General features: G+C 41.3%; 2 protein-coding genes across 11 annotated transcripts; one reads left to right on the top strand and one right to left on the bottom strand.

Annotated features, from left to right (window-relative positions):
* The first annotated feature begins 2,933 nt into the window (after positions 1-2,933).
* On the top strand, positions 2,934-68,111 carry LOC115192629 (adhesion G-protein coupled receptor G6). 10 transcript variants are annotated; one of them, XM_029751392.1, is made up of 41 exons: positions 2,934-3,267; positions 7,100-7,188; positions 13,981-14,331; positions 16,539-17,141; positions 20,581-20,628; positions 22,401-22,466; positions 33,383-33,451; positions 34,443-34,508; positions 34,610-34,678; positions 35,498-35,566; positions 37,280-37,345; positions 37,447-37,515; positions 38,335-38,403; positions 40,117-40,182; positions 40,284-40,352; positions 41,172-41,240; positions 42,955-43,020; positions 43,122-43,190; positions 43,565-43,633; positions 43,998-44,075; positions 45,544-45,621; positions 50,581-50,669; positions 50,768-50,820; positions 50,945-50,983; positions 51,661-51,803; positions 52,093-52,204; positions 52,343-52,431; positions 52,695-52,896; positions 53,147-53,312; positions 54,084-54,224; positions 54,547-54,663; positions 55,622-55,667; positions 56,315-56,421; positions 56,614-56,741; positions 56,920-57,188; positions 58,538-58,640; positions 58,912-59,195; positions 59,686-59,787; positions 60,296-60,451; positions 63,121-63,158; positions 65,789-68,111. In XM_029751392.1, coding segments are annotated over exons 1-40 (4,563 nt in total). In that variant the 5' UTR covers positions 2,934-3,265; the 3' UTR covers positions 63,138-63,158; positions 65,789-68,111. The 10 variants fall into 10 exon arrangements, with proteins under 10 accessions (XP_029607252.1, XP_029607224.1, XP_029607216.1 ...); XM_029751364.1 differs by lacking the exon at positions 63,121-63,158 and having other exon boundaries at positions 43,592-43,633; XM_029751356.1 differs by lacking the exon at positions 63,121-63,158.
* Positions 68,112-74,369: 6,258 nt separating this feature from the next.
* On the bottom strand, positions 74,370-88,824 carry LOC115192619 (endothelin-1-like). Its single transcript, XM_029751342.1, has 4 exons — positions 88,595-88,824; positions 77,541-77,709; positions 75,176-75,304; positions 74,370-75,067 (listed from the first exon to the last, which is right to left on the bottom strand). Exons 1-4 carry the CDS (start codon positions 88,758-88,760, stop codon positions 74,959-74,961), a joined length of 573 nt encoding a protein of 190 aa, XP_029607202.1. The 5' UTR covers positions 88,761-88,824; the 3' UTR covers positions 74,370-74,958.
* Between the last annotated feature and the right edge of the window lie 29,072 nt (positions 88,825-117,896).

The following is a 117,896-nucleotide window of genomic DNA, read 5'->3' as shown; positions in this document are numbered from 1 at the left end:
CCTTAGGCTTCTACTCATTCAGGTAATAAATAATTAGTCGTCTGGGGTCATGTTTAGGTTTGCTCACCCTGTTCAATGTGATTACTATGCCTAGTTTCTTGATGTCATCACGCTCATTGTTTTTCTTCATTGCCTGCCTGTTGCCTTAAGAGTTATACAAAGGGCATTGGCCCTTTATCTCTCGACTGGCTGAACTATCACCACCAGCATCTGCATTTGCCTGAGTCCCTTCCTTCCTTGTTGATGGGCATGGTGTTGATGCAAATGGAAATCAGGTGGATTCCTTCTACGTATTTATTTCTAGCTGTAAAGTTAATGGGGAGAAAAGTCACACGTCAATTGAAATCGGTAATTCTCCCTCTGTGGCCGTGAGCAACTGCACCTTAAATCTGTGCACCATGTCCAGTCAGCCAATGAGTGGCTTGAGGTATGGTAAGTACTGGAGGTGATAGGGACAAGATGCAGAGATGTATTGCTTTCCACAGTTATTTTGCAACATTTCAATTTATATTGTTGTTATGGTTAGTATACCACCCATACACACAATGTAAACACTGTTCACATGACATCAATACTGGCCCTATTTAGCTCACATGACAGTACTGTGGGAACATCAGCTGGGTTTGATCATCCCTTTGTCATGATTCATTATGTACTGGTAGGAGAAGAGCTACTTCTTTGGCTTTTGTAATAGTTTAAAGCCTCCCTGCCATTAGAAAAAAGCTGTGTCCCCAACTGTATAAGTCACAACTGGAAAGGGAATCACTTTTGCCAGGCTATTGTCCATCATTTAGGGAACCATATCGGAAAGTTAGTATACAGCTGTATTGTCACCCCATAAAACAGTCAATGTTCTATTCTATTTTGGGATGTTTTGGAAGATGGGATAAAGTGCTTCCCATAGTTTCATTCAAAGATCTGTCATGTCTAATTATCTTAATAGAATCCCCCCAACCCAATTACGGAGCTACAATAAAGTAAATAGTTCTATCAACAATAGAAGACATGTCATTTTGTATTTTGGCTGTGGTTAAACCTCAACTACACAAAAGTGATGGCTTTGGAGAACGAAGAGATGAAAAGTGTATAAGGCATGCGAATTCAGCAACCTGTATTATTCTGTACGTGAATCCAGGACACTCCATTTAGTATGATATGTTTCATATGGTAGGTCTTCATTTGTGGATGTCCATCCATTTTGTACGTAATGTTACAAATTACAATTCGTATGATATATTACGAATTTGCAAAACTTATATGTTACGAATTCTAATTTGTTGTGACTAACGTTAGCTAGGGTAGGGGTTAGGGTTAGGACAAGGGTTAGCTAAAAGGGTTAAGGTTAGGGTTACGGGAAGGGTTCGCTAACATGCTAAGTAGTTGCAAAGTAGCGAAAAAGTAGTAACTCGTTGATAATTAGCTAAAATTATAAAGTTATCCGTGATCAAATTTGGATTGCTAGACGTTCACGTTATATAGACACCCCTCCGACCACCCTCCTTTCATTTTTGCCTTAAGTAACCTGTCTTATGTAACCAAACATAACATGTCGTACTAATTTGAGTGTCCCAGATGTATGTTTGCTATGTTACATCTAGTCTATGAGACCGGGCTGAATTCAGATATCCAACCCTGTTATCTCAAAGGAAGATCCTTCTAAACTGCCATTGAAAGCAAATTACTTGGATCATTCATGGCCTACATACTAAATTCCACTATGCAGGAACTTGTTTCAGTCCTGTCCTCCCTCAGTTCAATGTCACAATAGATTCCATAAAAGATGCACTATGCAGAAATCACTCCGCCATTTCATGGTTGCTAAAATTCTAATAGTTAATTTCAGTTTATGTGGCAAAACAAGCAAGTATAGTGTAGATAATCATTGTACCATCTAAACCGCTGTGAAATATATTTTCCATAACCAACAATATTGTATTTTCAGCTGTTTGAAGCTGGTGTAATGTAAAACAGGCAAAAACTTAAGAACGGGAAGCATAGAACTAGCGCACATAGAATGCCAATTAGACTTGCTTTCAATGAGAATGAGAGATCTATAACACCACTTTTGGGGTTTTGGGTTCTGATGGTGTTAGACAGTTGAACTAAGCTCATTAAGCATTTATAAGATATTCTTCTAAACATTAGGAACATGCTATTTCCATGACATAGACTGGCCAGGTGAATCCAGGTGAAAGCTATGATCCCTTATTGATGTCACCTGTTAAATCCACTTCAATCAGTGTAGATGAAGGGGAGGAGACAGGTTAATGAAGGATTTATAAGCCTTCTGACAATTGAAACATGGACTGTGTATGTGTACCATTCCAAGGGAAAATGGGCTAGATAAAATATTTAAGTGCCTTTGAACGGTGAATGGTAGTAGGTGCGATGTTCACCGGTTTGAGTGTGTCAAGAATGGCAAAGCTGCTGTGTTTTTCACGCTCAACAGTTTCCTGTGTGTATCAAGAATGGTCCACCACTATTCTTGATACCATCCAACTTGACACAACTGTGCGAAGCATTGGAGTCAACATGGGCCAGCATCCCCGTGGAACGCTTTCGACACCTTGTAGAGTCCATGCCCCAACGAATTGAGACTATTTGGGGGCAAAAAGGGGTGCAACTCAATATTGACTTCTCCGTGTATTATGAATTTAAAAGTAAAAAAATATATGTAGCAATCGCAGATTACCCCTTTAAAGAATGTTTACTTTCATTGTGGCATGGCCTACTGTCAGTCCATGCTGCAACAGTATGTGTCACAGACACAGAATAAAATAATTATCATGGGACCTAATTATGTGGAATCTGTGAATGTCCAATTTGTCCATTTTCACAGTGTGGTGGAGAAGCAACTGCTGTAGAATTCTGGATGGGTTTGCAGCATTTTGAGCACATTGTCTTAACCCCTGGGACTTGCCTGCCTGGCTTTAGTTGAGGGTGGGGCGCCAGAGGGAGAGAGAACGTCCTCTAGCTGTGTGCAAGGACACGGCCCTGAACGGTAAAACAGCTTTACTGATGTTTCAAGCATCTTGCGGGACGGGGAAAAGGTTCATCAATCGATTTGAGTTTCGACTTTGGGATAAGTGCGTGTTTAGCGTTTATACACAGAATTGTGATTGCCTGAATTAAGTTTTCAAACGTCGGCGTGTCACGAATTTGAAGAAGTTTACAAAAGTTTTCCAAAACCGCAAACTCCAGTCGGACGACAGGAGAGGAGATAATATGATTCTTCAAGGAGACCAGCTCCCTCTCCAATAAGATAATGTAAGTTTTGAAAAAAATGGATTGCTCATGGCGTTATTGTCAATGCTTGATTTTTTCATTGTCTTAGAGATTGTTCTGAGTGTGACCAGAGGATAACTTCATGGATGTTACATTGCTACACTTTGTTTTTATTTACTAAAGGTATTAATTAGCCTATTGACTTTGAGGGTGGTCATAATGTTTTCAAAACACAGTCAACAACTTGTTCTGTATAGTTAACCCATTTGACTGCTAATGTAACGCCGCTGGCCATATTGCTATAGGGTTTTCATAAATTCATGTTCAATAGCACTCAAGTCATGGTAAATTATTACATGCTAAATGCAAACCGCATGATTATGACACAAAGTAAACTCAACTACTTTAGAAGAAGTGAAAGTTGCTAACACTATAGAGAACAGCTTTTTCACTAACATGGATTTCCGCCTAGCTCTACTGAACACACTACTGACATTACTGAACAATCAAATGAGTGAAATTCGTATTATTTCCTCATTTCTCTGGATGCTGTATTGATGTATACCACGTTTTTTTAAAATATCATTTCTACCAGATTTTGTATCTTCATAAAGACTATACAATGACATGTGTTGTCTTCTGAAGTGTAATCAGCATGTGAGAAATTGCTGTTGAAAGAGTGTTCTTATAATGTTCTTCACTGGTGTTACACAACCCTAGAATGTGTTCCAAAAGGTGATGTAAGCTGAACGATTACAGACTAAACTCACAGCTTCTAGCCAGTTCCATCAGGTCCTCAATGTGGGACTTCTCTGACAGGACAGCAAATATTAAGAGATGTGAAATGAAGTCATAGAGAATCTGTTGAAAAGAAGATGAAAAGCCAATACCTGCCCCAGGTGGCTGATGTCAGTCACTCCAATAAACTGGAGGATTTAATTAAAAATCAAAGTCTTGATCTGATGGCTCTCACATCCTGAGACCCAGACGTCAGTGATGACACTATACCATTATAAGGCATCCTCAAAGGAGAGCCCTGTGAAGGGTAAGAAAGACAGGCCTTTAGCTATCATAATGAATATGTCTGAAGATGGTTCATGACTCTTGTCCAACCAGTCTTCTCTACTATAAGTACACTCTAAACATGTATTCCTACTAGTTTGGATATTGATAATACCGTCTTCATCTATGTTACTACTGGCCATTTTTTATTATGAGGGCCTGGCGTCAATGGGTTTGATGGACGTACGTACAATGAAAATCCACCCTAGCCATCAGATGAATCAGTCTTTATGTGTTCTCCATGGGACCCAAAGCACTGACCTCTCTCTGCTTGTTTTGCATTGATATTTACATATTTTGAGAGAAACAACTTTCAACAAAGAACACTTTTTCTCTAATGTCAGGAATTGCATGAATGAATGTAATAAGCAAGCAGTTAATTGAGTCTTGTTCTCTAGGCCTAATGCTATAAAATATGTGTAAAGATGTAATTCACTTCCTTGTTTTTTTCTTCTACATTTGAAAAGGCTACTGTCTACTCGACTGTTTAGGCTACTAAATTAAAAAAAGGGGATTGTTAGAAATGTCAACTTTGTTTTAGAGGTTTCCTTCCTTTGTACAACACACAATCATATCCAATCATTTCCAATAACCATATTAGTTACTATTTGAATAGTCAAAGTAACAATGGATGACTTTAGAATTAGGAGAAAGTATACACTTGGCTTTTTTTGTGTGAAATTTGAATAGTCTACTTTGCCATATGTATGCTGTTTATACTGAGTCTGTTTAGAAAGAATATTGACTGTCCTTTGGGAGAAGTTCGTGGAGTTATAAGGTCGTGGAGTCGTAAACACGCCAGTTCTTCACTACTGAGTATTGTCTTCTGAATGACTATAAGATAAGATTTTCCTTCCTTCTCTTGATGAGATCACCTCTCTTGATCTTTGTTTCCTGATAGCCATGATGAACGTAATGAGGCAAAATACTGTTGTCTGAATAAAATATGACCAGGGATTATGTCCTTTGTGTGGTTGGCCTATACATACTCCATATCACTTCTCTCGGTGCTCCTTCTGCTTGCGAGGAAGTTGAATTGCGATACTCATCATCTTGTCTAAGTGAGTTCCCCGGCAGGGCTTTGAGTTAGGACGCAGTGAACTTGGGAGGGCACACAGTGAACAAAACAACAGTGGGTCAAGTTTAGTGAATTTTGTGAATATAATGATGTTATTTAAAGTCTTCATGGAAGCGAGGGAGAGGGTTTGGTATTTTTCCATAATCTGATGCTGTCGCTGCGAAGATGCTCTGAGTCACCAGGATCACATTGATGTCAGTAAATTACTATCCCGTGACTACAGTGAATGCATCTCTTGAGGAATCATTCAATGGGTGATACCTACTGCCTACTGAGAAAATGCAACATAGAAAGACTCACAGAAGCTTTGAAATGTTATTTTTAATCTTCTTCCAGCACCACCCAGAGCTCAGGCAACACCTAGAGTAATTGGGATCAATTAAGCCCAGACCAGACGTGGCTATTGGCTAATGAAGGTAGTGTTTGGTGAAGCGGAAAAAGAGTCCGTCCAGATAGAGTATCGCTCAGTGTAGTGGAAGTTAACAGAGGAGGCCCATTCCTCTCCAAGATTGAGGAGGCGAACAGGGCCTCTTGGCAGATGCTCCATCCTGTCCATTATAGTTTAGGCCCACAGCAGCTCAACCATATGAGTAGCTAATAGTAGCTAAACCAGCTCTGTGAAATTACTTGGGTTTGGAGTATACTGTAATTTCCTGACTGAGAGGTTTGTTTGTGTGGCCTTGAGTTGATTGGGAGAACGTTAGAAAATGAGGTGATACAGAAATGTTAAAATGACTCTTGATTGAGAAGCAGATTCAGATGGGGTCATGGGTCACGTGTGAATTCAGAGAAAAATGACAACTAGAAACCAAAGAGAAACATCCTCAACAACAACAAGAGGTTGGTTTTGTAGTATCTCTGTAATAACCCCACATCGATGTACAGTATCTGGACAGCAGAGACCCAGCAATAAAAATGTGTTAAGAAGAATGGATTGACTCTGCTTGCTATTTTTCTCTTCTCTGTTCCCATCACATTGCATTTTTCATTTTGTATTCTTGCTGTGAACCTGGTTTCGATTTGTACTGTTTGCTTGTTTTGTTAGTGATTTATTGAATTCACTTCCGTTCATGTTAGATAAGATTTCAGTGAATTTATGCTGACTGACTTGTGTATACATTTTTATATATCGATGGTGATCTCCTCTCAGACAATGTGGACATTTCAGATGTAATTGTTTTATTTATTTATTAAATATTAAAGACACAGCTTTTATCCATTTATTGAATGATATTCCTGGAATGTAAAGTCTACAGGCAAGAGGGTTGTATATACTGTATGTACCCAGAGATCAAAACAGCCACATTGGTTATTATGGGCATGGCTAATAACAGTAATTGGTGTATTTTCCTTTCGTTATTATAATACAATTTTCATGTTAAATCCAAACAAGGAGCATTGAATGAACCACCACACTGATGCAGTCTGTCGCATACTTACCACTGGTGCTGTCCAACTCTGGAAGTCATTACAACTGACATGGGATAATTATTTACAATTATATAACAAAACTGCATCTGCTTCGCTGTGGTCCCTCTTTGTGCCGAAAAATATCTTTCCGTACCACAAATACATAATTCAAACTTTCAAAGTGGACTCAAATTGCAGACCCATCAGTATGAATAAAGATACTGTACGTGTGTGTGTATTTATGTCATTTGTGTTACTGCACGTGTACGACTATAAGACGATAACCAGTATGTCTCCGTCCTAATTGTGATTGGTGATTGACAGGGAGTCTTTCATCCGTGGAGGATGGTGGCGATGGAAGTTCCGTAACGTCCTGCCAGTCGCCCTGCTGTGGATGTCCCTGCAAAGACAAGGTACACATTGATTCAACTATTGGCGTCGCTTGTGTTTTCTTATGTTTTGAATAGTATGCCTCCTGAAATAAAAAATACAAATGGATATTGATTTCTGATTGTTTCATTCTGATTGTTAAACTGTATACCATTGCTTTCTCTCAACATTGCCCTCCTTTCATTCTATGTCTTTTTTTCTGTTTCAATGATTGTGCTTGTTGTGCTTCTGCTTTCTCATGTTCGTTGCTTCGGTTAACACTGGCACTCATTGTTTTACATAAGCACCTTCAGAATGATTGGACACCGAAAGGCAATTGTTATCCACAGTTCAGTAGTTTGGTATCAGTAGCTATCAGGCCTATTTGAAAAATTTGTTCCAAGTCAAACTATGCACTGGGCAGAAACATTGCTGTTACCTTTATTAATCCGTTCATTGGTGATAACTGATATACAAGTACTGTAGATTCCATGAAAGCACAAGACAGTCATGATATCTAAAGAAATGTCTTACAGTACATGGGCAGTTAAGTCTTGGATAAATACTTGTGGCAGTTCCCGTGATGGATAAATGCAGTCATTATGCAGTATTGGATAGTGTCACTTTAAACCGCGATGACAAGACACTTTTTTATTTATCACCACCAGGTAATCCCGAAAGGGGATTTAAATATGTGTTTCATTAACCTAACAGACTCTGAAACAGGGTGAATGTTTCCCAAATGACAAATAAAAATGTTTATGACTTTGCTTTAGTGCGTTTTCATTTTGTCACGTGCGATGTTTGACAGCAAAAAAACAAACACGTGACAAAACATAATTTCTCCCGAGAGTGCCGTTGGACGTTCTGCTAAGAGTCTTTAGGCTCAGCATGTCTGTAGGTCTAGGCTAATGTGTTTACCACACGAGCTAGCCCTGTTGAAGCCAGAAAAAGGTCTCCACTCTGGTCCAGTTCAGGCTTTATAAAGCTCACACCACTTCTCACACCTAGGAGATAAAACATTGTTTTCCTGCATGTTGTAAGTCTGACTGACTTGGGTATTTTATGCAGTTCTGTGTGTTCTGTAGTATTTTAGAAAGCAGAGTCTTTTTTCTATTTGTTACATGTCATAGCTGGCGGTGTTGGTTGGTATTGGCAGGCAGACCTGAAGCAGAGACATTTATAGTTCTGGTTGGTTTTCAGATAAGGCTTGGATCATAGGAGATTCAGTGCCGGGAAACGGGGCCTTTTTTAAAGTGTTTTTGGTGCCAGAGAGAGAATCAACAGAGTGATCTCAACTCGCAAACAATTATTGTCATAAGATGCTGCCACATTTTGACTTTTAAATATATACCATCTATCACAAGAAACAGGGGAGAAAGATATATACTCACAAAAAAATATATATAAAATTGAAGATACAAGGAAAATGTCAATAGAGTTCCTTTATTAAGCAGGACATCAAGAGAGGAATTTTGACTCAGACATGTCAACAGTTTATGATTAAATCCACATGGTATCTGGTACCACAGGGCAGAGAACTCCCATTTCTGTTGTATTTGAATTGTGATAGGACACTTCTTACAACCACAAATGAACAGAATGTCAAGTTTCGCCCCATCAATTGGCATTCCACAAAATATGATCTACGCTATGTTAAAGTTTTGACATTGTCATAACATGCGTGGGTGTGTTCCTGGTGATGAGCTATGGTCTCAGCAGACCTTTGAAAACAAAATACAAATTGGCAGAGCTGTTCCGTGCTCCGCCATGTTACAGCAGCACAACTCCCGTGTGTTAAGAAGATGGGGTCATATGTGATTAAACTGCATGGGCCTCACTCCCCCACTCAATTAGCCCTCTCATGAAAGACAGGGGCGGGACAGAGACCAGCTGAGATACAGGTACCCCAGGTGTGCTGCCAGGAGACCAGGAGAGCAGCTGAGTAATCTGGAGGATTAAACTTTCCTCAGAGGTCCTCTATCTGAAAGAGTCTATTTTTAGGCGGTGGGAGAATCAGTGAATGTTTGAGCCCCTTTCTGCCCGTCTCTGCGTATCTGGCATTCCATCCCTTGGCACCATCCCACTGCAGCCTGCCCTGCCGCCTCTCAAAGGAGCTTTCTGATCAAACCCTGTTTTTTAGGCACTCTCTTCACTGACCTTCATCGCCCTTCACATTTCAGTCATGCTGCAGCAACAACACCGTACGAATTTCATTACAGGTCAGCGTCTTCAGGTTTATACAGTAACAATGGGGTTTTGTGTTCTTATGTTAATGTCTCATTAAGATTAGAATGCCTTTAATCATGGAAATGCAGATTCCCATCTCTTTGAAAGTTAAATGTATGCAAATGTTGCTCTTTTAAATTCTGTACTGTACACAATCACTTTTTGAAACCCGCAATTATTGAACACATTGCCAGTCAGAATGGAAGAGACTTTGAATATTGAAAACAAAGATGTCTTTTTATTTAACATAAAATTACTTTCCAGGAGTTGCTGCACACGATGTGCTGAAGCCAGCTATAGTTGACTCTCACATTGGCAGCAATTAGTTGTAGTAATTATGTTCATTGACTTACTTCATAACCTGCATTGACTGAAAAAGAGATACTTCGATGTGGGTCTAAATGTGTACGTGTGTCGATGTGGATCTTAACGTGTATGTCTGCATGCGTGCGTGTGTGTGGATGTGTGTGTCCTCTGGGCCATGTGAGTACAGAGGGGCTTGGTCAGTCCCTCAGCAGCGGTCAGGGCTTAGTGTTTCTAGTGTTTCTTTTTGACATACAAACTGAGTAAACATCATTTGGCATGTTGTTTTTCCTTTTGCGCACCACACACACACACACCACACCAGTGGCTGACAGCATCACACACACACACAAACACAGACCCAGACCAGTTGTCAAACGTTGATCCCATTACTTGTTTATTCAACTCCTTAGCGTGAAGGGAGTTCGTTCATGCTGTTGTTTTTTCTCTGGACCCTGCCAAATGTTATGAAAATGCCACCATTTTGTTGGGAGGGATTCTAGTTGACTCCACTTAATTATAACCACAGCAGCACAACCACAGTTCTGTTGGTATTCTTGTTGTCTATGTTGTGTCATATCCTGAGGAATCACTCGTTGTTTAATGTATCTTCTTTTTGATGTTGTGGAAGTAAAACAAATGGTTCGTCGGGACATCCTGACACACTCTCCAACATGTGTTCACATTTTCAATAACATGATTTAATTACATGGAGTGTCTGTTTTGCATTAGTTTAGTTAAAGCCTTATAATTCATATTATTCTCATAACATGGAAAAAGGGAGAAAAAACATGTTCAAAGCAGAGTGGATCCAGGTAATTCATTTTATGGCAAACCATTGTGTTAGAACTCCCTACTGGTGGCAGAATCAAGAAAGATTCAGACTTGCCAACGTGCTAAGTGGTACATTTAGAAGCGAAGGGTAATAAAACAAATTACCTTTATTCCTTGCAGTTGTGCTTGTTCCAAGACTGTCCAAAATCAGTATTTTAATGTTGACTCACTTTTTACTTTTCTAATTCAGTCGTATTTTAATTTTATTCAAGTGCTGGCATGACATGTGGAAATAAAGCTGATTGATTGTCACGGTTGTCGTAGGAAGAAGAATGAGCGGACCAAAGTGCAGCGTGTGTGTTGTTCCACATTTTATTTTCAGCGTGAAACTATGCAATACATAAACTGAACTAACAAACAATAAACTGAACTAACATAAACAATAAACTGAACTAACAAAAAAACAACAAACCCTGAGGTGAAACATACACTACTCAAAGATAATCTCCCACAAACCCAGGTGGGACAAACACCAACTTCAATATGACCTCCAATTAGAGACAACGATGACCAGCTGCCTCTAATTGGAGATAATCTCAAACAAAGCCCAAGATAGAAATACAAAAACTAGAACCCAACATAGAAATACAAAACTAGAACATAACAACATAGAAAAACTAAACTAGAAAACCCCCCTGTCACGCCCTGACCTACTCTACCATAGAAAATAACAGCTTACCATGGTCAGGACGTGACACTGATACTGTTTGTCAAATGTTTTATTAAAGTTGTATGATTCTCAGAGGCCAGTCTTCTATTACATAGAAATGTGGGGATCCCACATAATGTAACCTACAGTGTAGCTAGATACTGAGGCTAATTGCTTTGTGCAATTGGAACCACAGAAAATACCAAAGCCTACATTCTGAGAGTAAATTTGCTAGGATAAATCATTAATACTTGTTGGATTAAATACCTCTGGGACTTATCTCCTTTATTTAAGAACAACATTTACATTTAGATGTGTTTATGTTTGGTTTACGAAGGAAATAATGGAATTTCATAGCATTTAAACATTTGAATAAATAATTAATACTTGTCATCATGACAATTGCGTTCACTAAACAGTTACCTACAAACACGGATCACGCTTTTGTTATGGCAAGTACGTAAAAAATACCGGTCTGTCATCAATGAGGCAAAGAACTTGGTTGTTTCTCCTGAGATCAATCTGGAAACCGTTTTGCAAACCCAACCACAACTCCTGAGCTCACAAATGTGCGCCATTGTAACCTTAATTCCCTTTTTACATGTCTCCTATTGATGGCTATCACGGTCATCATTTGCATTGGTGTTACTTCCTCGCCAGTGTTTGTTCATCTCACTGTCCCTTTGTAGCAGTTTGTGTCATTTTAAAGTCATATCACAATACCCAATGTCATCCTTCGTATTTCTCTCTGTTTGGGCATAGCTGGTAAATCACTAGCTATTCTGACTGGTTAAAAGAAGATACCCAGCCACTTTATTACGTCACTTATCTTTTGGGACTTTGCCCGGGATTATGACCCTGATGAATCATAGAGGCAAATGAGAGGGGCTCTCGCTCGCTCTGCGTTTAATCTTTCACTCAAACACTCCTAATGAAACCAGTGCACAGCGCCAGTATGCCACATTCAATTATGTTTAGGACGTTAATTGGACTGTTTGGTAATCCCTTACATCCATAAGAGTATAATATCTTTCACTTGAAGCACTATAATTGTATCAATATGTGTTTATTTTGTAGATACGTGTGGCTGTTACTTAGTATCATTTGTTAATTTTCAATGGATAAAAAAAAAAAAAGACAAGTGGATAGTGTTTGCAGTTAGCTTCATATTTAGATGACAGGTAGATGTGGGATGCAGTTGACCTTTAAAGGTACAAGGTTCTGAAGCTAGTCTGGCTAGTCTGCCATGATTATCTATCATGTGATATGTATAAGAATGCTTGAGACGTTGTTGGCAGTAATATTTTTTTCTTTGACTAGGCCTCACATATTAGGAGGTGTTTTTAGACAAGGAACAGCCACTCTATGCTGTAATTCGGTCAGCCTGAGTGAGTGGATTTAGTTTTTAGGGCTCTCTTGACCCTCTCAGCTGAGAAGAGGGCACATGTTGGCAGGTATAACAGTGCCACAGGAGGACCAGGCTGTAATCTGACCCAGCATCAGCCAGCCATTGTGGGGTGCATAACACTTCTAATGAGTCGATTTTCTGAAGCAAGGACAACTCTGGCCTGGAATCAGGCGATAAACAAAAACGTGTGGTTTTGGTAGGAATTGTTTCCAGTAATTGGAGATTTTGCTCTTACTGTTATAGAGAATTCCCTCGACCCTCTCCAAGGGTAGAATTCTCTGGATTGTTGCCATCCAGGTTTCCTGATCCCTGATTTGATTCAGTTTGTAGAGAAATGACACCGCAAAGGTAGCATTGTTCCTGCCTGTAAGCCATCAGCCACCAGGATCAGAGAGTTAGGCGAGCAAACGAGAACACCCAACATAACCACTGCTGATTTCCATTGTATGGGTTTTGTCCAGGGTTTGGCTTTTGATGTGTAATCCAAATTTTACTGACATTTCATAGAGAAAGACATAGTTACAGAAGATTTACTGTTGCTCACAATCAAGTTCAAAAGTTGGATCAGGAAGCTTATGGAGAAGAGACAAAAACGATTACTGGCCATATTGAGATTGCGGAACTTAATTCTGTCTTATTAAAGTTCTAGAAGACTGTATTACATACCCAAGTTAAATGACTGTTAACAGTTCTGAAAGAGATCCCGTCATTATGCAGGCTTTATGTGTTTTCTGACTGTACTACTTGTTTGAGTTGCGCTTATGTTTAGATGTCTTCAGACCGCTCTCATTTTTATTCACATTTATTGTTTGTTTATGCTAAATAGAATAAGCGGTCTTGTACTTTGTGTTGGATGCCGATCAAGAACGCCACTTGACCAACTTTAATTGCTCCGCAGTGGGTTTTTGCTCTTGAATGTTTCTGCCCCACTCCAATGTTTGCAATGGTTTTGGCTCACATATTAGACTGGCCTGGGTAAACAGAAATCATTGTTTTCTGAGTGAAGATTTCTTTCCAGCCTCTTAATTTTCTCTGCGCATAGTCTTCAGGTTACCTTTAAATCATAGCTCTGGTATTTTATCATCACAACATACATTTTTCAACTGCATGTGTAGTGTGAGTAGCTTTTTCCACTGACTTACTCTTGAATCTTTGCTACTCCTAATTGAAATCTCCTGTGAGTCTAAACCTGAGATGGTCCCTGTTGTCTGACTCTGTCACTAGTCCACTAACACAGTCTAGTCTCTCTGACCTCTGACCTTATTACCTGGCCTTGCACTGTTGCACTACTGACCTGACTCCTCCTCCACTGCCTTACTTGTCCCTTGTCCTGTCCTGGTGTCCCCTGGTGTCTCCTGGTGTCTTCCTGTCCTGGGGTGTAGTAGTGACAACATGTCCCTGTTTTTGGTTCAGCAGTGTTGAGCTGTAGTAACTCCAACTGCGTTGTGGTGCTCAAGGACTCCCAGGGTGCATTCACCTCCCCCTGCTACCCCCAAGATTACCCCAGTAGTCAGGCCTGCAAGTGGACTCTGCAGGCTCCGGCTGGATTCATTGTGCAAATAACCTTCCTCGACTTTGAGCTTGAGGAGGCCCTTGGGTGCATCTACGACCGCATCATTGTCAACACCGGCAACCAAGATGTTAAATTTTGTGGCTTAACAGCCAACGGACTGACGCTAAACTCCACCGGCAATGTGATGGAGGTGTCATTTAACTCAGACTTTAGCGTCCAAAAGAAAGGATTCAGTGTCAGTTACAGGCAAGGTATGTTTTAAAGCAGGCAAGCTTTCTTTTCTGTTTACTTGCTTCTGTTTTTACAGGTATATTTTTATGGTTATCTTGATTGTTAACTTTATTATGAATATTATGATTCTTCTTATGTTTGTAGTTTGAATGTTTTTACATGACATTTTCTTCTCTATTTTCAACATGCTTATTTAGATGTTAAGGTTTAGCCATGTCCTATGACTGTAAGCTTCATGGTATTTATAAGTCATTCCCCAAAGAAACATTACGCAAGCATCAAACATCTCCGCCCTTCTACTAACCAAACAGCAACATGGCTCAGGACAAACATGTCTTCCATCCACTATGCTAACTTAAAAAATTACACCTTTTTTTATTTATTTCTGACACAATGATGTGCGTCTCCCTTCAAAAATATTCAGTTTCCTTTTCTCAAATATAAAGGACCCTAATAAGCACAGGCGACTTAAAATAAAATCATTTTGAATTCTCAATATAGTAGTCAGAGAAACCAATGACAGGGTGAGTGAATGATAAAATGGAGTGTTTTATAGTGTTTAGTCTATGTTCAGTTTATAGAATCCTAGTCCCAGCCTTTATCTAGGCACCATAAACCCTCTACATCAGAGGTACACTAAACGTAATCACACATAGCTCCTCCATCACATTATCCCTTCACATGGCCTAATCAATTCGAATCTCTCCCAGCATGAATAGAACCTCTTATTCACAACGAGTCCAAGTGTGAATGAAGTGTCAGGGAATGGTACCGTAGCTTTCCAACGCCTTCAAATGATTCAATAACATTTTCACAACATTTTACTGTGAGAGATTTTCAGCCAGCCATGTTGGAACATGGTATGCTTTGCATTATGCAAGCAATCTTGCTGTGAAACACCAGGGAGGCTAAGGAAAACCGGCTTTGGGAGGTTTCCACAATGCTTGGTTCTAGTTGGTTCCTTTGTCGTCACCAGACGATTTAGATGAGCTAGATTGAGTTAGATGAGTTAGATTGAGTCATTTATACACCACATCACATGAACCTTTATATTCCCACACCCATCAGTTGGGGTCTAAGCTCCTATTGGGTTTGGGCTCTGTGGTGGTATCCCAACCGGCAGGCGAACCTATTGAACTTGGCTTTCAACCTGTTGGCAGCCCAATGTCCTGCCTGGAGCTCTGGAATCATATGACGTTGTCACAGTAAGCCCTGGTCTTTCCGTACGGCTCGCAAAGCAGATCGGAGATCAACAACACAAACAAAGCCCTGCAGGACATATCAAAAAGGGCCTCTCAGCTGTGTCAAATCCTGATACCACATTCAAAGCTGAGCTGTGTTTTTCCATTCCAAATTGGCTGTCACTCTGGCAATGGGATGGCCAACAGCAACAAACCTGCCGACCAAATCTGAGCTTCATTAAATGAAATGTCAGAAAGTATGGCATGAGCATATGTGCATTTAAAAATGAATAGAACACTAATTTTCCTGTTGAAAAGCCTCATTGACTGGTGGGAATGTGGAAATGGAGTGCTGGTTGACATTTAATCTTAGTGATAAGAGGTAGGCCTGAGATGTTAGAAGCTGAGGTCCCTGCCTATTTGTAAGTCGCTCTGGATAAGAGCGTCTGCTAAATGACTTAAATGTAAATGTAAATGTAACTGGCACCGTTCATCCTCTGGGCTGTGGAACACTGTCTGAAGTCAAATTATGATGATGTGGAAACGGTGTCTCGTTAGATGCAAATAGTGAATAATGACAGACAGCAGGAGAGTGACAAATGAGGATTTTTCAACCTGTAGCCTTTGGATTCACATAGCATGAATTGGCCTTTCAGCATTCCTTTTGAATGCTGAAAGGATAATTTGTTTTGAAGTCAGAGTATGACTGTATAGCAGTAATGGCAGGTAAGTGGTGTGTTTACCCAGACATACTGTATGTTATTAGTCGCATCGGGCTTTAGACAAGATGTTCTGTACAGTTTGTTAGAGCCCCTGGTTCTACTGAACATCTGACAGTCATCTAATGCAGTGGTTCCCAACTCCAATCCAGGAGAACCACAGTGCTGGTCTTTGTTCCAGTCCAGCACTAACATTGATTCAACTGATCAAAGGCTTATGATTAGTTGATGACTTGATTGGTTGAATCAGGTGGTTGTGAGTCCTTAGGCCTGTAGTTGAACAACACTTTGTTCTCTAATGCTCTTCTTTCTACCTGTGTGCTGTAGTTGCCGTGGCACTAAGGAACCAGAAGGTCACAGTGTCCAACGGCGCAGGCAAAGTGGTCCAAGTCTCCAACTCGGTGACCATACCTACCCTTCAGCAGTTCACCGTGTGCTTCGAGATAGCCTGGCCCAACCAAAAGAGCAAGGAGACTATCTTCTCTTACACCCGGCAGGAGGACAGCAGCGGTGAAGAAGCCCTCAGCTTCGGAAATAACCAGAATGGAGTGGCGCTGGTCATGAGTAACGAGACATGTCTGATAGACTCTATCCTCAACGCCTCGGACTTCACTTCCACCATGAAGCAATTCTGTCTTACGTGGGCCTCCACCACAGGCAAAGTGACCCTCTACTACAACAGCAACTACAGGGTCAAGACCTGCTCCAACACGATTGGGCGCTCGGTGGGGGCTGGGGGGCTCTTCAGGCTGGGGTCCCATAGCAGCTTTGATGGGACCATCTATAACTTCCGCCTGTGGGATTACGCCATGGACATGACACAGCTGGTCACCCTCACCTGTGACGCCGTCGGCAACGTCATCGACTGGGACAACAGCTTCTGGGACATCCCCTCTTCACTGGCACAGACGGACAGCGCACTGAGCTGCAGTAAGTATCCCAATATAGTCATCCTCAACACACTGGTCTATTGTATTTATGATTACTGATTTCCAGTCAGCAGAACTTCTGAAAATAATAATTGTTATTATTCAAAAGAGTTTGACTGACAATAGTCTTTATGTTGTTATTGGGACAATTTCATGGTTCATTAGTAACAGTTAATGCATACCAGTTATGAAAGTGCCGAAAATTACATCAAAATCCTTAGTAACTCAAACAGTCCAAGGTTATCTAAACTGCTTAGGGAGATGAAAGCAGCAGGACAAAGATATGCTCGATGTCTCTAACAATGATAGTATTAGGAATCTGTTTGTAGCGATAGGAGGGTAGCCACAGCGAAGGAGCCAAGGGTGTCGGGATATGTCTGCCCAACCGCCCGGAGCCGACTAGAAAATGGTGCTGTGTGTGGTTTAGCTGGGGAAAGTATGAAGTGCAGAATCATGCATTTCTCCAACCCATTATAAGGCTCACAGGAACACACACACATAGGCCCCATGGCTGAGGAATCTTTTTACCTAGCCCCATTCCTAAAACACTATCTGCTCTGCCACAGCTTTGGCCTGAGAGCTTGTGAAAGAGAGGGGTGTTCAGAGGACTTTTAAGACCAAATGGTAGGAGTTCCCTTCCCAGTGCTGAGCTCTCCCTTTCACAGAGGTGCACAGAGAAAGATGCCTGTCTCTCTGAACATTAGCTTGCTCTGTGTTAGTCTTGGAACTGCTCATGGGTGTGGATGATCTGGAACAACCAACTCCCCTTGGGTACTCTTTGAGTTTACATCTCTGCTGCTGTTCCAGTTGAAAATCATACATACCAGATGTTAAAACCGATAGGCTAGTTCTACTATACTGTACACTGTTTAGAGTAGTAGGGTAAACAATATACTGTTGTTAGGGCTGTGACGGTCATGGAATGTTGGATGACGGTAATTTGCCAGCCAAATGACCGCGGTCACTGTCATATCCGTTTGAATAGCAAAATAATAAATAATAATGAAAAAATATATGTTCTACTTTGGTCTTGACTGCATGTGCAGCCATAGAAGTATAATTCATAATTTGGGTGTCCCCATTCTAGTTAATGATGTCATAATGGGTGGATTGGTATCCATCCCAAGTGTACCCATAGGAGCAAAGCAGGAAGTAAAAGCAGGAAATGTACCCATCATGTGTGCTGTGATTTGTTGATTCAACTGACATTACAAAAACTACATTAAATTGCATGAGCCACATCAGTTAACATCATTTGAATGAACATTCTACATTTCAGCAAGGAGCAACAAAGTTTCATCAAAGATGATATATTATATTGGCAAGATAGCCAGATGACCGCTCTAAAAATGGAAATACATGCTCTCAATGATTTAAGGCAGGCGAGATCAGGCGGGACCATTCTAGCCAATGAGAGGACAGATACACGTGTGAACAACAGGCAAAACTAAGACATTTTTCCAGGTTGCCAGAATGCCACGTGCATCCACTTACAGTATATCTGTACATTTGTGACAGCCTAAACATTACGAAATGTATATTCGATCAAATACGCCTCAAGTAAGTCATAGACAAAAAAAGGGCTTATCTCATGCAGACAGATTTTGGGCAGAGTAAATCCTCTCGCTTCGCCTTTTCCTCTCTGATTTCATCAAGTTCTTAAGAGTCCACGGACTCAACCGCACTAATGCCCTGCCACCTGTCTTCAGTCAGCTGTTAATTTTACAAAAAAAGTACAAAATAAGCGGTTATTTATTTTCATGACAGTCTTTTTTCATAACCGTCGCTTACATGGTTATATGGTAATTGTGCCAGCTCTAACTGTTGTTTGAGTATTGTTGTGGAAATTCTTACACAGGGACACTCGAAGTCAATCTTAATGAATCATTGTTTATTTGTCAGCGCGCTGGAGAGGTTCCAACCAACTCAATGGACCATAGTACACATGTCAATCAGGAGCTCTGCCTGGGCAGACCCAGCAGTTGTCTCATATTAGCGCTATACACAGTGAAATTATAGTTGCATGATTTAGCATAATTAATTCATAATTACCATTTTGTTTCATTCATGTAACCGACCAATACTGTTTCATAACATGTGACAGACCAACACCTCACAAGGCTTCTTCTCTCTAAGCCGAGACCTTGAAATGGAGATATCTTTCGTTCGTTCTCAAAACAAGGTCTGGGCGTACTACCAAATTGCAGCTACTGATAGTGAGGATTTGTATTGTCAGCCACTTGCATGAACACAGAAATTGGTTTATAAAACTGCACATGAATAGAACACAGAAATTAGTTATAAGAGAAGCACAAACATTAAAATTCCATTCCATTATATAATCTCTATAGTAGCGGACTAAACTCCCCTCCATGGTGAAGGAAGTTTCGGAGGGGAGCAGAGACAAGGCTTTGTGGAATTCAGCTCCAACTACATCAATACGCCAAAGGTTAATACTTCCAAAAAATTTAATTATGAAATACCCACTTTTTACTCATGTTTGTCCTCTGTAGTTGTATGCCTTTCTTTGTTTGCTGAAATACATACTTTTTATATAAACGTTAGTCAAATACAACCACTGACCGTTTGCTCATTGCTGTTGCTCTAAGATGGCAACTCAGCGCAAAAATGCATGTGCCAATTGAATCTCAGCAAGGAAACTGTTGCATCCCCGGTTAAAGGAAGCGGGTTCTTTTTTGTTTATGCAAAGGGAAACTCGACAGTATAAAGCATTAACATCACGAAGATGGTTATTTCCAACATGACAGCGGATTCAACATAGCCTGTTACAAGCTGAGTTCATCTGCACCCTCTCAAAGGTAGCACACTTGAATACCCTGGCCAACAACCAATGAGGACCTGCCAATTATGCGTATCCAATCAGATACATGTTTCCAATATCATGCACTGAATAAGCGCATACTATTTTAACCAGATGTGCATAATTACATGCTACTTATCTCTGAAACTCTACAGAAACAGTCAGTGGTTGTATTTAATTAACATTTATTGAAAAAGTATGTATTTCAGCAAATAAAGAAAGGGACACAACTACAGAGGACAAACATAGGTAAATAGTAAGAATTTCATAATTTACAGTTTTTTGAAGTATTGACCTTGGGCGAATCAATGTAGTCTGAGTTGAATTCCAAAAAGCCCGGTCTCTGCTCCACGCAGTCGGTGGAGTTCATCAGAAATTTCCTTCACCAAGGAGTGGAGTTTAGTCCTTGTGTCCTTGTTTGTCTTTACATAAACACCTCCATGTTTCATTGTGGTCCATTAGATTATTAAACATGTATTAACGTATTAATTAGTCAATAAATGCTTTGCTCTGCCCACATGAGTTTATTTACATGTCACTGGCTGATGCAGCTGCTGCTTAATAATTGCCTGTGTCTGATTGCTATGATACCTACTAATGTTAAGTCTTCTTTTTACAGTCTGTTTCCCACATTGCATACACTTAACAACGGCTGCTCCATCTAGTGGTGAGTGTGCTGCTAACAACCTGATTGCTTCGTGAAAGTTGCTTGCTTGAGTACCATGCAAGAGGATGCATGAGAAATACGGTGCTAACCACTATAAAGTGTAGACTTTAGGTTTCCCAGGAAACAGAGAGTTGCATTAGTCATATTATGGATTCACTTTTTACCAAGCCTCTGGACGTAACATGTCAATGATAAATTCTAAGTTTGATTCATCTACAGTCAATATGCCAAATCTATACACAAATAGACGATTATTAGTCTTGTGTCATGCATCAAAAGCCTCCATTCAAGACCAACCAGGTAAAGTTATAAGTCATTTTTTTGCTTGCAGACTTTGTGTCATGACATAACAAGGCTCTTCTGCATGACGCAAGTCGACCAGCAGTGGTACTCTTACTAATTGTCCGTCCGTTCTTCGCTTTGAATAACACCAATGTACTGTATCTGCCTGTCTCGTCTTTCCAGGGCTTCTCATGCTGGAAGAACATTTACTTTTTACAAGACCAGACAGTGACTTCTTAGGAACTAGCATGTAACAACCCCCCGTACACTGTGAATGCCAGTCGAGGCCTATGATGTTGGCAGGAGGCTGAGGTGGCCAAATTTTAGTTTAGGTAGTCTGGTTGGTAGTCTGGTTGGCCAGCAGTGTGGCGCGCAAAGCTGTAGCTGTAGTCTACCTGGGGTAAACTAGCTCTGGGCTAATTATCAGGCTTGTGAAGAGGACTGGCCCAGTGAAGCTCTTTGGGTCTCCTTTCATCTCTCTGTGAGGTCAGTGGGGGAGTGACTGTCTGCATGGCTACACTCTGTCAGAGATCCATTACCCGCTGAGTCTTCACATTCCTCACGGTCCTGGCCCAGGCACGATGGGGTAGTTTAGTCTTGTGGGTCTACTAGTTCAGATATATGGAATAGCACTAGCCATTCATTCACATCCCCTAAAGGCACAAGACCTTTGGGTGGGAGTTATGGGTACTGGCCTGGGAGTGATAAGAGAGACTAGTTTCTTCAGTTTCACTTCAATGATTAGAACTCAGCAGTGCATGAGGTAATAGTTGAAGATTGAAGACTGGAATCCACGGTCCACCAGAACAATGGTTCACTGGACCATAGGACAGTCCCAATAATGACAACTCACATCCACTAACTGATATTAAAGATGCCCTCTCTCTCCTCTGACAAGTCATTACTTTTCATTGCCAGCGATAATCATAATTATTAGCCATGTCCATCGAGTCCAGGTGGGTCTGTCTCGCAGTGTTCTGCTCCGAGCACTTTCGTGTACAACAGCATTAGCAAATATGTGAGGGGGGGGGCGAACAAAGCAGCATTCATCGCTGTATCACAAAGTGCTGCATATTTTATATGACAGAGGAGGTGTTGGCGGTAGGAATGGGCACAGCTTCAGAACAGTGGGTAAAAGATCAAACTCCCTGCCCTTTTCAACAAGATGACAACTATTCAGGCTTATGATATTCCAACATTTATTTGGCAGATCATACTGAATATTTATTGACATTTCTGGGTCACATACCAGCCTGAGAGCATGTAGCTAGCTGAGCTGAGCAGTTGCTGAGAATACTGTCAATCCTGTTATAATACCCAGAGCCGAAGTTGTGCCAAATCTTTATTTTTCATGAATTTATCATGTGTGGGATTGTACTGAAATTAATATAAAACTGCATAGAGTTGTTTGTGTTCTCTTTAACCTCTCACCATTGTAAATGCTGTTGATAATGGTGATTTAACATGTTTATTTCCAATCCACTTTGAAGGTACCTCTGTACCCGTCTATACATCACAGACCACCAGCTGTGCCTCTCCTGGACTGGGCTGCCCAGGTAGGAAACCAATGACTGTTACACATGTCAATAATTTACAACAGACCGTACAATGGTTATTAAGCACCCCCCAATCATACACTATCATTCATATTACATATGAGTTCATATTGATAAACAACCAACAGACATACCATTTTACTCATCTCACCTCTAATGTGTGTTTGTGTGTTATCTCCCTTTTTCTGTTTTATTCATCATATTATCTTAGACATATTGACATACAGTATGCCATCATGTTAATAGGCACACGGTACATCAGTCTTTCTCCTCGACGTCACTTTGCAGTCTTGACCACGGTATCAATTCCATAACAAGACTATGACGTCATTTTATGCAGTCTTTGTGAAAAAACGACACCTCTAGTGTATCAACCCCCTATCTCATTCACCCAGTAGTGCGTACACTGGAAACACACTCTCTGTACCCATTCACCCAGTAGTGTGTACACTGGAAACATACTGTCTGTACCCTGATCTCCTTGTTAAGGGACCCTCCAAACCTTGTCATTTGCCATAAAGCTTCCAAATTCAACTGAAGAACCATGAGAAGTAGACCTTCCATTCCGTGGGGAGAGAGAGAGAGTAGCGGGAGGGAGGGAATGGGGAAATTAGTGTTCCTGTCCAGTTTGACCCCTGTTCTGGATGAGGTCGCAGCTGCAGAGATGATGCAGGGTTTATGGCCTCTGCTCTCCATAGACATCAGCCACAGATGCATGTTGACTGATAAGCGACACTTCCCCAAAAGTCAGTTCTCTCCCTGCAAGCAAATCTATTAAGCGCTGCGAGATGATGGATTTAGACAGCTATTTGAAGGTTAACTCTTATATACTTTGCTTATGAGAAAGTCCCCTGTGACAGACTTTGCTGTAGAATCAACAAGGTTGGATGGAAATGGATGGAAATAAATGAGTCTAGGAAGGAAGAGGGTGACCTCTTGAAGACCAGCACTGTGGCTTATGATGGCCCAGAGTATACAGTTGAAGTCAGAAGTTTACATACACCTTAGCCAAATACATTTAAACTCAGTTTTTCACAATTCCTGACATTTCATCCGAGTAAAAATTCCCTGTCTTAGGTCAGTTAGGATCATCACTTTATTTTAAGAATGTAAAATGTCAGAATAATAGTAGAGAGAATGATTTATTTCAGCTTTTATTTCTTTCATCACATTCCCAGTGGGTCAGAAGTTTACATACACTCAATTAGTATTTGGAGCATTGCCTTTAAATTGTTTAACTTGGGTCAAACGTTTCGGGTAGCCTTCCACAAGCTTCCCACAATGAGTTGGGTGAATTTTGGCTCAGTCCTCCTGACAGAGCTGGTGTAACTGAGTCAGGTTTGTAGGCCTCCTTGCTTGCGCACACTTTTTCAGTTCTGCCCACACATTTTCTATGGGATTGAGGTCAGGGCTTTGTGATGGCCACTCCAATACCTTGACTTTGTTGTCCTTAAGCCATTTTGCCACAACTTTGGAAGAATGCTTCGGGTCATTGTCCATTTGGAATACCCATTTGTGACCAAGCTTTAACTTCCTGACTGATGTCTTGAGATGTTGCTTCAATATATCCACATAGTTTTCTTCCCTCATGATGCCATCTATTTTGTGAAGTGCACCAGTCCCTCCTGCAGAAAAGCACCCCACAACATGATGCTGCCACCCCTCCAAACATGACGATGGTCATTATGACCAAACAGTTCTATTTTTGTTTCATCAGACCAGAGGACATTTCTCCAAAAAGTACAATCTTTGTCCCCATGTGCAGTACCCAGAGTTCTAGGTACAAAACAAATATTACAAAACAAGACATACAGAACAAGGACAGGTAGAAAGAGAGTAGATGTCACCCCTCCATCCCCCCAACTGCTCGGGTGCCGGGGCAAGCACATGCTGCCCAAAGGTAGATTAAAATATTACAATTGAGAGTGTGTTAAAATGTACAAATTCACAGCGCCGACTGGTCCAAGTAAGAGAGGAAAGGCTGCCAGATTTGATCAAATGTTGATAACTTATTGTTCAGAATATATCTAATTCTTTCTAAGTGTACAGTGTTTGCCAATTCGCTGAGCCATAATTTGGTAGAGGGAGCTTCCCTCCTTTTCCAAAACAACAAGATTAATTTCTTTCCTGAAATGAGACTGTAAGAGATGAGTTGTTTTTGGGTGTTGGTTAATCCGTTTAGGGAATCAGACACTCCCAGGATTATCAGAAGCGGGTCTGGGTCAATTGAAGTCTCCAGAACTTCAGAGAGGATACTAAAAATTCCACACCAATAACCATACAAGTTAGAGCATAGGGCAAAGCAGTGGAGTAGTGTACCCTGCTCAGCCTGACATTTATCACGCATAGGGGATGTACCAGGAAATATCCTATGCAGTTTAGTTTTGGAATAGTGTAATCTGTGTAATACCTTGAATTGTATGAGATGATGTCTGGAGTTAATTGAGCAGGTGTGGATATACTCCAAGCCATCTTCCCAGTCTGCCACAGAAATTTCAGTCCCTAGTTCTTCCTCCCATTTTACCTTAATGGCATCTGTAGAAGGTAAGCTAACAGATTGAAAAGCGTCATATAGACGAGATATCAGTTTGTCTGAGGTGGGGCATATTTTTATGCATCCGTCAAACATGGAAGGTTTAGCATTTCCAAATGTCGGGAGGTGTTTTCAAACATAGTCTCTAATTTGTAGGTATCTGAAAAAGTTACTTCTGGGAAGATTATAAATTTCCCTCAGCAACTCAAAGGAGGCAAAGGTCCCTTCTATATATAGATCCCCTATGGTATTTATCCCTAGCTCTCCCCGTCGCTCAAAGGTGTTATCAAGGTTAGAGGGGGCAAAGGAGGGATTCCTCGCAACAGGGAGCATTAATGATATTGGTCTAAGGTCAAAGTGGACTTTAATTTGCTTCCAGATTCGGACTGTGCTATATATAATAAGTTTGTTATCATCTCCAGATTGACAGGAGACAAAATCACAGCTCCAATAGAGAAGGGGTGACACTCCTCACGCTCCATACTAAGCCACCTGGATGACGGAAGTGTGTCATCCAGCAAAAACATAACAGCGCGGAGGTTAGCGGCCCAATAGTAAAATATAACATTTGGGAGAGACAATCCTCCTTTCATCTTGGATTTACAGAGGTGTTTTTTTTACCTATCCTGTGTGTTTTATAATCCCAGATGAATGGATTGATAATTGAGTCCAGTTGTTTATGAAAGGACTTAGGTATGAATACTGGGATGTTCTGATATAGGTAGAGCAGTTGTGGGAGGAAGACTATTTTAATGGCAATAATTCTTCCGAGCAGGGAAATTGGGAGTGTTCTCCAAAATGGTATGTTTGTCTTGAGTTTTTGCATCAGAGAGGGGAAATTCTCTTTAAATAGTGAGGAGTATTGTTTGGTAACTACAATTCCTAGTTAGGTAAATTTTTCTGAAGATAACTTAACTGGAAGATGTTCTAGCCAAGAGATGTTTTGCAACCGTATGGGAATTAATTCACTCGTGTTCCAATTTATTCTGTATCCCGAGAAGGTACCAAACAAATTAATCACATCAAGAATAGCTGGGATACTAGTTTGGGGTTCTGTTACATAGAGGAGAATGTCATCTGCGTATAGGGAAATCTTTTTTTAGAGTATCTTTAGTATTATAGCCATGTATTGCTGCATGAGATCTGATTGCCTGAGTGAGAGGTTCAATAATTAGAGCAAAGAGCATAGGCGACAGCGCACAACCCTGCCTTGTCCCTCTATCATGGTTAAATCAGGGCGACAATGATTGGTTAGTGAGTATTCTCGCACAGGGGTTCCTATATAAAAGCTGGATCCAATTTATGAACCCATCTCCAATATTACATTTCTGTAGGACCTTGAATAGATTGGACCACTCAACTTGGTCAAAGGTCTTTTTGGCGTCAAGCGATATAACGGCAAGGTCCACGTTAGGTAACCTCTGAGAACACATAATGTTGAAGAGGTGCCTGAGATTGAAGAATGAGTTTCTGTTAGGGATAAAGACAGTCTGGTCCGAATGGACCAATTTGCAAATTAAAGTGCTAAGCCTGTTAGCCAGAGTTTTTGCTAAAATCTTTTGGTCTGTATTAAGGAGAGATATTGGTCTATGACCCTACCTCTTCTGGATCTTTACCCTTCTTATGTATAATTGTAATGAACGCCCTTTCCAAAGTAGGTGGGAGAGCTCCATCCTCATTGGCCTGAACCAACATTTTGTGCAGGTAGGGAGAGAGCATGTTGCTGAATGTTTTATAGAATTCACCAGGATATCCATCTGGGCCCGGGGTCTTGCCACTCTTTAGAGATGAATTTGTTTCTTGAATTTCTCCAAGAGATATTTCCTTATTCAGGAAGTTGGAATCTTCCTGATTCTAAACTCCAAAAAGTTTAGCATAATTAAGGGGTTAGGATCCGCTTTAGATGTATATAGAGTCTCGTAAAACTGACGGAATCTGTCATTGATGTCTTTGGGGGAAGAGAGTAATTCCCCAGATGCAGATTTAACTTTGTGAATCATTCGGTCACTCACATTTTTTCGAAGTTTTCTGGCGAGTAATTTGTGTGGTTTGTCACCAAACTCAAAATATTTTTGCTTGGCATAGAGAAAAGATTTAGAAATTTTAGCTGAGAGAATCTGATTATATTCAAATTTTAAAGAGGTAATTTTTTTGTTTTTCCATAGATGGATGGCTAGCATTCTCCCTATCCAGTAAGTGAATTTGTCTCTCCAATTCTACCAATTTTTCTGTGTTTTGCCTACTCCTGGCAGCCTGAAAGGAGATGATACAGCCTCTCAAATAAGCCTTCAGTGTTTCCCACAATTATGCTGGGGAAGTCTCTGTGTTGTCGTTGGTATCAAAGAAAAATGTAATTTGGTCTTTAAGATGTTCACAGAATGTTGGTTATGTGAGGAGCTGAGGATTCAACCTCCAGACCCTCTCGTTTGGTACGATGTCACCCAATCTCAGGGAGAAGGTGAGTGGACTGTGGTCAGAGATTATAATATCATGATACCTCACATTACAGGTATAGGGGAGTAATTTCGCATCAACCAAAAAGTAGTCATTTCGAGTATAATCATTGTGAACATGAGAGTAAAAGGAGTATTCCCTTCCCGTAAGGTGAGAGATCCTCCATATATCAAATAAGTTAGATTTTTTTATGTACGTTTTCAAGAATTCGCTTGAATAGGAGGTAGGGGTACGCCGGGTAGAGGATCTATCCAAATATTGGTCTAGCACACAGTTAAGGTCCCCTCCAATGACCAAATTAGTATGGGAGATATCTGAAATCAAGGCAAGGACTCTTTTGAAAAAAGAGGGGTTATCAATGTTTGGCCCATAGATATTTAGTGGAGTTACAGAGTAGAGTGGATCTCTCCTATTACGATCACATAACGACCCTCTTTATCCACAATAGGGGTTTTATGTAGAAAGGAAATTCCTTTCCGTACCAGAATCGCTGTGCCTTTCGTTTTGGCAGAGAAGTTAGAATGATACACTTGACCCACCCACCTACATTTAAGTCTGCTATGAGAATTGTTTTTCAGATGGGTTTCTTGCAAAAATATAATATCAGACGAGAGTGCTTTCAAGTGGGCTAGGACCTTGCCTCTCTTAATTGGTTTGTTTAAACCCTTGACATTCCAGGAAGTATGGATGTAAGCACCACCCTCCTCTCATTTGTAGTTCCTATGGTGGCCTGCATAACATGTAACTCACTACAAAGGTAAGAGAGCGCACCAAATCATCACGATCAGCATATGTAGCACCTACACCCGAGCAGTATCCAACCGACCCCTCCCCCCCAGCAAGCACCTTTGCTCTCCACCCTGTCCCCCAACTTTCCCCAACATTTACCCCCCCCAACCCACCTTTAACAGGCATACAGAAATAGGAGAGAAAAAATGTAAAAAATAAAAATAATAAACACATTGTCTGGCTGATGCCAAAAATGCATGGCGGGACCTCGAACAAGAGGTAAAACTAAAATAAAATCCCAACTATACGTTCACCACTCACTATCCTAGAACTTCTACTAACATATGAACTGAGGAGGCTCCCGCAAATAAAGTGTTCAGATAGCATCTATTAAACCTAAACAGAATAAGTTGCAACTGAAACATATTGCGCATTTAAGTGTCATCTTGGGTCAATCCCTGAGATAAGCAAGATATAGCATCGCAAGATCATATTGCTAAGCAATGCTGGTCTAAACATAAACCATCAGCAACCGACATAGACAGCAGTACATTTACATATTCTGTGTTAGGAGATCGGAACAAGGATTTTTCTAAATTAAACGTACCCACATCAAAAAATAAATAAATAAATAAATATATATATATATATATATATATATACACACACACAAAAAAAAAATATATACACATACATACATATATATCTACACAAACATTCATGCCCCAAAATAATAATCTACAATCATTGAAAATATACCCATACATAATAATAATAAAATGCTAAGATTTTTTTTTTTATAATAATAAAGTACAAATAATAATTACATGTATGCACACCTACACGTAGACACAAGCACCACAGAAGGCTGGTGGGAATCTAATCGGGAGAGCGGCCCACGGCTATGACAGAAGCAGAACGGCACAAAACACCAACTTGCTATCCAGGTGTCTGTGTCTGCCCCGCCCCAACCATCACCCGCAGTCCCCTGCAAGCAATAAATAAATGGTATGGTAATAAGAATAATGTAAGAATTGAGAAATAAATAATAAAACAAAACAAAAATGGGGTAATATAAGTATATCCATCTGAAAGTGTCAATGATCAGACCTGGAAGGACATTCAAAAAGGCATCGCTCTGAACTCCAACGACAGGTCAGTCGTCCAGCCGGATTGAAAGTGAAATTAACGTTAAATGAAAGCTCTGACCGCCCTCCATTGGTCAGCTCAGCGTCTTACATGTTCGGTAGCGACAATAAACCTTCAGTCGGCAGCCCTTGCTGAGACAGTTTAACTTCCCTGGGCCAGTGGGACGCTTGCATCACACCCTAGTCAACAGCCAGTGGAATCGCGTGGCGCGAAATACAAATACCTCAAAAATGCTATAACTTCAATTTCTCAAACATATGACTATTTTACACCATTTTAAAGACAAGACTCTCGTTAATCTAACCACATTGTCCGATTTCAAAAAGGCTTTACAGCGAAAGCAAAACATTAGATTATGTCAGGAGAGTACCCTGCCAAAAATAATCACACAGCCATTTTCAAATCAAATCAAATCAAATTTATTTATATAGCCCTTCGTACATCAGCTGAAATCTCAAAGTGCTGTACAGAAACCCAGCCTAAAACCCCAAACAGCAAGCAATGCATGTGAAAGAAGCACGGTGGCTGGGAAAAACTCCCTAGGAAAAACTCCTGAGAAAGGCCAAAAACCTAGGAAGAAACCTAGAGAGGAACCAGGCTATGAGGGGTGGCCAGTCCTCTTCTGGCTGTGCCGGGTGGATATTATAACAGAACATGGTCAAGATGTTAAAATGTTCGTAAATGACCAGCATGGTCAAATAATAATAATCATAGTAATTGTCGAGGGTGCAACAAGCACGTCCGGTGAAACAGGTCAGGGTTCCGTAGCCGCAGGCAGAACAGTTGAAACTGGAGCAGCAGCATGGCCAGGTGGACTGGGGACAGCAAGGAGTCATCATGCCAGGTAGTCCTGAGGCATGGTCCTAGGGCTCAGGTACTCCGAGAGAAAGAAAGAAAGAGAGAAGAGAGAATTAGAGAGAGCATATTTACATTCACACAGGACACCGGATAAGACAAGAGAATACTCCAGATGTAACAGACTGACCTACGTCACAAAAACCAAAACCACAGCTAAATGCAGCACTAACCTTTGATGATCTTCATCAGATGACACTCCTAGGACATTGTTATACAATACATGCATGTTTTGTTCAATCAAGTTCATATTTATATCAAAAACCAGCTTTTTACATTAGCATGTGATGTTCAGAACTAGCATACCCACCGAAAACTTCTGGTGAATTTATTAAATTACTCATGATAAACGTTCACAAAATACATAACAATTATTTTAAGAATTATAGATACAGAACTCCTTTATGCAATCGCGGTGTCAGATTTTAAAATAACTTTTCGGCGAAAGCACATTTTGCAATATTCTGAGTACATAGCTCGGCCATCACGGCTAGCTATTTTGACACCCACCAAGTTTGGGACTCACTAAACTCAGAATTACTATTAGAAAAATTGGATTACCTTTGCTGTTCTTCGTCAGAATGCACTCCCAGGACTTCTACTTCAACAACAAATGTTGTTTTGGTTCCAAATAATCCATAGTTATATTCAAATAGCTCCGTTTTGTTTGTGCGTTCAGGTCACTATCCGAAGGGTGACGCGCGAGCGCATTTCGTGACAAAAATGTCAAACATTTTGATTACCGTACTTAGAAGCATGTCAAACGCTGTTTAAAATCAATGTTTATGCTATTTTTCTATAAATAGCGATAATATTCCAACCGGGCAACATTGTATTCATTCAAAGGCTGAAAGAAAAAAATGGAGAATTCTCGTGAACGCGCATCTCAGTCTCACTGTCCCCAGGCTGACCACTCACAAACTCTCCTGCTGTTCTTCGCCCAGAGACAGCAGACACCCCATTCCACTTTCTGGCGGCTTTAGACAGCCAATGGGAGCCTTAGAAAGTGTCACGTTACAGCACAGATGCTGTATTTTTGATAGAGATGCAACAGAAGGACAAGAAATTGTCAGACAGGGCACTTCCTGTATGGAGTCTTCTCAGGTTTTGGCCTGTCTGTGAGTTCTGTTATACTCACAGACACCATTCAAACAGTTTTAGAAACTTTAGAGTGTTTTCTATCCAAAGCTACTAATTATATGCATATTCTCGTTTCTGGGCAAGAGTAGTAACCAGTTTAAATCAGGTACGTTTTTTATCCGGCCGTGCAAATACTGCCTCCTAGCCCCAACAGGTTAATAAGGTTTCACCCGTTATGGTATAGTATGGATTCGAGTCCATGAGCAGACCCTAACACACAATGACAAGGCGCTCTAACCCGTACAGGGAATTGGTGTATATTCCCGGATAAACTTCTCTGTGTCCAAAACCGAGGAGAGCCAAATCTTCTCACCGGAAGGCGGGGTAATTCTGAGTCTAGCAGGGAAGAGCAAGGCTGGGCAAAGATGGAGTTTGTAGAGTTTGGTCAAGACATCTCTGTAGCCGGCGTGATGCTTTGCCACATCGGGTGCATAATCCTCAGAGGCACGGAAGGGATGTCCTTTATGTAACAGGTTACCCCTCATTCAAGCCTCGCGCAGGATAAGATCCTTGGTCTTGAAACTGTGACAACAGATGATTACTGGGAGAGGACGTTGGCTCGGTCCAGGCACTGGGACAAGAGCGCGATGTGCATGGTCCAGCTAGGGATCCGAAGCCAAAACATCCGACCCCATTGCATCCCCCAATAGCTGGGCGAAGAAGTCGGTGGGGCGAGAGCCAGCCTCCACCCCCTCTGCCAGACCTACAACGCGAAGGTTATGACGTTGACCACTTTCACAGAAAGCCTCTGCACACTATCCTGCAAGGACGTGCATAGCTTCTCTAACTCGTCGATCCTACCAGCATTGAATTCAGAAGCTTTCTCAAGGTCCACAATACTCTGGCCCTGCGAAGCAACTGTTCGAATAGTGCTCTCGATTTTGGTGTCCAGTTCAGCAATAGTAGCCTTAAAATCCTCAGCTATAGCAACATGTAGTTCTCCCAGAGCCCGGGTAAGTTCTGTAAGTGTCACGTTGTTACCTTTGCCTTCCGCCATGTCTGTCTCGTTGTTTGGTGGGGAGGAGGCCTCCGATGAGGATTTATTTCCTTTGGACGCTTATTACTCAGCATGTTCACATAGAAAGTCACAATATTGTATTAGAAAGAGACATTTGTTGTAAAAAGTGCCGTAAAGTAGGTTAAGTTAGATTGTTTCGCAAAAAAGTTGCAGGAGCTACTCTCACAAGCATCCGTTCACTCCAACATGCTAGCTCCGCCCTGTGTACGTTCATCTCTAGCAGACAGAACACGTCTCCTTCCAGCTGCGTGGTCCCATGGTGTTTATACTTCCGTACTATTGTTTGTACAGATGAACGTGGTACCTTCAGGCGTTTGGAAATTGTTCCCAAGGATGAACCAGACTTGTGTAGGTCTACAATTTTTTTCTAAGGTCTTGGCTGATTTCATTTGATTTTCCCATGATGTCAAGCAAAGAGGCACTGAGTTGGAAGGTAGGCCTTGAAATACATCCACAGGTACAAATTATGTCAATAAGCATATCAGAAGCTTCTAAAGCCGTGACATCATTTTCTGGAATTTTCCAAGCTGTTTAAATGCACAGTCAACTTAGTGTATGTAAACTTCTGACTCACTGAAATTGTGATACAGTGAATTCTAAGTGAAATAATCTGTCTGTAAACAATTGTTGGAAAAATTACTAGTGTCATGCACAAAGTAGATGTCCTAACCGACTTGCCAAAACTATAGTTTGTTAACAAGAAATTTGTCGAGTGGTTGAAAAATGAGTTTTAATGACTCCAACCTAAGTGTGCGTAAACGTCCGACTTCAACTGTATTTGGCAGAGAAATAGATTTCATCTCTTCATCTGGTGATCCTATCCTGGTAGAATCCATATTATTACAACTTTTAAAGCTTTTAATCGCTTTTAAATCTACTGCATTACACGACTCCACAAGATTTCTGTGCATATTTGTATTCATATTCCTCATGCTACACTTGTATTCATTGCCTCATCAGTCATCTTGCATTTGTGTCATCTCACTTTACACCCATTTAATCCATATGTAACCTTTCTCCATCCATCCCTGCAACCAGCAACATTAACTTCCACCAGCTCATCCATTGTCACCACTAACATGATTGCTACTAATTCAACAACCCACGGTAAGCATCCATCCCTCATCCCCATTGTTTGTAATGAGCACATGTTATTTTCAGCCTGTCTTGTTATTGTGAAGGTAAACCAATACTATCTACTCCACACAGAGTGCAGCTGATGGGTGTTTTAATCAATATGGAAAATGGCCACTCTAACTGATTGAGGGGATATTGACAGGTGGCCCATTGAACTAGAGATATTTCAGTCTTATCCAAAAATGGTCTCAGTGATTGCTCTCATGGCTCCCTCTAAAAAAACGCACAGCCAATTCCAGTCTATTAAACCCATATAATACTGACTCCACTGTTGGCGGCATGGAGGTGCATTCACTTAAACTTCAACCTAACCTAAGAAAATGAGTTAATAAAACGTATTTGTGATTTGATTAACCCCGCCAGAGGCACATCTGCAACACTTGATTCGTTTCTAAAATATAGGTAATTTCCCAGCCCAAATAAAATAAAGATTTATGAAAATCAGCCACCAGTTTTAGCATGTGGGATTCCATACTGTGGGAAGCCTCGTAATAAGACATTGTTTGATGAAAAAATGAAGAACAGTTGTTTGATGAGTTAATTGGCCGTTTGGTGGTTTGCTGGCCATACAGCAGGTTAACACCATGCCTCTGATACTGTACTAGCTAATAGTTTTGCAGCAGAAGACGTTTGATCGCCATCTCTCTCATATCTGACTCTTCCTTGAAGTAAAGCAAACAAGGTCCTGGGGTTTCCATTTGAAGTTTGGAGCCACTATTGGCATGTCATCAATTGTATGAAGGAACAACGTTGATTTAACTCACTGTAGCTAAGCCCCTATCCAAAACGGAGTACACTGGTTCATTTGACAGTCAAATGTGTAACTGTCCTGATAGTTGATCAGATGTGGATGCTTCATGGCCAATTCATAACTCCATAATCTCAACCTCTGCTCTCAATACTTCACCTTCCTTTACTCATCTCATCTCATACTGTGTCTGCTGTACATCCTTATCATCAGCTCTCTCTGCTACCACTTCATCTGACACCACTACTAGCATGCCTCTAACTACCAGCTCATCAACTGGTAAGGTGCCATCTTTAGTTCGCAACGTTATTTCCCCTCATTATTTAACCACTGTGTTATTATACCCTCTTTTTGCTGACTTGTGCTGTAAATGTCACCAGTTCAAACCACTACCACGACCACTACTGCAGCTACAACTAATGTGCCGACATTACCCAGCACAACCACTGGTAAGGTATCTCTAGCAATGGATCTGATCTCAGTTGATGACAATATGATCTGGTTATCGTTATAGTGCAAATATCCTTTTTCTGAATGCTTCAATTTGACACCTTCATATATGTCTACGTAGTTTAGTCAGATCACATGACATTTGGCAGTCACTGCATTGTCATTTACCTTCAGGAGAAAAGGTAGAGATGAGAGATCTTGCCATTGATGTAGTGTGTACACAGGAAACATACTCTCTGTACCCTGATCTCCTAGTTAAGGGACCCTCCACACCTTGTCATTTGCCATAAAGCTTCCAAATTCAACTGAAGAACCATGAGAAGTAGACCTTCCATTCCGTGGGGAGAGAGAGAGAGAGGCGGGAAGGGAGGGAATGGGGTCTGTAAACAATTGTTGGAAAAATGACTAGTGTCATGCACAAAGTAGATGTCCTAACCGACTTGCCAAAACTTTAGTTTGTTAACAAGAAATTTGTTGAGTTGTTGAAAAATGAGTTTTAATGGCTACAACCTAAGTGTATGTAAACTTCCAGCTTCAACTGTATTTGACAGAGAAATAGATTTCATCTCTTCATCTGGTGATCCTATCCTGGTAGAATCCACATTATATACTGAATATTATTACAACTTTTAAAGCTTTTAATCGCTTTTAAATCTACTGCATTACACAACTCCACAAGATTTCTCTGCATATTTGTATTCATATTCCTCATGCTACGCTTGTATTCATTGCCTCATCAGTCATCTTGCATTTGTGTCGTCTCACTTTACACCCATTTAATCCATATGTAACCTTTCTCCATCCATCCCTGCAACCAGCAACATTAACTTCCACCAGCTCATCCATTGTCACCACTAACATGATTGCTACTAATTCAACAACCCACGGTAAGCATCCATCCCTCATCCCCATTGTTTGTAATGAGCACATGTTATTTTCAGCCTGTCTTGTTATTGTGAAGGTAAACCAATACTATTTACCGTAATTTCCGGACTATAAGCCGCAACTTTTTTCCCACGCTTTGAACCTCGCGGCTTAAACAATGACGCGGCTAATATATGGATTTTTCCCACTTAAAAAACCCCCCACACTTTCTGTGACGTGCTCAGGTTTTTGGCGGCATGAAGCTTTAATTAGACCAATGAAATTGACGAACGGGTTAAGGTCAAAAAAGTTTTTTGTTTACTGTTTAGATTAAATCGAGCGCGCTCACACTTCCCATCATTCTGATTACGGTAGTCATTTTGTCACCCTCATCATGGCAAAGACACAGAGAAATGCATATGATGCAGCTTTCAAGTTGAAGAAGATTGATCTGGCTGTTGGAAAAGGAAATAGAGCTGCTGCACGGGAGCTTGGTCTGGAGCAATGACTTTCTTGGTAGGCTACTGTTTACTGCTAATTTTTTATTCTTTGTTACAAGCCGTGTTTCATTAAAGCCTATTTATTTTTGTTACAAGCCATGTTTCGTTAAAGCCTATTTATTTTTGTTACAAGCCGTGTTTCGTTAAAGCCTATTTATTTTTGTTACAAGCCGTGTTTCGTTAAAGCCTGTGTAAAGTTCATTTGTTTCAATGTACCGGTAGGCACCTGTGGCTTATAGACATGTGCGGCTTATTTATGTTCAAAATATTTGTAAAAATTAAATTCAGTGGGTGCGGCTTATATTCAGGTGCGCTTCTTAGTCCGGAAATTACGGTACTCCACACAGCGTGCAGCTGATGGGTGTTTTAATCAATATGGAAAATGGCCACTCTAACTGATTGAGGGGATATTGACAGGTGGCCCATTGAACTAGAGATATTTCAGTCTTATCCAAAAATGGTCTCAGTGATTGCTCTCATGGCTCCCTCTAAAAAAACGCACAGCCAATTCCAGTCTATTAAACCCATATAATACTGACTCCACTGTTGGCGGCATGGAGGTGCATTCACTTAAACTTCAACCTAACCTAAGAAAATGAGTTAATAAAACGTATTTGTGATTTGATTAACCCCGCCAGAGGCACATCTGCAACACTTGATTCGTTTCTAAAATATAGGTAATTTCCCAGCCCAAATAAAATAAAGATTTATGAAAATCAGCCACCAGTTTTAGCATGTGGGATTCCATACTGTGGGAAGCCTCGTAATAAGACATTGTTTGATGAAAAAATGAAGAACAGTTGTTTGATGAGTTAATTGGCCGTTTGGTGGTTTGCTGGCCATACAGCAGGTTAACACCATGCCTCTGATACTGTACTAGCTAATAGTTTTGCAGCAGAAGACGTTTGATCGCCATCTCTCTCATATCTGACTCTTCCTTGAAGTAAAGCAAACAAGGTCCTGGGGTTTCCATTTGAAGTTTGGAGCCACTATTGGCATGTCATCAATTGTATGAAGGAACAACGTTGATTTAACTCACTGTAGCTAAGCCCCTATCCAAAACGGAGTACACTGGTTCATTTGACAGTCAAATGTGTAACTGTCATGATAGTTGATCAGATGTGGATGCTTCATGGCCAATTCATAACTCCATAATCTCAACCTCTGCTCTCAATACTTCACCTTCCTTTACTCATCTCATCTCATACTGTGTCTGCTGTACATCCTTATCATCAGCTCTCTCTGCTACCACTTCATCTGACACCACTACTAGCATGCCTCTAACTACCAGCTCATCAACTGGTAAGGTGCCATCTTTAGTTCGCAACGTTATTTCCCCTCATTATTTAACCACTGTGTTATTATACCCTCTTTTTGCTGACTTGTGCTGTAAATGTCACCAGTTCAAACCACTACCACGACCACTACTGCAGCTACAACTAATGTGCCGACATTACCCAGCACAACCACTGGTAAGGTATCTCTAGCAATGGATCTGATCTCAGTTGATGACAATATGATCTGGTTATCGTTATAGTGCAAATATCCTTTTTCTGAATGCTTCAATTTGACACCTTCATATATGTCTACGTAGTTTAGTCAGATCACATGACATTTGGCAGTCACTGCATTGTCATTTACCTTCAGGAGAAAAGGTAGAGATGAGAGATCTTGCCATTGATGTAGTGTGTACACAGGAAACATACTCTCTGTACCCTGATCTCCTAGTTAAGGGACCCTCCACACCTTGTCATTTGCCATAAAGCTTCCAAATTCAACTGAAGAACCATGAGAAGTAGACCTTCCATTCCGTGGGGAGAGAGAGAGAGAGGCGGGAAGGGAGGGAATGGGGTCTGTAAACAATTGTTGGAAAAATGACTAGTGTCATGCACAAAGTAGATGTCCTAACCGACTTGCCAAAACTTTAGTTTGTTAACAAGAAATTTGTTGAGTTGTTGAAAAATGAGTTTTAATGGCTACAACCTAAGTGTATGTAAACTTCCAGCTTCAACTGTATTTGACAGAGAAATAGATTTCATCTCTTCATCTGGTGATCCTATCCTGGTAGAATCCACATTATATACTGAATATTATTACAACTTTTAAAGCTTTTAATCGCTTTTAAATCTACTGCATTACACAACTCCACAAGATTTCTCTGCATATTTGTATTCATATTCCTCATGCTACGCTTGTATTCATTGCCTCATCAGTCATCTTGCATTTGTGTCGTCTCACTTTACACCCATTTAATCCATATGTAACCTTTCTCCATCCATCCCTGCAACCAGCAACATTAACTTCCACCAGCTCATCCATTGTCACCACTAACATGATTGCTACTAATTCAACAACCCACGGTAAGCATCCATCCCTCATCCCCATTGTTTGTAATGAGCACATGTTATTTTCAGCCTGTCTTGTTATTGTGAAGGTAAACCAATACTATTTACCGTAATTTCCGGACTATAAGCCGCTACTTTTTTCCCACGCTTTGAACCTCGCGGCTTAAACAATGACGCGGCTAATATATGGATTTTTCCCACTTAAAAAAAACCCCACACTTTCTGTGACGTGCTCAGGTTTTTGGCGGCATGAAGCTTTAATTAGACCAATGAAATTGACGAACGGGTTAAGGTCAAAAAAGTTTTTTGTTTACTGTTTAGATTAAATCGAGCGCGCTCACACTTCCCATCATTCTGATTACGGTAGTCATTTTGTCACCCTCATCATGGCAAAGACACAGAGAAATGCATATGATGCAGCTTTCAAGTTGAAGAAGATTGATCTGGCTGTTGGAAAAGGAAATAGAGCTGCTGCACGGGAGCTTGGTCTGGAGCAATGACTTTCTTGGTAGGCTACTGTTTACTGCTAATTTTTTATTCTTTGTTACAAGCCGTGTTTCATTAAAGCCTATTTATTTTTGTTACAAGCCATGTTTCGTTAAAGCCTATTTATTTTTGTTACAAGCCGTGTTTCGTTAAAGCCTATTTATTTTTGTTACAAGCCGTGTTTCGTTAAAGCCTGTGTAAAGTTCATTTGTTTCAATGTACCGGTAGGCACCTGTGGCTTATAGACATGTGCGGCTTATTTATGTTCAAAATATTTGTAAAAATTAAATTCAGTGGGTGCGGCTTATATTCAGGTGCGCTTCTTAGTCCGGAAATTACGGTACTCCACACAGCGTGCAGCTGATGGGTGTTTTAATCAATATGGAAAATGGCCACTCTAACTGATTGAGGGGATATTGACAGGTGGCCCATTGAACTAGAGATATTTCAGTCTTATCCAAAAATGGTCTCAGTGATTGCTCTCATGGCTCCCTCTAAAAAAACGCACAGCCAATTCCAGTCTATTAAACCCATATAATACTGACTCCACTGTTGGCGGCATGGAGGTGCATTCACTTAAACTTCAACCTAACCTAAGAAAATGAGTTAATAAAACGTATTTGTGATTTGATTAACCCCGCCAGAGGCACATCTGCAACACTTGATTCGTTTCTAAAATATAGGTAATTTCCCAGCCCAAATAAAATAAAGATTTATGAAAATCAGCCACCAGTTTTAGCATGTGGGATTCCATACTGTGGGAAGCCTCGTAATAAGACATTGTTTGATGAAAAAATGAAGAACAGTTGTTTGATGAGTTAATTGGCCGTTTGGTGGTTTGCTGGCCATACAGCAGGTTAACACCATGCCTCTGATACTGTACTAGCTAATAGTTTTGCAGCAGAAGACGTTTGATCGCCATCTCTCTCATATCTGACTCTTCCTTGAAGTAAAGCAAACAAGGTCCTGGGGTTTCCATTTGAAGTTTGGAGCCACTATTGGCATGTCATCAATTGTATGAAGGAACAACGTTGATTTAACTCACTGTAGCTAAGCCCCTATCCAAAACGGAGTACACTGGTTCATTTGACAGTCAAATGTGTAACTGTCCTGATAGTTGATCAGATGTGGATGCTTCATGGCCAATTCATAACTCCATAATCTCAACCTCTGCTCTCAATACTTCACCTTCCTTTACTCATCTCATCTCATACTGTGTCTGCTGTACATCCTTATCATCAGCTCTCTCTGCTACCACTTCATCTGACACCACTACTAGCATGCCTCTAACTACCAGCTCATCAACTGGTAAGGTGCCATCTTTAGTTCGCAACGTTATTTCCCCTCATTATTTAACCACTGTGTTATTATACCCTCTTTTTGCTGACTTGTGCTGTAAATGTCACCAGTTCAAACCACTACCACGACCACTACTGCAGCTACAACTAATGTGCCGACATTACCCAGCACAACCACTGGTAAGGTATCTCTAGCAATGGATCTGATCTCAGTTGATGACAATATGATCTGGTTATCGTTATAGTGCAAATATCCTTTTTCTGAATGCTTCAATTTGACACCTTCATATATGTCTACGTAGTTTAGTCAGATCACATGACATTTGGCAGTCACTGCATTGTCATTTACCTTCAGGAGAAAAGGTAGAGATGAGAGATCTTGCCATTGATGTAGTGTGTACACAGGAAACATACTCTCTGTACCCTGATCTCCTAGTTAAGGGACCCTCCACACCTTGTCATTTGCCATAAAGCTTCCAAATTCAACTGAAGAACCATGAGAAGTAGACCTTCCATTCCGTGGGGAGAGAGAGAGAGAGGCGGGAAGGGAGGGAATGGGGTCTGTAAACAATTGTTGGAAAAATGACTAGTGTCATGCACAAAGTAGATGTCCTAACCGACTTGCCAAAACTTTAGTTTGTTAACAAGAAATTTGTTGAGTTGTTGAAAAATGAGTTTTAATGGCTACAACCTAAGTGTATGTAAACTTCCAGCTTCAACTGTATTTGACAGAGAAATAGATTTCATCTCTTCATCTGGTGATCCTATCCTGGTAGAATCCACATTATATACTGAATATTATTACAACTTTTAAAGCTTTTAATCGCTTTTAAATCTACTGCATTACACAACTCCACAAGATTTCTCTGCATATTTGTATTCATATTCCTCATGCTACGCTTGTATTCATTGCCTCATCAGTCATCTTGCATTTGTGTCGTCTCACTTTACACCCATTTAATCCATATGTAACCTTTCTCCATCCATCCCTGCAACCAGCAACATTAACTTCCACCAGCTCATCCATTGTCACCACTAACATGATTGCTACTAATTCAACAACCCACGGTAAGCATCCATCCCTCATCCCCATTGTTTGTAATGAGCACATGTTATTTTCAGCCTGTCTTGTTATTGTGAAGGTAAACCAATACTATTTACCGTAATTTCCGGACTATAAGCCGCTACTTTTTTCCCACGCTTTGAACCTCGCGGCTTAAACAATGACGCGGCTAATATATGGATTTTTCCCACTTAAAAAAAACCCCACACTTTCTGTGACGTGCTCAGGTTTTTGGCGGCATGAAGCTTTAATTAGACCAATGAAATTGACGAACGGGTTAAGGTCAAAAAAGTTTTTTGTTTACTGTTTAGATTAAATCGAGCGCGCTCACACTTCCCATCATTCTGATTACGGTAGTCATTTTGTCACCCTCATCATGGCAAAGACACAGAGAAATGCATATGATGCAGCTTTCAAGTTGAAGAAGATTGATCTGGCTGTTGGAAAAGGAAATAGAGCTGCTGCACGGGAGCTTGGTCTGGAGCAATGACTTTCTTGGTAGGCTACTGTTTACTGCTAATTTTTTATTCTTTGTTACAAGCCGTGTTTCATTAAAGCCTATTTATTTTTGTTACAAGCCATGTTTCGTTAAAGCCTATTTATTTTTGTTACAAGCCGTGTTTCGTTAAAGCCTATTTATTTTTGTTACAAGCCGTGTTTCGTTAAAGCCTGTGTAAAGTTCATTTGTTTCAATGTACCGGTAGGCACCTGTGGCTTATAGACATGTGCGGCTTATTTATGTTCAAAATATTTTTTTAAATTAAATTCAGTGGGTGCGGCTTATATTCAGGTGCGCTTCTTAGTCCGGAAATTACGGTACTCCACACAGCGTGCAGCTGATGGGTGTTTTAATCAATATGGAAAATGGCCACTCTAACTGATTGAGGGGATATTGACAGGTGGCCCATTGAACTAGAGATATTTCAGTCTTATCCAAAAATGGTCTCAGTGATTGCTGTCATGGCTCCCTCTAAAAAAAACGCACAGCCCATTCCAGTCTATTAAACCCATATAATACTGACTCCACTGTTGGCAGCATGGAGGTGCATTCACTTAAACTTCGACCTAACGTTAGAAAATTAGTTAATAAAACGTATTTGTGATTTGATTAACCCCGCCAGAGGCACATCTGCAACACTTGATTAGTTTCTAAAATATAGGTAATTTCCCAGCCCAAATAAAATAAAGATTTATGAAAATCAGCCACCAGTTTTAGCATGTGGGATTCCATACTGTGGGAAGCCTCGTAATAAGACATTGTTTGATGAAAAAATGAAGAACATTTGTTTGATGAGTTAATTGGCCGTTTGGTGGTTTGCTGGCCATACAGCAGGTTAACACCATGCCTCTGATACTGTACTAGCTAATAGTTTTGCAGCAGAAGACGTTTGATCGCCATCTCTCTCATATCTGACTCTTCCTTGAAGTAAAGCAAACAAGGTCCTGGGGTTTCCATTTGAAGTTTGGAGCCACTATTGGCATGGCATCAATTGTATGAAGGAACAACGTTGATTTAACTCACTGTAGCTAAGCCCCTATCCAAAACGGAGTACACTGGTTCATTTGACAGTCAAATGTGTAACTGTCCTGATAGTTGATCAGATGTGGATGCTTCATGGCCAATTCATAACTCCATGATCTCAACCTCTGCTCTCAATACTTCACCTTCCTTTACTCATCTCATCTCATACTGTGTCTGCTGTACATCCTTATCACCAGCTCTCTCTGCTACCACTTCATCTGACACCACTACTAGCATGCCTCTAACTACCAGCTCATCAACTGGTAAGGTGCCATCTTTAGTTCGCAACGTTATTTCCCCTCATTATTTAACCACTGTGTTATTATACCCTCTTTTTGCTGACTTGTGCTGTAAATGTCACCAGTTCAAACCACTACCACGACCACTACTGCAGCTACAACTAATGTGCCGACATTACCCAGCACAACCACTGGTAAGGTATCTCTAGCAATGGATCTGATCTCAGTCAATGACAATTTGATCTGATTATCGTTATAGTGCAAATATCCTTTTTCTGAATGCTTCAATTTGATACCTTCATATATGTCTACGTAATTTAGTCAGATCACATGACATTTGGCAGTCACTGCATTGTCATTTACCTTCAGGAGAAAAGGTAGAGATGAGAGATCTTGCCAGTGATGTTGTTTGTTGTTTATTCCATTTGCGTCTTATAATTAAAAATTGCATGGCAACGTATTGACCCATATAAACCCCATGCATACTCTAGAGCATTGCTTATTGTTTGTGTGTGTTCATTTCACTCTTTCAAACCATTTAGTTCACATTTGCTGTCCTTGTCACCAGTTACTCAAACCATTATCCCATCTGCAGCAGCCGCTACTAACACAACTCTATTCTACAGCACAACCAATGGTAAGATGTGTTTTTGTTTTTCTCTTGTTTTGTACTCATGGAAAAATCTGCTTGTGGCATTTTTCTTTATGTGTGGGGAATGGGTTTGAAAGCGGTTCCATCCTTGACCAACTTGGAACTTTCCAGATGGATTAGGCTGAGAAGCAATTGTCATGGCTTCTCAATGGGAGTATGGTATGTTTGCACATGTAGCTCACTTTAAACAATGGACTCAGTAGTGAATGCTGTCTAAGTGGCTCTTGATAAGGCTTCTATTTCTGAAAACCCCTATAGTGGCCACCTATTGTAGCCCTGTATCATGTGTTTTGCCATTATTGCCTTCTATTTTTTTTGTAACCATTTTGCACCCCCCATGTTCTACCAGCACTGACAGTTTCTGCAACAACCATTGTTTCAAACCCAGCTACAACTAACTTGCCTACCACTAACAACACAGCGCGTGGTAAGACACCCCACTTTTCTCTTTTGCCTGTTATTGACTAAGGAATGACTTGGGAGAATTCAATATTTTTTCACTTCACTTTTTTCTCAAATGTGTTATTCTTCATTTTGAATAAAATGTTCTGTCCCTTTTCTCTTGCTAACAGTAACGACTACTCCCCCATTATCCCCTACTACTAACACCACCCCATTATCCCCTACTACTAACACCCCAACTAATATCAGTAAGACACACCTGCTGTCTTTGTTCAGTACAATTTGCATTTGTCACTGTAACTTTCAAACACATTGGGCAAACAGATCTCAAAGTGTAGGACATGGAGAGTCCATTTTTCAAAATTTTGCATCTATGATACAACTATAGAATTGCTAAAATAACCAAGGTAGGCTACACGATAAAAGGGTTTAGTAAGTGTTTAAAGGTTCACAACTTTCAACTTCATATGCATCATCTCCAGCACCACCCCAACATCAACATATGTGAAAATGGTGCATTTCTATGTTTAGTAGGAAAAAAGATCGAGGAAGATATCTGTTTCCAATGACATCATCAACCAACAGTGGTGGGAAAAGTACCAGTTTTCTTTATTCAAGTAAAAGTAAAGATACCTTAAAAGAAAATGTCTCAAGTAAAAGTAAAAGTCTAAAAGTATTTGGTTTTAAATGGACTTTTACTATCAAAAGTAAATGTTTAAATCATTTTTAATTCCTTATATTAGGCAAACCAGACTACACAATTTTCTTGTTTTTTAAATTTACGGATTGCCAGGGGCACAGTTTGTGTTTAGTGAGTATGCCAGATCAGAGGAAGTCGGGATTACCAGGGATGTTTGGTTGATAAGTGCGTGAATTAGACAATTTTCCTGTCCTGCTAAGCATTCAAAATGTAACGAGTACTTTTGGGTGTCAGGGAAAATGTAAGGAGTAAAAAGTACATTATTTTCTTTAGGAATGTAGTGGAGTAAAAATATAAATAGTAAAGTACAGATACCCCAAAAAACTACTTAAGTAGTACTTTCAAGTATTTTTACTTAAGTACTTTACACCACTGTCAACCAATTAGTAGGCAATTCCTACTCGTAATTGGTTAAAATCGCATGATGCACACCAGTGATGTAATTGGAAACAGTTATCTTCCTCTATCTTTCTTCCTACAAAACATAGAAGTGAACCATTTTCACATATGTTGACGTTGGGGTGGTGCTGAGATGATGAATATGAAGCTGAACATTTTTTAAATGTCCCTTTACGTATTTCAGAAAGGCTTATGAGTAGTTACTGTACACAAAAAAGAAATGTGATTAATCACACATATTATCTTCTTGAAGTTTTTACATTATTGTTGGTTTCTTCTACTGGCATGTCTTCTAACATTGCAAAAATTCTGCTCAGCTGGGTAAGACGTACACATGGGAAATCTTGAGATGCTCTCCTTGCTGACTTAGTTGTATTGTCACTCTTGCTAACAGTGTCTGAAGCCACTACTACCCCACCGTCCTCGACTAACATGTCTCCTACTGTCATGTCCACTAACATCATTAAGCTGGGTAAGACACACACACTCACTAAGCTTGTCCTTGTCTTGTTTGTAATGAGACTCTGCAGCTTCCTGTTCTCTCTCTCAGCCTGCTTCCACCTGTCTACTTCCCTCTCACTCCCACTCTATCCTATTCTCAGCCAAGATGATGTTAACAATATCAGGGAAGGCCTAGTTGACTGCTGTAAATATAGGTGATCCAAATACTGTATTCTTCCATGCAGTCTGCCTAATGCCTATGGAATAGGACCATAGGCTACTATTTTGTATTTGTTTATTCAGCTACAGTATAAGCTAGAAGACCCTGTTTCTAAAATCGTCTGTATTTAAAATATGTAACCTGCTTTGACCCCTCCGTTTTTATATTGACTGGACTGAGGCGCCACAGAGAAGGAGAGAGCGGTGTATCTGTGGTCTGTGCTCCGGCTCACCCCCCGTCCAGTGACCTCCTCCACCACCACCACCACCCCCCACACCAGGCCTCACGTCCTGCCTGGCCCCCGCAGCTCTAAAACCTCCCTGGGCTACATCTCCACCCCACTCATCTGGCCCGTGAGGAAGAAATCTGAGGCCTCTGTTACCCGCCTCCCAGTCAGACCCATCCTCTATCTAACCAAGCCTCATCCTGTACCAGCAACAATTATGTCCCTCAGGCCCAAAGTGACTACAACAACAACAGCGCCCGTGGCCAGGAAAACGCATGCCGTATCCAGGGCCGTGACCAGTCCCCAGGGGTTGTTCCCATGGCGACCGGTGGATGTTGGGAACAGTAGCGATGCGGAGGACGTGGAGTCATTCCCAGCAGCTGCGTCAGCATCACTCAGCAACCGTAAGAAGAATAAGCCCATGGCTCCCCCCCACTGGATCCCATTGAGTCCCAGCAGAGAGAACAGCAACAGCAGCACTGTGAACTGGACTGAGCCCCTGGAGGAGTACACATCAGGCTCTGAGCCATTCATTTACGACCTGGACCTAGGGGGTGACCCCTTTAGCCTTTTCCAATATGACTCGTCCTACTCCCTGGATGAAGGCCTGGCTCTGGCCGCCTCTGGCCCACAGAACCTTTCCCACGCTGGGACTGGAGTCAGTACTGAGGGCCCAGGCTGTGTGACTGTGAGCGACCCTGTTACCGCCGTGGGAGGAGGGGAACATTTACACAATCAATCGGAGCCCAGTTTGCCCCAGGAGGCGTTGGCAGGAGGCGCGCTGGCAGAGGCTGGGAGAGAGGCTAGGACTGGGGAGCAGGGTGTGGTGGTGGCAGCACACAGCAGCTGGGCTCAAATCCATCCTTTCAGCACGACTCTGGAGAGGACAGGTGTGCAAACGGATCAGGCCCGGCCCGGCAGCAGCTTCAGTGAGCAAACAGCAGAGAGAACCACTCAGTCCCTCTCAAACATCGCCACACAGTCTCCCTCATTATTAACAGGAGCCAAGCTCTGTTTCTCTGAGAGGGTCAGGATTACCACTGACAATGACCCCACAGTGGAGGTCTCTATACCTAAAGACTACACACCCACACCCAGTCCCATATCCATACCTACCACGTCTGCTATGCCAGATAGCCTATGGACAGCTATGATCACAGAGATACCGGCCCCTAACTCCCTCCCCACCACTCCAACCATACCTCTCCCCACCTCTCCCCATCCTGCCTTCTCCCCCTCTTCCGTTCACAGTATGGAACAAGGTGATGTTAGTCATTCAGGACACGTCAGGCCAGCTGCCACTGAGACAGAGACATCGCTCCCTTCCATGGAGATTCAAAGACACGTATTAATGCGGGAGGGTACAAGGCCCAGTCCACTGTCTCTGTCAGTCCCTACTGATGCCGCTACAGCTCTGACACCCGTCCTTGAGAAAACATACCTCTCTTCTTCTGTCAAACACCACAGTGACCTGGTTTTACCCTCTTTGAGGAATCAATTAAGTTCCTTCTTGACTAACTCTCATCCTGTGGACGGTATGGTTCCCAGTGAGAGTATTGCCTCTGAGTCAGGTAGCCAGAATGAGGGGATCAGTTTATATTCACCTCTGGCTCTGGAGCCATCGTCGTATATGAGCAGTGTGTCAGACAGTGTGTTGGGCAGCTTAGAGGGGCAGGAGGGCTTTAATCCACTCAGTTCTAACCTGAGAGGTTTTTCACATACATCCCATCTATCTGTCACTCCTATCACAGAGCAACTACACCACCAGGCCCTCCTCCCAGCCACCGTGACGGACGAATGGACTTTCTCTCAGTCCTCACCTCCTAATACAATCTCCCCAAGCAGACAGGAGTGGAGGGATGCATTGCGCACCACGTTCAGCTTGGTCTCTCTCAGCTCTGACCTCCTGTCTGAGACAGACTTGCCAGAGCAGCTTAAAATCACCACGGTTACTGAATGGGAAAGTGCAGATGGGATGGAGAGACACTCGGCTCGACAGGAAGGAGAAAAAGTCCACATGTCACCCATAAGTGGCTCGTCCTCCTCTCCATCGCTGATCTCGCTCTTCCGCCCCAGCACGCAGAGCGAGCCATCTGTAGCCCAGCTTGGACACCATGGGACCTCACACATCAATGATGATGGATCTGAATATCTCTCCCAGACCAGCCTCCACCTCTACTCCCTGCTAGCCCCCTCTCGTCCTCTGACTCTGCCAACGCCACTCATCAGCAGCACAGCATCAGAATATGGCAGTGTTGTTACCCATGAACCCCAGCGGCATGCTTACATGCATGAATTAGGCTGGAAACGGCCGGTCAGTGGTCTTGGCAGTGTGATTCACACAGACACACACACCCCAGTGTCTAAGCCCCTCTCCACCATGACCTCCAGGGCAGACCAGCTCATGTCAGACGCTTCTGAAGCCCTTTTATTCCACAGACCGATGACAACAAACCCTCCTCGTATTAGAGAGGAGAGGCTGCTCCCCACCCCTACCCCCACTCCCCTTCCCACCCATATCCCCCCTCTGAGTGGGACATTGTCTGCCGGAGCAGCCAACATGGCTGATTCGGGAGCTGGCGCCTCACTGCCCACCCGATCAACGGCTGCATTCCAACAATCCTCCACACTCATTGGCAGCCAATCAAAGCCCACTCAGCCTGCTGGAACTGACGGAACACTGGCCTGGCATGGAGAGAGCAGAGAGAGCACAGTATCACTCGCTGCCCCAGACACACAGCTCACTGCTGCTGCCTTCAGTAACCCCACCATTAGTGCTGCAATTATACAGCCCACCGCTGTTACCAGAAATATCCTCCCCTCTTCTGCTTCAAACATACAACTCACCACTGCCAACAAACAGCCAACTGTTTTCCCAAATATCCAGTCCACCTCTACCTCCAACAGCCAGCCTCCTATGGCCCTAAACACTTACCTTGCTGGGGCTGGCCCTTTATCAGTCCCCTGGAGGGCCAACCACAGTGAGGACACACAGGGTGGTAAACATGGACCGACCCTCATCGATCACACACCCTCCATTGCTGCAAGCACGTTAGTAAGCAGTATGGGCCCTGGCAACTATGTGACTGTGAATCAGAACACCAACACAGACCGAGAGACCGAGACACAGACAACTCCCAATCCACTAGCCGTCATTGGCATGGATGAGCAGTCTTTTGTAGCCACAAAGGGCCCCTACTTGCCTCTTACCACTCCACATAGAGGGGTGAATGCAGGCAGTGGCACAGTGTCCACCACACACGCCACCCCACAGACCTCAGCGGGCACCGCGGGCACCCCTGTTATTGCCCCATGCCAATGTAAAGCTCGCTTTCATTTATCATGTCTGTGTGGACTTTCAACCGGGAACAGTATGTTTTGCAATAACAACGTAGATGTAGAAACAAAAAGAGAGAGAGCCTCTCGACCACCTAATTTCTGCTTTGAATGCTACTGTTGTAGTGGTGGTATGTTGATAGGGGAAAATCTAATCTGGTGAAAATGGGGTGCCCTGTTGGAGGAGGTTGATGATTGAGGTTGTGTTGTGATTTTGGATGGGGCGTAGAACATTAACATAGGCGTGTACTGTAGTTTACCAATCATTAAGCTCTATAGTGGCCTCTGCTCGGCTGATGGGGCGTCCCTCATGGGGGCGCAGCTCTCCTCTTGTGATTTTAAGTTTTCAATCATTCCTGTTTCTTTGGAGACTTCCAATGCTGTTATCATTTGATTTTAGAGCAAATAACTGCTCGTCTAAATGCAATCTGTTATTGCTATACTATAGCAAATCAAAGGAAACGAACGCTCTTGGTCAACAAAGATAAACCACATACATTTTGGATACTTCAAAACATTCTGAGGTGGCCTTCCTTCCTGATCGGCAATCACTGGAGTCTCTTAAGAACAGTCTTGGCATGGAGTAGAAACAGCATCGTACTGTAGCTAGTTCAGCACTAACAACAGGAGAGGCTTGGGAGCCATCTTGTGATGGCTGTGAGGCATAGCAGCAGACCACCAACACAATCAAACAGAGTGATGTGCCACACAGTATATGCTCCACAGGAGGTTGGTGGCACCTTAACTGGGGAGGTTGGTCCCGTGATAATGTCTGGAGCGGAATAAGGTTTGGTTTCCATGTGTTTGATGCCATTCCATTTGCTATGTTCCAGCCATTATTATGAGCCGTCGTCCCCTCAGCAGCCTCCGCTGATATGCTGTCATTTACAATCACCCATTTGGCCCGTGAATACACATCAGTCATACAATGCACTATGGCCATTAGTTCCATTTTGATAAGTGTCATCTAGGATGATAACAGAATATTTTAATTTATCCTTTTCCTGATGAAACACTCCCCCCACATGTTTTATCTGTGGAGTAGCAGCCTTTCAACATCATTTGTCATATGAAATTGGATTTTAAATGACTAAATTTTGTCTCAACCCCTGCACTCCTGCTATGCAGCACAGACAAATGTTCCATTAAGTGTTGTAAATTACCTGTGTCAAATACAGATTTTTTTTTCTTCTGCTTTTCAATTGCAGAGGGTCTTTTCTACAGGATCTCCTTTGTTGTCAATGACAAGGAGGCCAAACTAACAGAGTCTGATGTTGAGAAAACTGTTGCACAATGGGTAAGGCTTGTTGTCATGTTCAATTCATCTTGGATCAAAGCATGGATAGAATACCAGATGAACTCACTGAATTGACTGATTTACTGATTCATCAACAGCTCAATCAAACATTCCAAAACTGGACACATGTGGTCTATGTCGATAATTTCAGGTAAGCAATTAGATATTTGTACCATCATAAAATGCACTTCCATGTCCATTAAATGTATTATTCTTTAGAGTTGTATTACAGGTCAATAATGATGTCCACCCTAATTTGTTCATCTTGTTTCCAGTATCCAGCCTAAAAGTGAGAGGAGGAGTGCCAGTAAACAGTAAGGCCAATTTTTACTATGGTATACTGTAGTAGGGAAGGATCGGAGTTTTTCCTGACCACGTCACGTGACAAAAAAATTATAGTAATTCATTAGGCCTGCCTTTCCATGTGTGTTAAGTCTCCTGCTACTCCTCCTCCTCTTCCTTCTTCCCCACCCCTCCTCTTCTTCCTTCTTCCCCACCGCTATTCCTTCTTCCCCACCCCTCCTCCTCTTCCTTCTTCCCCACCCCTCTTCCTTCTTCCCCACCCCTCTTCCTTCTTCCCCACCCCTCTTCCTTCCCCACCCCTCCTCCTCTTTTTTCTTCCCCACCCCTCTTCCTTCTTCCCCACCCCTCTTCCTTCTTCCCCACCCCTCTTCCTTCCCCACCCCTCCTCCTCTTCGTTCTTCCCCACCCCTCTTCCTTCTTCCCCACCCCTCCTCCTCTTCCTTCTTCCCCACCCCTCTTCCTTCTTCCCCACCCCTCCTCCTCTTCCTTCCTTCCTTCCATCCTCCTCTTCCTTCTTCCCCACCCCTCCTCCTCTTCCTTCCATCCTCCTCTTCTTTCTTCCCCACCCCTCCTCCTCCTCCTCTTCCCCACCGCTCCTCCTCTTCCTTCTTCCCCACCCCTCCTCCACTTCCATCGCTCCTCCTCTTCCTACTCCCTCCTCCTCTCCCTCATCCTCTTCCCCCTCCAGATACACTTGCCAGGCCCTGCTGGTCTATCAGACCTCTACCAATGTGACCCTGGGAGAAGTAGCCATCTCCACCAGGGTGGTGGGAAGCAGCGCTAACATTGGCAATGGACTGGAACTAGAATCTGTCGCCGTGCAGTCTGTCGGTAGGACATGATCTCACCCAGACCCGCTTTAATCATTTCAATGCCTCTCTTCTTACTGCAGAAAGTGACTGTGGAAAAAACATGACACTCCCACAGCCCAGAGAAAAAAAATTGAATTTATGGTGCGCAGTCGCACATCGGCTCTAAAGCACCTCCTAATTTGATTAGGTTTGAAATGTGAATTCCTGTAACGTTTCCCAACTTCCTCTTGTAGTCATTGGACATTAATATATTGCTGATGTGCGGTATTAACATTTTAAAGTTGCATGGTTTTCTCTCTCCCATTCAGAGAACTGCCCGGAGGAAACTCCCCTCCATTATATCTGGCCAGAGAGCAGACCAACGGTCACTCAGTATGTCCCCTGTTTCCCCAACAAAGACCAGAACACATCCAGAACATGGTGAGACTGACACGTTCACTATATCAAACTATGTCAAACTATTGATATGCTGACATTGTATGCATGAACTTGTTTGAGGTAATTCATCTTGGATCAATCTAAAATACTAGATCTGATTTTGTGTTGATTTGTCCCCAGTGTGATCAGCCCCCTGAATTACACAGCGTTTTGGGGCGCCCCAGACCTCAGTAATTGCACTGATATCGATTCCATCAATGTTTCGGCAGGTAGGCCACCGACATCTTAAATCACTTTAATGATTCCACAGCAGATAGAATCAAAACAGCTGCAAGAATGAATACTTGAGATATATTTGATCTCAACACGATAGAGGGACAGAGATGCCCCCTGAGATGCGGTTTTAGAGATAAAAACGTGTTTACAGCCTCACCATGGCAGAGCGTGGACAGTCAGCAGACAACTAATAATGATTATCTATCGACAGCCCTCATCTAGTTGTTTATCTCTCTGCCTAACTTTCCCCAAACAGAGAACGCTGCTGAAGTTGCCGACCAGCTTGCTGACATCACCAACAACGAGCTCTCCACAGACGAGGTGTCCAAGGTGGTGGACAAAGTGAAGGAGCTGGTCAACGTGGCCAAGATCAACACCACTCTGGCCACCACCGTATTGAACATCATCTCCAACGTGATGACCAGCTCTGTGTCAGCCCTGGCTGTAGCCTCAGAGAGGTAAGATACCGTCTCCTCGTCTTCCCCCTGTCTGCTCCCACTGCCGCTGTCTCTCCTCTCCTCAGAACCCACCTCTTACTGTGTCCAGCATGCTGGGAGTAAGCATAAATGAGTTATGACTATATCTCCCAGGTAGATGTACTGTATGTTGACTTTGTGTGGTCTCTTTCTACCAAAGTAAAGCACTGTGAGACCCTAGTGAAAGTCACTATCCAGTCCATTAGTATGATAACTCTCTATCTGCGTGTAGGACATTGAAGACGGTAGATGAGCTGGTTCAGAAGTTAGAGTTTGATGGGCCTTCAGTGAGCATCACCTCTAAAAATCTGGCTCTGGGCATCTCAACACTGAACCATGGCAAGTTCAACGGGACCTCCTTCAGTGCCTTCATACAGCCCAACACCACAGACCTCCAGGTACGGACAGTTAGGGTCAGTGATATACAGAAGTGTTATACAGAAATCACTATTATCTGCTGCACTGTACTGTACTGGGCGGTGTGGTACTATATATGCAGGGACTGTTCATAACATACATACTTGCCAAGATGAGAGCTGAGGTTGTTGTTTCATTCACAGTCAATGTGCCTTGAGAGTAAATAGGGTATGTTATGCCTCGCTCCTACTGTGTGTGTGAGCCAGTCCTACCAGTCAGGCAGGGCTTCCAGGAAAGCCTTCCCGTGGAAACTCTAGTTGTGTGTTAAAGGTGACTCACAACCCATCAGGCCTGTTGAGTCCATTTAACATAAATGGCAGGATGTGTGTTTGTTTAAGTCGTTAAGAGTTTTTTCTGTAGCCACAACACACTCGCAACCTTGTGACGCGCATGGACGGAGTGGGAGTCCTGTCATTTATCATTCTGCAAGGATCGTAGAGTTAAGCGAACATGATACAGCTGACTAACGTCAAGTCCACCACAGCCTTCCCTCACGCTCGGTTTCATGTGTTTTACCCTATGCCCCTGCCATACGTGCCAATGCTGTGCCAATGCTGTGCCAGCAGAATGGGCACACTTTAGTCATAAGCCACCTGTCCACCACAGAGGTTTGGAAGTGACCTCCAGATGGCACAGCAGGGGACTCATTATATAATCAGCATAATAATCAGCATACCTCTGTCTACGTTGGATAATCAAATTCAAATTGTTAATGGCAAAGTCAATGGTCTAACTAACTTCTCTCCCACCAGATTGACTTTGAGTCTAATCAGCTGAATCCCCTGGCTCAGGTCACACTGCCAGCTACTTTGCTCAAAAACCTAACCGACGCTGAGACCGCTGCCATCTCCAGGATTAACTTCATGTTCTTCAGCAAGATAGGACTATTCCAGGTTTATACCTCTTTTTGGTGGAATGTATCTGATTTAGTGTATTTTCAGCATATAACAATATGTTTTCTTTTCTCACGCATACTTTTCATGGATGGTAACTCATGTGTCTGGTATGTGACTCTATAGATTTGAGTGATATTTTCAGGTTTATACCTCTTTTTGATGCAATTCAATACATCTGGTGTGTCTGCTTAGTGTGTTGTGATTTATTTTCTTGTTTCCTACTAATGCATGGTAATTCATATGCCTGGTATGTGAATCTATAGTTTTGAGTGTTATGTGTTTATATTTCGAAATCAAACTTTTCTTTTATCATTCTCAGGATAAACAGGACGGGTTGTCTCTTAACAGCTATGTTGTGGCCAGCAGTGTGGGCAATTACACCATCAGTAACCTGCAGGATCCCGTGGAGATTGAGATATTACACCTGAACTACCAGGTAGTCGACCCGCCCTCCTCCTCTCACCTCTATATGAAGAGTTTCATTCCAAAATGATATATCCATTTTCAGAAATGTTGGTAAATTAGCTTTTATTGTTTAAGGAAATTCTTAAAAACATTGGTGTTTTTTCACTAGCTAATCATGGCATGGGGGTGTTTAATGACGTATGTAACTTATTTGTTTAAAATCTATCACTTGATGGTTTCATTTCAGAGAGACAAATAATATTTTTGGGGGCGAAATGCCTCCTCACTCTCAGAGAAATAAGTAGTACTGCTAGGCTTTGCACAGTCAAATGTAACAAATAACTACATTTTTAATAAAGAACTGTGCAAATGATACATTTTTGACATCAATATTTAAACCATTTCAATACAGTAATATGAGAGCTGTATGCAAAACATTTACATTTGACATTTTAGTCATTTAGCAGATGCTCTTATCCAGAGCGACTTACAGTAGGTGCATTCATCTTAAGAAAGCTATGTGAGACAACCACATCTCACAGTCAAATATACAGGATACGAACATTCCGTTACAGCTAAACAATGGATATATATGACGTTTCAATTTTTTTAAAATAAATTCATACACATTTCAAATCTAGGAATTATACATCTGAGAACAGTAATACTTTACACACACATAAAGGTACTCATAAGCAATCATTTGGATGAAAAAACACAAATGTGAAAAAATAGCATTTTGGAAATAAACTTCATATAATCTGTTCCTTTCTCCTCTCTTTGCTTCCTTCCAGTCCCCCTGTTTTTTACTTTTTGTCCTCCCTCTCTTCTTCTTTTCTCATTCCACTTAGGTAAAAACATTTTGTCTGTAACCACTCAGTTGATGATTGTTGATGCCTGATCGTAGTTCAACAGTTAAAGTCGTAAGTACAATACAAATTAACACCTGGAACGTCTACCTGTAATCAGACAGTGATTGTGTCTTTCAGCCAAAGCCAAAGCCAACCTGCATGTTCTGGGATTTTACCATGAAAAGTAAGTCGGAAAAAACCCTAATATTTTGCTTGTTGAAATATACACTAAGTGTACAAAACATTAAGAACACGTTCCTAATATTGAGTTGCACCCACTTTTGCCCTCAGAACAGCCTCAATTCGTTGGGGATAGACTTTACAAAGTGTCGAAAGCGTTCCACAGGGATGCTGGCCCATGGTGACTCCAATGCTTCCCACAGTTGTGTCAAGTTGGCTGGATGTCCTTTGGGTGGTGGACCATTCTTGATACAACCTGGAAACTGTTAGTGTAGTGTGAAAAACCCATCAGTGTTGCAGTTCTTGACACAAACCGGTGCGCCTGGCACCTACTACCATAACTCACTGAAAGGCAATTAAATATTTTGTCTTGCCCATTCACCCTCTGAATGGCACACATACACAATCCATATCTCAATTATCTCAAGGCTTAAAAATCCTTCATTAACCTGTCTCCTCCCCTTCACTGATTCAAGTGGATTTAACAAGTGACATCAGTAAGAGATCATAGCTTTCACCTAGATTCACCTGGTCAGTCTATGTCATGGAAAGAGCACAATGTTTTGTACACTCAGAGTATGTCAATCTCAATTTAAGTTAAAGCCTTACAATTGTAGAATATACTATATAGTTTGTCTTTGTCTCCACAAGATGGTTCAGGTGGCTGGAATAGTAAAGGCTGCAGGGTTAGTCCCATGTCCAATGGAAACAAGACTATCTGCCTCTGTGACCATCTCACACACTTTGGCATCCTAATGGTAAGACTTGTGTTCACATTAAAGCAGTTGGAGACTCTTTCCCCTTATAATTGTGACTCTCTGATTCATTTAAACCAGCAGTTTGTCCTTGTATAGTATGAATCTTACAGTATAACTTGGAAGTATAGCTTGCAAGTCGAACTTGACTTGCTTGTTTGGTGAATACTTTTATTTTCCTTATTCTCTGTGAAGGATATCTCTGGATCCGCTGCACAGATTGATGAGAAAAACACCAAGATTCTTACCTTCATCACCTACATCGGCTGTGGCATATCGGCCATCTTCTCTGCTGTAACGCTTCTGACTTATATCGCCTTTGAGTGAGTATATTGTCATTTTGGACAACTCCAACATGTGACCAGGAAATACTCCTATAACTAGTCTTATGAATTCTTCCTGTCTACGTCAGGTGGACTATTGATCCTAGTTATTGGCCATGATATTATAAGAAAGACAACCAGAACTGTAGTAGTCAGACAGTGTCTGTCCTCTCTACAGGAAGTTGCGTCGTGACTACCCGTCCAAGATCCTGATGAACCTGAGCACGTCACTGCTCTTCCTCAACATGGTGTTCCTATTGGATGGCTGGCTGGCCTCCTTCGAAATGGAGGGCCTGTGTGTAGCCGTGGCCGTCTTCCTCCACTTCTTCCTGCTCACATCCTTCACCTGGATGGGCCTTGAGTCCATCCACATGTACATCGCCCTGGTCAAAGTTTTCAACACCTACATTCGGAGGTACATTCTCAAGTTCTGCATCGTCGGCTGGGGTAAGTGGCACTAAAGTTGGATAAACTAATTACTATGCAGTATGCTGGCTATGTCATAGACCAAATTCCTATTAAAATGCAAATGCATGGTATGCATTATTCTCGCTATACACTGAATTTCAAACTTAGTTTGTACCTAGGGTTGCAAAACTACCGGTAATTTCCCAAAGTTGCCAGAACTGTCTCAAATGTTTTTAATTAACAGGTAATCTATGGCAATCTATGGTAACTTTAGTAATGTATTCTTGAAAATAGCTTAATTAATGAAAAACGCATCTAATCAACGAGTCATTCCACCTCAAAAAGCACAAGAAAGAGGATTTCAACACCCACCATCTCAGATTGTTCTGAAACGGTTTCTATAGTTAGAAACAGATAAGATTATAATTCCTGAAACATAATTTTGTTGAAAGACAATTGAACCCAGATTGGTCGTTTCAATTTATAGGATTCATTTAATATTCAATAAATGTAGAACCCAATATCCAAAATGTACCAAACCTCTTTTTAACAATAATTAAGATGTGAGGAATCCAAATAAATGGTCAAAAGCCATCCACGAACCCCCAAATGCCACATCCCACACCAAGCCCACCCCAAATACTAACATCCCACACCAAGCCCACCCCAAATACCACATCCCACACCAAGCCCACCCCAAATACCACATCCCACCCCGAGCCCACCCCAAATACCACATCCCACACCAAGCCCACACCAAGCCCACACCAAATCCCACACCACATCCCACGCCAAGCCCACCCCAAATACCACATCCCACACCAAGCCCACCCCAATTACCACATCCCACCCCAAGCCCACCCCAAATACCACATCCCACACCAAGTCCATCAAGCCCACCCCAAATACCACATCCCACAACAAGCCCACCCCAACGGCCAGTTTACAGAATTCCAACAATTTACTTTTTTCACTGCCACCAATTTGGTGATAAAATATTTACAACAAAGACATATTGACATTATAAAATGAGTAAAAGTGTGTAAAAAAAAGAAAGAAGGATATTTCATGCTGAAATCCTCATATTAAACACCAATGGTATTCACTTAGTTGATGGTTTATATCTAGAATAATGTTTTACAGCTTTGTCATTCAATTTGTTTTATTTTCAAATAATCTTATTTAATTATTTTAAACAAGATGTCCAGAGATAATTACAGAAACCTGTTATAATCTGAAGTACCCCAAAAATTACAATTGAAAGTTACCAAAATTCTGGTAGTTTACTGGTGAACTTTGAAAGTTACCAGTAATATACCCTCTCTTTGCAACCCTGCATATACCTGAATGTTAAAAATATATAATTTCCCCCCATGTCTCACTTCCAGGTCTGCCTGCTGCGATAGTTGCTACAGTGGTAGCTATTGACAAAAACTCCTATGGGAAAATGGAGTATGGGAAGGGGGAGACTGGACAAGGCTCTTCTGAATTGTAAGTCCTGCATCAAGTTCAAGAGATAGGATAGAAAACATGACATTCTGTATGCAGATGGAGTCAGACTTGAGTAATCCAAGTTTATGTCTTCCCATATGTCAGTCATAGGACCAGGACTATGTATTATAGTGCATAATGAATGTAATATATGTGATATTGGCCCAGCCTTCCATCCAAAACATGCAAGTTAACCAACGGCAAACATTTTGACTAATGTCTCCTCTCCTGGCCCCTTCCTCCTTCCCTCTTCCTCCTCCTCTCCTCCCAGCTGTTGGATCCGGAGCCATGTGGTGTTCTATGTAACGTGTGTGGGCTACTTCTGTGTCATCTTCCTCCTGAATGTCGCCATGTTCATCGTGGTTATGATCCAGATCTGCGGTCGTAACGGGAAGCGCAGCAACCGCACGCTGCGTGAGGAGGTGCTGAGGAACCTGAGGAGCGTCATCAGTCTCACCTTCCTCCTGGGCATGACCTGGGGCTTCGCCTTCTTCGCCTGGGGACCCGTCAACCTGGCCTTCATGTACCTCTTCTCCATCTTCAACTCACTGCAAGGTACAGGGCCACCCTATGGTGCGCTGTGCACCCTAAAGGAAAATACACAGTAGTATTGGTTACTAATATGTGAATGTTTGGATCAAAGGCGTATTTTGTTTATTTTTAAACTCTTATACGAAGCAGGTCTCTAATGTATTATATGTTAAGACCAAAGGGAGGTTGGTGGCACCTTAATTGGGGAGGACGGGCTCGTGGTAATGCCTGGAGCGGAATAGGTGAAATGGTATCGAATTCATAATGCCATTCTATTAGCTCCGTTCCAGACATTATTATGAGCTGTCCTCCCCTCAGCAGCCTCCTGTGGGTACCAATAATAAGTCATCTCCTCATTGTCATGTCATATACTATTTGTTCCACCAGAGGTCTCATTTGTACAACATCTGGCAACTGAAAGACGAACCAAACTTGCTCTCTTTTATTTGTCCTCTCCGTCATCTTCCTTGTTATTAAACAGCCTTTTCCTCCATTGTTATTTTATGGCTAACAGGTTTATTCATCTTCATATTCCACTGTGCACTGAAAGAGAATGTCCAGAAACAGTGGAGGAGATACTTGTGTTGTGGCAGATTCCGCCTGGCAGACAACTCAGGTAAAGATCTAACAAAAAACAGACAACAAAGAGACTTCTCCCTTTCAGGGAAAATATCTGGCCTGATATTCAGAACACTACTATCATAACAGGTTTTATTATGAGAGGGGTGAAGTTGCTGTACTTGTACATTGCTAAGCAATGCTAAGCATATAGCATACTTGCTATATGATTGTGATAAAGAATATAAGCTAAAAATCTTGTTAAAATATTTTCAGTTGACATTTTATATTGAATCTTGTCTAATGTTAATAGAATTCCTATTGAAGTGAAAGTCACTGGAATATAAGCTAGTGCATATCTGCACAGGAGTCCAGTAAAAGTGCCCTGTGGACTCACAGTAACAAAGAAAAATGGTTATTAAAGTATAAAACCTGAGAGGTCTTAGCTTTATACGCAATCAAATATGATACACAGAAACTCCATAAAACCCTGAAGTAACAAAGATCACTTCACTGTTAATTTTGCCTGAATAAGTATGTGTGAAATGTTTCTTGTTGCCTGGCAGACTGGAGCAAGACGGCCACTAACAACACCAAGAAGGTCAGCTCAGACACGGTGGGGAAGTCCCTGTCCTCCAGCTCTTTTGGCTCTAGTACAGCAAACTGGACTTCCAAGGCCAAAGCAACTCTAAACCCCTTTGCAAAGCGCAACAGTAATGCAGGTAAGACACTATGGGAGGGTCTAATATTGAGCCACACACAGCTGTTTGTTTACTTTCAGTTGGTCTGTTTCATTGAACCACATTTTGTTCATACCAAAGTTTACTTTTTGTAGTTATGAAAAGAAGGATACTTTACATTACTTTTTCTCCCCTTCAATTTTATTCACCAAAGAATATACAGTACCAGTCAAAAGTTTGGACACGCCTACTCATTTTCTTTATTTTTACATTTTTTTTTACAATTTTACCATTTTCATTGTAGAATAATAGTGAAGATCCAAGGATATGCAAAGCTGTCATCAAGGTAAAGGTTGGCTACTTTGAAGAATCTCAAATATAAAATATATTTTGATTTGTTTAACACTTTTTTGGTTGCTACATGATTCCATATTTGTTATTTCATAGTTTTGATGTTTTCACTATTATTTTGCAATGTAGAAAATAGTAAAATAAAGAAAAATCCTTGAATGAGTAGGTGTGTCCAAACTTTTGACCGGTACTGTACAGTGAGGGAAAAAAGTATTTGATCCCCTGCTGATTTTGTACGTTTGCCCACTGACAAAGAAATGATCAGTCTATAATTTTAATGGTAGGTTTATTTGAACAGTGAGAGAGAGAATAACAACAAAAAATCCAGAAAACCGCATGTGAAAAATGTTATAAATTGATTTGCATTTTAATGAGGGAAATAAGTATTTGACCCCCTCTCAATCAGAAAGATTTCTGGCTCCCAGGTGTCTTTTATACAGGTAACGAGCTGAGATTAGGAGCATACTCTTAAAGGGAGTGCTCCTAATCTCAATTTGTTACCTGTAGAAAAGACACCTGTCCACAGAAGCAATCAATCAGATTCCAAACTCTCCACCATGGCCAAGACCAAAGAGCTCTCCAAGGATGTCAGGGACAAGATTGTAGACCTACACAAGGCTGGAGTGGGCTACAATACCATCACCAAGCAGCTTGGTGAGAAGGTGACAACAGTTGGTGCGATTATTCGCAAATGGAAGAAACACAAAAGAACTGTCAATCTCCCTCGGCCTGGGGCTCCATGCAAGATCTCACCTCGTGGAGTTGCAATGATCATGAGAACGGTGAGGAATCAGCCCAGAACTACACAGGAGGATCTTGTCAATGATCTCAAGGCAGCTGGGACCATAGTCACCAAGAAAACAATTGGTAACACACTACGCCGTGAAGGACTGAAATCCTGCAGCGCCCGCAAGGTCCCCCTGCTCAAGAAAGCACATATACATGCTCGTCTGAAGTTTGCCAATGAACATTTGAATGAATCAGAGGACAACTGGGTGAAAGTGTTGTGGTCAGATGAGACCAAAATGGAGCTCTTTGGCATCAACTCAACTCGCCGTGTTTGGAGGAGGAGGAATGCTGCCTATGACCCCAAGAACACCATCCCCACCGTCAAACATGGAGGTGGAAACATTATGCTTTGGGGGTGTTTTTCTGCTAAGGGGACAGGACAACTTCACCGCATCAAAGGGACGATGGACGGCCATGTACCGTCAAATCTTGGGTGAGAACCTCCTTCCCTCAGCCAGGGCATTGAAAATGGGTCGTGGATGGGTATTCCAGCATGACAATGACCCAAAACACACGGCCAAGGCAACAAAGGAGTGGCTCAAGAAGAAGCACATTAAGGTCCCGGAGTGGCCTAGCCAGTCTCCAGACCTTAATCCCATAGAAAATCTGTGAAGGGAGCTGAAGGTTTGAGTTGCCTGTCACGTCCTGACCTGCAGAGGGAGTAATTGTATTATATTTGGTCAGGACGTGGCACAGGGATATTTGTTTCATATGGTTCGGGTTGTGTGTGTTATTTAAGGGGTGTTTGGTTTATGTAGTCTGGGGTTTGAGTAATTGTTCTAGTGTTAGTTTTCTATGGTTTTCTAGTCTGTCTATTTCTGTGTGGTTTGTGTGGCTCCCGATCAGGAACAGCTGTACGTCGTTGTTCCTGATTGGGAGTCATATATTAGATGCTTGTTTTCACCTGGGGATTTTGTGCGTAGTTGTATTTTGCACTGCTAGTGATTATTGTAGCCTGTGAAACTGTCACCTGTCGTTCTTTGTTTATTGTTTTGTTTCGTGTCATCTTTATTCATTAAATGATATGATGAACACGCATCCCACTGCGCCTTGGTCCTCTCTCTCCTACAACAGCCGTTACATTGCCAAACGTCAGCCTCGAAACCTTAATGACTTGGAGGAGATCTGCAAAGAGGAGTGGGACAAAATCCCTCCTGAGATGTGTGCAAACCTGCTTGGCCAACTACAAGAAACGTCTGACCTCTGTGATTGCCAACAAGGGTTTTGCCACCAAGTACTAAGTCATGTTTTGCAGAGGGGTCAAATACTTATTTCCCTCATTAAAATGCAAATCATTTTATAACATTTTTGACATGCGTTTTTCTGGATTTTTTTGTTGTTATTCTGTGTCTCACTGTTCAAATAAACCTACCATTAAAATTATAGACTGATAATTTCTTTGTCAGTGGGCAAACGTACAAAATCAGCAGGGGATCAAATACTTTTTTCCCTCACTGTATGTCTACAAGGACTGTGTGAAACTTTTATTTTCTTGCTTTTAGTGTACAATAGTTATTCCTGGGCTACATGGTGGCTGATCTCCTGTATGTATTTATGTTTGTGGTGTGTAGATGTAGCCCACCAATAGCACGAAGGAAAACCTCCTGAGGTAAACTGAACTGCATCAAAGCTAGCCTGACTCCATGCTTCCTTACAGTGTGATGTAATGTTGTGTTATTGGCCTTTCGCCTTTTGAACATGAAGGCCTGGATTCAACCTAACAGCTGGCGGTTGCACTTTTCCTTAACACTGGTGTGTCTCACAGAACAATAACAAATTTTACCGTTTAAAACAGAAATATTGTGTTGACATTAACACAAAAATTGGCATATGTGCGTTTAGTTTCGATGCCAAATGCTTCCTTTGATAGTTAGATTGAATCCAGACTGAATGGTGACATGAAGACCCTGTATGACAAAGACCTCTATTCTGCCATTGTTCTCTCTAAAGTCATTGAAAAACATTTCGAGATTTGAATCAAAGATAATATGCTATAACAACTTAATAACATTCATGTTTAACTTGGTTTAAACATGGACATGAAGTAATATAAATACAGTTGTAGTAATATCATCTGACCAATAAGAGAGTTTGGCAGAGGAGCTGCTTTGCCTTCTTCTCAGTGGTTCTGGATGTCAGTCTCACTCACTCATACCACACTAATTCTGCTCCCCTAGGATGCCTCTGTTTTCTGCTAGCAGCAATGATACCACAGTAAAACACACAGCTTGCATTTCAGCATTCAACTGTCACATGGAAAATTGTAGACGTGTGTGTGTGTGTGTGCATCGCTGACCCATTGAATGGAGATAGTGCTATCACCCTCACCTATACTTTACAACACAATGCACAATTCAAGCATGATGTTTGTGCCTTATTACATGTGTATACACAGACCGTGTGATAATAAGATGATTTATTATCTTCATTTCACGGATATCTCAGGTAATGTGAAAGATAATTTGTCAAGAGAAAATCATTGTGCATCCGTGTCAGGCGTGCAGTACACTATCCTATTGCTTCCAGATGTGTGCCTTGGTGAGATAATCTGCAATTTACTCTGTGATGTTGTCATATTGGACTGATCCAATGATTAATGGCATCCCCCGGCTAGTGGACTAATCTAGTCTGACAGAGCCTATAAAGCAGTGGGTGAGAATCGTGCGTGAAGCTGCCAACGAGGTGTCCTCCAATACCTTACTTGACATAGCAGCTCAGGGACTTAGCAGAATAAACTTGGTTTTATTGTGGACACACTTTAAGGAGTAATAGGATGGGTTCAGTGTACACACTTTAAGGATGACCTTACATTACCTCATCAAGAACACATGTGCAATGTGAGGACTAATGAGTGTATGAGATAAGTTGATTACTGGTTTGGTGAAATAACTGTTTTGTAGGATCAAAGTGAGGATGCCATTTCATGAATAACCAGTGATTAATATGTGATCGTGATTATAGCTGTTTATCGCTCAAACTGAAAATAAACATACATATCGTGTCAGGAGTGAGGAGGTGAGTAGGCGACCAGCGGTTCTGTTACTAAAGATGCCAAAGGCTTTGCATAGCCTGTGTTCTGTGCTTAATTGACCCACTCAAGTCATTCTATTCAAAACTGCAATGGATGTTTTAGCCCTGACATCATCAAATGTCAAAGACCAACCCAAATGTATTATCACTTGGCAAACAAAACAAGAATAAGATAAAAACAGATGAAAACGGTTCAAACATGTTGGAAAGATACACGGATGTGTGTAGTTGTCCGTTGTGTGTGGTTGAATTTCAAGATTGTTTGAATGTGCATGCATGTATAGGAATGAATTCTACAAGAATGCAGAGATGCATGAGAATTGTCGCTCAGAAAATATTGGGACTCCATTTAAACAATAACTAGACATAAACCTAAACTTGAAACATTTTCTAAGCTAAAGAAACATGCTGTGTTACAGGAAAACACAGGCAAATCATCTTTGCAAAGCCTATGCATTAGAATTGTTTAAAATGAGTGCCACATATTCAACCTACAATCATATATACACAATCATTGTATATAGATTTAGGGCCCAATTCAATCAGATCTGCTTTGGCCAACATCCGCATAACTGATGTTTTGATGGTGTCGGAGGTAGAACTGCATTAGAGCTGTCAAATCCACAACCGGCTCCAGGCATTATACCTAAAGAGGACATTGCCATTGGCTGCACGGAGTTGCGTTAAGAGAAATCTCACGCAGCCTTGTTTACAAGTTCGAACACTGAAATATGAAATGTAATCTACACCTTGATAAGGCTGATAGAAATCCTTATAAATGAGTTTAATGATTTTTCAATTTGAGACAAATTATTTCTATATAGCATACACTTTCTTGTTCTGAACTTCTACCGCGAGTGGGCGGGCGTGGCTTCGTGACAGTGATCGCAAGAGCAGCTGCTCACCGATTTGACAGCTCCAACACAGTTCAACCTCCGACACAGCCAAAACATCTGCTCATCAGGTGTCTGCTATCGCCGGTCAGCACTTGATCTGATTGAATCTAAGCCTAAAGATCTACTTTGTGTATGTGTTCAGTGATGTGGTTTTCACTTGCTTATTTTTCAAATGTCTTTTGCCATTAGTTTTGTGTCATTGTGAGTTTAAGGAAAGAAAATAATGAAATGTACTGTCCACTATTGTTAAAGAGCACAAAGATCAGTGTGTTGTTTCTGAACCTTGACATTATCTCTCCTCACCTTTGGACAGGTAAAGGTTACTCCAACCAGACCAATCTTAAAAGTGTCTCCTCGGATGGTGAGGCCTCCTCTTCCTCCTCCTCCATCATCCCAGTGCACCAAGTCATTGACAAGGTCAAAGGTTACTGCTCGGCGCGCTCTGACAACTTCTACAAGAACATCATCATGTCGGACAGCTTCAGCCACAGCACCAAGTTCTAGACCACCCAGCACTTCTCTTCCTCCTCCTGCTTTTTCTGCTAGCCTCTAACCAGTGGTGATCTCCCCCAGTCCACAGTGTCACCCCAGGGTTGCAGCTTCCAGAGCAGCAGGGCTGTATTGTTTTTACTGTAAAATATTTGACTTAATCAGCTGGTCCAGTCAGTGAGATGTACTGAAAAGGGAAGTGGGGAAATGCATAGTCCTGTAGAAAAGGGAAGGGCTAAGTGGAGAATGGAGTTTGGGATTTACATACTGTGACATTAATCTTTAACTGGCTATGTGTTGTGTAAATATTTATGGTATATCTAATACGCCCCCTGTAATTGATTCTCAGTTGGTGTTGCACATGCCTTGGGTTTTCAGTAGGGTCACCTTTCCTGTACAGAAATATCAACAATCTTAACTGTTCTGTTCTCATTCTGCAATCTGTCAAACTCCAGTATGAGCAACAGGGAAGCAAAATCCTCCAATCTGGACCAAATATTCAGGCTTAGGCCTATATTTCAATCCCAAAGACTACCAAACATGAGGGAGTTTTTAAAAGCTGTAGCGTTGTCAATGTGTGCTCAAAAGGAACAGGTTGAGGTGTAGTTCTGGTTTTAGTCATCTATTTGTGAATCCTGTATGTGTTTATTTGCTGGAAAGCAATGTTATGTTCCTTTACAGTGCCTTGCATGAGGAGGTTTTGCATAAAGTACTTTATCTTGGTCAGCCTACCAACATCATCATCAAAACTGTTATATTTGTCGTGTATATATTTTTTAAACCTTCAGATGCTCTACTACTGAATAACACATGCAGAAATGGATGTCTGGTATTGGTCCATTCACTACTACTTCATTTTGGTCACTTCGATTTAGGACAACCTCTGTGGGTGATCTGTGTTTAAAGTGTCATTTAGTCTGACTCTTCTATGGATAGAGGTCACCAGAGCCATGTATTTAAATAAATATATGGCTGTAGAGGTTACTAAACCCGCAGCCATTAAACTTAGATTTGGTAAGATAGTTTCATAAACATTCCACATTGAACTATTCCACAATACAGCAACATACTGTAATGATTGAAAAGGGACGACAAACACTGGCATTATTTGTTCATCCACGTTCATGCCAACATTTTAAAATGGCAACATGTTAATCTGCTCTTCAGTGTTGTTTTAGTTCACTTAATATGGTAGTTTTATTGTCCCACCAATAGGGGAACTGAATATATTGCATTATGTTAAATGTTGCTGTGTGAGCTATTGTTGTTTGTGTTTGTGAAGCGATGGAACAATGTTGTTTAAAAGTGTCTTTATATTTATTTCTATAGAGCTTTTTGCATTTGTTGTTCCTCTTGAATCCCCAATGCCAGTTGATCAGGACTATGCCCCTGGATAGATAGATATACTGTTTTTGGAAAGATGGAACTTGGTGGGTAAACAAAGCATCGCTCTTGACCTGGGCAGGCGAATAGGGCCAGTTATGTTTTGGAAGCAGTCAGTGTTCTCAACTGTTATTTTCCAGCATCAGGAAAATAATTGGAGCATCAATGAGAAATTCCCTCAGGGGCCAAATTTCAAGAGGTAATGTGGTGTTGAACAGATTTGGGGTCTTCATTTCAAGAACTTGTGGGAAGGGATTACAGTGGTTTGAGATCGTAAGATGAAGTTCTCATCTTTACAATGAATTGGAAAACGACTGCTGGCGTCATCTTTATACATATTTGAATAAGATATCCCAAAATACACATTTCCCAATATTCATAAAAGTAGTTATCAACCTTTATGAAGTAATGTTATTTGTTATAGGCTATTATTTAGAGGTGCACATTGTTCTATCAATGCAGAGAGAATCCAGACATAATTTTCTCTGATCCATTTGTACATTTCCCTAATAATTAAATAATGTTTCCAGGACAAGGAGCTAGGAAATTACGATGGTTAGATCCAAACCAATATTGTACTTAAGATGTATCACTGATTTAATACGGATGGTCTGGGTCTATTTGAAAACGTTCTCCAAACCCTGTTATTAGTTTTTCCACAACTTTTGTCAATAATATATTTTCTTGAAGCTGTCTCTGTATGTCTCAACACCATTGATGAATTGTGTTTCACCAATAAAGGGAATTAAAAGTACTGAAATGTACAAAGGTGACTTTAGCTAATTGTTATAATGATAACCCTAATATTTGTGCCTTGAAAAAGTATTCATCCCCTTTGGCGTTTTTCCTATTTTGTTGTGTGACAACCTGTAATTTAAATTGATTTTTCTTTGGATTTCATGCAATGGACATACACAAAATAGTCCAAATTGATGAAGTGAAATGGGGGGGAAAAATGTGTTATAAAAAAACAAGTCAACAAAAAAACTAAAAGGCGGTGTGTGCATATGTATTCAGCCCCGTTGCTATGAAGCCCCTAAATAAGATCTGGTGCCACCAATTACCTTCAGAAGTCACATAATTAGTTACATAAAGTCCACCTGTGTGAAATCTAAGTGTCACATGAGCTCAGTATATATACCTGTTCTGAAAGGCCCCAGAGTCTGCAACACCACTAAGCAAGGGGCACCACCAGGCAAGCGGCACCATGAAGACCAAGGAGCTCTCCAAACAGGTCAGGGACAAGGTTCTGGAGAAGTACAGATCAGGGTTGGGTTATAAAAAAATATCAGAAACTTTGAACATCCCACGGAGCACAATTAAATCCATTCTAAAAAAAATGGAAAGAATATAGCACCACAACAAACATGCCAAGAGAGGGCCGCCCACCAAAACCAGGCAAGGAGGGCATTAATCAGAGAGGCAACAAAGAGACCAAAGATAACCCTGAAGGAGCTGCAAAGCTCCACAGCGGAGATTGGAGTATCTGTCCATAGGACCACTTGAAGCCGTACACTCCACATAGCTGGGCTTTATGGAAGAGTGGCCAGAAAAAAGCCATTGCTTAAAGAAAAAAATATGCAAATACGTTTGGTGTTCACCAAAAGGGAGACTCCCCAAACATATGGAAGAAGGTACTGGTCAGATGAGAGTAAAATTGAGCTTTTTGGCCATCAAGGAAAACGCTATGTCTGGCACAAACCCAACACCTCTGATCACCCCGAGAACACCATGTTTTTAATCGGCAGGGACTGGGAAACTGGTCAGAATTGAAGGAATGATGGATGGATGGCACTAAATACAGGGAAATTCTTGAGGGAAACCTGTTTCAGTCTTCCAGAGATTTGAGACTGGGACGGAGGTTCACCTTCCAGTAGGACAATGACCCTAAGCATACAGCTAAAGCAACACTTGAGTGGTTTAAGGGGAAACATTTAAATGTATTCGAATGGCCTAGTCAAAGCCCAGACCTCAAACCAATTGAGAATATGTGGCATGACTTCAAGATTGCTGTACACCAGCAGGAAACCATCCAACTTGAAGGAACTGGAGCAGTTTTGCCTTGAAGAATGGGCAAAAATCCCAGTGGCTAGATGTGCCAGGCTTATAGAGACATATCCCAAGAGACTTGCAGCTGTAATTGCTGCAAAAGGTGGCTCTACAAAGTACTGACTTTGGGGGGGGTGAATAGTTATGCACGCTCAAGTTTTCTGTTTGTTTGTCTTCTTTCTTGTTTGTTTCACAATAAAAAATATTTTGCATCTTCAAAGTGGTAGGCATGTTGTGTAATTAAAATGATACAAACCCCCCAAAAATCAATTTTAATTCCAGGTTGTAAGGCAACAAAATAGGAAAAATGTACTTTCGCAAGCCACTGTACACAGGTACTAGATTAACTTGATGCAAGACATAACAACTACGAAAATGTAATTTATTTTGTCCTTTTTTGTCTTTTTTAATTCAATCCTTTCTCCCTTTACTCTTACAGTCTGCTCTTCTCTGCACAATCATCAAGTCTTTACAAAGTGGTTTACACAGAAGATCCAATATGTGGTTTGGTGCATACAGTGAGGTCCAAAGGTATTTGGACATTGATGCATTTTTTGTTGTTTTGGCTCTGTACTCCAGCACTTTGGATTTTAAATGATACAATAGCTGACGTTAAAGTGCAGACTGACAGCTTTAATTTGAGGGTATTTTCATCCATATCGGGTGAACTCCTTAGAAATTACAGCACTTTTTGTACATAGTCTCCCCATTTTAGCAAACCAAAAGTATTTGGACAAATTCACTTATGTGTGTATTCTAAATGAAGGTATAGATATTAGATATTAGTAACACACTACTAAACTTTCATACATGTACATACGTATGGGTGGCCTATAGCTCTCCAGTTATCTGCCTGTTGTCCTGACTTGTTTTACAGTAGCCTACCTGAGACTGGAGGGTGGCACACGGAGAACAAACAACAATGACAAAAGGCAGTCAACATTGTCGGGTTTTAAAATAGGTACCTAGAGCTGTGGAAACATTTAGCCTTCCCCATTAATCTCAACCATCATTTTGCTCCTGTTTGATGCCAGGGCTCCTTGGCACAGACACGTTTATTGGCCTGCAGCAGCCCTGCCTACCATTCTCCCATCCCCTCCTCTTTCTCCACAATGTGGAGACAGGGTTCACTCACAACAATTATCTGGAATGAATTCATTCCCCGACAACTTCAACTGGCTGTGTGGGAGTATGACGGTGTCTGTTCTTCCCCAGACATGGCACTGATGTGGTAGGTGCAGTCAGAGTCAACAAAGTATCAGCAGCCAAAAAACATCATGGAAGAAAGGAACTCAGAGAAATGGAAGGGTAATTACACAGCCAGATGATTGGGCCATTTAGAAACTCTGTCTGGCTAGACAGACAACGTTACTGGTTACACTGATCTGCAGGTCACATGTGCTACTCACCAAGGTTACTACAATTGTATGTACCGGTTGTAACACTATACATGCACTCTAAAATGTATTTATTTGGACAGTGAAGGTTAAACTTTTAATTTGGCTCTATACTCAAGCATTTTGGATTTGAGATCAAATGTTTTATATGAGGCAACAGTACAGAATGTCACCTTTTATTTGAGTGTATTTTCATACATATCTGATTTACCATTTAGAAATGAATGCACTTTATGTATCTAGTCCCCCCAGTTGAAGGTGTCAATAGTATTTGTACAAATTCAAAGTAAAAGAATGGAATTAAGAAATATATAAATACTAGGATTAGCAATGTCGGAGTGGCATTGACTAAAATACAGTAGAATAGAATACAGTATATACAGGTGGCCAGTGATTCCATGTCTATGTATATAGGGCAGCAAGGTTGAACAACTGGCTGGTAGCCGGCTAGTGATGGCTATTTCACAGAATGATGGCCTTGAGATAGAAGCTGTTTTTCAGTCTCTCGGTCCCAGCTTTGATGCACCTGTACTGACCTCGCCTTCTGGATGATAGTGGGGTGAACAGGCAGTGGCTGTGGTGGTTGATGTCCTTGATGGTCTTTTTGGCCTTCCTGTGACATCGGGTGCTGTAGGTGTCCTGGAGGGCAGACAAGCAGACCGCACCACCCTCTGGAGAGCCCTGCAGTTACAGGCGGTGCAGTTGCACGACAGGATGCTCTCAATTGTGCATCTGTAAAAGTTTGTGAGGGTCTTAGGGTCCAAGACAAATTTCTTCAGCCTCCTGCAAACTTCATGATTAAGTTGGAGGCGTGCGTGGCCACGCAGTCATCGGTGAACAGGGAGTACAGGAGGGGGCTGAGCACGCACCCTTGTGGGGACCTTGTGTTGAGGATCAGCGAAGTGGAGGTGTTATTTCCTTCCTTCACCACCTGGGGGCGGCCCGTCAGGAAGTGGAAGAGTCGTGTCAGGATTAAGCTGTCCCACTTTCTGCATTTCCGTCTTCTGTAACCTCTTTCGACCTCTATCCAGCATCCACCATCCCAACACAAGATGCATTTCTGAAATCCTCAAGATGATTATATAACAACAAAGTGTGAATTGAATTGTCATTGGGATACAATTAGGACTATATTAATGGTGACCCAGTTTATTATCCTTCTGTCCCAGTTCACTAAATGCGAACTGAAAATATGATTTTGGCTAAGTATACACAAATGGGTGTGTAATGCCTCCTGTGAATATGATATAAACATTTGATATTTTTGTGTGATTAGGCAACACCTTGGGCATTTCAGAAATGTATCATGTGTGGGGTTCATTTGTTGGATAGATGTCAAAAGATGTTAGAGATGACAGAAAGGCAAAAAGTGTCCCATTTTTTCTTAATTCACCCTACTGCTTCCTGTTAGTAAGGGCAATATGAATGGCATTAATTGTCATTAAATGTTCCTGTGGTCGCGGAGACTGCATTCAATGCTGTATAATGTACGCAGGCTCAATCGGAAATGACCATGACATTTTAACATGGATCATCCACGATACTTTGGCAATACGGATGGAATCCAGCCCTTATTGTCAGCTCTGTGTTGGTGTTGTAAAATCACAATAAGAAAGGAATAATTTCCAGACAGTAAAATATAATTATCAGCTTCGCCGTCTCAAGAGAGGACGTCACCGTAGTTCCTAAGGGTGAGCGATTGCTGTCTGGCTGCAGTACTGTGCAACATGATCATAAGGACTTGACATTTGGGAAGCCAGGCTTCCCCAAAAAATTGACCAAGAAAAATATATAAAAAGATGCAAAATAATTTATTTTTTGTCTCTCTGTGTTTCATAAATTTCCTTCAATTCGCAAGAAGCTGAATATACAGTTGAAGTCGGAAGTTTACATACACCTTAGCCAACTACATTTAAACTCAGTTTTTCACAATTCCTGACATTTAGTCCTTGTAAAAATTCCCTGTCTTAGGTCAGTTACGATCACCAATGTATTTTAAGAATGTGAAATGTCAGAATAATAGTAGAGAGAATGATTTACTTCAGCTTTTATTTCTTTCATCACATTCCCAGTAGGTCAGAAGTTTACATACTCTCAATTAGTATTTGGTAGCATTGCCTTTAAATTGTTTAACTTGGGTCAAACGTTTCGGGTAGCCTTCCACAAGCTTCCCACAATAAGTTGGGTGAATTTTGGCCCATTTCTCCTGACATAGCTGATGTAACTGAATCAGGTTTGTAGGCCTCCTTGCTCGCACACGCTTTTTCAGTTCTGCCCACACATTTTCTATAGGATTGATGTCAGGGCTTTGTGATGGCCACTCCAATACCTTGCCTTTGTTGTCCTTAAGCCATTTTGCCACAACTTTGGAGGTATGCTTGGGTTCATTGTCCATTTGGAAGACCCATTTGCGACCAAGCTTTAACTTCCTGACTGATGTCTAGAGATGTTGCTTCAATAAATTCACATAATTTTCCTCGCTCATGATGGCATCTATTTTATGAAGTGCACCAGTCCCTCCTGCAGCAAAGCACCCCCACAACATGATGCTACCACCCCCAGGCTTCATGGTTGGGATGGTGTTCTTCGGCAAACATAACAATGGTCATTATGGCCAAACAGTTCTATTTTTGTTTCATCAGACCAGAGGACATTTCTCCAAAAAGTACGATCTTTGTCCCCATGTGCAGTTGCAAACCATTAAGTAATCCATGCTACCCACCCCCCCACCCCCCCCCCCAAAAAAGATATAGATGTACTATTGTAAAGTGGCTGTTCCACTGGATATCATAAGGTGAATGTACCAATTTGTAAGTCGCTCTGGATAAGAGCGTCTGCTAAATGACGTAAATGTAAATGTAGTCTGGCTTTTTTATGGCGGTTTTGGAGCAGTGGCTTCTTCCTTGCTGAGCGGCCTTTCAGGTTATGTCGATGTAGGACTCGTTTTACTATGGATATATATACTTTTGTACCTGTTTCCTCCAGCATCTTCACAAGGTCCTATGCTGTTGTTCTGGGATTGATTTGCACTTTTCGCACCAAAGTACGTTCATCTCTAGGAGACAGAACGCGTCTCCTTTCTGAGCGGTATGACGGCTGCGTGGTCCCATGGTGTATATACTTGAATACTATTGTTTGTACAGATGAACGTGGTACCTTCAGGCGTTTGGAAATTGCTCCCAAGGATGAACCAGACTTGTGGTCTACAATTTTTTTTCTGAGGTCTTGGCTGATTTCTTTTGATTTCCCCATGTTGTCAAGCAAAGAGGCACTGAGTTGGAAGGTAGGCATTGAAATACATTCACAGGTACACCTCCAATTGACTCAAATTATGTCAATTAGCCTATCAGAAGCTTCTAAAGCCCTGACATAATTTTCTGGAATTTTCCAAGTGGTTTATTAAAGGCACAGTCAACTTAGTGTATGTAGACTTCTGACCCACTGGAATTGTGATACAGTGAATTATAAGTGAAATAATCTGTCTGTGAACAATTGTTGGAAAAATTACTAGTGTCATGCACAAAGTAGATGTCCTAACCGACTTGCCAAAACTATAGTTTGTTAACAAGAAATTTGTGGAGTGGTTGAAAAACGAGTTTTAATGACACCAACCTAAGTGTATGTAAACTTCTGACTTCAACTGTAAATGTTTTACTTTTGGATATATCATACAATAACCCACCTGTCCTCGATCACACAGCTTATTTCCTGTCTGGTTTGGCATATAACTCACTGTGAAGAACCATGAACAGCATTGCTTTGCATCTACGGCATGTACATCTTTCACTTTCAAACTTCATGACAGAAAACATGTCCAAAGGATGTAAGGGGTCAAAACATGTTAAAATGACAGATACTTTTGACAGAGATACAAGACATTTACATTTACTCTCTTAATACTGATCATTTCTGCATTAATGTAACAATATCTGATTTCAAAATGATGTATGTACTGTATGTTGTAAAGTAGAAATATTTACGTACAGCAATAAAATCATTCCAAAATGATTCACAATGACAAAAAGAAGGCAAAGTTACGGCATAATTTCATAAATACATTTCAGACACAGGCCACCATTGTACAATGTTCTTTTGCATCATATTGTAAAAGAGACCAATGAAAGTGGATGACACATGGAACTAAGGTGATGTCCATTCTCTCCTTTCAGGTTTCTTCAATTAGTGTTTGTTGGTTCCTTTTATCCGAGATTCCAGCCTTATATCTCTTCTTAAACTTTGTCGCAAACTTCCTCTTGACCAAATCATTTTCACCTCTATGGAAATTAGGACAAAAATGACAATTTAAACTCCTTTCCTACCAACATTTGACATGGCATAGCAATGACATTAACACACTTGAAATGTGATTCAAGAACACTTACTCTTTGAGTGTACGCAAGGCAGAGCAGAAGTGAAGACACTCAAAGTCATTTCTCTCCGCGCAGAAGCATCGTCCCACCTCTCTCCTCAGTCGAACAGGGAAAGAACCCACTCCATATGAAACTATCTGACTAGAGACAGAGTTAAGGGATTGATGAGCACATTTTGTACATGGAAGGATAAACAAAATTGAATGGATGTGTTTCTTAACCTACAAAGGGAACTCAGTGTTTTATTTTATCACAGCACAGGATGTCTGGAATTTTATCTTGAAGCGCTCATAATAGCTCAATATCCTATCACTATTGGCACTCACAAAATGCTTTTACAGAACCAATTAAGCAGATACCATATACAGTATACCACTGCATGGCCCTGAAAAGCTGGGCAAACACTGGTGTCTAATGAGTCTCGAGGGTATAATGTACTAAACCTGCCTTACAGAACCCAGAAAGGACGGCAGTCTGTAATAACACATTTATATCTCCTGAAGCTGCTCTTTCATTGCTCTGGGAATTAACCTTTATCCTGATGCCAACCAGAGCATGTCTGCCTGCCCGCCATTATGGCTCGATGCCCATCTTATGCCTGGAACATGTTAACAAGACCATGCAAACCGTCAACTGATTCCAGATGCCATGCACGGCTCGAAGCATCCCCATCAAACAGGGTCACCTCTTCCCTGTGTTCTCCACACACCATCACACACATGCACTCATCACTTGCACGCTGACGTACACACTCACACACCCGTCTGTCTGTCTGTCTGTCTGTCTGTCTGTCTGTCTGTCTGTCTGTCTGTCTGTCTGTCTGTCTGTCTGGTCTGGTCTGGTCTGGTCTGTCTGTCTGTCTGTCTGTCTGTCTGTCTGTCTGTCTGTCTGTCTGTCTGTCTGTCTGTCTGTCTGTCTGTCTGTCTGTCTGTCTGTCTGTCTGTCTGTCTGTCTGTCTGTCTGTCTGTCTGTCTGTCTGTCTGTCTGTCTGTCTGTCTGTCTGTCTGTCTGTCTGTCTGTCTGTCTGTCTGTCTGTCTGTCTGTCTGTCTGTCTGTCTGTCTGGTCTGGTCTGGTCTGTCTGTCTTGTCTGTCTGTCTGTCTGTCTGTCTGTCTGTCTGTCTGTCTGTCTGTCTGTCTGTCTGTCTGTCTGTCTGTCTGTCTGTCTGTCTGTCAGAGCAGCCTGCTCTTTAAGCACCAACACATCTGCATTCCATACTGTGTTTTTGGCAGCTGTTGAAAGGTGACCCTTTCTTTTCTCATTTCTTTCTCCCTGTTGTAGTTTTTTGGACGGTGAATGCCTGTCTCTATGACTGCCAGTAAATGTCCTCAAATTTTTAGGAACTGTGACCTGTCGTAGTTGCTAGAGTTGGCATTGGAAGTAGATAGCTTGAGTCAACAGAATTTAATAGAAACCACACATGAGTTTCATAAAACACTATGCTAATTTTGGAAATGAATGGTTATTTGTGAACATTAATATGAAATGTAATATCAGTTCCTAACTGCCGATATCCATCCCTTTGTTTTAATAATGTTTGGTAGGAGGACGTGTGTTATTACCAATGATATGATAATGGCAACAACAAGGGATTACATAATTGCATACTACTACTGTGATTCCATGTTTAAACATAATACAGTACCTAAAATGTATAGGCCTTAGTCTTTAGTAGCTGTTTTTGGCTAACCATGGGGAAGTACAGCATAGTGGCAAACTTATAGAAACCTGGTACTTCCAGAACACATATGAAAGCTCTTTTGAGGAAACAAGGAATTAACAAGAGGATAGATGCCCTAACCACTGCTCCAACTAATTGGATGTGGGATATTTGGGTCAGGAAGTATGTTCAGATCCATCTTATTGTAGGTTGACTGTAGTAAATGTTAAAGAGTTACACTACTTGTTTTTGAAAAATGTGAGTAGATATCTTTATTTATGTTACACAAGAAGCTTCAGCGGGAAAGAGCTGAGAGACAGTCTGAGCTGATGATAAACAGTAGCTGTCTCTTATTTTAAATTAAATCCTTGACACTTTGTGGTTTTGAGATTTGCAGAGTACCACAAATCATCCAGCTCCTTACACCCTGATGTGATAATGAATCGCAAAAAAAAAAAAAAAAAAACCTGTGGCTTCTCAATGCGCTGTCACAACACACCATGGCTCAATCCAAAAATATGATACAGCATGAGAATTTATCATTCAAATGTTACGCATTTCCACCTTTTCAATCCAACAAAACTATGTGTAGACGTATCTCTGATTTCACAACACAGAGATGTGTCTTCCAGATCTTTCTAGGTATGGTATGTTTGTGAGGGGGTGAATTCCAGTTATGCTGTGTGATGTGAGTGTGTGAGTGTCTCGATGGACTCACCCAGGAGTGTTGACCCAGACGATGCCGATGTGGCAGAAGTACACGCATTCTTTATCTTTCAGGTTCTCACAGGAACAACGCTTCTCCCGTCGATGGGGCCTGTGGTTAAGCAGCTTCACGGGGCCCTCCTCTGGACCAGTCCCAGGGATGGCGGTGGAGTCTGAGTATGCTGGGAGAAAGGGAAAACCCATGAATAAAGCATTATATCAAGATAACGCACGCTAATGAAACTTTTACAAGGACATAGGGTACAGAATTGTGAGATTGCGGTCACTCCATTTGTATTCGTTTCTGAAGAACAGTGTGTTCTGTAGCTCATTTGGCACTGCTAATGCTGTTATAATCGTGACACATCGATCCTATTATGTGCTTCTCATAAGGGCCAATAGTCTATAAAACATTTCACTTATTGAGTGTCCTCCAGCCATCTCACCATCTATAGGCCATCTTACTGCCACTGGGCTACACCTGGCAACAGACAGCCTTTTATCCAGCCCTCAGAAAGACACTGGTCATCACTGGTTATTAATTTGATGTCAGTCAGACATACAGTTGAAGTCAGAAGTTTACATACACCTTAGCCAAATACATTTAAACTCAGTTTTTCACAATTCCTGACATTTAATCCTAGTACAAATTCCCTGTTTTAGGTCAGTTAGGATCACCACTTTATTTTAAGAATGTGAAATGTCAGAATAATAGAAGAGAGAATTATTTATTTCAGCTTTTATTTCTTTCATCACATTCCCAGTAGGTCAGAAGTTTACATACACTCAGTTAGTATTTGGTAGCATTGCCTTTAAATTGTTTAACTACTGGCCAAATTGTTTAATGTTTCAGGTAGCCTTCCACAAGCTTCCCACAATAAGTTGGGTGAATTTTGGCCCATTCCTCCTGACAGAGCTGGTGTAACTGAGTCAGGGCCACCTTGCTCGCACACACTTTTTCAGTTCTGCCCACACATTTTCTATAGGATTGATGTCAGGGCTTTGTGATGGCCACTCCAATACCTTGACTTTGCTGTTCTTAAGCCATTTTGCCACAACTTTGGAAGTATGCTTGGGGTCATTGTCCATTTGGAAGACCCATTTGCGACCAAGCTTTAACTTCCTGACTGATGTCTTGAGATGTTGCTTCAATATATCCACATCATTTTCTTACCTCATGATGCCATCTATTTTGTGAAGTGCACCAGTCCCTCCTGCAGAAAAGCACCCCCACAACATGATGCTGCCACCCCCGTGCTTCACAGTTGGGATGGTGTTCTTCGGCTTGCAAGCTTCCCGCTTTTTCCTCCAAACATAACAATGGTCATTATGGCCAAACAGTTCAATTTTTGTTTCATCAGACCAGAGGACATTTCTCCAAAAAGTACGATCTTTGTCCCCATGTGCAGTTGCAAACCGTAGTCTGGCTTTTTTATGGCGGTTTTGGAGCAGTGGCTTCTTCCTTGCTGAGCGGCCTTTCAGGTTATGTCGATGTAGGACTCATTTTAGTGTGGATATATATACTTTTGTAGCTGTTTCCTCCAGCATCTTCACAAGGTCCTTTGCTGTTGTTCTGGGATTGATTTGCACTTCTCGCACCAAAGTACGTTCATCTCTAGGAGACAGAACGCGTCTCCTTCCTTCCTGAGCGGTATGACGACTGCGTGGTCCCATGGTTTTTATACTTGCATACTATTGTTTGTACAGATGAACGTGGTACCTTCAGGAGTTTGGAAATTGCTCCCAAGGATGAACCAGACTTATGGAGGTCTACAATGTTTTTTCTGAGGTCTTGGCTGATTTCATTTGATTTTCCCATGATGTCAAGCAAAGAGGCACTGAGTTTTAAGGAAGGCCTTGAAATACATCCACAGGTAGACCTCCAATCAGAAGCTTCTAAAGCCATGACATCATTTTCTGGAATTTTCCAAGCTGTTTAATTAAAGACACAGTCAACTTACTGTATGTAAACTTCTGACCTACTGGAATTGTGATACAGTGAATTATAAATGAAAGAATCTGTCTGTAAACAATTGTTGGAAAAATGACTTGTGTCATGCACAAAGTAGATGTCCTAATCGACTTGTCAAAACTATAGTTTGTTAACAAGAAATTTGTGGAGTGGTTGAAAAACGAGTTTTAATGACTCCAACCTAAGTGTATGTAAACTTCCGACTTCAACTGTATTATTACAGTCTGATAGCCCAGATGAAGTCTAGATTAGGTTGCCACTGTATGTCCAGTATAGACAGGGATTTCTTTTCTGATAGTGACACTGTCTACACATAGCTACGTTCTTATGTTTCCCACATCTAACCCTAATATATTTCTTACGCTTTATATTTTATTTTGTAAATTGTATCAAACTGTTACACCCTGTAAAGGTCAATAGTTTAATAAATGTGCTATAAGCTCAAGTGGTCGAGAATCCCAAATGCCATGTGGATTTGGGTTTAAAGCACTCCAATGAATCAGTGGCCATTGTACCCTGCATGTTCCTTGCAAGTTCATGCAGTGCATTCAGGCGTCTGTTGGGGCAAGCCACGAGTGCAGCTTCTGATAATTGGGTTGGGGTTTGACTTTTTATCACTTGAGGGAAACCAGATTTCCCTTGTACACCCAAGCGGTCCTCTTCAGCTCTTTATTAAGTCTCAGGGAAAATGCCCCAACAGAGAGTCTGATCATACAGGTGTCGAGTGATTTACGTAAGTAGCTTTGACTGATGCAAATAGCTAAAGGTAAATCATCTTTTGAGCATGGAACTGTTTTAATGGTGGATTTCTTGCTTTAGACTTATAGCAAGGAAATTAAAGGTTGGGGTCTTACAGACTCCGCGCCAAACGGACGCCTGGACCATGGATTATACTGTATTGGCATTTACTATGGAAATGTTACACTATAAGCCTTGCGTGCCTCCTGAGATTACATTTTATTTAGTGGCCTGTTTGGAGAAGTGAGAGTTCACTGCTTTAGCGGTTCAGGAGTTGATTGCCAAAGACATCCATGAGATTACTATTTAATCCATACCAACTCATTAAGTGAGAAATGGTCTCCGGCAGAATGTTGAGGCAACATTGTCAGAGCCCCTGGCCTTGTTTTTACAAGATTAGTTCTGGATCTAACGTTATGCGCCGTTAGATACCTTCTGTAAAGGTGCTACCTTTATCAGCATCATAAAAGCTGATAGTATTTTAACCACATAAAATATGCATCCAAGCAGAACTGAAATCTGATCAGAAACATGTTGCGTCGTTTCACAGCTTTCTATACTGAACAAAAATATAAACGCAACATGCAAAAAGTTCAACGATTTTGCTGAGTTACAGTACATAGATGGAAATCTGTAAAATGAAATAAATTCATTAGCCCCTAATCTATGGATTTCACATGACTGGGCAGGGGCACAGCCTTGGGTGGGCCTGGGATGGCATAGGCCCACCCACTTGGGAGGCAGGTCCACCCATTGTGGAGCCAGGCCCAGCCAATCCAAATGAGTTTTTCCCGACAAAAGGAATTATTACAGACAAAAATAGTCTTCAGCACCCCACTCCCCCTTCTCAGATGATCCCGCAGGTGAAGAAGCCGGATGTGGAGGTCCTGTGCTGGTGTGGTTACACGTGGTCTGCAGTTGTGAATCCAGTTTGATGTACTACCAAATTCTTTAAAACAACTTTAGAGGCGGCTTATGGTACAGAAATGAACATTCTGGGAACAGCTCTGTTGGACATTCCTGCAGTCAGAATGCTAATTGCACGCTCCCTCAAAACTTAAGACGTGTGGCATTGTGTTGTGTAACAAAACCGCACATTTTAGAGTGTCCTTTTATTGTCAATATGCACCTGTGTAATGATAATGCTGTTTAATCAGCTTGTTGATATGCCACATCTTCAGGTGGATGGATTATTTTGGCAAAGGAGAAATGCTCACCAACAGGGATGTAAATACATTTATGTTCCATTTTTTTGAGAAAAAAAACTTTTTGTGTGTATGGACAATTTCTGGGATCTTTTATTTCAGCTCATGAAAAATGGGACCAACACATTCCATTTTTGTTTAGTATATTTCCTTCCAACCATTCAATCTGATGTCATTTGGATTTTTTAAATAAAATCTTTCCAATTTTTTGGTTTGTTGTAGTTGCATTTTCTCCCCGGTCCCTAAACATCTTTGCTCCGCGAAAGAAGCAGAGATGACAGAGAAAACTTTAATGATGTCAGCTAGATTGAAGCATTCATTCTTATAAGCATATGACTTAAGCATATGACTTATGACATTATTGGTGAGCAAGGGTTTATTTAGTCTTCTAGGGCAACATAATGACTGAAGAGAAACTGCATCTATTTATAGACAAGTTGACAAACAAACAGCCTACAAAAATGTCTTAAATTCTAAGCAGAAACATATCTTATTCATGCAAAAAAAAGTCCTGAACCCCCTGTCAAAACATAATTCCACTGACCTGTGCACCACCAGTATTTAACATGAGTTTTTAATAACTACTATCATTAGTCTCTGTACCCCACACGTACAATTATCTGCAAGGTCCCAGTGATTTTCAAACACAGATTAAACCACATAGACCAGGGTTTCCAATGCCTCGCAAAGAAGGGCACCTATTGGTAGATGGGTAAAAAATAAACAAAAGCAGACAGTGAATATCCATTTAAGCATGGTGAAGTTATTCATTACCCTTTGATGCTGTATCAATATACCCAGTCACTACAAAGATACAGGTGTCCTTCCTAACTCAGTTGCTGGAGAGGAAGGAAACCACTCAGGGATTTCACCATGAGGCCAATAGCGACTTTAAAACAGTTACAGGGTTTAATGGCTGTGATAGGAGAAAACTGAGGATGGATCAACAACATTGTAGTTACTCCACAATACTAACCTAGCTGACAGAGTGAAAAGAAGAATTCCTAAACATGCATCCTGTTTGCAACAAAGCACTAAAGTAATACTGCAAAAAATATGGTATAGCAATTCACTTTTTGTTCTGAATATAAAGTGTTATTTTTTGTGAAAATCCAATATAACACATTACTGAGTATCTTTCTCCATATTTTCAAGCATAGTGGTGGCCGCATCATGTTATAGGTATTCTTGTAATCGTTAAGGACTGGGGAATTTTCCAAGATGAAAAATAAACAGAATGGAGCTAAGCACAGGCATAATCCAAGAGGAAAACTTGCTTCAGTCTGCTTTCCACCAGACATTGGGAGATGAATTCCCCTTTCAGCAGGACAATAACCTAAAACACAAGGCCAAATCTACACTGGAGTTGCTTACCAATAAGACAGTAAATGTTCCAGAGTGTCCGAGTTGGAGTTTTGACTTAAATCTACATGAACATCTATGACAAGATCTGGAAATGGTTGTCTAGCAATGATCAACAACCAATTTGACAGAGCTTGAAGAATTTTGAAAAGAATAATGGGCAAATGTTGCACAATCCAGGTGTGGAAAACTCTTAGAGACATAAACAGAAAGTCTCACAGCTGTAATCGCTGCCAAAGATGCTTCTACAAAGTATTGACTCAGTGTTGTGAATACTTACGTAAATGAGATACAGTTGAAGTCGGAAGTCATTAAAACTTGTTTTTCAACCACTCCACAAATTTCTTGTTCACAAACTATAGTTTTGGCAAGTCAGTTAGGACATTTACTTTGTGCATGACACAAGTAATTTTTACAACAATTTTTTACAGACAAATTATTTCACTTCTAATTCACTGTATCACAATTCCAGTGGGTCAGAAGTTTACATACACTAAGTTGACTGTGCTTTTAAAAAGCTTGGAAAATTCCAGAACATGATGTCATGGCTTTAGAAGCTTCTGATAGGCTAATTGACATCATTTGAGTCAATTGGAGGTGTAACTGTGGATGTATTTCAAGGCCTACCTTCAAACTCAGTGCCTCTTTATTTGACATCATGGGAAAATCAAAAGAAATCAGCCAAGACCTCAGAAAAAACAATGTAGACCTCCACAAGTCTGGTTCATCCTTGGGAGCAATTTCCAAATGCATGAAGGTACCACGTTCATCTTTACAAACAATAGTATGCAAGTATTAACACCATGGGACTACGCAGCTATCATACCGCTCAGGAAGAATACGCGTTCTGTCTCCTAGAGATGAACGCACTTTGGTGCGAAAAGTGCAACTCAATCCCAGAACAGCAGAAAAGGACCTTGTGGAGGATGCTGGAGGAAACAGCTACAAAAGTATCTATATCCACAGTAGAACGAGTCCTATATCAACATAATCTGAAAGGCCACTCAGCAAGGAAGAAACCACTGCTCCAAAACCGGTTTGCAAGTGCACATGGGGACAAAGATCGTACTTTTTAGAGAAATGTCCTTTGGTCTGTTGAAACAAAAATAGAACTGTTTGGCCATAATGACCATTGTTATGTTTGGAGGAAAAAGGGGGAGGCTTGCAAGCCGAAGAACACCATCCCAACCGTGACGCACGGGGGTGGCAGCAGCATGTTGTGTGGGTACTTTGCTGCAGGAGGGACTGGTGCACTTCACAAAATAGATGGCATCATGAGGCAGGAAAATTACATGGATATATTGAAGCAACGTCTCAAGACATCAGTCAGGAAGTTAAAGCTTGGTCGTAAATGGGTCTTACAAATGGACAATGACCCCAAGCATACTTCCAAAGTTGTGGCAAAATGGCTTAAGGACAGCAAAGTCATGGTATTGGAGTGGCCATCACAAAGCCCTGACCTCAATCCTATAGAAAATGTGTGGGCAGAACTGAAAAAGCGTGTGCAAGCAAGGAGGCCTACAACCCTGACTCAGTTACACCAGCTATGTCAGGAGGAATGGGCCAAAATTCACCCAACTTATTGTGGGAAGCTTGTGGAAGGCTACCTGAAACGTTTGACCCAAGTTAAACAATTTAAAGGCAATGCTACCAAATACTAATTGAGTGTATGTAAACTTCTGACCCACTGGGAATGTGATGAAAGAAATTAAAGCTAAAATAAATCATTCTCTCCACTATTATTCTGACATTTCACATTCTTAAAATAAAGTGGTTGTCACGTCCTGACCAGTAAAGGGGTCTATTTGTTATTGTAGTTTGGTCAGGACGTGGCAGAGGGTATTTGTTTTCATGGTTTTGTGTATGTGTTTAGATAGAGGGATATTTTGTGTAGAGTGTTTCTGGGGTTTATTGGTGTAAGTGTCGATGTAGAGGGTGTAGTTGATTTAGGTGGTTCGGGGTGTGTGTGTATTGTAGAGGGGTATTTGATTTATGTGTTCTGGGCTGTTGGGTATGTTCTTGTGTTTGTATTTCTAAGGGGCGGTTCTAGTTTTGTATTTCTGTGTTGGTCTGGTATGACTCTCAATCAGGAACAGCTGTACATCGTTGTTGCTGATTGAGAGTCATACTTAGGGAGCCTGTTTTCACCTGTCACTTTGTGGGAGGTTATTTCCGTGTTTAGCTTTATGCTTTACAGGACTGTTTATCGTCGTTTTGTTTTTGTATACGTGTTTGTTTTGGTTTCCCTTCTTTGTCCTAATAAAAGAAGATGAGTGTACATATACCCGCTGCGTTTTGGTCTCAACCCTACGACACCCGTGACAGTGGTGATCCTAACTGACCTAAGACAGGGAATTTTTACGAGGATTAAATGTCAGATATTGTGAAAAACTGAGTTTAAATGTATTTGGCTAAGGTGTATGTAAACTTCTGACTTCAACTGTATATCTGTGTTTCATTTTCAATAAATGTGCAAACATTTCTAAAAACAAGTTTTCTCTTTGTCATTATGGGGTATTGTGTGTAGAAGACTGTCCCACAACAACATGTGGAATAATTCAAGGGGCATGAATAATTTCTGAATGCACTGTATATGGTACAATACAATATATGGGTGGCATGTTACCACAAGCAACAGTTTTGCTGTGTATAATGGTTTATATGGATTCCAGACATTGCTGAACTAACCAATGTTAAACTCTTATTATCATGTATCAGAAACAATAAACCATAGTGTACTTTAACAACACCCATAACACAGGAAATAGTTTTTAGAAGAATCTATCTAATGAAATCCATTATAATAATTTGTGTTATATATATTTTTTTATTTGCCTTCATAAAGTCATAAAGTCTCCTTCTCCATACAATTAGGATTGACGTTAATGGAGAATGTTTTTCCTGGTTCAGATCATTGGGGTGCGGTTAAATCTCTGTCACGACTTCCGCCGAAGTCGGTCCCTCTCCTTGTTCGGGCGACGTTCGGCGGTCGACGTCACCGGCCTTCTAGCCATCGCCGATCCACTTTTCATTTTCCATTTGTTTTGTCCTTGTCTTACACACCTGGTTTCACTCCCCCAATTACGTGTTCATTATTTAACCCTCTGTTCCCCCATGTTTGTTTGTGAGTGATTGTTTATTGTATTGCGGTCTGTAATTGTGGCCTGGGATTTATTGACGTGTTTTGTTATTATTGTTGAGTAAAATTGCGTACATTACTCATATCTGCTGTCCTGCACCTGACTCATCTACACCAGCTACACACAGACGCATTAGAATCTCAGCCCACCATCAGAGCTGAGTCATTGTTTCCTCCAACTAAAGCCCTCTAAACCAGTAAGGTGTTGCCTGGGGGTCTCCATTATAAAACTGACTTAATGTATGCTCCATGGTTCCGAAGGGAATTTGCAGCAGCAACACATGATGTAGAAATATTCAGACCAAGGAGCAGTAAGTATATTTGTAATATTATGCTAAATGACTAGTCCAAATTCCTCGAAAGCACGATGTAAAAACAGCCCCAGTGTGAACACTTGTTGCGTTGTATCTTCTGATTTAGAGATATTGAGGTAGAGAGAGTACTTATCTCTACATAGCTAACCCTTACTTTTGTTTGTGCCCTGACCTAAATGTATACATTTTGTCCTTTGATCGAGGAGTATGTAGCTAGCTAACTTTTCCCTCAGATTAAAAATAAATAAATAGCTATTGATCAACCCCTTATAATAAGCATCAGATGTCTGGCTGCCACAACTACGTTGTTTAGGATTCTTCATGGATGACCAATACGCAGTTTATCAAAAACACACTCATTTAGAATGCCCTGCAGACCAATAACAAGTCACAATAACATTTTGTTTTGGTTGATACATGTAATCATATTGAGGATATGTTAGATTAAACAAAAAAGTTCAATTTCAAGTAATGAGAAATGTGGAAGTTGTAATTGATACCTTATCTGTAAGCCATTTTATTCAACTCAGCCCACCACCAGAGCTGAATCCCTGTTTCCTGCAGCTAAAGCCCTGTACACTGAGGTGGGGTGTTGCCTGGGGATCTCTATTATAGAACTGACTTATGGTCTGTGGTTCCTAAGGGAATGTGCAGCACACATGGTCAGCAACCCATGATGTAGATATATTCAGACCAAAAGAACAGTATATTTTTTATATTGGGCTGAATGAGTAGTCCAAATTCCTGAAAAGAACTGCATGATGTAAGGCAACAGCCCCATTGTGAACACCTGTTTCATTGTATCTTTTGATCTAGAGATATTAAAAATCTCGAGCTATATATAGAAATAGTACATATCTATAGAGAGTACGTATCTCTAGATAGTTACCTCTTACTTTCATTTGTGTCCTGACATAAATGTATCAGTTTTGTCCTTCTTCGATCAAGGAGAACGTAGCTAGGTGGTTTGAACTTTTCCCTCAGATTAAAAAAAAAGATGGCTGTTTTTTAACCCCTTGTAATAAGCATCAGATGTCTGGCTACCACAATGGCAGAGTGGTTTCGGATTCTTCATGGATCAAAAACACACTCATTTAGAAGGTCCTGCAGACCAATACTAGCAGGTCACACAATCAAATGTTGTTTGGTTGATGAACGTAGTCCTATTGAGGATATGTTAGATTAAAGTGAAATATTATGTAATGAGAAATGTGGAAGTTGTGATTGACGGTTTATCTGTGAGCCATTTTATTAATTTACTTGACCTTATCTTACCAGGTAAATAGATAAAGCAACAACCTGGGCAAATGCGATAGGGAAATTGAAGGAGTTGCCCACTGGAATGTGGATGTGTTAAGGTATCCTTGAAGTTTAAGTGCAAGGTTGGAAAATAAATCAGAACACTATGGTTTACATTAGCTGGCATCTAACTCTTATGGTCCAGGACATGGGCCTCAAGAATAGATAAGGCCTTTGGGTGGTCAGAATCTCCACATTTCTCCCCTTTATATGTTCATATATGATACAATTCTAAAGTGGGATGCTGCTTTGCTTATACTGTAGTTTCAAGTATATATACATTTCATCCATTGGAGTTTTTTCCTATTTTTACACTTTAGTCTTTAACCAGATGCTCTGATCCAGAGCGACTTACAGTAGAGAGTGCATACATTTTCATACTGGTCCCCCGTGTGAATTGAAATCACAACCATGGCATTGCGAGCACTATGCTCTACCAACTGAACCACGGAGAACCATGTTTTGATACTTGTAATATATAACACTCTCCTCATTCGACTTCAGCACAAACATTAGATCAGTTCACAACATTGCATCAGCAGCAAAAATTATATCAGAGGTCATTTTTATGCAAACTATTTCTTTCTAATCTCATACAGAATATTGTGACTCTTGAGCAGGGGATACAGACATCTCCTTCATAACAACTGTAGTAAAAATGATATAAAATAGGCTTTTTCGTTCCAAAGTAGATTCAATAAATCAATTTAACACACTGCTCCTTTGAAGAACATATAAAAACAGACAGAGATAAAAGCACACAGTTAAAGCTGACAGTTGACCCTTGCATCTGCTCACAGGCATGACCAACATGAGCGCTCGCAATCACCTACTACATGTTATCTCTATTAAACCACAGCTCAGGTGCAACAAGTAAACCCCACAGGATAGTAAAGCACACTTTATGCCAGTTAAAACAAAAAGTGCAAGCTTCTCATACGGTCTCAATAATCATTGTAAATAACAATTTGTTCTTAACTGAATTGCCTAGTTAAATACAGCATAACTAAAATAAAAAAGTAGGAGAAAGGTATTTACCTTCATGCTCCAGTATCAAAACCAAAGTAGTGGTCAGGAAGTAAAAAGTGGTGAGATCCATTATTCTGTTCCAATGTTCCAAACAGCTGTGAGTACAAACAGCTCCAAATTCAAAAATAGTAGTGACAATATTTCCAGAAGCAGGGACCAGTGAGAAGTGAAGCATGGACAAGTTCTACAGTCAGTCCCAGGCACTGGTCTGGAGCAGCAGCACCTCAGACACCAGCGCACCCTCCCTTCCTCCTCCCCAGATTCTGTCTCTGTCACTACTTCTGCCTCTCCTCTCCCCCACAGTCCCACACATGGACAACAGCCCTACACTGTGTGTGTGTGTGTGTGTGTGTGTGTGTGTGTGTGTGTGTGTGTGTGTGTGTGTGTGTGTGTGTGTGTGTGTGTGTGTGTGTGTGTGTGTGTGTGTGTGTGTGTGCGCGCAACGATACACTACACTAAGTGTATACATCTCTGCTTTGTGCTGCAGGCCTGCCTGTTACTGATAACATACAGCAGGAAAGAGCTGCCTTGAGAGAGGATTGTTTCTGACCACATACCGAAAGGTGTGCTGAAGGTGTTGTCACAGGACCAAGCCAGTTGGGATTAGAATAGAGCACTGTGGTGAGTCCAGCACCAGAGCACAAGGAAAGCAGATGTTTTAGTGGGAAGGGAACTGGGGAATAATTAGTTGTCAGATTCCCAGCAGGCGGTGGATTTTGAGGATATGTTTGGCATAGAGAGGTCTAAAGAACAAGTCCATGGAGCTAGAAAAAAAAGTATTTTGGAGGAAATCCTCAAATTCATATGGGGAAGATGTCTAGCACCATGTCTTTTAGCCAAACCAAGGGAAACCCACTGTGGTAAACCAACATTTTAATTAAAAGAATAAAGAGTCCATTGAAACATCTCAATTAACGCATCTGTGTACCAGACATTTTGTTACTTGCTCTAAGCCAGGGTCTTGTATTGGTCTTGTATTAGGTAAAGTTTTGCTGCCTTCAAAATAGTTTACAGTACTCACATATTCCTCTCTTTAACCTGTGCTTTTTGTTTGTTAGAGTGTTTATTTATATTCCATCCTTTGGCTATACCATTTGCACATCACATTTGGATCCTATCAAAGCCCAGATGCACTAACATCATTGTTGTGGTTTGTGTTGTTGGAGGTTGTGTGTGATATCTAGAAACTGTGAAGGTGAGTGAGTATCCTAATGCTTAAAGACCCTCCGCGTGAAAGTTTCCCTGAGCACTCTTCATTGGGGCCTGTAACATGATCACAGTAGGTATACTGGAGTATTCTGAGTCCCACCACAGGGGCTATTTCTTCCTACCCTCACTCCCATTTAGCAGAGTTTTAGACTTCTCATTAGTTGAGATTAGGCTTAGTTTTGCATTCAGGAGAGATAATTAAAGGCTTGGCGAAACACAAAACAACATCTTTGCTCACTGTGCCCCTGGCTACAGCAATTAGATACTTGAGGTGAGATGGGGTGGGAATGGATGAAGGGGAAAAAGGGAGACAAAAAACTTCAGAGACTTTTCAGCCCAACTTTTCTTCCGCAAAGTCTGCGGAAGATTTAATGAACAGGTTGTCATCAACTGTCAGTAAATATGGCCACTCACTCACTTAGGCTCCCAGGGTTAGCGCTGCAGGGATATCTCAACAGTGCGTGCAGAATGTAAAAACTAAATTTACCCTACAAGTCTCTCTAAAGTAAAGGGCATAGCTTACTGGTATGTTTTGATCAAAGGAGGGGCAGAAAGAGACATTTCATTTATTTTTTAAGAGGTATGGGTGAGGGGCAACTTTGTGTTGTGACTCATAGGTGTGATCCCTTGGCTACACTTTCTACTGGCTCAGGAGACATGACTTCACGGTCCATTTCTCATCATTTCAGAATTTGTTTTACACAATACATATTATTTTTTGTAAGATGTTTTTGTCTTTCTCTCCTCCTCTGTTGAATATGTTTTTGACTGAATCGTTAAAATCACAAAGGCCATCTGGTAAAATCTCAAATAGAACTTTGACTTCAAGTTTTAAGTCAAGATAAAACGTTATAATTTCTTATTACTATTATCCAGACTTAACTGACTTGCAGAAAAACAGGAAGACCTTGTGGATGGTCACTAGAGCAATTAGAACAGCATGACTCCACCTCTATTTCACTCAGATGATGATAAACATCTGTAAATCAGGATTATTGGGTGATTTAGTAAATGACAACTTTGGGTTTAGGAGGATATTCTCAAATGTCCTGAGTACAATTACTCCATTGACCTCCAACCACAATTAGACTTACCACATGTTCAGTCACTCCAGGACAGTCACAGTCAGTCACACAACCACACCAAATTTGGAAAATGTCCATGATATCTTATCCTATCAGGGCTACACAATGTGCATTATGAACCCTAACCCTAGGCTCAACCCAAATCCTAGCCATAATTCTGACCCTAACCCTAGCTTCATGTCCACACCCCAGGCTCAACCCAAATCCTAGTCATAATTCTAACCCTAACCCTAGCTTCATGTCCACACCCCAGGCTCAACCCAAATCCTAGTCATAATTCTAACCCTAACCCTAGCTTCATGTCCACACCCCAGGCTCAACCCAAATCCTAGCCATAATTCTAACCCTAACCCTAGTTTCATGTCCACACCCCAGGCTCAACCCAAATCCTAGTCATAATTCTAACCCTAACCCTAGTTTCATGTCCACACCCCAGGCTCAACCCAAATCCTAGTCATAATTCTAACCCTAACCCTAGTTTCATGTCCACACCCCAGGCTCAACCCAAATCCTAGTCATAATTCTAACCCTAAGCCCAGCTAAATGTCCACACCCCCGCTAAACCCTATTTCTTGCCATAACCCTATTGGTTAGGGTTATGGCTATAGGTTAGTGTTTGAAACCCTACGGTTTGTAACCTTAACCTTAATACTAACACAAAGTTTCACCCTGGCTCAACCCTAACCCTAGCCATAACCCAATAACTACATGTATCTAATTCTAAGGACACTTGCAGTAAGTGTGTTCCCAATACAGATGGTTCCAACTAATTTATCTTGGCTCCAATGCTACAGCCGGAGCGTCATTCTTTCTGCATCGATACTTAGATAACAGGAGCCAGTTCCTGAAGTGTGACTAGGACTGTAGGGTCAGCTGAGGGAAATTAATGCTAATTATATCATATTTTCACCTTCTTACCTCCTTCTCTGGGGGCAGATAGACTCCTAAACTTTCAAATTTGCAGTGGAAAGTTGATCTATGATCTCCTGAATAGACTGAAAACATGAGCGTCACCACTAGAGTATTAGACAAAACGGTCCAAAGAATGTAGATTAACTGCCTGGACTGACATCAGAAAGCACAAAAGGACACTATTGGAGAGCGATTCAAGGCAAGTAAAACAGGCGAATCATGTCAGAAAACAGTTGATAAATAATGTCATCTACAAAGGGAAGGACTAATCCTTAAATATGTGACATGTCACAAAGGCAGGACAGCCATCACAAAGTGTGCCAGTAGTTTAGACAGATACTGTGTTTTCTAGTGACCAGGCATATGGTCTCATAGACTAGACGTAACATAGAAAATGTAAATCTGAGAAACTCTAATTAGTATGATATGTTACATTTGGTATGGTTACATAAGACAGAAGTTTTCAGAAAGGCACAAACGAAAGTGGGGTGGGCTTATAATGTGAACCTCTAGCAACCCAAAAGTTGCGTGTTCGAATCTCATCACGGATTTAAGCATTTTAGCTAATTAGCAACTTTGCAACTGCTTACTACTTTCTATCAACTTTGCAACTACCTAGCATGCTAGCTAACCCTTCCCCTAACCTTAACCTTAGCCATTTATCCTAACCCTAACCTTAACCGTATGGGTGGGCGTATAATGTGAATGTCTAGCAACCCAAAAGTTGCGTGTTCGAATCTCATCAAAAACAACTTTAGCATTTTAGCTAACTAGCAATTTTGCAACTATTTACTACTTTTTAGCTACTTTGAAACTACTTAGCATGTTAGCAAACCCTTCCTCTAACCATAACCCTAACCCTTTAACCTAACTCCTAACCCTAACCTTAACCCTAACCTTAACCCTAAACCTAACCCCTAGCCTAGCTAATGTTAGCCACCTAGCTAACGTAAGTTACAACAAATTAGAATTCACAACATATATGTTTTGCAAATTCGTACCATATTATACAAATTGCAATTCGTTACATATTGTACGAATTACAATTTGTAACATATCATACAAATTATATTTGTAACATATCATACAAAATGGATAATGGACAGCCACAAATGAATACATACTATATGAAACGTAACATACTGTATCATATTCATTGGAGTGTCTTGGATTTACATTTACTATGTTACGTCTATACCGGCGTATTTGGTTGGATGGGTGTGTGTGCCTGTGTGCCTGCATGTGTGTGTACGTTCCTGCGTGCGCAACACACTAGAACAGAATATCGTGAAAAATAATCAAATTACTTATATGAAATATGTGACAGGCACACGATTTTCTTCATAATGCATTCTGCCCAGTAGGGGAGAGTATGGTAAATTGAGCCTAAAGGGTTAGTTGAGCAACCCTTGTTTCTAGGAAACCATACACAAAATGTATTAGTTTACCAAATATACAGGAAGAGATCATCATTTCATGGAGTCTGTAAAGGAAGAAACCACATGGACAAGTTGGTCCAAAAAACGATTTTTAACAATTCAAATTAATTTATTGTGTTATCAATTTATTGAGGTTTTATGATCCTTGTATCTACACCAAATAAGATAATTTTAAGATTGGGTTCATCAGTTGGCGTCTCTATACGTTTCAATATGAGGTCCTAAACCTAGCATGAAAGTGCATCCTTGTAGCTGTGTGGGCTAAAATAGTCAAAATGGTTGCCTTGGGGTATGTTAAGCCAGCGGTTGAGCCAATGGCAAGTTGAGTAAAGTGTTTTCTTCCCAGGCATTATCGCTGGGATATGAGATAACAACAGGGCCTGGCCTATTCTAAAAGTGTAAAAAAAAAGTACAAAGTGTTTGTTAGGTGTTAAATATGTGCTAAAAGATGCTTAAAATTATTAAAAGAGAAAAACGTGATTGTGATTGTGTTGAATTGTGCTTGGGAAATAAAGATAGACATGGTTTTAAAAAGGTGGTGGTAATATTTCATTCAGTGGAGAAATTTGTAGGTGGCTTAACTTATCTTGTTCCGCTGCTCAACTTATCTCATACCCGACATAAATTGTGCCAAGAGACCACTTTGTTTGGACAAGCTATCTTTTCAAAACTGTAATGATTTACATGAATTCTGATCATTTCCAGGGATTCATATCCTGAAATATATGTAGATATATTTGTTAGAAAGAATAATACGTTTTCATTGACGGAGTGGTGCTGAATATAAAAAATGGCTCAACCCCACTCTTGTTGTGGCTAAAGGCCTCCCCATACTAGGTTTGGTTTACTCCAGGCAGTGCTCAGCTAGGCGACATGAATGTCTGTGCCTCCCATTCTCCCTCAAAAAGACATTCGCTTGTCTCTCTTGAGACGCCGTAGCAACAACATACAGTCAGAATCAATCTAAGATAAAAATCTAAGATAAATCGAGAAATGTGTCATTCATTTTGATGTTTTTTCTGAGGTCTTAGTCACAAAATGTTACATCTAACTAAGATGTTTGGTGCAGTATTTCTCAAGAGAAAACAATTGCGTGAAAACTGTCGTTGAACAAAAACAAACACTTAATTGAAGAAGCCCTACTGTTGACCAATCACCGACAAAGTTGCGTAGACTTTGACTACTGAAATTCGGCTTGCCCCAAGAAAAACGCTGGTAAAAAACCCTGCTGAACACTGCCGAACGTCAGTCTCAAATTAAGATAATAAAAATCCACAGCTTTGACTGTGTTTACAAAAAAATATTGAAGACTAAAATTGTTTTTCACATATTTCTTTGACACCCTTTTCTTGGCAGACGTTTCTAGAATATAAGCCAATTTAATTGGTTTCTACAAATCACCTCATGCATTTGAAACTTGCAGAGTTCATATTGAGAGATTGAACACTACTCACCTCCTTACTGCCACAAAGTTTTGATCTTAAAATCGCGAAGGCCATCTGGTAAAATGTCAAATAGAACTTTGACTTCAGGTTTTATCTCTTTGGCATCTCTTAGGACCATTATCCAAACTTAAAGGGACAGTTCACCCTGGCTCTGACACAGCATATAGTCATTACTATATTAACAACATCAAGTGTTTGTCATAAACATCACAATGATCCAAACCACCAGCTGCAATGAGCACATTTTAATTTCACTGGTAAATCGGGAAGTTTCGACTTCCTGTGTATTCCTCTGCTCATGGTGAACCATATTCATAGCGCCGGAAATCATAGTGCCAACAAACTTGGATGATGGTGTTGTTACCTTCGAACGAACAACACAAAGTAATCTCAGAACTTCTCTAGATTTTTGTTTTTCACTAACGTTTGTCATCATGCCTGTGTGGTGTTCTGTGGCTGGCTGTGCTAATTACAAACAAGCGCAAAAAAGTTGTATTTTTCCATTCTACCTACTACAGATTTACCCCGATGCTGCCAGTGGGCTGCAGCTATCAAGAATGATGCTTATGGTGATCAAAGATTATCAGGGATTTTCAGGGTGAACTGATGAGGAATCCATTCCAATGAAAGCTGAGATAGTTACCTCTAAAGATTCTCGATTAGAGGTAACCTAAAGTTAGCTACCTTGCTAGCCTAGGGGGACAAGGTAAGATAGCTAGCTAGCTAATGTTACAATCCTGTATTGAACTCTGAAAGCTATCAACTAAATCATATATAAGGTTCTTCACTAACTTTATCCAATCAATTTTTCAGTTGGTGGCACCAGCACATCATTTGGTTGCATGGGTTTGAATTAGAACCACAGTAATACAGTGGTACAGTATCTATTTAAATGGTCCTAATCCTTGGCCAATTAAGGTGTAAGACCAACTTTAAAACATTCAGGCTATCCTAACTTCAAGTTCTTTAAGATCTCTATCAACTATAACTAGACCGTTCAAGTTAAAGATACCAAACCAACTTTCACATGTTCAGACTATCCTAACTTCCAATTCTTAAAAACTTGTATCAATTATAATGATATACATTTGCATAAATGTGCATAAAATAACTCACCAATAGTAACTCTTAAACCGTTCAAGCTAGAGACACCAAACCTACTTTCTCATATTGTGGCTAAAATGTAAATGTAATCAATTTAGTCTACCTCTTTTCTCATTTTACCTTTTAAAAGCGAAATATAATATTTTTTCAAACAAAGATATCTACATATATTTCCGGATGTTGTGTATCCCTGGAAATAATCAGAATTCATGTAAACATTACAGTTAAGAAAACATAGGTTGTCCAAAAAAAGGGGTCTCTTGATATGACTTAGTATCGGTATGGGGTAAACTGAGCATAGGGACAGGGTAAGCATAGGGGCACATTTCTAACACTTGTACAATTTTTTTTTTTAACATAGGCTTTTTAACATTGGACCTAACCTGCTTACCACTTTTTCGATGTGGCTTCCTCCTTCACAGACTCCATGAAATGATGACCTCTTCCTAAATATTTGGTCACATGATTAATCTTGTGTATAGTTTCCTAGAAATTAGGGAGCGGGATGACTTGCTTCCTCTTCGGTTTCTGGATTGAACTATACTCACCTCCACACCACCACAATGTTGGCATACTGTACAACATATCAAAATAGAGGAGAGTTCAAAGTATCATAGCAATAATATTATCAAAGCACATGCAATTATCTGATTTGCAATTATTGTTAATGGAGATTTGTACATTTATGCAAAAACGGTTGAGTTCCACATAAATAGTTCAAGAACAGAGAAAACCAATGGCCAACAGGGATTTTTACCACCTTTACTTTCTGGCTATAGTGGAAACATGGATAGAAAACTCAGCTCTGTTACTGACTCCCTTTGAAGAGCCATCCATGGCCAGGCTGAGAGTGTGCTGACTGTGCTCAGGCACCAATACATCTCAGTAGAATTAAATGGCAATGCTCCTTTATGTAGTGAGACAACTCCAATAGTCAGACAGCTCCACCTAGCTGACAATATTTGTAAGTGCATAATTTCATATTTTTTTTCTCTGGGTGCAACTGTTTCACATGCCATATGATTTTTAAAGACCTGTTGAAAATCATGTGATTGTGGTTTGCCAATGTTTGGTTTCAAGTCTTACAGTTGCTGCTTTAGGTGAGACTGGTGTAAGCTGACATAACTCTCACCATTATGGCAATAAATATTTTTTGGAGGGGTTGAGTGTTTGTTTTGAGTGGAGTGTCCCTTTAATATCTATAACAAATATTCAGTGATTAGTCCAACATAGAGATTAGTACTGCGATTCAGCCAGGATTATACATTATTTACATTTAGTTTATACTAAAATGATTTTCCTTTCCTTTTTAAGGATCTAATGCGCTCCTTTCCAACACCCACACACAACCCTGTCTCCTATGTAATGTGAACAGATGATTATAGAACAATAAATGGTGTAGTTAGACTTGAAATGTACTCATGTGCCTCTCTATCGGTCTACTGGGAGCTACCAGGCCCCTCATGTTGAAGGATTCAGACTAATGGAGTTCCCAAAGCCAGTGCCACTTCTTCTTGCCACAATCAGACGAAGCACTGGGAGAGAGACCACATTCTAATGTGTCTCAGTGGCCATATCTACAGGGGCCTCACCACATCCTGCTTCTCATGGTCCACTGTGGGGTTTGGAAGCCATGTGGGGAGAGAAATCAAATGTGATTACTACTGATTATCTCCTCTGGAAAGCACCGGGTGGAGAGAGAAGAGGAGTGGAATTGCCAGTAAATGTTTTTGTTTAATAAAGTAATTTTTGAGTAAAAACACACTTTTTAACTCATCCTGTTGAATGTATTTGAAAGTAGACAGCTCAGAATATATGTAAGTGTGATTACCTTAGGAAAGGCCGATGGATCTGCAATGGCATCTTAAAGATTATATACTGTACAGTAGGAAGCATAGACCTATTAGACTAGATTAGAAATCTTTATTGTCCATTAGGTTTGCACAAAATGGATAATTCGTTTTTGGCGCTCTTGACATTTAAAGGATTAAAACAGACATAAAACATACATTAAAAATATGAGAAAGACATACAAACATCAACATTACACACATTGAGCATTTCCATGTCAGTTCACCATAGTCTTATTGAGGAGTGTCCCTGCAGAGGGTATAAAGGATTTTTTATAAATTTGTTCTGTGTGAGTGGCACCTGTAATCTCTGACAGGACGGAAGGATGCTGGGTGGGTGTTGAGATCTGGGAGTTGTGTTCTTTAGTCTTGATGACATTGAGATCAAGTCATGAGCGGGACTCAGTAGCGGTGCGTGGGTAAAATAAATCAAATTTTATTTGTCACATGCGCCGAATACAACAGGTGTAGACCTCACAGTAAAATGCTTACTTACAAGCCCTTAACCAACAATGCAGTTTTAAGAAAATACCCCCAAAAAAGAGATAAGAACAACAAATAATTAAAGCACAGCAGTAAATAACGATAGTGGGGCTATATAAAGGGGATACCTGTACAGAGTCAATATGTGGGGGCACCGGTGTCGAGGTAATTGAGGTAATATGTACATGTAGGTAGAGTTATTAAAGTGACTATGCATAGATAATAACAGAGAGTAGCAGCAGCGTAGAAGGGGGGGGGGGCAATGCAAATAGTCTGGGTAGCCATTTGATTAGCTGTTCAGGAGTCTTATGACTTCGGGGTAAATGCTGTTTAGAAGTCTCTTGGACCTAGACTTGGCACTCCGATACGGCTTGCCATGCGGTAGCAGAGAGAACAGTCTCTGACTAGCGTGGCTGGAGTCTGACCATTTTTAGGGCTGACACCACCTAGTATAGAGGTCCTAAAAGGTAGGAAGCTTGGCCCTGGTGATGGGCCGTACGCACTACCCTCTATAGTGCCTTGCGGTCGGAGGCAGAGCAGTTGCCATACTAGGCGGTGATGCAACCCGTCAGGATGCTCTCAAAGGTGCAGCTGTAAAACCTTTTGAGGATCTGAGAACCCATGCCAAGTCTTTTCAGTCTCCTGAGGGGAATAGGTTTTGTCGTGCCCTCTTCACGACTGTCTTGGTGTGCTTGGACCATGTTAGTTTGTTGGTAATGTGGACGCCAAGGAACTTGAAGCTCTCAACCTGCTCCACTACAGCCCCGTCGATGAGAATGGGGGCGTGCTCTGTCCTCCTTTTCCTATAGTCCACAATCATCTCCTTTGTCTTGATCACGTTGAGGGAGAGGTTGTTGTCCTTGCACCACACAGTCAGGTCTCTGACCTCCTCCCTATAGGCTGTGACATCGATGTCGGTGATCAGGCCTACCACTGTTGCGTTGTCAGCAAACTTAATGATGGTGTTGGAGTCGTACCTAGCCGTGCAGTCATGAGTGAGCAGGGAATACAGGAAGGGACTGAGCACACACCCCTGAGGGGCCCGCGTGTTGAGGATCAGATTGGCGGAGGTGTTGCTATCTACCCTTACCACCTGGGGGCGGCCCGTCAGGAAGTCCAGGATCCAGTTGCAGAGGGAGGTGTTTAGTCCCAGGGTCCTTAGCTTAGTGATGAGCTTTGAGGGCACTATGGTGTTGAACGCTGAGCTGTAGTCAATGAATAGCATTCTCACATAGGTGTTCCTTTTGTCCAGGTGGGAGAGGGAAGTTTACAGTGCAATAGAGATTGCGTCACCTGTGGATCTGTTGGGGTGGTATGCAAATTGAGTGGGTCTAGGGCTTCTAGGATATTGGTGTTGATGTGAGCCATGACCAGCTTTTCAAAGAACTTGGCTATAGACGTGAGCGCTACGGGTCGGTAGTCATTTAGGCAGGTTACCTTGGTGGTCTTGGGCACAGGGACTATGGTGGTCTGCTTGAAACATGTTGGTATTAAAGACTCGGTCAGGGACAGGTTGAAATGTCATTGAAGACACTTGCCAGTTGGTCAACGCATGCTCGGAATACACGTCCTGGTAATTCTTCTAGCTCCTTTTCTTGTGAATGTTGACCTGTTTAAAGGTCTTACTAACATTGGTTACGGAGAGCGTGATCACTCAGTAGTCCAGAACAGCTGGTGCTCTCATGCATGCTTCAGTGTTGCTTGCCTCGAAGCGCGTATAGAAGTAATTTAGCTCGTTTGGTAGGCTCGTATCACTGGGAAGCTCGTGGATGTGCTTCCCTTTGTAGTCTGTAATAGTTTGCAAACCCTGCCACATCCGGTGTTGTAGGATTCAATCTTAGTCCTGTATTGACGCTTTGCCTGTTTGATGGTTCGTTGGAGGGCATAGCGTGATTTCTTATAAGCGTCCAGGTTAGAGTCCTGCTCCATGAAAGAGGCAGCACTACCCTATAGCTTAGTGCGAATGTTGCCTGCAATCCATGGTTTCTGGTTGGGGTATGTACGGTCACTGTGGGGATGACGTCATCGATGCACTTATTGATGAAGCCAGTGACTGATGCAATGTACTCCTCAATGCCATCGGAAGAATCTCAGAACATATTCCAGTCTGTGCTAGCAAAGCAGTCCTGTAGCTTAGTATCTGTGTCATCTGACCACTTTCGTATTGAGCTAATCACTGGTACTTCCTGCTTTAGTTTTTGCTTGTAAGCAGGCATCAGGAGGATATAGTTATAGTCAGATTTGCCAAATGGAGGGCGAGGGAGAGCTTTGTACGTGTGTTTGGGTGTGGAGTAAAGGTGGACTAGAGTTTTTTTCCTCTGGTTGGACATATAACATTCTGCTAGAAATTAGGGAAAACTGATTTAAGTTTCCCTGCATTAAAGGCCCCGGCCACTGGGAGCGCCGCCTCTGGATGAGCATTTTCTTGTTTTCTTATGGCCGTATACAGCTCATTGAGTGCAGTCTTAGTGCCAGTATCGGTTTGTGGTGGTAAATAAACAGCTACAAAAAACATAGATGAAAACTCTCTTGGTATGTGGTGTGGTCTACAGCTTATCATGAGATATTCTACCTCAGATGAGCAAAATCCTGAGTCTTCCTTAATATTAGATTTCGTGCAACAGCTGTTATTGACAAATAGACACAGACCTCCACCCCTTGTCTTACCGGAGGTAGCTGTTCTATCTTGCCGATGCACCGAAAACCCAGCCAGCTGTATGTTATCCATGTCGTCGTTCAGCCACGACTCAGTGAAACATAAGATATTACAGTTTTTAATGTCCCGTTGGTAGGATAGACTTGATCGGAGCTCATCCAGTTTGTTATCCAATGATTGCACGTTGGCTAATAGGACTGATGGTAGAGGTGGATTACCCACTCGCTGTCGGATCCTTACAAGGCACCCCGGGCTACATCCCAATATCTCTGTCTCTTCTTCATGTGAATGACAGGGATTTGGGCCTTGTCCGGTGTCTGAATTAAATCCTTTGCGTCCGACTCCTTAAAGAAAAGTCTTTGTCCAGTACGAGGTGAGTAATCTCTGTCTTGATATCCAGAAGCACTTTTCGGTCATAAGAGACGGTGGCAGAAACATTATGTAGAAAATAAGTTACAAATAACAACAACAAAAAACACACACACAATAGCACAATTGGTTAGGAGCCTGTAAAACTGCAGCCATCTCCTCGGGCACCAGATCATGTGGCTGTCCATGGTACTGATTTCTGAAAACAAACAAAGATACCAAAAACTATTTATTACAATCAATGTTGCTAAATGTCATGTGGCTGTCCATGGAACTGATTTCTGTCTGTGCGTGTGTGTGTGTGTGCGTAAGTAAAACATTTTTGGGGGACTGATCTACTTGTAGACTAGTTAAACGCTAATGTCGTCCTCCTCTCTTTCATGTTGGCAAAACGGTCTATGGCTCTGTACTCTTTTAGCTTTTGTTTTCATAGGCTACCTAGCTAAAATATTTGCTAGCCTAACTTACTCACATAGGCAACAATGGACCCCCTAAGTTAGCTAGCTAGTTAACGTGAGTCTACCAGGTTACATACTGAACTTCGATCGTCTCAGGCCAGTGGCACAATATATGAATTTATGTTTAGATCAGAATCACCGTCATTAACACAACCAAGGTGATCAGATAGGGTGCCTTTAACACTGACACTCTAGGGTCGCTCCCTCAGTGACCCTCAGATACACAGCACCAGGCCAAGTTTACATTTAGGCCACAAAGCCGTTTCAGTAGCAGGTGAGGTTGCACTGTGTTAAAGGCTGATGAGTAAGACCCTGAAATATCTGTTGGTTTTGTGAAGATGGGAGTAGACTTTGTCCAGGAGAGTCAGTGAGGCACCCTCTACACCCCGGTTTGCCCGATAAGCAAACTGAAGAGGGTCTATTTGCACAGTTAGTTATTTGATAACCAGTCTTTCCATGCCCTTGCTGAGTAGTGAGGTCAGGGCAATGAGTCTAAAATCATTGAGGGATTTGGTATGTGTTATCTTAGGCACAGGAATTATAGTAGACACCTTCCAGGCCTCCGGGACAAAGCTTGTGTTCAGAAACAGCTGGAACAGTCAGATGAAAACATTTCCCAGTTGTGAAGCGTATTCCTTCAGGACCTTCCCCTTTAGGCCTTCTGGTCCAGGAGATTTGCGTGGGTTGACCCCTCGGAACACAGAGGTGACATCCCTCTCCTCTATTGTCACATTGCCTGAAAGATAGTGTGGCACTCCTCACTGATGTCACGTTTGTCAAATCTGCTTGAAACAATTTATTATAATGTTGGCTGCAAGGACTTTTGTTTGATCAAATCGGGAGTAAAAAATGTTCAGTTCTTTTGCAAAATTGAGGGGGTCTTCACATTGAATGCTTGGTTTCTGTGGCCTGCCCATCATTGAATTCAGTCCTCTCCAAGCCTCTCTTGCATTTCCAGCAATGAATTTGAACCTTGTTTTTGAAGTAAATTTGAACTGTTCTTATTTTGCATCTTTTTGTTTCTTTAAATGGATACTTAGGGATTTTGGCCTTTTATCTACTTCCCCAAGCGTCATATCAACTCATGGATACCATTTTTATGTCTCTGCATCCAGTATGAAGGAAGTTAGAGGTACACTACATTGACAAAAGTATGTGGACACCTGCTTGTCTAACATCTCATTCCAAAATCATGGGCATTAATATGGAGTTGGCCCCCCCATTGCTGCTATAACAGCCTCCACTCTTCTGGGAAGGCTTTCCACTAGATGTTGGAACATTGCTGCAGGGACTGGCTTCCATTCAGCCAAAAGAACATTAGTGAGGTCGGTCACTAATGTTAGGCGATTAGGCCTGGCTCGCAGTCGGCGTTCCAATTCATCCCAAAGGTGTGAGATGGGGTTGAGGTCAGGGCTCTGGGCAGGCCAGTCAAGTTCTTCCACACCGATCTCAACAAACCATTTCTGTATGGACCTTGCTTTGTGCACAGGGGCATTGTCATGCTGAAACAGGAAAGGGCCTTCTCCAAACTGTTGCCATAAAGTTGGAAGCACAGAATCGTCTACAATATCATTGTTAGCTGTAGTGTTAAGATTTCCCTTCACTGGAACTAAGGGGCCTAGCCCAAACCCTGAAAAACAGCCCCAGACCATTATTCCTCCTCCACCAAATTTTACAGTTGGCACTATGCATTGGGGCAGGTAGCGTTCTCCTGGCATCCACCAAACCCAGATTAATCCATAGGACTGCCAAATTGTGAAGCGTGATTCATCACTCTAGAGAACGCGTTTCCACTACTTCAGAGTCCAATGGCAGCGAGCTTTACACCACACCAGCCGACGCTTGGCATTGCGCATGGAGATCTTAAGCTTGTGTGTGGCTGCTCGGCCATGGAAACCCATTTCATGAAGCTCCTGACAAACAGTTATTGTGCTAACGTTGCTTCGAGAGGCAGTTTGGAACTCGGTAGTGAGTGTTGCAACCGAGGACAGACGATTTTTACTCGCTACATGCTTCAGCACTTGGCGATCCCATTCTGTGAGCTTCACAGCCGAGCCGTTGTTGCTCCTAGACGTTTCCACTACATAATAACAGCACTTACAGTTGACCTGGGCAGCTCTAGCAGGGCAGAAATTTTACAAACTGACTTGTTGGAAAGGTGGCATCCTATGACTGTGCCATTGCATGGCTGTGTGCTCGATTTTATACACCTTTCAACAACGGGTGTGGTTGAAATAGCTGAATCCACTAATTTGAAGGGGTGTCAACATATGACACTTGGGCACACATGCATTCTCCACATTGCCATAGCACATATCCGTGGTCTTATCAAGTCTGGTTGAGCACTCTTAGCAGGTTAGGTAAATGTCACACAAACACATCTTTGAATATCAGCTGAAGAGGCTTGCCATTAGGCATAAGTTATAATCATTAGAACACTTCTGTTTTGATTTACTGAACTCTAACCTGATCAATCTTGTTAGCTACACATAAAAAAACATGTTACTTTTAAACGATTCATAGATATGAAAAGCATTGGTTTAGCAATGGCATATTTACACTTTCTTTTTCAGGATCAACAAAACAACAAAGACATTGTGTGTATGCTGAAACAAAGAATCCACTGTCTGTAATGATTTGTTTGCCTGGCGTCAGCACAGCAGAATGCTCTGTGGTGTCATGGGATTAACCTATTTGGACCTATGCACAACAGATTTTTGTCCAGATGTTTTCTGGATCCATAATAAACTTACCACATCCACCATTTATGAATGGGGTACAATAACAGTACTAAGCATATGTTAAGCAAAGGATCGTTGATGTTGTTTCTTTGTAGAATCATGCAATTACGCAACCAGAAAAACACACGTTTCTCAATTGCTACTTAAAATGTTTTACAACTTTTCGGACTATATTTAGAGGTTTGGTTTCATGGAGAGCACTTGGGAGTTCTTGGACGATTGCTTTGAAGCTAAATTGTATCATTCACCAAAAATGTACAGAAATACTCGTATTTGGTCGTTCAGGTTATCATTTAGGATACTTTTCCTTAATGAATACAATTAAAAAATCACTAATTGCCCTCGTTGGTTTGGCCTTGGAATATCAATCAAGTCAAAATGTCAACTAAGTCGTTTAACATTTCCATGAGCATTCGCCCATAGAGATCATGTAAAAATGTACAGTACCAGTCAAAAGTTTGGACACACCTACTCATTCAAGGGTTTTTTATTTATTATTACTATTTTCTACATTAAGGTATAATAGTGAAGACATCAAAACTATGAAATAACAAGTAGTTCAACAGATCAAAATATATTTTATTTTTGAGATTCCTCAAAGTAGCCACCCTTTGCCTTGATGACAGCTTTGCACACTCTTGGCATTCTCTCAACCAGCTTCATTACATTTAACATTTAAGTCATTTAGCAGACGCTCTTATCCAGAGCGACTTACAAATTGGTGCATTCACCTTATGATATCCATTTCATGTCACCTGGAATGCATTGAAATTAACAGGTGTGCCTTATTAAAAGTTAAATTGTGGAATTTCTTTCCTTCTTAATGCGTTTGAGCCAATCAGTTGTGTTGTGACAAGGTTGGGGTGGTATACAGAAGATAGCCCTATTTGGTAAAAGACCAAGTCCATATTATGGCAAGAACAGCACAAATAAGCAAAGAGAAATGACAGTCCATCATTACTTTAAGACATGAAGGTCAGTCAATCCGGAACATTTCAAGAACTTTCAAAGTGTATTCGCAAAAACCATCAAGCGCTATTATGAAACTGGCTCTCTTGAGGACCGCCACAGGAAAGGAAGACCCAGAGTTACCTCTGCTACAGAGGATAAGTTCATTAGAGTTATCTGCACCTCAGATTGCAGCCCAAATAAATGCTTCACAAGAGTTAAAGTAACAGACACATCTCAACATCAAATGTTCAGAGGAGACTTCATGAATCTGGCCTTCATGGTCAAATTGCTGCCAAGAAACCACTACTAAAGGACACCAATAATAATAAGAGACTTGCTTGGGCCAAGAAACACATCAATGGACATTAGACCGGTGGAAATCTGCCCTTTTCTCTGATGAGTCCAAATTTGAGATTTTTGGTTCCAACTGCTGTGTCTTTGTGAGACAGAGTAGGTGAACGGATAATCTCCGCATGTGTGGTTCACACCGTGAAGCATGGAGGAGGAGGTGTGAGGGTGTGCGAGTGCATTGCTGGTGACACTGTCTGTGATTTATTCAGAATTCAAGGCACACTTAACCAGCATGGTCAATACACCATCCCATCTGGTTTGTGCTTAGTGGGACTATCATTTGCTTTTCAACAGGACAATGACCCAAAACACACCTCCAGTCTGTGTAAGGGCTATTAAATAGCCATTACTTTTGACCAAGAAGGAGAGTGATGGAGTGCTGCATCAGATGACCTGGCCTCCACAATTCCCAACCTCAACCCAATTGAGATGGTTTGGGATGAGTTGGACTGCAGTGTGAAGGAAAAGCAGCCAACAAGTGCTCAGCATATGTGGGAACTCCTTCAAGACTGTTGGAAAAGCATTCCTCATGAAGCTGGTTGAGAGAATGCCAAGAGTGTAAAAAGTTGTCATCAAGCAAAGGGTGACTACTTTGAAGAATCTCAAATATAAAATATATTTTGATTTGTTTAACACTTTTTTGGTTACTACATGATTCCATATGTGTTATTTCATAATTGTGATGTCTTCACTATTATTCTACAATGTAAAACCCTTGAATGAGTTGGTGTCCAAACTTTTGACTGGTACTGTACATCAAAATTATATTGCCACAAGTGCATAAAACAATGTTTTTATTTCACCCAGTCTCACTGGCGTGAAATGGTTTTAAATGTTGTGTTATTGCTAATAATCGTAACGCCATTCCTCATTCACAATGTATTGCACCCTCTCATTCTTGTTTTATCCAGTTCTCTCATTGAGATCATTGTTTGGAGGTGGCCTCAGTCAGTATGCTGACGGTCTACAGTTTGCAACAGTGTGACATTTTAAAACGCCAGAAACGTGGAGCGGATGACGACAACGTGGCTCTAAGAATAACAAACAAACAGACGCGGGCCAAGTCCACCTTGTACCCCAGCCCAAACACACGTCAATGACATGAGACCTACCATGTCTTCTTCCATTTCTCACTGACACCCCCTCCCTCCTCCTTCGCTCGCTGGAAATACTTCGGCCAAAAGTGGCCTGAGTAACAGATTTTTCAACCATATGTCCTCTCTGTCTCACTGAGCTCCATCTTTCCCGCTGCTTCATCTCTTGCCTGCACCCCCCTCCTCCTCCATCCATCCCTCCATTCCTCCCACCTCTCCCTCTCCTCTCCTTTCCCTCCATCCTGCTCTGGGCAGCTCATATTACTTGCCCATCTATGTGTTGGCACTGTTGTTTCCTGTGTGTTATGTCTATCTCCAGAGATGTAGGGTGTACTGGCCACCTCTCTTGAGGTTAACCGCTGGTCTGCTCTCCCCTCCCTTCTTTCTGACCCAACTGACAGAGCTCCAGGAATCCCAACCCCTTGATACTGTAACAGACTACAGAGTAGAAGATAAGGCCTTGTAAAGGCGGTTATGAGCGTTGGACCAGTAACCGAAAGTCACTGGTTCGAATCCCCAAGCCATCTAAGTAAAAGAAAAATGTCAATGTGCCCTTGAGCAAAGCACTTAACCCTAATTGCTCCTGTAAGTTGCTCTGGATAAGAGTGTCTGCTAAATGTAAATGAAAGTTTTGCTGCAACACCCTTTTCACTTTTAAACACATTCAATTTTCCAAATAAACACCCCAGCATGGACCTGTCACAGGAGAGAAGAGAAGGTTTACTATCCAGATTTCCTCTGAGCCGTGTCATTAATGTGTGACCTGGAGCGGTGGCTGTGGGGAGAGAGAAACAGACAGCATGGTGATGGTGTGGTGCTGCTGACTGATTTATAGGGCTGGATTAATGGAGAGAGGGTCGTCTCGGTGTGGAGCAGACACAGCCCTGTCCTCCACAACCTCCCTCCATCTGATGGAAAAGTAACCTCTCAGTATGTTCAGCATGCCCTTGCCCTTTCTCATGCCCATCACGGCAGAATTGATGTTGTTCTTTCCCCCAATGTTTCCAAATAAATCTTCCTAATGGTGGCAGCTGTAATCACAATTTAACAGGGCCTGACTCAAACGCAAGGCATTCTAGGCCATCTTGTTGTCCTTAAATATCTTTTGCATGTGCTTAGTCAGTGCGGTGAGTTATGGTGAAAAGCCAGCCTGGCAAAGTACTAGCCAAGGAGTCTTCCCAGGCCCAAGAAGGGGGGGTAACTATCAGAGATAGAGAGAGAGAACGTCATCTGGCGTGACTGGAGGCTATCGGGGTATGGAGAGGATGAGCACAAGCTCAACATTACAAGCCTGTGCCCAAGGGAGAGGCCATCACTCCAAACCCATCATTACGCTGTACTACCATTTCCTAATTACAGAGTAATTAACTCATTACCGCACAGCATTTTCTCTAGAACCGGGTCCCGCAATACTGAGTGGGACCAAAAACAGCTCTCCTTCTCACAAAGAACCATTCAAAATCTCCATCCCATACCCAAATGAACCTAAAAGATTCACATTATGGAAGTTGGAATCTACGTAAATATAGACAGTATATACAGTAGTATGTTCTAACCTACGCATGTTTTTTTCCCTTGCATACTGTATGCTCTCAGGGAGCATTTTTTTTGAGTGGTGATCGTCTACGGCTGTGTGTGGTCGAGGTGCTGGAACCCGTGACGAAACACACAGTTGGTAGGTAGGAAATGAATCATCCACCGGTAGGTACGAAATTAATCATCTGTGAGGGTTTGCATAAGGTTTGAATAACGTTGAGATACAGAGGAACATACAGCATCCTATTTACAGAAGAACATACAGCATCCCATTTACAGAGGAACATACAGCATCCTATATACAGAGGAACATACCACATCCTATTTACAGAGGAACATACAGTATCCTATATACAGAGGAACATACAGCATTCTATATACAGAGGAACATACCGCATCCTATATACAGAGGAACATACAGCATCCTATATACAGAGGAACATACAGCATCCTATATACAGAGGAACGTACAGCATCCTATTTACAGAGGAACATACAGTATCCTATATACAGAGGAATATACAGCATCCTATATACAGAGGAACAGAGGTACATACAGCATCCTATATATATATTATATTTTTAGTAAGAGGGTGTGAACGATGCTGAATGGGTGTAGACAAAGAAGAGCTCTCCAGTAGGTGTACCAACTCATTCAAGGGCCATTTTCTCAAAGTGGGGTTACAAGTTTATCAATTTTCAAAGCAGAATTACTTTCCCATTGTTCCTCAACTGTAATGTATGATATAATTGCTATTATTTTTTATTTAACTAGGCAAGTCAGTTAAGAACAAATTCTTATTTACAATGATGGCCTACCAAAAGGAAAAAGGCCTCCTGTGGGAACGGAGGCTGGGATAAAAAATAAATAACATATAAATATAGGACAAAACACACATCACCACAAGAGACAATACAACACTACATAAAGAGAGACCTAAGACAATAACATAGCAAGGCAGCAACACATGACAACACAGTATGGTACAATACAACATGACAAAAACATGGTAGCAACACAACATGGTAGCAGCACTAAACATGGTAGAAACATTATTGGGCACAGACAACAGCGCAAAGGACAAGAAGGTAGAAACAACAATACATCACTCAAAGCAGCCACAACTGTCAGTAAGAGTGTGCATGATTGAGTCTTTGAATGAAGAGATTGAGATAAAACTGTCCAGTTTGAGTGTTTGTTTCAGCTCGTTCCAAGTTGCTAGCTGCAGCGAACTGAGAAGACGAGCGACCCAGGGATGTATGTGCTTTGGGGACCTTTAACAGAATTTGACTGGCAGAATGGGTGTTGTATATGGAGGATGAGGGCTGCAGTAGATATCTCAGATAGGGGGGAGTGAGGCCTAAGATAGGGGGGAGTGAGGCCTTTTATAAATAAGCATCAACCAGTGGGTCTTGCGACGGATATACAGAGATGACCAGTTTACAGAGGAGTATAGAGTGCAGCGATGTGTCCTATAAGGAGCATTGGTCGCAAATCTGATGGCCCGAATGGTAAAGAACATCTAGCTGCTCGAGAGCACCCTTACCTGCTGATCTATAAATTATGTCTCCGTAATCTAGCATGGGTAGGATGGTAATCTGAATCAGAGTTACTTTGGCAGCTGGGGTGAAAGTGGAGCGATTACGATAAAGGAAACCAAGTCTACATTTAACTTTAGCCTGCAGCTTTGATATGTGCTGAGAGAAGGACAGTGCACCGCCTAGCCATACTCCAAAGTACTTGTATGAGGTGACTACCTCAAGCTCTAAACCCTCAGAGGTAGTAATCACATCTGTGGGGAGAGGGGCATTCTTCTTACCGAACCACATGACTTTTGTTTTGGAGGTGTTCAGAACAAGGTTAAGGGTAGCTTGTTGGACACTAAGAAAGCTTTGTTGTAGAGCATTTAACACAAAATCCAGGGAGGGGCCAGTTGAGTATAAGACTGTATCATCGTGCTATAAAAAAGTCGTGCTATAAATTCTCAGACAACCCAAAGATTCCTTGATGCCCTTCCAGACTCCCTCTGCCTACCCAAGGACATCAGAGGACAAGAATCAGTTAACCACCTAACCGAGGAACTCAATTCAACCTTGCGCAATACCCTAGATGCAGTTGCACCCCTAAAAATTAAAAACATCTGTCATAAGAAACTAGCTCCCTGGTATACAGAAAATACACGAGCTCTGAAGCAAGCTTCCAGAAAATTGGAACGGAAATGGCGCCACACTAAACTGGAAGTCTTCCGACTAGCTTGGAAAGACAGTACCGTGCAGTATCGAAGAGCCCTCACTGCTGCACGATCATCCTATTTTTCCAACTTAATTGAGGAAAATAAGAACAATCCGAAATTTCTTTTTGACACTGTCGCAAAGCTAACTAAAAAGCAGCATTCGCAAATGGAGGATGGCTTTCACTTCAGCAGTAATACATTTATGAACTTTTTTGAGGAAAAGATCATGATCATTAGAAAGCAAATTACGGACTCCTCTTTAAATCTGGGTATTCCTCCAGGGCTTCATTGTCCAGAGTCTGCACAACTCTGCCAGGACCTTGGCTCAAGGGAGATACTAAAGTGTTTTAGTACTATATCTCTTGACACAATGATGAAAATAATCATGGCCTCCAAACCCTCAAGCTGCATACTGGACCCTATTCCAACTAAACTATTGAAAGAGCTGCTTCCTGTGCTTGGCCCTCCTATGTTGAACATAATAAACGGCTCTCTATCCACCGGATGTGTACCAAGCTCACTAAAAGTGGCAGTAATAAAGCCTCTCTTGAAAAAGCCGAATCTTGACCCAGAAATTATAAAAAACTATCGGCCTATATCGAATCTTCCATTCCTCTCAAAAATTTTAGAAAAAGTTGTTGCGCAGCAACTCACTGCCTTCCTGAAGACAAACAATGTATACGAAACGCTTCAGTCTGGTTTTAGACCCCATCATAGCACTGTGACTGCACTTGTGAAGGTGGTAAATGACCTTTTAATGACGTCAGACCGAGGCTCTGCATCTGTCCTCATGCTCCTAGATCTTAGTGCCGCTTTTGATACCATCGATCACCACATTCTTTTGGAGAGATTGGAAACCCAAATTGGTCTACATGGACAAGTTCTGGCCTGGTTTAGATCTTATCTGTCGGAAAGATATCAGTTTGTCTCTGTGAATGGTTCGTCCTCTGACAAATCAATTGTAAATTTCGGTGTTCCTCAAGGTTCCGTTCTAGGACCACTATTGTTTTCACTATATATTTTACCTCTTGGGGATGTCATTCGAAAACATAATGTTAAATTTCACTGCTATGCGGACGACACACAGCTGTACATTTCAATGAAACATGGTGAAGCCCCAAAATTGCCCTCGCTAGAAGCCTGTGTTTCAGACATAAGGAAGTGGATGGCTGCAAATTTTCTACTTTTAAACTCGGACAAAACAGAGATGCTTGTCCTAGGTCCCAAGAAACAAAGAGATCTTCTGTTGAATCTGACAATTAATCTGGATGGTTGTACAGTCGTCTCAAATAAAACTGTGAAGGACCTCGGCGTTACTCTGGACCCTGATCTCTCTTTTGAAGAACATATCAAGACTGCTTCAAGGACAGCTTTTTTCCATCTACGTAACATTGCAAAAATCTGAAACTTTCTGTCCAAAAATGACGCAGAAAAATTAATCCATGCTTTTGTTACTTCTAGGCTCGACTACTGCAATGCTCTACTTTCCGGCTACCCGGATAAAGCACTAAACAAACTTCAGTTAGTGCTAAATACGGCTGCTAGAATCCTGACTAGAACCAAAAAATTTGATCATATTACTCCAGTGCTAGCTTCCCTACACTGGCTTCCTGTTAAGGCAAGGGCTGATTTCAAGGTTTTACTGCTAACCTACAAAGCATTACATGGGCTTGCTCCTACCTATCTTTCCGATTTGGTCCTGCCGTACATACCTACACGTACGCTACGGTCACAAGACGCAGGCCTCCTAATTGTCCCTAGAATTTCTAAGCAAACGGCTGGAGGTAGGGCTTTCTCCTATAGAGCTCCATTTTTATGGAATGGTCTGCCTACCCATGTGAGAGACGCAGACTCAGTCTCAACCTTTAAGTCTTTACTGAAGACTTATCTCTTCAGTAGGTCCTATGATTAAGTATAGTCTGGCCCAGGAGTGTGAAGGTGAACGGAAAGGCTGGAGCAACGAACCGCCCTTGCTGTCTCTGCCTTGTCGGTTCCCCTCTTCCCACTGGGATTCTCTGCCTCTAACCCTTTTACAGGGGCTGAGTCACTGACTTACTGGTGTTCTTCCATGCCGTCCATGGGAGGGGTGCGTCACTTGAGTAGGTTGAGCCACTGACGTGGTCTTCCTGTCTGGGTTGGCGCCCCCCCCTTGGGTTGTGCCGTGGCGGACATCTTTGTGGGCTATACTCGGCCTTGTCTTCGGACGGTAAGTTGGTGGTTGTAGATATCCCTCTAGTGGTGTGGGGGCTGTGCTTTGGCAAAGTGGGTGGGGTTATATCCTGCCTGTTTGGCCCTGTCCGGGGGTATCATCGGATGGGGCCACAGTGTCTTCTGATCCCTCCTGTCTCAGCCTCCAGTATTTATGCTGCAGTAGTTTATGTGTCGGGGGGCTAGGGTCAGTCTGTTACATCTGGAGTATTCTCTTGTCTTATCCGGTGTCCTGTGTGAATGTAAATATGCTCTCTCTAATTCTCTCTTTCTTTCTTTCTTTCTCTCGGAGGACCTGAGCCCTAGGACTACCTGGCATGATGACTCCTTGCTGTCCCCAGTCCACCTGGCCATGCTGCTGCTCCAGTTTCAACTGTTCTGCCTGCGGCTACGGAACCCTGACCTGTTCACCGGACGTGCTTGTTGCACCCTCGACAATTACTATGATTATTATTATTTGACCATGCTGGTCATTTACGAACATTTTAACATCTTGACCATGTTCTGTTATAATATCCACCCGGCACAGCCAGAAGAGGACTGGCCACCCCTCATAGCCTGGTTCCTCTCTAGGTTTCTTCCTAGGTTTTTGGCCTTTCTCAGGAGTTTTTCCTAGGGAGTTTTTCCCAGCCACCGTGCTTCTTTCACATGCATTGCTTGCTGTTTGGGGTTTTAGGCTGGGTTTCTGTACAGCACTTTGAGATTTCAGCTGATGTACGAAGGGCTATATAAATAAATTTGATTTGATTTGATTTGATCTGCATATACAGTTGAAGTCGGAAGTTTACATACTTAGGTTGGAGTTATTAAAACTCGTTTTTCAACCACTCCACAAATTTCTTGTTAACAAACTACAGTTTTGGCAAGTCGGTTAGGACATCTTTGTGCATGACACAATTAATGTTTCCAACAATTGCTTACAGACAGATTATTTCACTTATAATTCACTGTATCACAATTCCAGTGGGTCAGAAGTTTACATACACTAAGCTTAGAAAATTCCAGAAAATGATGTCATGGCTTTAGAAGCTTCTGATAGGCTAACTGATAACATTTGAGTCAATTGGAGGTGTACCTGTGGATGTATTTCATTGCCTACCTTCAAACTCAATGCCTCATTGCTTGACATCATGGGAAAATCAAAATAATTCAGCCAAGACCTCAGAAAAAAATTGTAGACCTCCACAAATCTGGTTCATCCTTGGGAGCAATTTCCAAATGCCTGAAGGTACCACGTTCATCTGTACAAACAATAGCACGCAAGTATAAGCACCATGTGACCGTGCAGCAGTCATACCGCTCAGGATGGAGACGTGTTCTGTCTCCTGGAGATGAATGTACTTTGGTGCGAAAAGTGCAACTCAATCCCAGAACAACAGCAAAGGACCTTGTGAAGATGCTGGAGGAAACTGGTACAAAAGTATCTATATCCACAGTAGAACGAGTCCTATAATCTATAACCTATAATCATAATCTGAAAGGCCGCTCAGCAAGGAAGAAACCACTGCTCCAAAACCACAATAAAAAAGCAAGACTACAGTTTGCAACTGCACATGGGGACAAAGATCGTACTTTTTGGAGAAATGTCCTCTGGCCTGATGAAACAAAAATTGAACTGTTTGGCCATAATGACAATCGTTATGTTTGGAGGAAAAAGGGGGAGGATTGCAAGCCGAAGAACACCATCCCAACCGTGAAGCACGGGGGTGGCAGCATCATGTTGTGGGGGTACTTTGCTGCAGGAGGGACTGGTGCACTTCACAAAACAGATGGCATCATGAGGCAGGAAAATTATGTGGAAATATTGAAGCAACATCTCATGACATCAGTCAGGAAGTTAAAGCTTGGTCGTAGATCAGTCTTCCAAATGGACAATGACCCTAAGCATACTTCCAAAGTTGTGGCAAAATGGCTTAAGGACAAGAAAGTCAAGGTATTGGAGTGGCCATCACAAAGCCCTGACATCAATCCTATAGAAAATGTGTGGGCAGAACTGAAAAAGTGTGTGCGAGCAAGGAGGCCTAAAATCCTGACTCAGCTACACCAGCTCTGTCAGGAGGAATGGGCCAAAATTCACCCAACTCATTGTGGGAAGCTTGTGGAAGGCTACCTGAAACGTTTGACCAAAGTTAAACAATTTAAAGGCAACGCTACCAAATACTAATTGAGTGTACGTAAACTTCTGGGAATGTGATGAAAGAAATAAAAGCTGAAATAAATCATTCTCTCTGCTATTATTCTGACATTTCACATTCTTAAAATAAATTGGGGATCCTAACTGACCTAAAACAGGAATTTTTACGGGGATTAAATGTCAGGAATTGTGAAAAGCTGAGTTTAAGTGTATTTGGCTAAGGTGTATGTAAACTTCCGACTTCAACTGTAAATGGATGAGAGACCTTCCTACTGCCTGAGGTATGTTGTTGATGTAAATTGAGAAGAGTTTGGGGCCTAGGGTTGAGCCTTGGGGTACTCCCTTTGTGACAGGCAGTGGCTGAGACAGCAGATTTTCTGACTTTATATGCTGCACTCTTTGAGAGAGACACCAATATTCCTTAGCCGGCCCACATAAATGGAATGGTCTACCGTATCAAAAGCTTTGGCCAAGTCAATAAAAATAGCAGCACAACATTGCTTAGAATCAAGGGCAATGGTGACATCATTGAGGACCTTTAAGGTTGCAGTGACACATCCATAACCTGAGCGGAAAGCAGATTGCATACCAGAGAGAATACTGTAGACATCAAGAAAGCCAGTCAGTTGACTATTGACATATACAGAGGAACATACAGCATCCTATTTACAGAAGAACATACAGCATCCCATTTACAGAGGAACATACAGCATCCTATTTACAGAGGAACATACAGCATCCTATTTACAGAGGAACAAGGAACATACAGCATCCTATATACAGAGGATCATACAACATCCTATTTACAGAGGAACATACAGCATCCTATTTACAGAGGAACATACAGTATCCTATATACAGAGGAACATACAGTATCCTATATGGGAAACATTGGATAGCTGATATGGACCATATAAATTAGCCAGGTTCTGAGGAAGTACATGTAAAACCAAAGACATCATCTATCTGTCATAAATATATGCAGGTGACCACATTTTTAGGAAACAGAAGCTGGCAGACGTGGTCTAACCATGTCTCTATGAAATACATTTCATGTTAAAATAATATTTAGGTCACGTTGCAGATTTTACAATAATTCCCCCAAAACTGCTCTCTTAGTCTACATATATTGATTGCTTATCAATTTCATTGGGCACTCATATCACCACCAATGTGAGATTACAGTAAACAATAACATTAGTCTGACTCTGAGATTGTTGTTATCTGCTTTACATCTGGTTCTGTTTATGAGTTCCCATGCCGACCTTATGTGGCTCCAGTCCCCAAGCTAGCTTGCCTGGATCTCGGGGCCAGAGAGAGAGCGAACTTCATCCATCCGGCAGGCAGCCAAACCCAGCCTGGACAATAAAAACACCTCCCTATTTTGTAGAAGGAGAGTTTATCCCAACCAGAGTCTGACTGAATTTATGCTGTACGTATTATAGGACTGTTCATGTAAGTACAGTGGCTGTTATCTTATCAGGGACATGGGAGGGATTTTTCTCTTGAGACATTGTTTTGCCTTGGGCTGTTTTGAACAGCAACATTAAGGATGCATTGTTTAAATTTGTAATTAAACTGCAGTCATTTTGGGGATTATAATCTAGTTAGGAGTGATGCAAAAACGATTTAAAACGCTTCATGAAGTCTCATGAAATGAAAACCATAAAGTGTAAAGTAAGTGGATAAAACTAACTACATGAGAGGTGCTGACTAATGCAGAACAGTCATCCGTCTACATACATACAGTACACATTTCATCAGGTTTTCTACACAGCTGTACTACTTTGTTTTACCTACAGGTGGCAGTATATCTCTATGACATGTCTACAATGAATGTTCTTAAAGCAGTTTAGCCTAGTCGTAGTATATTTCATTCAACTGCTAATAATACTAGGTAAGTTTCATATTCACAAATGCAAATTGTCTAATTCAAAACCTAACTTTTTTCACTTTATAAATGAATTTAAACAATATGGCACTACTTTAACTAAAATGAAAAACAAAAGGCAATTAAAACTTGTATTATTAATGAATAGAATTTGTTTGTTTAGGATTCCTGGCAATGTAAATAGTTTGTATGTATGCTTGGTTGCATGTGACTATTCATTTTTCGTTTGTTGATATTTGTTAATAAAAAAAAAAAAAATGACTACTCTACTCTAAAAAATAAAAAAATAAAAAATACAAAATAAAATACAAAAATACAAAAATTAAAACTATCTACATTCATATATAATATTCTAGGTCAGTGGTGACTTTTACTTCGGGTACAGTCTACCCAGCCTTTATGTAGGACATATGGGTTGTTGTGTGCACTATACTGCTTTATGCATACTGTATATATAATCCTTGCATTGACATTTACAGAATACAATTTTCTGGTAAACACAAATTTTGGTTAATATTCTAATGGTCCTGGCACACACCATCCTCTATATAATTTTCATCAAGCCATCATGCATAGGTAGAGTACATTTTAATTAGTTAACCTTTATTTAACTAGGCAAGCCAGTTAAGAACAAATTCTTATTTACAATGATGGCCTAGGAACAGTGCCTTGTTCAGGGTCAGAATGACAGATTTTTACCTTGTCAGCTCAGGGATTCAATCTAGCAACCGTTCAGTTACTGGCCCAACGCTCTAACCACTAGGCTACCTGCCGCCCCAAATTTGATGTAAAAATCATTTACATTAAATGATTTCCCATGCAAGTGGATTTCCGTCTGAGGGATATCATCAGAGCTTGTTAACATCACCAGTTTTTCCTGTCAGTGCTCAGATGAACCTTCCCGATCCTGGAAACATGGACATGGGAGAGAACATTATGGTTTTAATTCATAATTTTTTTTCCTGACACCAAAAAATTGACAACTATTTCCTCCTCCAAACAGATTCCTCTCCAGGAAAACAGGCACACACGCTGTGAGGGTACCCCCTTAACCAAAGACTGTCTACTTCCTTCGAACACATTATTTTAATCTTGATGACAAATTGCAGCCTTCCACGTTGCTAGTACTACATCCTAGTGATTCCAAATGACCAATTTTAA

This window comes from Salmo trutta, chromosome 1, assembly GCF_901001165.1.
Source record: "Salmo trutta chromosome 1, fSalTru1.1, whole genome shotgun sequence".
In the NCBI taxonomy this organism is placed as follows: domain Eukaryota; kingdom Metazoa; phylum Chordata; class Actinopteri; order Salmoniformes; family Salmonidae; genus Salmo; species Salmo trutta.
This window is presented reverse-complemented; position numbering and strand designations above follow the sequence as displayed.

What these genes read in the sequence shown, in the direction of transcription:
- LOC115192619 (XM_029751342.1), bottom strand. Translation starts at nt 88,760, where the DNA reads ATGCTTCACTTCTCACTGGTCCCTGCTTCTGGAAATATTGTCACTACT. An exon ending in TTTGATACTGGAGCATGAAG is followed by an intron (nt 77,710 to 88,594) that starts GTAAATACCTTT and finishes CCTTTCTCCCAG; the next exon opens with CATACTCAGACTCCACCGCC. An exon ending in GTCTGGGTCAACACTCCTGG is followed by an intron (nt 75,305 to 77,540) that starts GTGAGTCCATCG and finishes CTCTGTCTCTAG; the next exon opens with TCAGATAGTTTCATATGGAG.
- LOC115192629 (XM_029751356.1), top strand. An exon ending in CATCTTCAACTCACTGCAAG is followed by an intron (nt 59,196 to 59,685) that starts GTACAGGGCCAC and finishes TATGGCTAACAG; the next exon opens with GTTTATTCATCTTCATATTC. An exon ending in CCGCCTGGCAGACAACTCAG is followed by an intron (nt 59,788 to 60,295) that starts GTAAAGATCTAA and finishes GTTGCCTGGCAG; the next exon opens with ACTGGAGCAAGACGGCCACT.